This window comes from Stenella coeruleoalba, assembly GCF_951394435.1.
Source record: "Stenella coeruleoalba genome assembly, chromosome: 2".
In the NCBI taxonomy this organism is placed as follows: Eukaryota; Metazoa; Chordata; class Mammalia; order Artiodactyla; family Delphinidae; genus Stenella; species Stenella coeruleoalba.
In genome coordinates this window covers 27,394,033-27,508,010 of record NC_137147.1, presented here as the reverse complement: position 1 = coordinate 27,508,010, position 113,978 = coordinate 27,394,033, and the positions used below count along the sequence as shown (strand labels likewise).

Here is a 113,978-nt window from a genome sequence, read left to right as displayed (position 1 = left end):
AACAGAATAATTCTACAAGGGATATAGTAAAGGATGATTCCAAGTGGAAGGAGGAAGTGGCACAGAATCCAAGGAAAGAGAAGATGTAAAGAAGGAAAGCATGGCCAGCTGTAGTCAAAGCTACCGACATGTCACATAAAATGGAAGGCTAATTTTCTTGTCTCTGTCACAGTAGGGTTCACAGTGCGGTTCCAGATCCAGAGTCAGGAACAAGAAGAAACCTGTGAACACAGATTTCCACTTACAGTAAATGCAACTTCTAGAGCCGGCCAACAACAGGACAGATTCCATTGCTGAGCGATGCACTCTCTGAAGTGCTCAGAGAGAGGCTGGATGGGCGTTTAGAAAGGATTTCTACACGGGAGGAAGACCTCTAAGGAGCCTCTCAGTATATGAAAGGCCCAGGGTTTTCCTAAGATTTCATTACCTCTCTTTGCCCAAGGCCTCCTCTCCACTCTTGGCCTTGGGCTCCTCATCTCAGACATTGAGAGTTGACCTTTGGGAAGGCAGAGTGGCTCTGCCTCCTGAACCCCCAGGGACCCCACTGCTGTGGTCCAGGAGTCCTTCAGCCACTGAGAGTTCCCTTGAGCCATGAGCTAGCTTCGGGTCAGTGGTCAGACAACAGCAGGTTTCACCAAAGTCAGTGCAGAGAACTGAGTAATCCTGGGGGACCGGAGGAAGTAGGCTGAACTGCCCGAGAGATGCTATGAGAGGACCAGTGCTGCCTTTGTGTCTCTGACGCACACTCATCCAACACCCCCCAGAGGTAAGATATGCGAGGGAGAGGATGCAAGATGAAGTTCATGGTAAACGCGTGGAGGGTTCCTGAGGGAGGAAGGAGAGGAGGAGATGAAACACAAATGTATCTGCACATCTCCTGAGGGGCAAAAGGGAGATGGGGACCCATCATGTGAGTGAGTTCAAGAAGAATTGAATGCAGATTTCTTAATAGGGGCTTCGTTTATTTGATGCCCTGTCTTTGTGACCCACCAGGAATGGCCACCATGGTGTAGAAATAAAAACCAGCATCTAGAAGTTGGAAGAGCCTTATTTTCAAGGACTTGGAAAGCTGTGTGGAGCTTCTGCATGGCCCCGGTCGCCTATGGTCATGACTGTAGCTGCTGGCATTGCTCCAGCATGAACTCTGATTCCATTGTGAAGGGGAAGGGCTCCTTCTTAACAGCCCCTAGAGTGGATCTGACAAGCTGTGGTGCTGCCTGTTCACCAAAACAGACACTTACAATTCATTCGTCCAGAAAATATTTGTGGGGCATCTTGTACGTGCCAGGCCCCCTCATAGAGCCCGCAGTCTGTTCATTTTGAGGTACAAGGAGAACTGCCCCAAAGTGCCAAGGAAGCAGGATGGTTTTAACGTTTTTTCCAGAAGACAGGGAAAGGGCTAGATGGCTTGAGGCGGTCCCATCCAGCGCTAGGAGTCATGACCTCTTAAGTTCACCCCACAAAACCTGCCCGTGGACTTTTGCACTGGTTCCATACTGGCTGAGGAAGGCTGGGCTAGATCCGTAGGATCCCCAAGCAGAAAGGCTTCCCCATTTCCAGACGCTGGAAAGAGAGCCAGGCCAGGGAAAACCAGAGAGAGAGAGAGAGAGAGAGAGGACCTGTGGGGGTGGGGGAGGGGAGGAGGGTGGCACACCACGTGCCAAGCGCTCCAGACTGGGTGGGAAACGCAGGGTACAGGGACAGGGAAGCAGGGAGGGGCCGTCCAGGAAGGAGCAGGGCTGTGAGCTCAGTGTTAGGCAGGAGACAGGTCTGGCTCCCAGCGTACCTGCGCTAATGAGCTAGAAGCAGGCGGAAATGGCCCAGCATGTGAAGGCCAGCAAAGGGAAGGGCCTCCCCATGCCAGCTGGACAGGAGAGGACCAAACGGGTGGGAACAGGGTCCATCCCCTCTCCACACCCTGAATTCTCAAGCTGGAGGCTGGAACTTCCAAGAGAGGGGACTTGGGAGGTAAGGGCAGATCGGCTAAGGCTGAAATGAGACCTCCTAGGGGAAAGGGGATTAGAAAGATGCCAAGCGTCGGTGGCATAGGGGGAGAGAGAGCCAAGGGGCTGCTGAGGCACCCTGCCAACGCTGGGGAGGGAAAAGGCCCCAGGGCAGTCGTCAGCTGTAGCCAAAAAGAGGCAAATCTGACGGTTGACTGACTTAATAAGGGCAGGCAGGATGGATGAGTCCTCCCAGCCCTGCCGGGGCGGCAGAAATGGCCACAAGCATTCACAGACTGTAAACACCAAGAGGGACGGGCCTTGTCTGGGTCTGCAGGGACCTGGCGAGGCTGAGCAGGGAGGGGCAGGACCAAGACAGAGGCCTGAGCCTGGCATTCTCTGCAGTGGACCGTCCCGAGGCCCTGGACGAAGGGTCGCTTTGGGAGCCCCAAGGCCAGCTCAGAAAGCCCCACCAGAGTCAGGGTCTGGACACAGCCCCAGACACAGTCACTCCTGCAGGGGCCCAGGATCTGGGGACTCGGTGCTGGCGTGTCTGTTTGGATCCTGGGCATGGCACTAGAAGTGGGGGTGGGGGGAGCCCACTTTGGCCTCCAGCACCAGGGTGGGACCAGGGCAGCTGGACACATATTTATGGAGCACCCACATTAACCTTTCCCGTGCAGGGTCCTAGGACCCCCTCCCAATGGTGTCTACAGGGACCCTCACCCCTACTCCATCGCTGGCGTGGAAAATTTCTACCAGAGGCAGAAGCCTGTGTGTCCAGCCTGACTTTCTGTGTGCTCCTCGTTCAGCACTGGCTGCCCGTTAGAACCGAGGCTGTGACAAGTCACCTCCTGTCTCTAGTTTATCCACCTGCAACATGAGCAGACTGAGTCTGCTCTATACAACATGATTTTCATTGCTTACAGCCTTTTGCTCAGCTGCGGTTGCCGTGGGTACAGCCCAAGTCAAAGGTGGATCCAGCAGACAGGGGTATCATCCTCCAGCCTGTGACTAAGGAGAGCTTTGGCATTTCATCTGCCCAGCATTCCTCCTCTCTCTTATTCTGCTATCAACATTCCTTTTCATTTAAATGGTAACTGTGCTTCCATTTTCTAGATCATTCTGATGGGGCAGCCAATTACAATACCTGCCAGGGGGCACATGACCCAAACTGGCCAATCAGATTTTCTCTCATGATTTGACCCAGAGACACACGGTTTATAATTGGAATACCCAATGGCAGCTCCCAAAACAGACATACTCCAAGGAGTTTCTGGGCCTGAAAACCCCGTCCCTGCCTAGATTCCTGGACCTTCTTGATGCTTATCTGTTCAGTTCTTAGATCTATTCTGTTTGCTCCTAAAATCCTTCTGGTAACCCCATTCTTCTTTTTCTTTTTAATGTACAAATTAGAGTGCTTTTTGTTGCTTGCAAGCGAAGAATCCTAATTTATACACAAACCAAGAGAGAAGCCGCGTGGCTGAGATGGTGGGCCCCTCCTCTCTACCGTCCTCCCTCCTTTGTGGTCCCAGGGCCATTAGCTCAGCTCTCCAACAACATTCCACTCATGTAGGAGACATGGTGGGGTGGAGTCTGTTTGCTCAACAAGACTACCATCAACAACTAAGCACATTTGTATCCTGGATACAAATGGTTGAGGGGTCTTGCACACCGTAGGTGCTCATTTGCACCGAATCAAGATCTTACCGCTTGAAGCAGGTAACTCCAGTGGGGGCAAAACTTAACATGATACTTGTGGAGGGCAGATATAAGCAGTTACTGGAGAAGGCAGTTCCCACTGCCTGCAAGTGATGAGTGCCAGCGAGAAGTGGTCAGGACCCATTTCAGGGTGTTTGGGGGAAGGCTCACTCTGTCCCCCAAATATCTCTTCCACCTCTTCATGAATACCTCTCATTCCTGAAACAAGAGACAAAGGCACTCAGCGAACACTTACACACAGGGCTGGAAATCCATCTTCTCTTAGAAGAGCAAGACAAAGTTTTCATTCACTCTGAAGTGTAATGATGGGTGTGGACCATTTCCTGAGAGCAGACCTGGATAGGAGAAAATGGTTGGGGGCATCAGGTTTTTCAGGGCGTGGAAAGTGAAAACGGGTCTGCAGGTGGGTTGAGAGGAAGGGGAGGGGCTAGAAAAGCAGGGAGGTACAAGAATATGGGCTACACATCAGCTTTGACTGCAAGTTCTAGAAGCCGACTCTAGTAAACTTAACTGGGGAAAACGAATTTATTGGAAAGATACAGGGTCCTGAAGGAGGTGAACAACAGCCAGGCCTGGGAAGCCAGAGACCAGGGCAGCTATGGGAGCCCGTGTGGCAGGAACCCATGGGCTGGAGGGCTTTGGATGATTCTAAGCCAACTGCCTTCTGTAATCAGTAGCGACTCCATCCCAGATTCAAATTCCCTAGGAGAGAGTTTGATGGACGTACCTGGGGTCCTGTGCCCACCCTTTGGGGTGGATGGGTGGGAGGGTCCTCATGGCTGACAGCCCCACCAGGAATGCCCGGAATTGGCAAGGCAGAGTTCCCCAAAGGAATGTTGAGTTTCCGTTATCTAAGGAAGGAGAAGGAGTGCTGGGCATATGCACGCAACAGATGTTCACTACACACGGCATGTCTATTTACAGAGGAGGGAGATGAAAGGGGTGGGTATAGGAAATTGCAGGACACTCCAGAATCTGCCATGGGAACCAAGGCTCTTGCTCCAGCCCTAGATTCCATCTTCCTCTCTCCCTATAAAAGCAAGCTCAGAGAAAGAATGCTGTTTTTCTGTTCTTCAGAGCTCGGCAGAATTGTCTACTTAGCTTCCAGTCACGCTAGGCTCCTGCTAGAATAATTACCACCCACCTGTTCTCCATGCAAGAATTCACAGCCAGTGGACACACATCTGGCTTGCAAAAGACATGCTTGGAAGTCTCCCCAGCTGCTTGGAACAGGCTGGGGACAGCATGGGGTCAGCCACTGATTCAAAGGCAAGCAAACAGCTGGCCTGAGAGCTGTGGTCACTGTGGCCTGAGGGGCTGCCCACCCCTCCCCCACAAGGCAGCTTGATGCATATGGGACAGGTGTGCCCTGGGACTCAATCCTGGGTCCTGCGCATGGCTGTCCTCCCCACCCCAACCTGCTTCTCCAGTGTTGGCGCGGGGAGAGGCTCTTGCCCTGCCTTTCTTGGGATTCCTTTATTTTTCTTTCTGTTACAGTCCACATCACTCCCTTCTGGGCACCCTGGAAGTTAAGAAAAGGCCAGATAAGGTTTTAATGGGGGGGGGACCCATTAAATATTTTGGTGGTGAAAGTCACTGCATCCAAGTTTTCAAAATGTAAATGCAAAACTGGACAAGGCTAAGGAGACTGTAGGTCAGTGCTTCCCAAACTTTTTCAAAGATTGCAAGAACATTTGTGCAGTATTTCAGCATTCAACAAATATTTACTGAGTGGCTACTGTGTACCAGGCGCTGCGCTAGGGGGCACAGCAGCAGCAGCACAGACCTGATTCCTGGCCTCGTGAGTTTACAGTCTGGTGGGAGAGGCAGACGTTGAACAAATAATTGTAACTCAATAATGAGCTACAATTGGAGTAGAGCTATGAAAAAGATGTATGCAGCTAGGGGGCCTAACATAGCCTTGAGAGACGTTGGGGAAGGCATCCCCAAAGAAGTGACTTTTGAGTTGAGATCTGAAGGGTGCATAGGAAATAAGCAAAGAGGTAGAGGAAAGGTGGTCCAGACAAGACATATTACAAGAGAAATTCCAGAGGCAAGAAAGCCCTTGTATTGGAGGAAACTGCAGATGGCTGTGGTGAAGCCAGGCAGGCAGGGTAGCTCGGATGAAGACAGAGGGATGCAGGGACCGGACCACAGGGCCTCATGGGCCGGCTCAAGGATGAAAATGAAACTGGGGAGCTGCTCTGGCTGAAAAGGGGCCCAGCCCTGCCTCCTCACCCCGCAACACACACTCATGCCCTTGACTTGTGGCCTCTGAGGCATCTCAGACGAACCACACAGCTTATCAGAACATGGCTTGGAAACCGCTAATCCAGCCCTACTTGCCATTTTCAGATGCTAAGAGTGAGACTTGATGGTCATCCACCCCCAGGGTCCTCTCTGTTAACTCTGGGCACCTATCCCAGCCTCCCTGGAGAGAAGACTGGCCGGGTGTGATCTAGGGACAGGCTCCAAGAACACTGCACATCTTAATGTTTCAAGAAGGAGCCTCAAGAGCCAGTCCAGCGTCTGGCATGGGGGATGGGCCCCAAGGATGGGATTTTGTCCCTTGCCTGCCCCTGGGGCTCTCAAACTATCCCCCCGTGCTGCCAGAGTCCCTGACCCCCTGGGCCCTTCCCCATCACTCAACCCGAGGCAGGGAAAGGCCGCCTGCCAGGACAGCACATCCCACTCAAGCTCCGGCCTCAACATTCCTCTCCACCCGGGGGTCAGGGTCAGATGTGGGGTATTTTCCCACGCCCTGGAGAACAGAGGCGCCTCCTGACATGTACAGCTACTGCCCCGGCCTAGAAGGGCATCTACCAGGGAAGACAGGCTGGATAGGGGAGCATTCAGCTGGCTCTTGCTGCAGAGCTGCACCAAGAGGGGTTCGGGGAGGGCTTCAGGGACGAGGGGCCTGAAAGGAAGTAGAAGTAGAAGCTGGTGATGGGAAAAGGGGCGCATGGCAGGGATCTGAGCTGAGGTGGGGATTTTCCTGCCCCAAGCCAGCCAGTTCTCATCTAATTAACCCCGGAGTCTGGCCTCTCTGGTGACCCTTGCTGGCCTCCGCAGCTCCTGGGGCAGAAGCCAAAGGCGGCCGCCAGTCTGGAGACGGCAGCTGGACCAAGAGCCCCCCCAGCAGGACCAGGCAGCACAGGCACGGCCGAGCCCTCTGCAGCCCTGCAAGGGCCCAAAGCCCAAGCAAGTCAGGCCTGTGAGAAGGCTGCGTAGATGGAGGAGGAGGCAGAGGCAGTCACACCCAGGCCAGACAAGGAGGCGCCGTAGGGCAAGAAGTCCCTTGGGGCCTGAAGGCTGTTACATCAGCCAAGGCTGGCCTGAGGCAGAGCTGTGCCACATCAGCCTCCTTCCTTCCCACTTTTCCTTCCTGCTCTGTGAGCAGCGGGCACCTGCCATCCTCCTCCAGAGGAAGGCAGGTACAGGGGAGCGAGGGTACAGGGGTCAGAGGCCTGACCGCAAGCCCTAGCTGCTCCCCGCTTTAGCTGTGTGCTCTTCAGTGAAGATCACAACTTACTTCTCTGAGACTCCACTTCCTCTTCTGTAAAAATGGGATGAATACTTCTACACTATGACATGCTAATGGGACATCCAAGAGGTGGTGTCCAGTAGGCAGAGTTTAAAATAATAATAATAATAATAATAATAATAATAATAATAAGACCTACCGCGTAGAACCATAGAAAGGATTGAATGATGAAACGAAAGAACGGTCTTAGTTAGCTATCATTTAGTTAACCATGGTTTTTTTTTTTTTTTTTTTTTTTTGCGGTACGCGGGCCTCTCACTGTTGTGGCCTCTCCCGTTGCGGAGCACAGGCTCCGGACGCGCAGGCTCAGCGGCCATGGCTCACGGGCCCAGCCGCTCCACGGCATGTGGAATCCTCCTGGACCAGGGCACGAACCCGTGTCCCCTGCATCGGCAGGCAGACTCTCAACCACTGCGCCACCAGGGAAGCCCCAGCCATGGTTTTAAACCCCATTTCCAAGCTAGAGGCTGGGCTGGAGGGTGGGTGGTGAGGGCCTGAGGTTAGGGAAAGTTATTCTGTTTTAAAAAGAAAACAGAAAGAGGGAAGTCAGACCTCACGACACACCTCAGCCAAGAGCCCAGGCAGACAGCGTCTCCTCTGGAGGAAGGGCTGGTGTTCTACGCTCCATTGCCCTCTGGCAGGCACTCAGCTTCTGTTTTCCTCGTTAAGTATGGCTGTAACCTGGCTCCCTTTAACACTGCTGACACAAGGTCCAGAAACAATTCAGAGTCCTCAAACAGAGAGCGTCACCTGCTTTCAACATCGTTTCCCAATTGGATCAACAAGGTGGGACTGAACTTAGGGCAGACAGCACCGACCCCTGGGAGTGGAAGCCAGGACTCAGGGACCTCGCTGTATGCCCAGCACTGCTCAGCATCACCACGCCGTAAAAGAGGAAAAGTGAATATTTTTGAGCACACTCTATTTGCCAGGCTCTAAGCACTTATGTGTATTATCTCATTTAATCCCCATAACAACCCTACGTAGTTGACATCATTATTATTCCTATTTTACAGATGGAGAAACTGAGGCACGGGGTAAGTAAGAATTTTAACCAAGGGGCTTATCAATTTTATCCAAGGGGATAAAATTTATCAATTTTAACCAAGGGGCTTATTAACCAAGGGGAGGCAAGACTACAGGTTCATATCCCCATGAGAGAAGAGAACAGAATCTGAAATGTTCCCTGCCATCCCAAGTAGCCCACTTCTTAGTTTCCCATCACCACCTGCCTCAGTTTCCACAGGTTTCCAGCTGCCACCATGGTGACCGCTCAAAGGGCAGCCCTCACGGTTCTAGGGGTAGACGTGTTCATTTTCCCAAAGGCCAGTCAAGGCATGGTCAGAATTTTTCAAAAGGAGCTTATCTAGAAAACTTAGAAGAAAACAGAACAAAGTTAAAATATAAAAAGCCAAGAATCTGGGAAGAGAGGAGTTTATAAAGCAGTTTTCATGTTCTAAGATAAGGAAAGTAAGGATAGCTTTTGGTTATGCCAAGTATCAGACACTATACTCTTGATATATGGTATTTCGTTTTATCCTCAAGGGTAACCGATGAGACAAATATTATTAACCTCATTTCACAAATAAGGAAACAGATGCTCAGAGAGGTTAAGCAACTTGTCCATGTCACACAGCTTATAAACAGTGGAGCTGGGAGCCAAACTAGCCTTTTCTTTTAACCACCTAATCGTAGAGAATGTGCATGGTAAGCACAACTCTCCCAGCAGACGGGCCTCTGTCTTCCGGGCCTCATTTAGGTCTGATGGAGGGATCTGATGAAGCTACCCAGAATCTACACTGAAGGGTTTCAGGTTGGCCCCTCTGCACCATCTGATAGATTTGCAGCTCTTCCTCAGGAAAGAATCATAACACTTTTCCTCCTGGAGAAGGATGGAAAAACTTTGGCAAATCCGTACCTTTCAGTTCTCTGTTCCAACTTATGCTGACCAAAACAACACAAAGCGGAACAAAAACAAGCCAAAACATTAAAACCTTTGTATTTGCACTTGTCCTTTATTTCAAATTACCCTCATGACACGTTATGTTTTCCACAGTATTTCACTGGTTAATCATTGGACCAATGGTTCCTGAGGTTGGGAGATAATGTGAGTGAAGCTTTATTTTTTTTAATTAATTAATTAATTTATTTATTTATGGCTGTGTTGGGTCTTTTTTGCTGCACGCAGGCTTTCTCTAGTTGCAGGAGTGGGGCTACTCTTCATTGCGGTGCGCGGGCTTCTCATTGTGGTGGCTCCTCTTGTTGCAGAGCGTGGGCTCTAGGCGTACAGGCTTCAGTAGTTGTGGTATGTGGGCTCAGTAGTTGTGGCTTGTGGGCTCTACAGCGCAGGCTCAGTAGTTGTGGTGCACGGGCTTAGCTGCGCTGTGGCATGTGGGATGTTCCTGGACCAGGGCTCGAACCCGTGTCCCCTGCATTGGCAGGTGGATTCTTAACCACTGTGCCTCCAGGGAAGTCCAGTGATTATTATTATTAAGAGAACTCTTCTTGTGATCACATCACCAAGTTACCCCTGATTTCCTTGATACAAAACAATATAAAATTAGGTACTGATTGAACAGTTGATACCAATAGCTATTAATGAGTAATATTTACTGAGCAGTTACTGCATGCCAGGTTTTAGTCTGAGTAGCTTACATACATTACCTCTTTTAATCTTCATAACAATTCGATGAGATAGGAATTGTTTTTGTTTCCCTTTTACAGATGATGAAACCAAGGCCTGGAAATACTAAGTAACAAGGTCACACAACTCCCAAATGGCAGGGCTGAGATCTGAACCCAGACAGCTCAATCCAAAACCTGCCCTAGAACGCTCTACACTCTACACCTCTGATGATGCATCTGACAATACAATTACATTACAGGGGACAGAAGGAAGATGTTGTGTGCTGGGGTAGTCAAAACAAGCTTTCTGGAGGCCGTGGGCCCTACAGGATCCTGAAGGAAGGACCAAATGGGCAAAGCAAAAGAGAGACATGTTTTAGAAAACAAACTTATGGTTACCAAAGGGGAAAGGGGTGGGGGATAAATTAGGAGTTTGGGATTAGCAGATACACACTACTACATGTAAAATAGATAAACAACAGGTCCTACTGTATAGCACAGGGAACTATATTCAATATCCTGTGATAAACTATAATAGAAAATAGTATGAAAAAGAATATATTTATATATTATATATATATATAACTGAATCACTTTGCTGTACACCAGAAACTAACACAACATTGTTAATTAACTATACTTCAATTTTAAAAAAAGAGAAAGATGTTTTAAGCTGAATGATGATCCCTGAAGTCTCATAGGACTCAAAAATGCAACCTCAGGATGTCCCCCATCCTTAGAACACGAGGGATTGCTTCCCCTCTGATGTAGTGTCATTTGGCCAACTTGGCTGTCCAAGAAAGGATTCAGAGCATGAACCAGAACTTGTGAGGTCTGCTTAGAGAGTCCAGCATCTGAATGGAGAGAAATGATGGCAACAGACCCCTTGGGAGGCCCTGGCAGAGGGTTGGCCAGAGTCAGATTGACCAACCCCTGCTCCGTCATCTCCACACTGACCACCGGTTTGCTTTGAGGAAGCTCTTTTGTTTTGCTATGACTGTGGTAGGGTTGCCCCAGCAAGTATGAATGCAGAAGGACCTGTGTGTCTGCAAGTCTGTAGGAGTTCACAGAAATTTTAGGGAGAAGCTCGAACTTCACTTAAGCTATAAAAATGATGGGGCTGGGGTGGAGTTTAATCCAATGTGTCACACAGCACTTCCTTGCCTAGGGGCTGACCAGAGGGACAGCTCCTGGGAAAGGGACGCTGGTGCTGGCTAGCAGATGAACTGGGAACGTGTGTGCAACCGCAGGCCCAGGCCCGGCTCTCATGGCGTTGACGGAATTTCTGAGTGCGTCAGTAGCTCTGCACCTGTCCCTTCTCACTTAGCTCCAGCCTGGCCTGGCCCAGAAAGGCTGCAGCCAGAGGCAGCCTGGAAAGAAGTGGCCAATACTTCTGAGAAGCAGGCTGAGGTCAGAAGGAGCGAATAGCCTGGAGGATCCTTCTCTGTGCAGGAACCCATGTGAGAAGCCTGTGGCTCTTGTCCCACGTGCCCTCCAGCCATCATCACACAGCGTACTCTCCAGCTTTCATCGTGGCCATGTGTGTGCACGTTTTGCTCTCCTATTATATACTTCAAGTCATTGTCACTCAGAGTGTGGTCCATGGAACAGCGGCAACAGCATCACCTGAGAGCTCGTTAGAAATGTAGCATCTCATCACAGACACATCGGATCAGAATCTGTTTATTAACAAGATCCCCAGGGATTTGAATGCACACTGAAGTTTGAGAAACACTGCTACGTGGAAGCAGGAGTTGTCCCCCGCACAGTTATCTTTGTACAAGTAAGCTTTTGTATCCCAGGTGCTTGGCAGTAAGTAGGTGCTTGATAAATATATGTTTTAGCTTTTTACTTTGAAACGATTTTAGACTTAGAGAAAAGTTGCAAAGATAGTACAGTGTTCACACATACCCTCACCAGCTTCCCCTAATGGTCACAGTTTATGTAGCCATAGCACAACGACCAAATTAACATGGGTAAACTAACCGAGTTATGAGACTATTAACGGAACCACAGACCCTTTTCGAATTCATCTGTTTGTCCCCTAATGTCCTTCTTCTGTTCCAGAACCCTTTGTGGCATTTAGTTGTTGAGTCTCTTCAGTCTCCTCTAATCTGTGACAGTTTTTTAGTCTGTTCTTGTTTTTCATGAAATTAACTCTTTTATTTTATTTATTTAATTAATTTATTTTTGGCTGCATTGGGTCTTCATTGCTGCACACGGGCTTTCTCTAGTTGCGGCGAGCGGGGGCCACTCTGTTGCAGTGTGCGGGCTTCTCATTGCGTTGGCTTCTCTTGTGGATCATGGGCTCTAGGCACATGGGCTTTAGTAGTTGTGGCACGTGGGCTCAGTAGTTGTGGCTTGCGGGCTCTAGAGCGCAGGCTCAGTAGTTGTGACACACAGGCTTCTCTTGTTGCGGACCATGGGTTCTAGGTGTGTGGGCTTCAGTAGTTGTGGCACACGGGCTCAGTAGCTGTGGCTTGCAGGCTCTAGAGCGCAGGCTCAGTAGTTGTGGCACATGGGCTTAGTTGCTCCGTGGTGTGTGGGATCTTCCCGGACCAGGGCTTGAACCCGTGTTCCCTGCATTGTCAGGTGGATTCTTAATCACTGTGCCACCAGGGAAGTCCCAACCTTAACTCTTCTAATGAGTGCTCCTCAGTTATTTTTTAAGTCTGTTTCTCAGCTTGAGTATATCTGATGTTTTCTTGTGATTATATTGAGGTTATTCATTTTGGGTAAGAATACCACGGAAGTGATGCTGGACCCTCCTCATCAGGACACGAGGACATGTCTATTACTGATGATGTTAAACTTGATCACTTGGTTAAGCTTGTGTCTGCCGGGTTTCTCAACTCTTTCTCTACTGTAAAAATCACTACTCTCCTTCCCTTTGTAATTAGTAAGTATCTCGGTAGGGGGAGATTTTTTGAAGCTATGCAAATATCCTGATTCTCCTCAAACATTTCCCCACTGATTTTAGCACCCATCACTGGCGAATCTTGCCTATGATTTTTACTATTGTGTTTGCCTAATGGTGATTTTGTATTTCCCTCATTACTTCTATATTTATTAATTGGAATTCTTCTATAAAGAAGAGCTGTTCCTTCTTCCTCATTTTTTTTCAATATTTTTTTTAACTTCAGTAGGGATTCATGGCTATTTATTTTATTCTATGGGTTATAATCCAGTCTTACTATTACTTTATTGTGTTGTTCAAATTGCTCCGCCCACTGGAAACTCCCACAAGTTGGTTTCTTGTCCTTCTGCCATGCCCCATCCTTTTCCAAACACTTCCTTATTTTCTAGCACCACAAGATGTTCCAGTCTCATTTGATTCAGTAAATCTTTTTGAATGACTGAATGATAGAATGAAAAAGAAGGTGCATGTATAGAAACTCAGCCCCTCTGTGATTCCCCAACTAGGAAGCTGTATCCAACTCAATTTTCAGCTGGGAGGAGGAACAGGTACTGTTCCCAAGTCCCACTGACTCACTCACTTCCACTGCCCTATGAGGGTCAAGGAAAGCTGAAGGAACTTTTAACCTGAAGAGAAAAGAAACAGTATCTGTAGAAATTATAGTCTGGGAGATTTGTCTGCCCTAAAAATCCAACTCGGGGACTTGCCACATCTACTGAGCAGATGAGGTAGTGCTTACGAACACATGTGCTGGAACCATATGCCTGGGTCTGAAGTCTAGGTCTGCCACTTGCTGCATAACTTCCCTGTGCCTCTATTTCCCCATCAGTAACATGCAGGTGATAATAACAGTACTTGTCATGGAATTGTGTAATAGCTAAATAAGTTTAAATGTTTAAACTGCTTAGAACAGTCTATGGTACACTAAACATTGAATAATCACTAGCCAGGAGTCGGGTGTTTACAGCAATTAACTCAGCCTTGTGAATTCATTCAGCAGTTATTTATTGAGCATTGTAGCATGCACTGTTGTTCTGGGTTTCCAACACTGAACAAAAGTGACAAAGTCTGTTCTTATGGAGCTTACATTCTCCTGGAATAAAAATAATCCAACACTACAAGAGACTGCAATACTTTTTTAAGACAGTAGTGAGGGGATGGGGACAATTGTGTTTCAAAACCATTCACACTTTTCTGGTGCAAGTAATTTCCCCCAAGGTATCATGGGATGGAGGTCTTAACCAATCAAAGCATTGTATTGTCTTAGCCACAGGGATTGGTTGAGGCAAGGACACACCCAGTCAGCACCAGAGAGATTTTTGCACTGGGGCTGCTAACGGTTAGAACCTGTGAGCAAAGAGCCGGCGGGCAGGGGACTTGGCCTGAGAATAAGCCACTGCCATAGGGTGGAGCCAAGAGTGGAGGGAAACCAAGTCCTGATGATGTCGAGAATGGGCTTGAAGTCTGTCCTAATCTGCACTTTTCAGGTACACAGCAAATACATTCCCTTTTTTTTTTTTTGCGGTACGTGGGCCTCTCACTGTTGTGGCCTCTCCCGTTGCGGAGCAACAGGCTCCGGACGCGCAGGCTCAGCGGCCATGGCTCACAGGCCCAGCCGCTCCGCGGCATGTGGGATCTTCCCGGACCGGGGCACGAACCCGTGTCCCCTACATCGGCAGGCGGACTCTCAACCACTGCGCCACCAGGGAAGCCCAATACATTCTCTTTTACTACTCATTCCTGAGGAAGTCCTGAGCTTACTTCAATCCCCAAGAAAGCTGATGCCTAAGCAGGAAGCTGGGCGCTGTTCTGAGCTCCTTCTCCCAATCCGAGCACTTCTTCATCTCCTGCCTTGTCCCCAAGTGTAAACCACCACCCCCTACCCCCCCCCCACACACACACACATCTCCACTCCATCCCGCTTCCCACCCCTGGCCCACCCACCCCTGCTTCCTCCCCAGGAAAGCCCTGCCCCAGGACAGTAATCAGCCTCCCCTCCCCCATCCTCCAGAGCTGGAGTCTCTCCCCACTGCTCACCTAGACCCTCCCACCCCCCAAACTCTTCTGCCCAAGCCGCTCCTTGGAGGCAAGTCTGGCTGAATTCCCAGCCTTTAGTCTTGCTTCTTGTGGCCCTGCCCCGCCTCTCCGGCAGGACTGAGGGAGCGCTGCGCAGTCCCCGATGGTCAGCGGGAGAGTGCCGCGGGCAACCGCAGGAGTCACACTGAGACTCACACCTTAGGAGGCCCCACTTCATTACCTAATCTGTCCCTGGGGTCTTCCTGTAACTCTAGGCCTGGGCAGCTTCAGGGCTGACTTGAGGATGTTGGAGCTCTCCCCCTCCATGTCCTGGTAGAAGCCATATCCTAAGGGAGATAAGGGGAACCGAAATTTCCACTTCCTTGGACAAAATTTTCATCTCCCTTCTCCAAACTCTAGAGAACTTGCTGTCTAAACTACTTCATCATCATACCTTGACTTATGACATTTCTTGTGCTGTCCTCTAACCCCTCTCCTCTTAACTTTCACTCAGTATATGATTTGCCTCTTTGACTGACTGGTGTCTTGGTCAGCTCGGGCTGCCATAACAAAATACCACGGACTGGCTGGCTCAAACGATGGAAATTGATTTCTCACAGTCTGGAGGTTGGGAAGTCCAAGATCAAAGAGCCAGCAGGTTCAGGGTCTGGTGAGAGCCCTCTTCCTGGTTTGCAGATGGCCATCTTCTTGCTGTGTCCTCACACGGCAGAGAGAGAGGGTGAGTCAGCTCTGGTCTCTTCTTCTTCTTATAAGGATACTAATTCCATCATGGGACCTCTACTTTTGTGACCTTTTCTAAACCTAACTACCTCTCAAACCGACCTCCAAGTACCATCACACTGGGCATTAGGGCTCCAACATATGAATTCTTGAGGGACACAAACATTCAAGCCACAGCAACGGGACTGTAAGCCTAGGGCAGTGCTCAGGTAACACTGAATGAAGAAATCAGTGGTTGAATATGTGAATTATTGAATGAATGGTTGACATGAGTGAGTGAATGACTAAATGAATGGACTAATGAGGAGAGGCAGTAGTAGGACTGGAGTGACATGATAGAAGGATCAAAAAGCCCTAGAGGGGGTGGGCCCAGAGAAGGGAGGAGCAGAGAAAGGAGACAGGAGAGGATAGGTAGCTACCATGGCAGAATGACATGAAGGAGACAGATGCTGGGGCTTGGGCCCGGGCTCCTTTACAGAGCCCATTTATTAGCTTTTAAAACTTTTTTTGTTTTTTTTTTTTTGTTTTTTTTGCGGTACGCGGGCCTCTCACTGTTGTGGCCTCTCCCGTTGCGGAGCACAGGCGCCGGATGCGCAGGCTCAGCGGCCATGGCTCACAGGCCCAGCCGCTCCGCGGCATGTGGGATCTTCCCGGACCGGGGCACGAACCCGTGTCCCCTGCATCGGCAGGCGGACTCTCAACCACTGTGCCACCAGGGAAGCCCTAACACTTTTTTTTTTTTTAATATAAGTGTCATTCATCAAGAACTTTGTGCATCTTGCTTTGACGTGGCCAGTCTTGATGTCTGAGGGCTCTGCTCTGGTGTATCTCTCCCCTAGATGTGGAAAGGACAGCTGGCCGTGTCACCAGCACAGCAGGTACAGCCTCTGGGGAGGGGCCTGGGAGGTCTGGTGGTCTTGGGCGCCTCCCAAAAGCCTTTCAGCGTGGACTCCAAGTCCTCTGCAGGTCAGAGCCGGGGGGCCAGTATCTCTCTCTTCCACTCCTCCAGCCTCTCCTCCCCTTCCCTGGTTCTGCACTGGCACTGCCAGAGCCTGCGGGGCCCCCTACAACTCAAGAGAGCCACAGACTTCTGCATGGATTTGCAGCTACAAATGAAAAGCCGAGGTTTGTTTTGAATGGATTGTGGCTCTGGAGAAAAAGCCTGGGGATGCAAATCCACCATGAGTGGGATGCAGATGGGAAGCAGATGTGGGGATGTGGGAAGTCCCCGCTCCATCCACTAAGGCCCACCTTGGAGAACTCACTCCTGTCCCTGCGGAAGGCTGATGGGCAAGGCTGCGCTCAGATGTGGGAGCCCCAGCTCAGGGCCCAGTTAGTCTGCTCAGCTGTTGCCCCCTACTTTCTTCTTCATTTGCATTTCTCTTTCTCTGGCAGTCCTATGCGATATGTCTATTTCCCCACCTCTCCTCTGCCCCTCTCTGCTTCTCTCTTTCTGTCTTGCAGTCTCTCTCTGTTTCTCTCACTCCATCTCTTTGTCTTCATGTCACTGCCTGTCTTACCCTGTCTCTTGTCTCAGTCTCTGACCCCATGTCTGTGCTTGGTCTCTGGATCTCACTCCCTCACTCTTCCTGGCTGCTTCCCAAGAGCAGTGCCCCTACCCTCCATGCTTGGATAAGTCTGCCAATCAGCTTGAGCCCGCAGAGTGAGGAATAGGAAGAACAGGCCAAGGGCAGACGGCAGCCCCTGTTCCATGAAGGAAAGCGATTTTAAGCCAGGGAGGCCCGGGCAGGCCGAGGCCAAGAATTTCTCACTTACCCACAGGGCTGGATATTTAGTCTGAGTTGGGGAGGGCAGGTGGCAACCAGCCTGGAGCTCCCGAGCCTGCAAGAGCAGCTCGGCTGCAGCCCCTTCCCAGCTTGAGGTTCCCTTCAGTGTAACATTTCTCTCTCCCTCCTGGCCCAGACCCTACCCACTCCAGCAGCAGGGAGAGGCAGCACAGCCGGGCACCATGGTCACTGCAAGCAGGACAGAATGGGGTATTTTATATTCCTCACTGCTCTTCCCTTTCAACCCCTGCAGGGCCTCAGACAGCCTCCAAAGGCAAATGTGCTTTTTCATTGGCTTGTGTACAGTCTAAATACTTTATCCAATTGATATGGGCTCCACCTCCAGTTGCCTTATTTTCCCTTATGAGGCTGTCCACAGCCCTCTGAGCTCTCAGGCAGGATCTTGGGACCACTTGTGGCACGTTCCAGAGACCACTAACGGTCCCACACGCTAACGTTAAACTCATGTACAGGCTGAGAATGTGACACAACTTTTTGGGGAAACTCGAGGGACACACTGAAAACCATCCCCAAATAGGCTGCTGTCGTTCCCAGGAGACTGGAATCGTTTAGAGGGCAATTTCACAAATGCTGCTGCAGATGCGAATGAGGGTGCTATCAGAATACAGCTGGGGCTCGTCAGCCTGGCACTCTCCAAGCCTGTGCTCAGGGCTGCCTTTGCCCTGAGGCATTTGCTCCAGGCCCCAGGGGCACCCTGTAGTCCCTGGCACAGGGCTGGCACCAAGGGGGCATCACCACAGTGCTGTATCATGAGACACGGTCCCCGGCTGAGCCCTTTGTTCTGGAATCCTTTATGCATTGAGCACCTATTTCGTGCCGATGCTACACTAGGCAGTGCGTAGGAGTGGTGCACAAACCAGACAGGGTGCCTTAGCTCCTGAAGGAAGCAAACGGGGTGGTAAGACCTGGGCTGGCAGCCAGGAAGGGCCTGGAGCAGGTCACAGCTGCTGTCTCTGACTTCAGTTGCTTCACCCATGAAGTGGGGGCGATAATGGGGCTGTTCTGAGGAGTCACTGAGATCAATGTATGGTAACCGGTAGTGATAACGAACCACAGGTAAGGACCAGGCAGCTAAAGTGGTTAGCAGCAGCAGACAGGGCATGGGCATAGCATATGCTGTCGGTGCTCTGCCCACGTGTCCTCAGGTCCCCGTATCACTTCAGGACCCGCCCCACCCCCATCCCCCGCTGCCAGCACCTGTCCGCAGCTGCTGGAACCTGCTTTGGCTGCCTGCATGGAGGTCAGGGAAGTGCGTGGGAAGTTGCTTCCCTCGGGCCCCAGGCAGCCCTTACCCGACAACAGCTCTGAGTGAGGGGTATAAACACCTCCACCTCCCAAGCTCCCTGCACACTGAACCACTCCCCCCCCCCCACCCCTGTGACCTCTTGCTTGACATCACATCCTCGCTTGGCCTCTCTCTCTTCTCAGTCTCCCTCCCCCACTCCTGGGAAGACTCCTAAGAATTTCACTTTCACACAAATCCTTGTTGCAGGGTCTGCTTTTGAGGGACACGATTTAAGACACAGGGAAGTGCCCAGTAAACATTAGGAGTTGTCCCCTAAGCTGTGTGACCCAGTCTTCCTGCAGAGCCACCCTCTGGCCTAGGCAGGTCCTCCCAAGTTCCTAAGGAGTCAGTCACGGTAGCCTTCTAACTCGGAGGAAATCTCTGCTCCCTGCATCTGAACATGGCAAAGGCCAGTGATGTGGGAAGCTGGCCTGTAACTCTCAGCCCTCAATTCGGGAAACTGTCTGAGCCACTGGCTTCAGGAGTGTTTGTGTCCTCCCTCCAGGGGCTGCACAGGGTGCCAAAAGATGGCATAAAATTCATATTTAATTATTGCCACCTTTCTCCGTTCCTGGGAACCCTAAATGGGTAAGCTGAAGTTGTCTTTATTGTCCCTCTGCCCACATCCCATCAGAGGAGAAATGGCAGATCTACACGCAGCACTGGCAGGGGCAGATCCAGACGCTGGTCTGGATTATTTTTCTGGACTTTGTGATGTTTGTGGTATTTACTAGCTTTTTAAAATTTTGTAACTTGTGATTCTTTTTCTTATTCTAAGTAAATATTCTCATTCATACCTAATTTTGTATTTTTTCTTAAAGCAGCCTCCCCAAATTTTATAAGCTTCAGGCAACAGAAAACCTCAATATGCTTTGACCATCTGAGGAGTGGAAGAATTTCTCACAGACTGGCTTCTGCTCCATCCATCTCAACCCTTGTTTCTCTTCTCTCGCCTGTAGACTTCTGGTGCCAGATGTGATAAGGCTCTGGCTCTGCACCTGTCACAGCATCAGGTAAGAATACCCCCAGAATGGGTGGTGGGAATATTCCAGAAAGCCATTTCTAACCAGGTTGGCTAGCAGTAAATATATTACAAGACATAAATGTATCACACATGACCCAAATGGATGTTTTCCCAAAATAACCAATGAATATATGACAGTAAACCCAACTGAATATATCGCCAACTCAAATTCCCTTAGTCACACCTCCAAATGCTACAGCCACCTCCCCTCACTGACACAAAGGGAGGCGTGACAGAGGAGAAACTGGGGTGGAGACAGTGTTCTAAACCTACTACAGTTAAAAAATCTTAACTTTAGCAAGTATTATAAAATCTATGACTTGAAAAAATACATAAACTTGGAAAGGGCTTGTGTACCTCGTTAGCTTCTCAGGACTTCTGCCTTCGGTGGCCAGACTCACTTGAGGCTCAGACACATAACATTGTAAGGTCTGTGTGTTTTATCCCCACCGTGTGTGTGTGTGTGTGTGTGTGTGTGTGTGTGTGTGTGTGTGTGTGTGTGTGTGTGTGTGTGTGTGTGTGTGTGTGTGTAGCGTGGTTCGCTGTTGTTCTGGGCTCTCTTTTCCTTTGGTGCTTTTCAACCCCAAACCCACCAGGCAAGGCTGAGGCCTGTGGTCAGGGCTCACAATGAATTTGGCCCCTGAGGTTGGACTTCATAGCAGGAGACATCAGTATTTGTAAGTCCACTTGCTCCTCTTCTTTTGCATTTTCTTGGTTTCATTTACTTTCTTAATTAAAACAAAAAATTATTTATTTATTTATTTATTTTTGGTTGTGTTGGGTCTTCGTTGCTGCGTGCGGGCTTTCTCTAGTTGCAGCGAGCAGGGGCTACTCTTCATTGCGGTGCGCGGGCTTCTCATTGCAGTGGTTTCTCTTGTTGCGGAGCACGGGCTCTAGGCACACGGGCTCAGTAGTTGTGGCTCGCGGGCTCTAGAGCGCAGGCTCAGTAGTTGTGGCGCACAGGCTTAGTTGCTCCGCGGCACGTGGGATCTTCCCGGGCTAGGGCTCGAACCTGTGTCCCCTGCATTGGCAGGCAGATTCTTAACCACTGCACCACCAGGGAAGTCCCTACCTCCTTAATTTTGAAACCAAAGTTTCTTCTGAAAAAATTCCACGCTTGTTTTTGTTGGCTAGAAGGACAAATGGATTTAGCCACCCACAGGCTAAGCCAGTAGCAGGGATGAGATCATCCCAAGGGACAGGCATGGTGCGGGCAGGAGGTTCACAAGCGCCAGAGGTCCCTGTAAGCCAGTGGAGGTAAGAAAGGCAATGCCAGCATTTGCAGCAGGTTCTGTGATTTACAAAATATTGTTCACATCTTTTATCTTATCTGAGCTTCCTACTCCCTCTGTGGGGTACACTGTGTGGGTGTTAGAATCCATCTTTTCTAGTTAAGAGAGATTGTGCAATTTATCCAAAGAGTATTCAACCAAGAAGTGGCAAGGTCAGGATTTGAACCCAGATCTTCCAACTTCAAATCCACAATAAAGCCAAAGATAGCTATGGATATCGGTTTACCATTGTTAATGACGATGATGATACATCTCTGTTTTTTCTTAAGGCTTGATATGCGTCAGGCTCTGCTAGCGCTTTCACGCATTTTCATGAATCCTCACATTCTCTGACACGAGCTAGGTTTGAAGGACGGGGACACTGGATGGAATGAGAAGGGCAGCAGTCCTCATGGAGCCACAATATAAGCAAAGGCTGGAAGGCAGGATGAGCTGGGCCTGGTCTGACCACATTCACCATGACTGCAGAACCGCTGTCCTCGGGCCCCCGGCCATCAGGTGGGCCTCCTAGGACCAGCGCACTCTTCCCTCTTGGTGGAAAGGGGCTGCAACCACATAAAGTGGAAAGTGGGCTCTGGCATAGTCCTGGCAGCAGCAGCTGGAAGAGGCCTGCAGCCTGTCACTATACAAGACAGAGGCCTGCCAGGGTGAGCTGGATGTCAGTGAGGCCAAATGATGGGCTTGGCTCCTACCCCACAGCTTTGAAGTTTAATGGGACTCCTGGTCTGCGGACCTTGGCCAGCTCCTGCACTTTAGCGCCTCTTCCACTCCCCGCTAGGGGCCAGGAGCCCAGGCAACTTCCTGAGGAACCTCCTCCAGCTGATTTCGGTCTGGAGATGGAGGGGTGCCACCTGCCCTGCAGGCGGAGGTAGAAAGCAAAGGCTCAAAGGGCAGCAGAAGGCTGAGGAGGCACAGAACAGTGGGACTGGATGGAGGAGTGCCTGCCAGACGGGCTCCCTGTGGTCCCAGAAATCAGAGCCCACACAATCTGTCTCTGGTTTGGAGGACGAACACACTCTGGATTTGACTGTCCTGCCCCCGAACTCCACTTCCTTTGACCTTGTGTGATACAAGGTGTTAGGGCCCGCTTGACACCTAGACACATCACTGGACATGTAACCTTGGCGAGCTGCTTCTCTGTGCCTCATTTTCCTCTTCTGTAAAATGGGAATAGTAATTGTCTTTACCTTGTAGACCAGTGTGAAGATGAAATGAGTTAATATAGGTGGTGCTTAGAACAGGGCAAGGCACAGTGTCAGATGCTGGCTATTGTTATTTTTATTAGTTTTTTTTTTTTTTTTGCGGTACGTGGGCCTCTCACTGTTGTGGCCTCTCCCATTGCGGAGCACAGGCTCCAGACGCGCAGGCTCAGCGGCCATGGCTCACGGGCCCAGCCGCTCCGCGGCATGTGGGATCTTCCTGGACCGGGGCACGAACCCGTGTCCCCTGCATCGGCAGGCGGACTCTCAACCACTGCGCCACCAGGGAAGCCCTGGCTATTGTTATTTTTACAAGAATTTTGAGATTACTCCCTTAGATGTCTCAGCGTTCTCTCTTGGGGTGTCCCTGTCACTTAAAATGGATTGGGATTTCAGGGCAAGTACCAGAGAAACTTAGATCCCTTCTAGTGAGACTTCTGAGGCTTCTGTGACTGACGGCTAGCACTGGCTTGTTTCTTCTCTCCTGCCGCCTCCAGTCCTAGGCTAGTTCTGCTGCTCTGGCTCACAGGCTGTCATCGCAGCTGCTCGCCAGAGAAGAGGTGTTTAATAGCTCGTTAGCACCTCCCCACCACTCGACTGCTCGTGGTGGGAACTAATCTATTGCTCCCTCTGCAGTGACCCTGAGCTGCCTTTGAAAAGCAGGCCATGTGATGCCCGGAGATTTCCCCAGCTGGTCGCAATTCCCTCCCTTGGTTGCTCCCTCTACCCCGAGAGGGAAACAACTTACTGGTAAGATTCTGGTGATATATAGGCACATTTAAAAAAAAGGTCAGACCCTTCTGCAGCACCTGAAACAGAACCTTTCTGTTTCAGAAGCTTTTCCCAGAGTTTTCCTCCTCTTCTTCCTTGTCCTACACCTGCAGACCCCTCACCCTTGCCACCCGTGGTTTGGTACAGGAATCGGGGAGAAGGAAAGGGCCCAAATCTGAAGCAGATGTTTGGGATGAGGAGTGAGGCTGGGGTGGAGACAACAGGAAGGATGTGGACCCTGCTAGAACTGCTTGTTGCCCTGACTTACTGCCAAGGCTGAGAAAAACAGCGACTGTTCCTGGTTAAATACCCAGCGTTTACTCGTGCCAGGCTTTCCTGGGCCTCAGTCCTCAGAGTCTCTGGCTCTGCTTCCGAAGTTCTCCATATCCTTGTGCCAACCACTGTCTTGGCCCCCTTTCCCCACCATGCCAAGCCCCTAAGCCCAGCCTGACCCCCAAAAGTCAGGACTGGAGTTTTGCTTTATTTTTTTAATCCTCCCATAGTTAATCCCCAATGATATTTTTGGAGCCAAAACTCAAGATATGATCTGACAAAAGAGTTTCGTGCTGCTTCCGAGTATGAGAGGCTGTCTGGAATACACAGCTTGGATGCCAAAACAATAGAACTTTCAAGGTGTAGCGGGATCTCAGTCAGAATTGTTGAAACCAGACCCTTATGGAGCAGACAGATGCATCGCTGTGGTGCCCACACCCACCTCCAGACCTCTCCAGAGCGCCACACGTGAGCCTGCCAGGATCCGACAACACGTCTGTCTACCCCTACCGGGATAGCAAATGTCAGATTATGGGAGAACACCCAAGTGTAATTCCGCTGCTCTGACTTGTTGAGGAGATGCAGCCTGGCGTGACCATGACAAGATATCAGAGAAATCACTCTGGGAAAAGAAGCCTGAAAGTTATCCTCAAGGCAATGGCCCCTCCAGCTGTGATCCAGCCCAGAAGCCAGGGGGATCACCTTTAAGATCTGCCCAAACCACAGAGGACTAAGCATCAGCTGCAGCACACTACAAAGACATGACCAAGGACTCCAATTTCCTGGGTTTGAGAAACGTCAGGGGAAACTGGAGCGAAGCTGTGTTTCCACCTATAGTGGCCACAACCAACTGCATGGCTACTCATGAAATTGATTTGCCTCTTCATGCCTCTTGGTTCCTGGGAAATAACATTGTCTTTCCTCGCCACCCCCTAGTTTTTCTGACCATAGTAGGAACCCTTTGATTGCTGTTAGTGTTGGAGATACGTCCCTCTCCCCATTCACTCAAGATTTTACTTTCATTCACTGATCTGCAGGCTACTAGCCAGTCCCCTGCTGCCGAAGTCAACACCTCAGGTCTGCTTTGTCTGGGAGAGAAGGTTAAAGGGGGAGTGGGGTCCTAAGATGACCGACTTCCCTTTCCTGGGAACGGCTCAGGCGTGATGGCACTTAGGGCACAGTTAGGGGCTTGCTCCTCGGGGTCTTGGTTTGGAATCCATCCTTGCAAGGGTTCTTGCTTCTCTGAAGATCAACAGGGAGACTAACTTCTCTCCCTTTGTATATGTGTAAGGAGCTCAACAAATTTCACTTGCAGCTGTTACTCTATCCTTTGGAATATCTCTAAATGCATAAACAGAAATGCCCCTCCCCCACCAGATTAAACAGGAATGAGAGAAACTATGGGGGTAGGTGGTGATGGCTTTGGGTGCTCAAGCCTTGGGGGAAGGAAACTCTAAGGAAAATGCATTGTTTATGTGTCTGTCTCCCCCCATGAGACTGTGAGCTGTTCAGAAGCAGGGATCACATTCTATCTTGTGTCCCCAGCTCCCTGCATAGTGCCTGATCCACAGATATTGCTGAAATGCAGAGATGCAAAGAACTAAAGGGAAAAGGGAGGCCATCAAGCCAGTGATGGAACAGAAACATCAGATTTTTTTTTTTTTGGTAGTGGGGGCAAGGGGTACACTTATAGGAAATGAAATGACAACTTGAGAGTAGGATGAGACCCAGGATTTATGAGAACTAGCACAAAATGATGACACACACATAATCTCCCTCTTACATAATAACACAACATTTTGTTTTCAACATAACATAAACACCATCAAAGGCTCTCCAGCTGGCTTGCAAATACTGATATCCCTGACTCTGCTAATGGGCAAACAGAAGACTGTCTTGGCAACTCCTTCGAGTGGGAGTTCTGCGTAGAGAGGGAACACTGTTGGCCCATCAAAAGATGGGAAGATTCAGAAAGACTCCTCCATGTGCAAATCCATAGAAACAGTGACCTCACCCTAGAGAGGCACAGGACCCCTCACCCTGCAGAAGACACTATGTTTATAGTTCCAATAGAGTCAGTCTTGTTTGAGGTGTGTGTCTCCCTTTAACTCTGGCATTCTTGAAAATGTTTACCTCCTCAGCAAGATAACCACCAGGGATTTGGCCTATGCCAAACGGTGCTGCGTTTCATGTCAGGAGAGTTTAGAGACAAAAGATTTATTTAAATGAGGCTTTTTCTGCAGACTTAGTTACCAGAGATAAACAACAGGGTATTGGGTAGCATGTCGGACCTCATTCTAGTATTTCATTTGCTTGCAACCTATGGATTTTCCACCAAAGTTGGGATATTAAAATTTCAGGATATTCTTCCTCAGTTATATCCTCAACGGTGTCTTGTACACTTTATGCAGGATTCATTTAAACTTGGAAGTCACTTCACTCAAGTCATTAGCTGGTTTTCTTTGGAACTTTCTACACAAAAAAATTTTAGAGCTACTGCCAATAGCTCTATCTCTTAGAAGCTCTCTATGCTGAATCAATAGGGCCCTCTCCTCGTAAGTCCCAAAGCCTCAAATGACTGACAGGTAAACAAAGGTAAAGTATTCATCCGTCACACAGTGTCACCAAGTGAATGTGAGACAGGGTCAGTGAACACAGGTGGCCCAGTGCCTGGGTTGTTTCTTAGTCTAAGCTAACCTGCTAGAGACAAACCAGCAATGTGGAAAGAGTTTGGGCTTTGACATAAAACAGACCCATGTTCAAATAATGCTCTGCCACTTACTAGCTAAGGAACCATGGCAGCTACTTATCCTTTCTGAGTCTCAACTGTGTCGTGTAGAATGGAGAAAACAAGACTTACCTTGCAGGGTCATTGTCAACATGAGACAATATATATTAAAGCTCCTAGCATAAGGGAAGAGCTCAAAAATCGGTAGCTATTATTATGATTCAGTAATCAGGTGAGTTAAGGCAAGTCAAGGGTATTAGGTTGCCTACCACATGACATGGCTTGAGATGCAGTCCCTTCAAATCCTTCCTCTGGCCTTTGGAGGGTCACATGAAGAAGAGAGAGGTGGTCTCTTCTGACCTGGGCTCTTCTTCACAGGTGTTTGGACTAGGTGTCCTGAATACCCATTCTCTCTGGCCTGCCTGGACATGGCAAGGTGGAGCCAGAGCCCCACCGCATACCAGTCATCCACTCTAGCATCCTCTACTGCTCCCAGACCCATACAGTCTCCTGCTGTGGAAGTTACCAGGGCCCTAAGCCATAATCAATATGGTGTCACACATATTATATACAGGAAAACTTTTCCAAGGGCTCCAAGTTATTAGTCAATTTTCTTTAGTTAACAACATCATTTTGCAGGTCAGAAAACTAATACTAAAAGATTGTCTTGCCCAAGGTTGAACCGTGGGAGTTAAAAATAAAATATGAAAGTTCAAGCTCATCAATTCATGGCTCTCTACCCTTTGAGGGTTCCATTCTGCACACTGGATGCAAAAGCATTCAGGGGCATCTTCTTTTAGAAAAGGCCAAATGACAGGAGATGACCGTCCCGCAGGGGAGGCTGGAGGCCCAGGGCCTCTGGAGTCAGAAACACAGGATACAGGTAGGTTCCTGTCATCAGGAGGAGCCACCTGGTCTAGGACACAATGAAGTTTGTAAAAGAAATTTATATCCTCACCTAGCTCGACTGACTTCTTCCTAGAGTCACCCCTAAGAGATGAAGTCCTAAGACCTTGCTCACTCGGAAAGTTGCCTGGTTGGCCGGCCAAGCATGGTTTAAGGCATTCATGGCCATCAAAGACTACAAAGGCCCTGCTGGCCTGCTAACTGGGGACTGCAAGGAAGTAGCAACCATATCCACAGGCTTCATCCTGGATAAATTATCCATCACCTCCCTGAAGGAAGACTACAAGGGGAGTCTCTTACTGTTCTTACAAGGTGACTAGATGCTCTGGTTCTGTGCTAGTGTGTTTGATCCCTGCCCCTAGACGTATCAACATTATTTCCACCTTGTGTTTAAGAAGCTGTGGCTGCTGGCTGGTATTAACAAGCCAGGACCTTACTGACAACCTGGACAACTTTGCTAAAGCCACCTCTGATGCCATATCAAAAGAACTATAGCGGGCTTCCCTGGCAGCGCAGTGGTTGAGAGTCCGCCTGCCAATGCAGGGGACACGGGTTCGTGCCTCAGTCCGGGAAGTTCCCACATGCCGCGGAGCGGTTGGGCCCGTGAGCCATGGCCGCTGAGCCTGCGCGTCCAGAGCCTGTGCTCCGCAACGGGAGAGGCCACAACAGTGAGAGGCCCACGTACTGAAAAAAAAAAAAGAACTATAGCTAACACTCCTCTAACTTCTCGAAGGAGACTGTGTCCTCTACATCTCCTCACCAGGAATTCACTGAGCATCTTGTAGAGACCACACCTGAGTTCACCAGAGCGAACCAGGTCCCTGCTGTGGCTACCACAAAGTATTCATATACAAGCAACGTTAAAGTGAACTCATCTGGTAAGGAAGGTATCTGTAGCCAGGCAAATCCCAACTAGCAGCACCCCTCTATCACATACAGACCAAGATCATCACCACAGCCTCTGCAGATTTCTAAATCCCCTCCCTTTGTACTCCAAGCAAAAGCCTAAGCTCTCCAAGAACTTTGGGATGGCTTTCTGTTAGAAGGTGCACAGATTCAGTACTCTGAATCAGAAATACTAGCCCATCCCACAATTTGGGGGACAATTTAGTACCAAGTCATTTTCTTTTTTTTTTTTTTTCCAAGTCATTTTCAATACTACTACACTCAAGAACCTGCTGCTGACCACCAAAGAGACTCATGATCACATTAGATCAATCCATAAAACCTCTTCAGGGTATAAAAGCAAAGGAGTATCCAATTTAGGATATCTGGGGAAAAACCTCTGCAGAGAGACTTGGTGGTCTTTGAATATGATTCCTCAGATTCAGCATCAGGAACGGGAACTAGATTCTCACGGGGCAACGATGGTTTCAGAAGACTTTTAAAACTAATTGTGAGGTATAGGAATTACTATGGAGAAATTGACTTTGGTTAGCATCTTATCAAGAGATCACATGGGGGGACTTCCCTGGTGGTGCAGTGGATAAGAATCCGCCTGCCAATGCAGGTGACACGGGTTTGAGCCCTGGTCCGGGAAGATCCCACATGCCGCAGAGCAACTAAGCCCGTGTGCCACAACTACTGAGCCTGCATACCACAACTACTGAAGCCCACACACCTAGAGCCTGTGCTCCACAACAAGAGAAGCCACTGCAATGAGAAGCCCGCACACTGCAACAGTAGCCCCTGCTCACTGCAACTAGAGAAAACCTGTGCACAGCAACGAAGACCCAACACGGCCATAAATAAATAAATAAATAAATAAAAGATCACATGGGCTCTTTTTTCCCCCTCCCCACTGTGATTTTTTAGGGCAGGCTGTTTGAACAGGGAACTGGTAAAACAATTATTCTAAAAGTCAGGAAAAGTTACCTCTAGAAGGGTGGGAGGAGACTTGCTCTGCAGTGCTGTAATGTTTTCTTTCTTTCCTGGATAGTGGTTACATGTGCTCTTCCCTTATAATTATTTGTTAAAATGTACATGCTTGTATGCCTTTTTTTTTTAATACGTTCATCTCAAAATAAAAAAGAATTATTCATTTTTAAAAGAAAGAATAACAGGATACCTGGAGCTGGTCTATTATGCTTGAGGGCCTAAGCGAAGCCAAAGCAGAGGTAAGGAGCCCGCTGGTCAAGCCACCTGCTGGAGAACCTCTACTGTGTCCTAAGAGAAGTGTAGCTGGGCAGAGGTCTCAGAGCTTGAGCTGCAGTGGCTGGAAGGTAACAGTGCATGAGAAGCTGAAGGCAGTATTTTACTGTGTTAACTTAAGAACAATTCTACCAGCCTCTTGAGTCTTATGAATAACTGCATGATGGGATGAAATCACTCAGTGACAAATGTTCATAGTGACCCGTTCAAAGCCACAAGAGCAGCATGTGTAAATGATGTAGGACCGTTAAATAACCTGTAAGTGTAAAGTTGGAGGGATAGAATTTTGTTTTGTGTGTTTAAGACATCTCACACCATTCAAGGGGGCTTGATGAGGTGGGAGTACCTTGAATGCACTCTAAAGCAGTAATTTTCAAGTTAAGATTCCAATCCACTGGGTCTGGGAGGTGGGGGTGGGGAGAAAAAATAATCTGTATTTTAAAAACTATTACAGAGAAATTCCCTGACGGTCCAGTGGTTAAGACTCGGCGCTTTCACTGCCAGGCCAGGGTTCAATCCCTGCTCAGGGAACTAAGATCCCGCAAGGCATACACCATGGCCAAACAAAACAAACAAAAACAAAAAATGACAAAAACAAAACAAAAAGAAAAACAATTATAAAGGGGATTTTGTTTTGATTTTCCAGAATGGGAACCAATGCACAAAGACACCATGATTACTTCCCCAAGAAAGTCAGGGTCCCTAACACTTTTCCTACAAGGCTCAAATCAGAGGTCTGATCTTGTCTTTCTGCCAAGCTTATCTGTGGTTAGAAAAGAATTGGTCCCGCCTGCCACCCAAAAACTTTTGAGGAACAGGGTTTTTGTTTGCCATATGCAAACTTTTGTGGGAGGGTCAAGGGCACATTGAGAAATACATGTGTGATTATATGCAAATAAGAAGGCCATCCCCAAAGTGTTATTCCCTCTGGATGGCAAGTAACTTTTTTTCTTGTACTATTTTTTAATTTCCAAATTTTCTACACTCAGTTTCTTATGTTTAAAACAACAACTAATTAATGTTTAAAAGACTGATGAGAACAGACATCCTCTACTTTTGCCAAACTGGTTTCTCCTTCTGGAGCTGAGCACAAGCACTTGCGTGTCCCAGCCACTGGCTCTCTGTGCAAGCAGGCACTGTGGCCCTGCCTGGCACCATGGACAGCAATCAGGGAAGGGTGAAAGGGCAAGAAAGTCTGGGCCAGGCCAGGGCTCCGGGAGTACATTCAACCCCAAGCTGACTGCTACTGAGGCATTACTGGGGAAATGCAAAAACATTTCTAAATTTTTATGTTCCTTCCCCACCTCCAATTTAAGTCCTGAATCATCACGTAAAGCAGTCACTTGCTCCTTAGTCCTTTTAAACATTCATTTATTTACTGTACAAAATATTTACACTATTGCTGCAACTGTCTGGCCCTTTTGTCTGGCCTGACAAATTTGCAGCAGCAGGGCTTGGTTTCTGCTGAAGTTCTAGAAACATGCCGACATCTTCCTTGGTGTTCACTTGGTGCCTGGTCTCCTTTGAAGAGACTAAAGGCCAGGAGGTTAGCTGGCTCCCCAAGCATCTGGGTCACAAGGGCATAAATAAAACAAGCTGGCCAAAATAAGAAACGTGAATAGAAAACTGCTCAAGAAGTAACAGACACTCTTCCTTCTCTCCGACATGGTGTACCTCTCTCCACACTGGCTAGTTCCAAAGCAGGATTAGAAAAAAAGGTCAAAGGAAAGGCCTAACGAGCAAAGATACTTTTGAATAGTTAGGAGAGAGAGGGTAAACGGGAAGAACAGAAAACCACAACAGTACCAAAGGGTTTTGTTAAACAAAGACCTTGGGGCTAAGGACCACTGCAGGATGCAGCTGGGCTGCAATGGTACCCAGGATGCTCTGAAAAGTGCTATGACTAGAGCTTAAAAGGACAGATCTAACCAAGAAAATCAACTTGAGCTCCAGCATGAGTCTCTGGAGAGGAGAATGCAGAATCCAGAAGAGAAACAACAGCCAAAGACAGCAGAGCCAACCCACGTGCCCCCCAGCTGGAAACCCTCTCCGGGCCCGAGGGGCAGCATCAGGTTTCCCGGGGGATGATGAAACTTGCCTGTACATATCCCATAGGAAAACACCGGGGCAGGCAGCAGCACCTTGTCCTGGTCCCTGAGGACAGCAGTGACCGTGTGGCATGGAGGACCCTGGGGTACAGAGGCCCTGATGCTTGATCCTAGACCCCAAGGATGAGTGAGGTCAGCACCCATGCCAAGAAGGACAAATGACAACTGCGAAGGAGTGAGGTCAGGCAGGAATTGTAGCAGCTCAGGAAGGCTTGTTCCTCGTGATCTCTGGGAACAGGAGGGCTCAGGCGTGCTTCCAGGAGGCCAAGGCATTGCTGCAAGTCCCGCCTCATCTCTGGACTCTTTGTACTTGCTGGTTTTGGCAATAAAGATGGCTTGTAAATATTTTCAGAGTCGAACGCCCCATTGGGAATGGTAGCTTGCAGCAAAGCCTTCTTAGAAACAGAAATTTGGGAATTCAATGAGATTTTGAGTCTTGAAAACGTCTTCATTCAAATCGTAATGAAAAAGGTGGTTGTCATCTTCCAAGAAACAGCTGCAGGTTCTCTTCCATCATCACACAACAGTGAACCTAATTTATCTTCCTCCCTCTTTAGCTGCCCTTGTTGGTAACTGATGGAGTGACAGGAAGTAACTGGGACAGCTAGGTGTTTACTTATCATCTGATGTATCTCCTCTATGTGTGTTCCCTGTGTCCTGACCCTAAGGACCTTTGAGGAGCAATTAAATTACTGATTCCTTTTCCCTTGCCTTAGTGCTGCCAGGGAACACCAAGCAAAGAGAGAACCAGGGATCGGTGGCATGCTATCATACTGTCCCAATCTCTTGCTGCAAAAGTTTCTTCAATAGAAATCTAAAGAACCCCCAGCTCTTAGCAGACCGCATGAGCTGGAGGTGAGTGGCCGAGCCCAGCCACACCTCAGTGTAAAGAACAAACTCAGGGACAAGCATCAGTAGTCTTCAAGCCAGCCACGTGCCTAGACATGCCCCATAACCCTAAAGGAGAATCACATTCAGCACTGGAGGCAACAGCCCAGCTATCTTTCACATTCTTAGGTCTGTCTATCTCACATGCTTATACTCAAGAAAAAGCTTATTAGGGAGTTCTTCTTTGTGGATTAATGATCATTTCCAGAAACGCTTGCAAGGAAAGCTCCTTTTCCAGTTCTGACACCACAGAAAAGATCCTTTTGTGCTATCAGTCACCATGAGAGGTAGTCCAGTGCCACTCCGGCTACTGAGAGCTTTCTAAGAACCAAGTGCAAGCATAGCAGCATGGCCCTCCTCGCGTGACTGAGTGAGTTGCTCAGATTATGTACCTGCCAAAGTGGCTTGCGGGGGGGATGGGAAAGGAGGGGCGAGGGAAGGACAAGGCTTGCAGGTGACTGAATACTCCAGACACGGAGAGCACGCAGCAGCTTCTGGCTGATGGTTTTGTGTACGTTAGGGTCAGTGGTTGTGTCTGTTACGTGCACCCGGATGCTCCAGAAAGCACGGGAGCCAAATGGATGGCAAGAGAGTGGTCAGAGCATGCCGAAGCCCTCGCAGCCCTCACTGATGGCCAGCTGCAGCATCCTGTGCACCTCTTCATATGAGTCATACGTAGGGAGGCACAGCTGGTTGAAACTGGAAGGCCAAGGGGAGAGAAGTGATTAACTCACACCACCAGAAACACTGGCAAGGGCTGGAAAGATAATCCCCCGTGACAGCACGCACCAGGCAGTCAGATACCCACCACGTGTGTGCAGTTGGTAGCGTGCTATGGGTCGGAGTGGCAATAATCTGGAATGAGGGACAGAGGGCGGCAAAGCCTCCAGGTGGTAGCTGGGACGAGCCTGTTGTGAACTGAAGCAGCCGAGCCAACTCCTCCTGCGTCAAACTGGAAACCACGGTCCAAAACCACCTCATGACCTGGCAGGGAGAGCACAGGGCTGGGGTCACACCTATGTGCAGCTTAGGATTTGACCCCTGGGGAAGGAACAGGATATCCTGAAGTGGGGGTGGGCCCCAGTTACTGCATGCAGGTAGGAACGGCTAGAGTCGACAACCTCTTTAAAAGGAATTGATATTGTTACACGGTCAGGAGGGTAGTCGCTGATTACTTGGTTCTATTTCTCTGCCTTTCCAACGTACTGCCTCTGTGGCAGTAGCGTGACAGCCCTTAGGGACCAGGGTTCCCGTCTGCCTGGATGACCACCTGCCTTTCCCACATATATCACTTTCCCACATATATCCCAGTTGATATGTCTGCTTCTCCGACTACTTGACTTTTTCCTTCTGAAACTATTTCCTTACAAGACAGCACAAATTCGACTAAAAGAAATTTGGCCCACTTACCTTTTCTCTGAAATGCCATGAGCCACCAACGACCACCGCATGGGCTTTGAAGTCGGACACACTGATGTCCCCAGTCCCACACATCAGCAGCTGCAGAATAGTCAGGTGTTACGAGGATAGTCAGAGGGGCAAAGTCCCACCATAAGGTCAAAGTATGTTAACATGCAAAATGTGGAATACGGAAAACACCAAGAAAGAGACATAAGGTGAGGTCAGAATGCCAGAATGCTTCAGGAAAATCCATTATAATAGGCCAATGGTTCCTAACCAGTGTGGTAAAAATCACACAGCTTAAAAAAAAAAAAAAAAAAGATAGATAGACAGATGCCTATGGCCTTACCCCAGACCTACTGAATCAGAATCTCTAGGGACAGGTTACAAGCTTGTGTATTTTGAAAAAGTTTCCCAAGGGCTTCTGATGCGCACCCCTAATTAAGAACTGCTGCTATATATTATTTTGAATTGAAACAGAGGACAGAAAGGGAACCAAGTATTTACTGACTGTCCACTCTGCATGTGGCCTGGGAATACCAGGGGAAAAAGCAGGCCCTTCCCCTTTCATGAAGAACCCCAGCCGCATTTATGAATTTGTTAGATGGCCTTTCCTTTTTCCCAGGATCCATCCTTCTTTTCTGGATTGAACTTCTACTACCGTCCCTTCAGCCCTGCCTCTACTTGGTCAGATAAATGAAAAAGAATGCCAAAAAATGAGAACATTAATGACATCAGAACCCTAAACATCTTGTTGATGTTCTAATTTGGTTCAAGATCCAGCAAGTTACTTAGCAGACTCTAAGTATTCATCCAATAGCTATAAAGAATGAAACAACCTAATCAAAGAAAAGAAAAGCCCAAATTAAGCCTGAGAAGCTTGGCTCCTTCAAAAAGAACTTGCTAAGCTAATGAGTAACTAAGAGCAGGATGGGCAACAACCGTTAAGAGACTGTGTCCTCCCTCCTATGCACTTTATGAATTGTTACAAACGCTTTGCTTCAGGATAAAACAAATTACACCAGAAGCTGTTCCTCAGCCCAGAAAATGACAGCAAGAGGTGACAGGTCTGTCAGAAACTTCAGGCTGAGAGATGGAGAGTTCATTATTCAGATTTCATATCTAAAGGTATAAAACATGTTGAAAATTGCATGAGACTTTGATTCTTGTTTCGAAGCCAATTCAATTAATAAGGATAAAAACTGTGCAAGACTACTTGAAACTACTTTTTGTTTCCCCATTTTTAAAGAAGAACTTCTTCCCTACAGGAAATAGTTTACAGAAACATGCCCCTCATAAAGGCTACGGGAAGTTAAAGCTAAAGCTATTAACCTGCATTGTGTGTATCATCTGTGAGCAGCAGGTAAGAGCAAACTGGTTTTATTTTTTGTCTATACCTGAAGTTCATGGAACTTCAATTTTGCTAATTATAGCAAGGTATTTACCATCTTATAGCCACATTTTGGGTGTTACAGGATCTAAAATAAGAATATATTAACTATATAGTGTTGTAACACAAAGCTGTGAAATGCATCACATCTTTTGGTTTGTTTCCTTCACTAGAATGTAGCTCTATGAGGACAGGGACTTGGTCTTATTCATTCCTAGCTCCCCAGTTCTTCAAAAGCACATGGCATACAGAAGACATTCAATAAACAGTCTGAACAAATAAATTCTATTATTCCCTTAAATCAACTTTAAAGGTCACAGAATTTACAAAGACTGTATAGGATACCAACATTCTTTACTACTTGACCATTATCAATAATATTTGATGAATAAATATTAACTATTACTATTCATAATTAGTAATTTGCTGATTCCTAATTTTCACATTCAAATTTTTTTAAAGCTGGAGAAAGGGTCCATGCATGGAAGAGTGACAAAAGTAAAACCAACACTTAAAGGGCTTTCCTACTGCATCTCATAACAGAAGGTGCAGTAATCCAGTTCCTGTGGGCATAATAAAAAGCAAGCCAAGAATAGGGGGTGTCAATTGTAAGCACTTACCTCAAGCTCATTCTCATCAAAAATAGCCAAAAGGTTCTCAGGGACCAACTCATTCAGGCCTGAAACAAAGTAGCCAAGTTAAAGCCATATCCACACCATGGATACAAGTATTTTCACCTCAAAGCCAAGAGTAGACAGGATCCCACCTTTTAGGAAATGTTCCACTTCCTCTTTCACTTGACTGGCCAGCCGATACTGGGCCAGCAAATTTAAATAGAAGATTTTATTCGCGTTGGTGACTGGGGTTTGAGCTCCACCTGTCATAAGTTCTATGACCTGAAAGAAGAGGCAAAAGACAGGGAGAGGATGTAGATTGGAGTTTATAAGATGACATCTGCCCAGTATGTCCCACAAACACAGCATTATTGAACTCCACCATGGTCACAAGTTCCTACTGTGCGTTCAGGTTTTCAACACACTTGGTTTTATTTAGTTACTAAGCTTAAGGTTTCCTACCGCTATTGCTATATATTCTCCTCGCTACTGTTTCTGAAGTGGGTCTCTCAGTAAGTCTCCTCTGACCTGGTCAAACAGTGGTGATGCAACAGGAAGATATTATGGTTCCTTGTTAGCAACATTTTAACATTTCTATGATCCAAAATTGAACCATTACTGACCTCTTCTCTTAACCCCCTGAGCCAATTGAGAATAAATAAAACTATGTAAGTAGTGAAGAAGTCTTCTCAGGTCTCAAAAATTCTAAGATGGGCATAGATGTTCCCTACATTCTTCTACTTCCAACGTGAGTCAATGGAAAAAGCCATGGCTTGATACTTGGAGACTAACTTGCTACAGGATTTCAGTCACTTAGATATTTGGGCTCCCGATTTTTCTATCTGCAAAGAAAAAGCTGAACTGCATGATTCTCAAATAGAATTGGCACACTCCTTCCAATAAATAACTCCTAAGGGAGCTTTGAGGAAGCCCTGAAGCACAGTTTAATGCCACAACCCCAGAAAAACCTGTGTACAATGACCATGGTTGTCTTCATAGGTGAGCAGTAAAGGCCTCCATTTAGTTACAAGATCAGATTTTAAGGTCCTGACGACAGCACGGTAGGGACGGAACTTTGCTCCAGAGCAAGGATTCTCAATGGAGCTAAACGTGTAAGACTTTTTTTCTGTTACTGTGCACAATTCTGGATATTTTTATTTTATGTGTGTAAGCATTTCTAACTAGTAGCCTAAGTAGTAAATTACTAAGATTTAGTATTCATATTAAATCCATTTAAAATCAGTACTCCCCTAGGCCTGTGGACCCTAATTCAGTACTCCAATGACTCTAGACATCTTGCAGTGCTGGGTCAGGAAGACAGGCTCCGCCCACGCACGTGCAAAGGCCATCAGCTGGGATCCCCACAGTGCTCCCAAAGGTATCTGATTATCAGTTCAGTGCTACCAGTGATCACAAATTTTCAGTCATCGCTATTTTGCTTTCAATTATTTATAACTGCAACTTTAGCTTCATCGTTACCATTTGATATTATTTAACCCCAGGATGTAAACAAAACCACACTTGCATCACAAATACCTTCGGCCATTAATTTTCTAGTAAAAAGTTTAAAAATATATACGCACAGTGTTAAAATAGGAGTCATCTAAAAAAAAAAAAAAAAAAAGGAGTCATCTACCTCCCTGCCCCTAATGTTAAGAAAGACACTGTCATCCCTTCCAAAGCTGCTTGTGCAGTGACACTTCACTATCACTTAGTTCTTTCTCTACTGGAAAGTAGGAATGGGTGGGATGGATGGGTATACGTGCCTTTGGCTCCACTTAAATAGGCCAAGACCATACAGTGTGGGATGCAGTGCCCCAAAGCTATGCTCTCCAATATGGTTGTCACTAGTCACATGTGGTTATTTAGAAATTCAGTTATTTGGTCATACCAGCCACATTCTGGGTGCTCAAAAGCACAAACAGAGAACTTCCATCATTGCAGAAAGTTATACTAGAGAGCCCTGCTCTACAGAAGGGTGGGAAATGGGACCCACAGGCTTCCGTTCTCTCTCACCTTATCCAATTGACCTGATTTGTTATATTTCTCTTCTGCAAAGACCAGCTCCATCTCACTCATGTCATTGTTGAGGATGAAACAAACTTTAGATTTGTAGAATTCTGGGTCATCTGTTTCAAAGTACTGAGGAGACAGAAAGACACAGAACAGAACATGACTACTCTTACCCAGAAACGAAATTTGTAACTGCCTGGAACCACTTACCCATTCAAACTTAAGAATAATAAGCTGAGGGTGGAGAGATTCCAGAGTTAATGGCCAGGGGCCTTAGTAGAAAATGCACACCTAAGAGTTACCTTGTAATGCATACGCAGTCCTATGATTTGGGCCAAGAAAGAACGGGTGAAGCGAGCTCGGACCAACTGCTTGTAGGCTCCTCCTAGAGAGGACTCATAGAGACACTTGCCCACCAGGCGCCCTGCAAACTCATACATCTTTAGGCGCAGATGAGCGGGGCGATTAGGGTTGGGATGCACCTGTCAAAGAGAAAGATTAAAAGGCCCTGGGCCACTTTTCTTCAAGCCTAGTTCTGTGAAGATCCTCCCTCCCCAACTCTATCCCAAGGGAGCAAAAATTTCAGTGTTAAGATCAAAGAGCCCATCCAAATGGCATTAGTTGTTTGGTAGCCACCACTGAGTAATTCAAAGTGATTGGATGGGGCTTCCCTGGTGGCACAGTGGTTGGGAATCCGCCTGCCAATGCAGGGGACATGGGTTCGAGCCCTAGTCTGGGAAGATCCCACATGCCGCGGAGCACCTGAGCCCGTGCGTCACAACTACTGAGTCTGCACTCTAGAGCCTGCGAGCCACAACTACTGAGCATGTGTGCCACAACTACTGAAGCCCGCATGCCTAGAGCCCATGCTCCACAACAAGAGAAGCCACTGCAATGAGAAGCTTGCGCACTGCAACAAAGAGTAGCCCCCACTCACCGCAACTAGAGAAAGCCCACGCGCAGCAACGAAGACCCAGCACAGCCAAAAATAAATAAATAAATAAATTTATTTTTTTCAAAAAAAAGTGATTGGAGGATAAAGGGCGAAGATAGACTTATGTTAAATTGAAGAATCTTATATTTATTTCATGGTCCCTGGCTGCAAACGGAAGTTAATCACTGGATGATATAATGCCTTTTCCCTAAACCAGAAATTCTTTCAGCCAAAGTCTACTTCTCTACTCCACCTAGTCAAAGATCTCGTACAGGGGCTTCCCTGGTGGCACAGTGGTTAAGAATCCACCTGCCAATGCAGGAGACATGGCTCAAGACCTGGTCCAGGAAGATCCCACATGCCGTGAAGCAACTAAGCCCATGCCCCACAATGACTGTAGAGCCTGTGAGCCACAACTACTGAAGCCCACACTCCTAGAGCCCGTGCTCCGCAACAAGAGAAGCCACCGCAATGAGAAGCCCGTGCACCGCAACGAAGAGTAGCCCCCGCTCTCCACAACTACAGAAAAGCCCGTGCACAGCAACGAAGACCCAACACAGCCAAAAATAAATAAATAAATAAATTTAAAAAAAAGAGAGAGATCTTATACAGAGTTCAGTTGCTTCAGGTATGTTTTTTTATTTTTATTTTTTTTTGTGGTACGCGGGCCTCTCACTGCTGTGGCCTCTCCCGTTGTGGAGCACAGGCTCCGGACGCGCAGGCTCAGCGGCCATGGCTCACAGGCCCAGCCACTCCACGGCATGTGGGATCTTCCCAGACCAGGGCATGAACCCGTGTCCCCTGCATCAGCAGGCGGACTCTCAACCACTGCGCCACCAGGGAAGCCCTCAGGTATGTTTTGAGAAAAGTGGCTTAATTATTAAAACACTAAGGAGTAGAATAGCCACTGTATTATAATGCTTTTAAGTTATATATTCATCTGTCTGCATTTTCTCTTATTTTTCAGATGAAATAATGAAGGCAAAGAGGAGGGAGGCAATCTGATTAGTTCAAACTCTTATTAGTCTCTTCATTATAACACAATCCACATTTTCCTCCCACCCACGCGGAAGTCACAGACTCACTAATGCCTGGTTGGTGTCACTGAATCGGGTGAAGAGCTGATTGGTGGTGTCAAATAGTGCTTTGCAGATTAGCTCAAACCATTCCCGGCGAGGCCCTCCCCAGTCCAGAGCTGAAAGTATAATAAAAATAAAAAGTGACTCTGGCCTACCACCTCTTATCACTTTTGTTCATTTAATCATCATTTTATACTCTCCGATCCTTACTTCCTGCATTCCACCACCCTGGTGTCCCCCATTCCATCCCACCTCAGCTATGGACTTTTATTGAAATCCCCTCTTTCTGTAGGATTAAAGGTATTCTGATCACTAAGCTAATGCCTCCTAGTGTGGGGATACAGATCAGAGAGCCTAGGAAACTGACATTTCTCTACAAAGGTTACTTTACCCTTCTGCTTCAAACTCTCCCTCCAAGTCCCTGTATGTATGTGCTTTACAAGGTCTACCACGCTATTAGCCATTAAACGCCACCCTTTTTGTCTTGACTCATGACTTCTTTTTCCCAGGGAAAAAGAAGCTGGGGCAGGGGTGGCGAGTATGTGTAGGGGGGTTGTTTTTGTTTTTGTGGATGCGGGGTAAGGAGACAAGGAGGAGTGGGAAGGAGAGTTAAAAAAGATGAATATGAAATTTCAAAACTGACCTTCTTCGTCCTGAAAAACCACTTCAAAGTTCTTGCTCCAATCTGAGATGGAGAAATTCCGAGTGGCTTTCAGAGACTGAAAAGCAGTGAAAGAAAAAGAAAGGAAACTGTCAGAACACTGGCCAGTCTCTCTTGGGTGTTAAAGACAAAAACACAAGAACATTGCCATTGTCCATGTAATAACCACAAGTACCTGGAGGCAATATATTACTCATAAATAAGCTTTAATACTACCATCTTATATTTATTTTTTTATTTTTTATTTTTTATTTTTTGCAGTACGTGGGTCTCTCACAGTTGTGGCCTCTCCCGTTGCGGAGCACAGGCTCCGGATGCGCAGGCTCAGCGGCCATGGCTCACAGGCCCAGCCGCTCCGCGGCATGTGGGATCTTCCCGGACTGGGGCACAAACCCATGTCCCCTGCATCGGCAGGCAGACTCTTGACCACTGCGCCACCAGGGAAGCCCACCATCTTATATTTAAAATGTAAATATCTCCAGAAGAAATCTAAAATTAAAAAAAAATCTAATTCATATTTATACCATTGCCTTACTGGAAAGTTGAAACTTCTTTTTTTTAATAATCCTCATTTTATTAATGAGAAAACTCTTAAATAAAGAAGTAACAATGGCTCAGATCAGTAAGCTGTCAGCAAGAGAACCAAGGAGTCTTGGTTTTCAGTAAAGTACAGTCTATCCACTAGACATTTTTAGCCACAAGGCTAGGTTCAGAACAGGAAGCCATGCCACAAGGAGAATGTGGCTGAGAAAAGGGGTTTCCAGCAGCACCTACCAGAGCTAAATATCACAAACACTTTCTGGACAGGGACCAAGGCCTTCTCATTCTCAAGGAACGTAAGAACTATGCCAGTGTCTATGTAGTGGAGTCAGACACACATCAGGCGTTCCTTTTCCATCAGGCCAGAGTGACAACAAAAATTTTCCTTTTAATCCCACAAGAGCTCTTCTATTCCTGGGATTCAATAACAGGAACTTTCTTCTATAACAACAACTTAACACCTGCCCTTAATGCTTTTAAGTTAAATAGTCATCTGTCTGCATCTTTTCTTATTTACAGATGACATAATGAAGGCAAAGAGGAGGGAAGCAATCTGATTAGTTCAGCCTAGTAAGAGTTCCATGAAATTGTTCAGGAGCTAGTTCAGTCTGATCTTAAAGCCAAAGTGTCAACTAGTCTCTCCTTTCGATAACATACCTCCAACAAATCTGCCCCAAATGCAGTACAATCAAATGCATAGAACACCATCTTTAATACGTTTAAAGGAGACAGAGATGTGGGTTTCATAAAAAAGATAACCTGCAGAATATAACCAAATATCACAGAGGTTTCTAGTTGGAAACTTTTGACAGGGATGAAACTTTACGCACCGATTCCAACAAGGCATGTCTGCTGACCTTCAGGGTGACTTTGGAATGTGGTCTTTTCATGTGTACCTGCCGAAGCTCTCTCTGGAAAAAGTTCACCTTGTCCTGAAAGGTCTCAGAGCCTCCTAAGGAGCAGCAAGATCCATCATGATTAAGCCTCATTATAAGACACCTGTGCAGGCACCCAGATATCTGGGGTCAATGCCTACCCCAGCAGAATCCCTGTCCAAACTCACCTAGGTTTTTATGGAGTGAGCGGATGAACGTGGCCGCTAGGATGTTCCTCTCCTTACAGCTGAGCTCCACAGGAGGCTGAATGCCGTCATCCACCACCAGTGTGAGCAGCTTATGGACAGGGTCAGGGCCAAGGTACGAAAACTAACAAAAGGAAAACAAAGAAAAGAAAAGGAGTTAATCTATAAAGCCCTCACATCCAGCAAAAAACCTTCACATCCCTGCCCTTCTGACCAACCAACAGAAACAAGTTAAGCCTGTTTTCCCCAAGTAAGTACCTACCAGGAGTACATCTCCTTGTTTTTCACCTCAGGGCTCTATGATTCAGATTTTATTTTAAATTACTCGAGTCACAGAGACCACCTTTAGTAAGGATCACAGGCAACACTACAGACTTTCCAACATAAAATATAAGAAGGGTAAAAGCAGGAAGGATATGTGAAACAGCAAATGAGCACCTGAATAGGTTGGGCAAACTGGCTGGAGGAAAATGATTTGCCTTTAGATTCCAAAAGCTCAGAAGAGTTTAAAACAAAAAAACCCCACTTTTTAAATTTTTAAAAAAATTTTTTTAATAGATGAGACTACTGGTGCTAAAAGAGCTACCTCTGGCACGCTGGGAAGCCAAACTCAGGTCAGAGTTACCAGCACCCTTTCCATTAACTTAGTCTTAGGGACAAAAAGATAACTGTTGAAGTATTCTGACTTGCTACCAATTGCTGTTTCTGTAGGCACGTGTCCTCCTAGAACTACATCCTTCATGAGGAGGTAACAACTCTTTCTTTATCTGGCAATAAATCCTGTGTGCACAATGAGAACTTCCAGAAACCACAAAAGTCCTTCAAGGAAAAAAGAAAAGGCTGAGACGTTGGAGGCTGAAGCCTGCTCTACATGAACCGGATGTAAGGTTCGACTTACTTTTGTTCCTGGGCACACTCGGAAGGTATAAAGGCGCCAGGGAATGATTTTCAGGTAGAACTCCTTCACTGAGAATTGCTGGAGGACCAACATATAGAAAATGAAGTGAATGATAAATAAAGAGGTTCTATTCGAGTATAGTAATTCAAATATCAGCCCCCATCTACATTTCTCATGATAACCCTTTTCCTCTCTGAACAAAGAAGATAATTTAGGACTGAAATCAAATAGAAAACATCAACTCTATCTTAAAACGAGCAAATTTAAAGTATTACGCTCACCATGCAATTTCACACAGATATTTCATAATCTTAATACTCAAGTCTTACTACCATTTCCAAATATCTGATATCAGGTTTTCACTTTATAAGTAGATAACACTTCACCTAGAAACAATCAAAATCTCCTTCTGCTTAGCCAGATGCTGCTCAGAGAGACTTCTTCCAAGTCAGTGGACAGGGAACACCAGTGGCCCACGCCCACTGCTTTATCTCTATTTGAATGGCACCAAGGATTTGCTGGGGAAGAGGGGGTTGGGGATGGGAGGAGTCTCATACAAAAAAGTTCATAAAAATCCTTTATGTCAGAATAAAAAGAGGTCTGTTGCCATTTACAATAAAAGAAAAGACAATGCAATAACTTTTTAATCTAAAAAAAACCCCTGGGCTTCCCTGGTGGCGCAGTGGTTGAGAGTCCGCCTGCCGATGCAGGCGACACGGGTTCGTGCCCCGGTCCGGGAGGATCCCACATGCTGCGGAGTGGCTGGGCCTGTGAGCCATGGCCGCTGGGCCTGCGCGTCCGGAGCCTGTGCTCCGCAGCGGGAGAGGCCACAACAGTGAGAGGCCCGCGTACCGGAAAAAATAAATAAATAAGTAAATAAAAATAAAAATAAAAAAAACCCTGTGGGGCTTCCCTGGTGGGGCAGTGGTTAACAATCTCCCTGCCAACGCAGGGGACGCGGGTTCAAGCCCTGGTCCGGGAAGATCCCACATGCTGCGGAGCAACTAAGCCCGCGTGCCACACTACTGAAGCCTGTACGCCTAGAGCCTGTGCTCCACAACAAAGAGAGTAGCCCCCGCTCGCCACAACTAGAGAAAGCCCCTGTGCGGCAACGAAGACCCAAAACAGCCAAAAATAAATAAATAAAATAAATATTGAAAAATAAATAAATAAATAAAAATTTTAAAACCCTGTTATCTGAACATGTAGTAGGTCAGACTTTTTTCTTGATTTTTAAAGAACTCTTCATTAAAGAAAATTTCAAACACATACTAAAGAAGAGAAAACAGTACAATGAAGTCATCCCCAGCTTCAACAATTATCAGGTCACAGCCAATCTTGTTTTATCTCTACCTGACCATTTCCCTCTTTGCCATTCCCCCAGGCCAAATTAAGGCTAGATTTTTAAATGATGAATAGTGCATAGCAAAGTGTTCTAAAGTAGAACAGAATTAGAACTCAGGTTTGGTTATGCAATTAAAGGAATGTAATGGGATGTTTCAAGAGTCTCATTTTTCTGAGGTCTGTATGAATAAGCAAAATACAAACACTAAAAAAGAAAACCCCTAAGACAAAGCGCCTCTTAGCTCAGGGGCCTTGGGAAGTTCACCTCCTTGTCTCTGCCAAAATTTCTCTATTCCAATCCTGTACATGGATCATGACATCTGTTGTGGTTTCACAAATCACTGAATGAAAGATCAAATTATTCTGAAATAGTACAAGGGTCCAACAGTAATTTTTACACTAGTGAGAAACTGTTAATGGTTAAAAGTAGCTTTCTTTAAAACTCTGAGAGCCATGCCTTGAAAAGTCTTCCCAGAAGCAATCAAACAGCAGAAAGTTACAGGTGCTCTAAAGTCCCAAGGCACAGACTCTCTAGACAGAGATGTAAGCCAGCCAAACCAGACATGGGCAACAGAAGAGGAGGCACGGCCTTCTGCTCAACTTGAAGCAGCCTCCTCAGTTATCCCTGAACCCCAACACGGCAATGACCTCGCTCTGATTCTCAGACTGTTGCTTTGTGGATTTTGTAACCAAATACCAATTACAAGCAGGCTTGGTGGGGGGGAGGGGGGCGGCAAGAATGAGAGTTCCAACCTTTGGTGACACGTAGCAGTACACCTTCTTAGGTTTCTTCACCTTCTCAGGGGTGTGACACTCAGAGGGTGAGTCTTCATCTTCCTCCTCCAGAGCCGTGGAGGGCCGGCGCTGGGCAGAGCTTGTGTGCATGGGCGGGAGGTGCCACGGCGTGCTGGTGCAGTTGGCAGCATTATACAGATAAGCTTCAAAGTAAATGCTCACTCCTGAGGTGGACACATTGCGTTCGACAATATTCCTCTCATTCTCTGAAGTATAACAAGGAATAAGGTTTAAAGTGCAAGACAGGGGAGAAAGTTACCTATCACTAGACCTTTAGTCCACAGAGCTCTAAACCAAGTTTGGCTCAAATATCTAATATTTGTGGGGTTGGTCAGAAGAATGCAGACGTGCAAAGAACAAGTGGCCTGAGAAGAGGACTAAATCACAGCTCTTCTCTCAACTCACCACTTAGGACAATAATGTCAAATTCGCCATTATTGATTGGCTGGTTTTGGTATGAAATGCAGGCATGGAAGCAGCCTCGAGAATGCAGGGTGAGCCGCAAGAACACCTGGCAGGTCTGCCGGTTGGATGTCACTGACTTCTCAAATGAGACACCAGTGCTCTCTTCTTCCGGAGGACCGAGCTACAGGAGGAAAACAAAGCAACATGAACCATACATAATTTTCCCTGTTTCACAGTAATTTACTCCTACAAAGAATTTTCCTATCTACGAGCTAATCGAAGTCTCACAGTTACTAATGAGCTAGGTATTGTCAGATGAAGGAAGGCAGGCACAACAGTCAGGGAGAAGGAGATGGATGGAAGTGAACTAGAGAGAGTGAGAGTGACAGGTGGGAGCACGCAGGGCAAGATGGGAGCCTCTTACCTCATGAATGGACAGACTGTAATTGTGCTCATCTCTCAAGGACGTGGAATTGTTGGTAGGGTTGTCATACTCATCTCGGGGCACTATTTGAAGAGTGTGTGGCTGCCCACAGGTCAACACGAGAGTAGAAAAATGGCACACAATTTTGGTCTTGGAAGGAACCACCATTCCTGGAACAAAGACAGTGGAACATAACGTCAGAGAGGTGATTTTTAAGGCACAAAGATCTACTCAGTCAGTGAGTCCTGGAAAGCTGGGTGCCAGCCCAGTTCCTAGGGATAAACAATACCATTATGAGGCAGAGAAAGAGAAAGAAAACAAAGAGATTAATTCAAATGAACTTCTGGGAACTCATTTTTACAAATTCCTAACCACTGCAAGCACTAAACAAAATGACAGAAAAACTTGGAGAAAACAGAACTGAGAGTTATAGATATAGTACCAAGAACCCCCCTGGGAACCTACAAGTGAAGCAGGCCTTAAAAATAAGTGAATAATTGCAAAATAAACAAACAAACTCAAAATATTGAGGTGCAAATCTAGCAAAACACGTATAAGATTTGTATGTTGAAAACTACAAAACGCTGATTAAAGAAATAAATTCAGGACATCCCCGGTGGCGCAGTGGTTAAGAACTTGCCTGCCAATGCAGGGAATATGGGTTCAAGCCCTGGTCCGGGAAGATTCCACATGCTGTGGAGCAACTAAGTCTGTTCGCCACAACTACTAAGCCCACGTGCCACAACTACTGAAGCTCGCATGCCTAGAGCCCGTGCTCCGCAACAAGAGAAGCCACCTCACTGAGAAGCCCACGCACTGCAATGAAGAGTAGCCCTCGCTCGCCACAGCTTGAGAAAGCCCACGTGCGGCAACAAAACCCTATGCAGCCAAAAATAAATAAATAAAATTAATTAATTAAAAAAAAAAAGAAATTCAGAGGCATACCATGTTTATGAATTCGAAGACTCAACATAGCAAAGATGTCAATTCTTCCCTAATGATATATAATTTTAACACAATTCTTAGCAAAATCTCAGCAAGATTTTTTGGTAGATTTAGACAGTATTATTCTAAAATTTATATGGAAAGGCAAAGGATCTAGAATAGCTAAAACAATTATAAAAAAGAAGAGTAAAGTGGAAAGAGTCAGTTTATTCAATTTCAAGACTTACTGCATAGTTGTGTAATTAAGATTCCGGTATTGGTGGAGGGACAGACACACAGATCAATGGTATAGAACAAAGAACCCACAAATAGATCCCCACAAATATGCCCAACTGATCCCTGACAAAGGTGCAGAAGCAACGTAATAGGGGAAAGCTAGCCTTTTCAACAAAAGATGCTGGAGCAACTGGACATCTATAAGAAAAAAAAAATCTTGGCCTAATATACAAAAGTTAACTAAAAATGGATCATGACCTTAAATATTAAATGTAAAACTAGGAAACTTTTAGGAAAAAAAACATAGGAGAATATCCTTGGAATCTAGGACTAGTCAAAGAGTTCTCAGATACCAAAAGCATGATCCATAAAAGGAAAACAATAAATTGACTTCAGCAAAATTAAAAAGTCTTGCTCTGTGAAAGACCCTGTTAAGGGGATGAAAAGGAAAGCTAAAGCTTGAGAGAAAATATTTGCAAACCACATTTCTAACAAAGGACTTACAGAACTCTCAAAACTCAATAGTAAAAAACAAAAAATACATTTAGAAAATGGATGAAATACATGAAAAGACATTTCATCAAAAAACGGCACACAGAAGGCAAATAAGCATATAAAAAGATGTTCAACATTGTTAACCACTAGGGATATGCAAATTAAAACCACCATTTATAATGGCCCCAAACTGAAAACAACCCAGATGTTCTTCAACTGGTGAATGGTTAAACAAAGTATGGTATATTCACACCAAGCAATACTACCCAGCTATAAAAAGGAACCAACTACTGATATACTCAACCTGGATGAATCTCCAGAGAAATATGCTGAGTGCAAAAAAGGTACATTAACCAAAAGGTTACATACTGTTATGATCCCATTTATATAATATTCTTGAAATGGCAAAATTACAGAAGTGGAGAACAGATTAGTGGGCTGCCAGGAGTTAAAAAACAGGTGGGTGAGGGAGGGAAAATGGGTGTGGCTGTCAAAAGGCAACATGAAGGATCTCTGTGGTGATGGAAATGTTCTGTGTCTTGACTGTATCCATGTCAATAACCTGGCTGTGATACTGTACTTTAGTTCTGTAAGATGTCACCACTGGGAAAAGTGGGTCAAGGTACACAGCATCTCTCTGTATTATCTCTTACAACTGTAGGAAAATCTAAAATCATGTCAAAATAAATAGTTCAGTTTTAGTTTAAAAAGAAAAGGGCTGGTACACATTATAAGGATATGAACTGTTCTCCACTGGCGGCAAGGTGAGGCAACTCCTTTTCGTGTGGAAAGGAGTCTGTGAGTGAGTCACTGAAGCAAAGGAGGAAATACCTGGAGAGGGAGAAGGCTTGGGAGCCACCTTGTCCAGAGGCTTCCTCTGTTATAAGAGAAAGAAAACTGAGGACCTTTCATGCAAACATATGCAAATCTTCTCAAGACCCCTCTTGTTATGGTTTGACTCCCAAAGTGGACACCAACCTGGCTAGTATCTAATGACACCGTCAAAAGGAAGCCAAGGCAGGGCAAACAGGGCAGCCAGGGTCTCAGCACACTAAACGGTATGTTGCAGAGCCAGGAGTTAGAGATTATACTTTTAGGCTTTAAAGCACATGAACATCTATTATCTGGCACAAAGGACACAAGGGGGTAAAAAAAGTTGAGATAGAGGCCTCAATTCTTAAGATGCTAGAAGCTTGGGCGGACACTCTTCAGTAAGAAGTAAAACACATACTGGCAGCAAGGGCAGGATTAGGGTGATTTTACTTGAAAAGGTTTCAAAAATCAGAAGACTTTACCTTTGGTCTATTCTGGCACCCTCACCCCTTAAGAACCTACCCGGCTGATGACACAGCAATTCCACTCCTAGAGAAATGAAAAGATATGTGCACACAAAAACTGTACACAAATGTTCACATCAGCATTATTCATGGTAGTCAAAAGTGAAAACGACCCAAATGTCCATCAACTGATGAATGGATAAATAAAATGTGGTATATCCATATAATGTAATATTATTTAGCAATAAAAGAAATGAGGTACTGATTCATGCTATAGCATGGACAAACCTCAAAAGCATTATGCTAAGTGCAACAAGCCAGTCACAAACGGCCACATATGTTATGATCACGCTTTTATGCAACGCAAATGGCAGAGTAGTACCCAGAGTATGCAAATCCACAGAGGCAGATCAGCGGTTACCTAGGGCTAAGGGATTTGGGGAAAATATGGAGTGACCTGGGTACAGGGTGATGGGGTGATGAAAATGCTCCAAAATTGACTGTGGTGATGGTTATACAAGTCTACAAAGTTTTAAAACCACTAAATTGTGTATTTTAAATGTATGAATTATATAGCATGTGAATTAAATCTCAACAAAGGCACTGTTTAAGAAAAGAAGAAGGAGAAAGGAAAAGAAAAAGGAAGGAAGGAAGGAATGGAGGGAGAGAAAGAAAGAAAAAACAACCTACCAGGCTGAAAAATCTTGTAGTAGGGACTATAGGCCACGTTTAATCCACCAAGCTTCACTGAGATTTCGTACCGCCCAGCCCTACGCACAGTGAAGGCCACCTTGACCACGTTGGAACTGGGCTCCTGGAGGACTTCCTGGGTCACTGGAATTTCCACTGCTAGCTCAACATGAGAGATGTGAACTCTTAGTCCTACAGGCCGATGTGCAGGAAAGGGCTGCCCGTTCTTATAGAATAACTGCAGTGGGGAGAAGAGGGACACCCATTATTGAGCAGGGGGAGAAAATCATTTCCTGTGTTACTTGAGAGAGTGTGAGGAGGGAGGAGGTGACTGGTAAATCTCTGTATCCATCCACTCCTACAGTCCTGCTCACACATGAGGGAACAAATTCTCTCAATGCTTCAAAGAAAACCATTAAGTCACGAACAAATTCTTAATGTATTCTGAGGAGAGGGGAAAATACACCATTGAGTCCATTTCAACTCGACACTTCTGAACTACAGATGCTGCCTACCCTGTCTTACTTGTCCTTTTTTCTTATATTATCACTGCTAACCCAAACGTAAAGGTAAGTCAGTGGGTACCACTGGCACTGAGTGAACAAAAGCACTAGGCAGGGCTAGTGGGGTTCAGACTATGGAGCTAAGCACAAGGCTTCAGTGGAGAAGTCATTGCAGGGGGCAGCAAACTTTCTGCAGAGGGCCAGAGAGTAATGCTGTTGGTTTGCGGGTCATACACAGTTAGTTACTCGACTGTGGTGAACTCCTCAAACGTGAAAGCATACATAGGCAGTACAGGAAGATGAATGGGTGTGGCTGTGTTCCAGTAAGTCTGTATTTATAGAAGCAGGAAGTGGGTCTGATTTGGCCCTTGGGCCATGGTTTGCCAACCCCTAATCTGTAGCACCTACTCTTTTCAGTAATATTTTTCTCACTTTGAAAATGTAACATTAAGCTTTATACTTCTTCCAAGCTAAGCACCTATTAAACCAAAATGATAGAGAAATGTATGACTCTTCAGATGTCAACAATTCCCAAGTTCCTGGGGGGTGGGGGTGGGGAGGTGTTGGAGAACATGAACGTTTCAGGCCAGCACCACCAACAGACTGAACTGGATTCTGGAAGGCAACTGACTCAGAAACCCCAGTGGGTACGGAGACAGAAACATTCCCTTACATGCACTCGGAAGGCCATGCTGTGGCCCACCTCATAGGGGTCCTTCCAATCCCAGGAGACTTTGCATGACCGGGGATCCAGGTAATTTCCCCGCACGTAGTCATATATAGTCCGGTCCCCTCGGCGTTCTCGGTCCTCATTCTGGAGGAAGCTGACTACACGTGCGGCAAGCTCGAAGAGGAACTTAATTGTGAAGAAGAATGCAACCACAGACACTGTGATGCCACCTATGTAAAAGAGAGAACACACACACCACCCGCCAGTTACACATTACAGCTTCTCACTGTGGAGCAAGCAAGAATTCCAAAGACACCCTCCACTGGGTCACTACCTCTGTGGGTGAAGAGAGGAACTTCCATACCAGGGTCCTCGCACCAAATCCCACCCATTGCCTGTTTTTGTAAATAAAATTCTACTGAAACACACCCCCACCCACTTATTTACTGTTGTCTAGGGCTGCCTTTGCCCTAAAGCCGCAGAGTTCAGTAGTTGTGACAGAGACTGTATGGCCTGGGAAGCTGAAAATATTTACTCTTTGGCCCTTTACAGAAAAAGATTACCAATTCTTGTTCTACACCATGGTCCACATACGATGCCTACCCCCAACCTCCCGTCATGTACTGGGTCCTAACATAGTAAAAAGAATGTGCACTCTACTCTCTCCATTTGGAAGCCTTCCCCTTCCTTGGTCACTTGGCAAAAGCCCTCCCCAATCCCTGCCACAGTTAGGGGTTCCTTCTTCTGGGCTCCCTCAAACTCCCGTACATGCATTCATCTATTATAACTTTTCTCCCCCTTCATGTTATGAACTCCATGGAGGCAGATTTTTGCCTTATTCGACTTTGACTCAACAGGAAACAGCATCTGGCACTGGCCATAATTACTCAATAAATATTTCCCAAATGAATGAATAACACTGCCAACTCTGTGAAGGTACATTCTGGCATGCCTGGAAATATTTCTAAGTCTATTTTCAAGGAGAAAGGGGGAGGTAAGGAGGCAAAAAATGATATAAGCAACCCTAACAAAGAAATAATAGAGAGCTCTTTCTATAACGTACCAATGACGTAAAACATCAGGTCCCTTCAATGCCAACAGAGAGCCGAGGATCACAGCTGCAGCTGCAGAAGAAAACTTGTTTAGTTTTTCCTCTAACTCTTCCTTACAGCTGTCTCAGAGAGAGACAAAGCAGAGCATGTGGCTTGAGCCTACCATCTCCAGCCTTACTATCCCTGCTCTCTCTCTAGCTTGACAGGTGCCCTACAACATTTCAGAGAAAGAGAGACCATCATTCCCCCTCCTAAAGACTTCCAATCTACCGACCACCCTAGGAATACCACAAACAGCCACTTCTAGTTACAAAATGTAATAGCATGGCTTTCATCTTCTTGGATCCAGGGCCCCAAGACAGTTTACCTCCCCCATGCAAAGTGGTACTAATTAACACAGGCAAGGAAGATAATGGAGTCACTTTCCCCTTATGTTTGCCTTCTGGAAGTAATTTATCTAAGTAGAAATAGTTATATAAAATGTTTAAAAGGATTATTATCATCATGTTGGCATTATGTAATTAAAATGAACTCTGGGTCATCCCAATAATAAGCAATGGGCATGTAAGAGAAACCATTTTCTTTTGCTGTTACCAATCAGACAAACTAACAGGCCCTGTGGAAGATGAGCTCAGCAGAGAGGCCAAGGAGAGGAAGGAAGCAAAGGAGGAGACTGTACTTCTCAACCTAAGTGATGCCTGCCAAAGTCAGAACAATTCAAATAGGGGCCAGAGTCTGAGGGGAAACTTACACTGTTTTTAGACTTATCTCCAGAATAAGACTTCAATCTTATTACTCATTTGAACCACCCACGGTACTGCCAAGGAAAAATGCAATGCCCACTGACATTCCTATCTTATCACTGAGTTTTGACCTTAGCATAGACTGTACATGCTCTCCAATCCACAATGCACTAAATTCATTCTTTCTTTTCAAGTCAATATATATTAAGGTTATCAATGTTATCTCAACCCAGCACCTTTTATCAGCACTAATATATAACTTAGAGACAAGACAGCTGAAAATTTCTATGCTCAGATTTGGGAGGGACCAAAACAACTTTTTTTTTTCCCCAACCAAGTGTGCTTTTATGTCTGATTATGCTGGGAAAATTTAAGAGAAAGAGTGACCAAAAATGGCCATTAGATCCTTTGATAACAATATATCCAATGGAATCCATAGGGAGTAGGTAATTTGAGGAATGACCATGTCAAGTTTCATAGAAATCCCTATTTAGACTGGTGTCCAAAGTCCTACCGGAAAAGAAAGCCACACAGGGAACATTAGCACTGTCAATACACATGAATTAAGTTGCTCTCCAGAGGACAATATACTAACTCAATATTTGAGATCACAACTAGTGAGCCTCCTTCCCAAACAAGAATCTCATCTCCTGGGACCTTATGCTGAAAAGCTGCTATCATCTCTCAAAAAGCAACTCTCTGCGCCTTATAGGATATACTAGGTGACTTGGTGGAACCGAAACCAGCAGTTAATAATTGTCTTAAATACTCCCTCAGTTGGACGTCATTCAATCTGATCCTGGCCATGAACATTTAGCCCTCAGTAAAGTTACAGCACTCAGTAGAAAATGAAGTATATGTAGGTGATGTTACAGACTTGTGGTCTTAAGTCTCTTACTCCTTAGAGGAATAGAGCAATGCTAAATTTATGGCACACATCATGAGGGCTGGGAAAATTCCGATGTACTGTCTCTGACAACCACAACAACCTTTTCTGTGAGAGGCAGCTGACAAGCAGTAAGTCAGAGCCTGGAGACCAGTTCCAGGGCTGCAACTGTGTGATCTGTCTAAGCTTCAGAATTCTCATTGCCGTAAAAAGAGATGAAGTTTAATAATTTCTATGACACCATCTCCTTTAGTGTGATAGGACTTCAATATAACTCTCCACAGCCATCAAGACTCTCAAATCAAACAGTAGAGCAAAGAGAATAATATAGAGGATGAGGGCATGACTAGACTAGAGCTAGACTACCTGGGTTCAAATCCGTTCTCTGCCACTCACAGGGTAACCACGGACAACTTATTTAATCTCCCTATAATCTGCCAGTTTCCCTATCCATCAAATGGGGCTAATATCTGTGTGTACCTCACTGGGGTGTTGCGAGGATGAAAAGAGTTAACACATGTAAACAGCCTAGAATGGTGCCTGGCACACAGTGAGTTCTCAGTTTTAATTATTATTATAATTATTATCAATAGTAGTAGCAGCATCACTACTCCTTTGTTTCAGAGCCAGTAAGAAACTGAGGGAACCTCTCTATTGGTCCACACTTCATTCAATGAGAAATGCATCAGAACTACAAAAGGCAAGGCTTCTCTTACCATACTTAAAATCTCTGCCTATGTGGGAGTTGTTTAAACTTTTCTAATTTTATGTCTGAAAATTTTTATAATGAAGATTTTAAAAATTAATACTAAAATAACTCATCCAACAAATACTGAGTACCTACTTAATACGCCAGATACTGGGGGAACGGTGTGGAACAGCCATAGTCTTTCTTGGTCCTCGTGGCTGATAATAATGAACTTGACCTTGTTAAGTCCTTGTCCATTTTTTCCCCATTCACTTGTCACTCCACCAAATCATCACCACTGATCTAGATCACCTAGACCTTTTCCAAAAGGTCAATTCTACATTTCTACTCCAATTCCCTTTATTATTTAAAACTCAGCATACCAATTATTACTTTTTTCCAAACTCTCCTCTCTTCTCTGTGAAGCCTCCTTGTGATCAGGGAGTTAGCTCTGTCAATTCATCACTCATTGATGTGATCTTTATAAACTGTCCCCCTTCTCTACAATACCTCTCAAAAAACCTCCCCAACAATACTTACCCATCTCTCAATTTTACCCATGGTCACATTCTAAACTTGCCTTCCTTCTGCATTTTCCTCCTTTCTGGATGCTATCACAAAGCTTCCATGCCTTTGTCTTTGAGTACAGGGTTTCCTTTTACGGTGATCCCTCAAATCACTTTTATTCCAGATTCACCTCTTCTGTAGGCATTTTCTGTCCTCTTACTGTACCTGTCGTGCCCTCTCTGCCCTGTCTCTGCTCCCACCCCACCATAACTTACAACCCCCTTATTGAGCCACCTACCACAGGCCAAACAATGTACTAGGTGTTTTACATGTTAGCCCAAGTAATTGTCACCAATACAACTTGGTAAATAAGCATTATTATTCTTATTTTAGAGACTTGAAAAAAAAAAACCCTAGGCTTAGAAAAGTTGACTTGCTGAACATCTTCCAGCAGGTTAAGTGACTCAAGCCTGTCTAACTCTGAAGCCCAGTGTTCTTAACCTCATATAACTGAATCATGAAAAAGAGTGGAGTCATAGGGATAGTGAAGTATTTGGGAAGAGAAAAGATTTAAGAAACTGGTAAAAGAAAGTGTGAAAAGCATTACCCAATCTTACCGAGGATAAAATTAGAAAGACAAATGCTTACGGCCCCTTTTTAAATCTTTTGAAATAAAAATAAAACGTTACAAAGGAAAATGGAATGCAGTACCAATTATCTAATGCAAAAATATCACTTGCTTACTAAAAGATCCTGGGCAAGTTGCTCAATACTACAGAACTTTGGCTCACAATTACCTACAAAAAAGGGAAAGGGGAAATGTCTCAAGGGAATGTTAGAAAGTTGATTGATATACATATTCTAAAACTGCCTTTTTTTTTTTGGTAAAAGATTTATAATTACAATATCAAATAAATTTTAGCCCTAACATTGAAGATTGGTTGTGAAAAAGTCTATTCCCAGAAATGGAGAATTGATTTCTTCATACTCAAATTGGCTCTGCTGGGAGCAAAGTCAATTCCAACTGCAGCTGTGCACGTCAATGCTATCCCCTGCTGAGAGGGCTTAGAAACTGGTCACTGAGTCCATGTTCTACATCCCAATAATAAGTAAGTCTTAACTAGTCTGTCACCTTACCTTTAAACGAGGGCCCATGTTCTGAGAACCAAGGGGAGCACACCTATCCACCAAAGCAGGTAACTTTTGGCCACTTTCACCTTGTCTTCCAACTTCCACATGAAAGAAAACAGCTGCAAGGTCAAGAGAAAGTGTCTGTCCATCAGACCTTCAGCGAGGGTGTGTCACAGAAGCAGAGGGTCAATGTTTCTGGAATGAACTGCATGAATTCCACGGTGGAGAAATATAATCCCAAAATATAACATCCCTGGACTTCTCTCTAGTGCAGGGTGCAATTGGCTGCCAAAGGGTGCATCTGTTCTGCTGTCTCGGGATCCTACGCTACAAAGAAAAAAAGAGTCAGTGGAATAGATTTTTATCTCTCAAAGAGAACCCCCAGAAAACAACAAAGAGGAGGTATAGAATAGACAATGGAAACCCTGTGGCACTAAAAATAACCAAGGGCAGGTAATCTCTGACCAAGTTTTCCCAATTAAAAGTCCGCAAGAAAAGCCAAGTGGCGATCTCACGGGCTTAGCTGCGTCACTCCCCAGAAGAGAGCTCCAGCACTTCAGTGGATTCCAACCCTTCAGCAGATGCAGAGTAGAGCACAGATTTAGAGTGAGCCTCGTCACAACCACACACCCAGTTTCACTTTAATGGGGCTGGGAACAAGGTGAAGAGAAATGAAAGGAGAGCACAGGCAGGGCTTGGCTGCAGAGGGCCTTGTATGCCCTGATAAGGAATCAAGGTAATACTCAGCTGGAAAGAGGAAACCACCAAAGAGCTTTAAAACCCAATCAGTCAGCCTATGCAGTCTGCTCCCTTTGTACCCATGTATGCATTTCCAAGACACGGTTAAACAATACTGACTTTATCTTTAAAACAGTAAAATTTGCTACTGTGAGTAAGGGGAAAATTTTTGTGAACATTCAGGATAAAGTCACTGAGTAACAAAGTTCAGTAAAGTCAGTCTGTAACTCAAAGATATTCATGAACTAAATGTAGCAGAAAGGGGTTTCTGGCAAGAATAGCCTCCATAGAACACATGAGAAGAAACTACTGATCAGTAAATGAAAAGAGACAGTCCCTTTCCACGTGGCAGGAACTGTTCTCAGTGTTCTCATGTGTATTAACTCACAACCCTAAGACACAGATACAATTATCCCTATTCTATAGATGAGGAAACTGAGGCATTTTCTCAAGGTACTTTCTCAAGATTACACACAGTACATAGTAGAGTTGAGTCAAACCCAGACAACCTGGACTCAGACGCCATGCTTCTGATGACCACTCTACTGCTTCTCCATCATGGGAGACGAAAAAAGAAAACACAAAATGCTAACAAGACCAGAAGAACAGAATGGGTGAAAGCCACCAGATCAAACAAGTTGTCAAACTTTTATAATTAAAAATAAATATGTGTAATTATTTTAAAATATGGTGATAGACTTGCCAAGTACATCAGCCAAAACCTGGGTCAACTAGCAATTGGAACCAGTTTAAAGGAGCCACAAACAAGAGAAGAACTGCATAAACTATAAGAGATCCATTAGAATGCTATATAAGCATTAAAAAAAATACACTTTAAAGAAATATCACAGTGAATCACTCACAAATAAAATGTTAAATGAAAAAGCAAGCACAAACTTATTTACATATCATGAGCCCAATTTTTAAAATATTATATTACATACAGAAGACTGGAAGGAGCAACATAAAAATGTGGTCATCTCTAAGTGTTTTGAATTATAGACGTTTTTATTTTCTACCTGTACCTTTTAGTATTTTCCAAATTCTTTTTTCTGGCTGTGCCACACGGCATACAGGATGGATCAAACCTGTGCCCCCTGCAGTGGAAGCACAGAGTCTTTTTTTTTTTAATTAATCAATTTATTTATTTATTTTTGGCTGTGTTGGGTCTTTGTTGCTGTTCACATGGGCTTTCTCTAGTTGCAGAGAGCGGGGGCTACTCTTCGTTGCGGTGCACAGGCTTCTCATTGCGGTGGCTTCGCGGAGCACAAGCTCTAGGCGCGCAGGCTCAGTAGCTGTGGCGGATGGGCTTAGTTGCTCCACAGCACGTGGGATCTTCCTGGACCAGGGCTCGAACCTGTGTCTCCTGCATTGGCAGGCAGATTCTTAACCACTGTGCCACCAGGGAAGCCCGAAGCACAGAGTCTTAACCACTGGACGGCCAGGGAAGTCCCCCAAATTCTTAATGATGCGGGAACACATAAAAAGTTTCTAAATACTCTTTTTTTCTCCCTAAAAAGGCAAGTTACCCTTTTTTTCAAATAAGGAAACAATATTTTTGTTTGTTTGTTTATTTATTTACTTAGGCTGCGCTGGGTCTTCGTTGCTGCGCGCGGGCTTTCTCTAGTTGAGGCGAGCGGGGGCTACTCTTCGTTGCGGTGCGCAGGCTTCTCATTGCGGTGGCTTCTCTTGCTGCGGAGCACAGGCCCAGGCGCGAGGGCTTCAGTAGTTGTGTCACATGGGCCCAGTAGTTGTGGCTCTCGGCTCTAGAGTGCGGGCTCAGTAGTTGTGGCTCTCGGCTCTAGAGTGCAGGCTCAGTAGTTGTGGCGCACGGGCTTAGTTGCTGTGGCATGTGGGATCTTCCAGACCAGGGATTGAACCCGTGTCCCTGCATTGGCAGGCAGATTCTTAACCACTGCGCCACCAGGGAAGTCCTCAGAGTCCATACTTTTACAAGCTCACCAGGTGATTCCTATGCATGTTAAAGTTCAGGAAACATGGTCTAGACTCTAGAGCAGTCAGCTGAGAAGGGACCCAATATTCTGCATCTCTAACAGGTTCATAGGTAATGTTGATGCTGCTGGTCTGCAGACCATGCTTTCAGGAGCAAGGGTCTATTGCAGGAGGAGCTGGCAAACTACAGCCTGCAGGCCAAATCCAGACAGCTACTGGTTTTTGTTTAAAAAAAAAAAAAGTTTTGTAAAAGAAGAATAAACACAGCCAAGTTTATTCGTTTACATTTTGCCTTTGACTGCCTTTGAACTACAACACAGAGTTGAGTAGTTGCAGCAGAGATGTATGGCCTACAAAGCTTTCCTATCTGACCGTCTACAAAAAAACGTTTACCAATCTCTGGTATAGATGACTTAGTCTTAAAAGTACATAAATGTGTTGTATAAATGAACTCATTTTTATATATCAAAAAAGCATAAAAATCACTTTCTTCCAGTTCTACTACCCCTTCTTAGGAAAAGGGCTATAAAACTGGCAACATTATGCAAATGTTTCTCCTGGCTAATTTCAACTGTTATTTAAAAGTTTTATGCCTTCCATACTCGAAATAGGAATTTCATACAATCATTTCCCAAGTACGTGTTTCATATAATCATGCTTGGATTTCATCAAGGCTATAATTTCCTGAAACCAACCAGTACCTCAGGGACCAAATACTGTATCTGGGTTTCTAAAATTACTACAATACATACTGAGTTTCTACTTTTACAGTGCTATTCTAAAAAACTGCGACCTACTGTATAGCACAGGGAACTCTACTCAGTACTCTGTAATGACCTCTATGGGAAAAGAATCTAAAAAAGAGTGGATATATGTATAACTGATTCACTTTGCTGTACAGTAGAAACTAACAACATTGTAAATCAACTATACTCCAATAAAAAATTAATTAAAAAAAGAAAACTATGTGAAAGTCCACTTCAGAATTCTGGTGCATAAAGAGATAGTGGCAGCACATAGGAGTTCCAAATATCAACCACTGAGTCCCACAAAACAAGACAGGACAAAAGAAAGACGTTCGCTTTGTTAAGATGTAGTCTCCAGCGTTCTCTACACAGAGAAGCACCAGCCGCAAGTCCACGGAAGTCAAACTAAAAAAAACAAATCATTCAATCAAAAAAAGGCCCACAAGTTAGAGTGGTCCAACTAAGGAGGTTCCAAGAAACAAAGTGTACCAACAGACACTTTAGATTATTAGTTTATATTTTCCTTTGCTTAATTTCACCCTTGGTTTATTCTCCCCACCCCAAAATCCCACCATAAAAGATTGCCTTCCCCCATCAAGTTTATACTCTTGAGATATTTATACAGTTGTGTATTCCTGCTACCTTGGTTCAGCCAAGTTATGCAATTTTCATTTCTATCCGTTCCTCATCCGTCAGCCCCTCCAGTCTCTTAATCATTCCTGTGGGTCTTCTGTGAACTCTCTCCAGCTGGTCCCCAGCGATCTGGTAATGAGGTGCCTCCAACTGACTGCAGCCTTCCAGGAACAGCCTCGTTAGTCAGAACAAGATGAGCTCACCCTCCTCGGTTCCGTGACATAATACTCCTGACTAGACTATCCCCCAAAACAGAAAGCTAGAATGCTGCTGTATTAGACTATAACCCCATTCCATGCTCCCCAGATGTGGGCATTGGGGCATGCCAGAATGTGTTAGAAGACAGAGGATAAATGGACACATTCCCACTGCGTCTAGTTATTAGAGGATGAGGTAGTGGGGAGAAAAAATATTCTCATGTTAAAACAAACTCATAGATAATAAAATAGAATGCAAAATATGCAAGAATTCCTAAAGATAAAACAGGGGTAGGTTCAAAACGTTCATATATATTTTGTAGTTGAGGCAGAAAGGCTCCTTGGGGCTCTGTTCCCAGCCCCCAAAGGGTTACATGCCCGCTATCCTCTACCATTAGAGGTACCTGAGCCGAAAATTTGGAAAAGCACTGCAACTCCCCCTCAATTGTTGATATACTACCCCGTTACCACCCATTTCATATACTCACATTTTATTTTTTCTGCTATGTTCCTCTATCCCTAGATATCTATATTTTCTCTTAGCTTAAAATTATTTGCTGGGCTTCCCTGGTGGCGCAGTGGTTGAGAGTCCGCCTGCCGGTGCAGGGGGCACGGGTTTGAGGCCTGGTCTGGGAAGATCCCACATGCCGCGGAGCAACCGGGCCCGTGAGCCACAACTACTGAGCCTGCGCGTCTGGAGCCTGTGCTCTGCAACAAGAGAGGCCGCGATAGTGAAAGGCCCGCGCACCGCGATGAAGAGTGGCCCCCGCTCGCTGCAACTGGAGAAAGCCCTCGCACAGAAACGAAGACCCAACACAGCCAATCAATCAGTCAATAGAAATGCTGTAGAATTATTAAAAAAAAAAAAAACCCCTCAGGGGTTAGTTCTGTGAAACACTGCATACAATTATAAAAAAAAATTATTTGCTAAAACTTCGTGTTTTAGCAAATTCACTATAATTCACCACCAACATCTTTAGGTTCTTCTGTATCATTCATTCTTCATTCATTTCATACTTGTTGAGCATCTGTGGCATGCCAGACTGTGTGCTAAAAGCTAAGGTCACAAGAATAAATAAGACGGGGTCTTTTCTTAACCTCCACGAACCCTGTCCAATGTGGGAGCTGGACAATACAACGTAGCAAGTACCACAAAAGAGGAAAAAACAATATGTGGAGGGCAAAGGAAGGAGAGAAGTAACTTTGCCTGAATGGGGAAGTGTTCACATGAGTGGCAAAGGGGCTATTACTTAAGAATGAGTAAGCATGTGCCAGGCAGAAAGAAAAAAAAAGTACCACTACCCTAGGTAGAAGCAGCAGCATAAGTAAAAGTACTGAGTCAAGAGAGAGTGATAAAAAGTTAAGCATTACAAAAGCAAAGTGTTTAGAAAACCACCTGGGCCATACAGGGTGACTGATTCTAAGTACAGTACAGTGCAGTGGTCAAGAGCATGAATCTCACAACGAAGCAATCCTGGACAAGCTACTTAGCTTATCTTCAGTTGCCTCAGATATAAAATGGAGATGCACTGAGAAAAGAAAGGAATTCAGCTGCGCTTGGGAAGCAAGACTTGGAATATAAGGGAAGGGAGGACCAGCTGAGACTGGCAACTAGACCCAGGTGACTTGGGACCACACGAGAGCCCTGGGGGATACGGCTTTATGTGCAAACCAAGCTGTGGGGTTGCCAGGTTATGATGGTGATTTATGCCCAAGCAGCCCAACCCAAATAAATGAGGAAGATGGCACAGAGTGTACCTGAGGGAACTTGGTTCAGCCAAGTTATACAGTTTTCATTTATATTCATTCCTCATCAGGAAAGATGAGAGATCCAGAGAAATCTCATTTGGAAACAACCAAACAACAATCCAAAATAATAAGCTTTCTGCATTTCTTTTTCAAGTATAATGATAAAAAGAAGAATCCACCTGCACTGAGAACTTACTATATGCCAGCACTGTTTGAAGTGTTTCATATATTATCTCATTTAACTCTCACAGCAACCATATAAGGTAACCATATTATTATGCATATTTTAGAGATTAGGAAACAGAGGTACAGAGAGCTCAAATAACTTGTCTGTAGTCACTAAGCTGACAACTGAAGGAACCAGGCAGTGTGATTCCAGAGCCTACCCTCTTACCCAGGAATACTGATGCATCAAGAAGAACCTCCAAAAAGGGGCTGGAGGGAAAGACATTCTTGGGATAGGAAGAATGAGAGCTCAGAAATATTTAATTTGTAATTTTAAAGGAATATGACTTCATTTTATTAGACTCTAAGCAACAATGACAACAAAACCACAAGAGATGTTTTTTTTGTTTTTTTTTTTTTTTGCGGTACGCGGGCTTCTCACTGTTGTGGCCTCTCCCCTTGCGGGACACAGGCTCCGGACGCACAGGCTCAGCAGCCATGGCTCACGGGCCCAGCCTCTCCGCGGCATGTGGGATCTTCCCGGACCGGGGCACGAACCCGTGTCCCCTGCATCGGCAGGCAGACTCTCAACCACTGCGGCACCAGGGAAGCCCCAAGAGATGTTTTTTAACTAAGGGAGTAAGAGGATCACACATTTAAAAAGAAGTAACTCTGGGGGCAATGTGAAAGAGACTCTGAAGAGAAAGACAGATCAATGGCTGAGAGACAAGAGGATACTGGTCCAAGGGAGCTACTAGGCACTGGCTGTGATGTAGAGAGGGAAGACTAGCATATGCTTTATTTCTGTTAGAAGCAACAGATTGGTGATCTGCAAAGCTGAAAAGATCAGGGAGAGCAAGAAGCCAAGGACAAATCAGGATTTTCTATGCCTGGGAGCCTGGATGAATAATGGTAGAGAATTAAGGAGGCAGAGATGTAAGGAAAGTAATGAGTGCAGAACTGAACATGTTAAGTTTAAAGTGTCTATAGGATATCTAGTTGAGTATATCCACAAGATGAGTGGAAATCAGCATCTGAAGCTATAGATACCAGGATCCTGAGGGCAGTTAAAAGACATGGAGAATGGGAAAAGACTGCCAGAGAAAGGAGGCAGACCAAGAAAAAGACTAATCATAGAAGCCTGAGGGGATCAACGTTAAATATACCCTGCCCTTGCCCCCCAAAAAGAGCTAGCAAATCAAAATGAGAAGAAACTCAGAGGAGAAAAATTGTATTGGGTTGTCCAAAAGGTTCATTTGTTTTTTCCCGTAAGATGGCTCTAGTAGCACTTAGCTGTCTTTAACTTCATTTGAAACAATTTTGTTAGATTGTATGTCACAGCTGTAATATCAGTGTGCATTTAAAAAAAGACTTATCAAAATTGGTGATTTTTTGTGTAGCCATTTTAACATTGAAGACAGAAGAAAAAAAGCAACATTTTCGGCATATTACGCTTTATCATTTCAAGAAAGATAAAAATGCAACTGAAATGCACAAAAAGATTTGTGCAGTGTATGGAGAAGGTGCTGTGACTAATCAAATGTGTCAAAAGTAGTTTGCAAAGTTTCGTGCTGGAGATTTATTGCTGGACAATGCTCCACTGTTGGGTAGACCAATTTAAGTTGATAGCAATCAAATTGAAACAATAATTGAGAACAATCAATGTTATATCACGCGGGAGATAACCGACATACTCAAAATATCCAAATCAAGAATTGAAAATCATTTGCACCAGTTTGGTTATGTGAATCACTTTGATGTTTGGGTTCCACGTAAGTTAAGAGAAAAAACGCTTCTTGATCATATTTCTGCATGCAATTCTCTACTGAAACGTAATGAAAACGTTCCGTTTTTAAAACGAATTGTGATAGGCGATGAAAAGTGGATACTGTACAACAAAGTGGAATGGAAGAGATGGTGGGGCAAGCGAAATGAACCACCACCAACCATACGAAAGGCCAGTTCATCCAAAGAAAGTGACATTGTGTACATGGTGGGACTAGAAGGGAGTCCTCTATTATAAGCTCCTTCCGGAAAACCAAATGATTAATTCCAACAAGTACTGCTCACAACTAGACCAACTGAAAGTAGCACTCGACAAAAAGCATACAGAATTAGTGAACAGAAAATGCATAATCTTCCATCAGGATAACGCAAGACCGCATGTCTCTTTGATGACCAGGCAAAAACTGTTAGAGCTTGGCTGGGAAGTTCTGATTCATCCGCTGTATTCACCAGACATTGCACCTTCCGATTTCCATTTATTTCGGTCTTTACAAAATTCTCTTAATGGAAAAAATTTCAATTCCCTGAAAGACTGTAAAAGGCACCTGCAACAGTTCTTTGCTCAAAAAAGATAAAAAGTTTTGGGAAGATGGAATTATGAAATGGCCTGAAAAATGGCAGAAGGTAGTGGCACAAAAGGGTGAAAATGTTGTTCAATAAAGTTCGTGGTGAAAATGAAAACTGTGTCTTTTATTTCTACTTAAAAAACTGAAGGTACTTTTTGGTCCACCCAATAAAAGTAATTTATTGGAGGCAAAAGGAAGTGACTATTTCTAGAAATTGATGGTCAACTGTATTAGACCGAGTAAAGATTTAGGCCAGAGGGGGAATTCAAAATCAGCCCTCAAGTTTTTTTTCCTTAGTTATTTAGAACTCTCATTCTCTGATCTAGCAACTTCTTCAAATAAAATTTGTATTTTATTTCCATCTGTTTTCATTAATAATATTAACCTCAACTTGACCCAACACTGATAACTAGTAAGCTCTTTGCAACTCAGTTCAGTGATATTATTATTTCAAAATTATTTTAATGCCTATAACAAATTCAGATCCAAACTAATTTAAATCCATTCTCTAATCCTATATAAATGACTGGTTAAAAAAAATCTCTTGTCAAATCTCTTGTCAAAATCAGTTTCACTGAAGTATAATTTATATCTAGTAAGTCACCAATTTAGAGCATACAATTAAGAGTTTTGACAACTGTATAAGGTTATGATATAAAATACAATCATGATACAGAACACTTCATCATCCCCAAAAGTTCCCTCATGATCCTTTGCAGTCAGCCCCCTCCTCCACCCTCCTGCACAACCACTGATGTACTTTCTTTTGCTATAATTTTGCCTTTTACAGAATGCCACAGAAATGACATCACATAGAAAATGTAGTCTTTTGTGTGTGACAACACTTTTGAGCTCCATACATGCCATTACTTGTATCAGTTGTACATTCCCCTTTACTGCTGGTAGTAGTCGTCCATTATGTGGACGTACAACAATTTGTTTATCCATTCACCAGTACAGGACATTCTATCCAGGCTGGGGCTATTATGGGTATACATTCAAGTACAAGTGTAATGTGGACACACGTTTTCATTTCTCTTGGGTAAACAGCTAAGAGTGGGATTGCCAGGTCGTGTGGTTAGTATATATTTAATCTACAAGAAACCGCCAAACTGTTTTCCAAAGCGGCTGTACCACCTTGCACTTCCACCAGCAATGTATGGGAGGTCCCGTTACTATACCCACTTATGCTTGGTATTATCAATCTTTTAAATTTTACCCATTCTAATAGGTGTGAAGTGGTATCTCACTGTGGTTTTAATTTCCCTAAGGACGAACAATATTGAATATCTTTTCATGGGCCTGTTGGCTATTTATAAAGCTTCTCTGGTATCCAAATCTTCTGCCATTTTAAAAAACTGAGCTGTCTTCTTACTACTGAGTTGTAAGAGTTCTTTATAAATTCTGAATACAAGTCCTTTATTAGATATACATTCGGCAAATATTTTCTGTGGCTTGCCTTTTCATTTTCTTAAGTGTTGTTCAAAGAGTAACAGTTTCTAATTTTCCTACCTTGATGAAATCCAACTTATTAATCTTTTTCTTCCTTTTATAGTTTGTGCTTTTTCATGTCTTATTTCTTTAAAAAAATCTTTGCCTAACTCAACGTCACGAAGATTTTCTTCTATAAGTTTTACCTAAAAGTTTTGCATAAGAAAATCTCTTGTCAAAGTTTTCTTTAAATTTTTATTTATTTATTTGTTTGTTTGTTTATTTATGGCTGCATTGGGTCTTTGTTGCTGCATGCAGGTTTTCTCTAGCTGGGGCAAGCGGGGGCTACTCTTTGTTGCGGAGCACAGGCTCTAGGTGCGCGGGCTTCAGTAGTTGCGGCACGCGGGCTCTAGAGCGCAGGCTCAGTGGTTGTGGCACACGGGCTTAGGTGCTCCGCGACATGTGGGATCTTCCCAGACCAGGGCTCGAGCCCGTGTCCCCTGGATTGGCAGGCGGATTCTTAACCACTGTGCCACCAGGGAAATCCACTGTCAAAGTTTTTAGCAAGATTTTTTAAGAAACACCTGCATTCCATTTATCTCATCATTAGTCACACAGTTTTATTATCCCTTTGTTTCTTTCAAAATCAACTTCCCACATTAAGAACCACTATTTAAGTTATAGTCTATTTCAGAATTGGAAAGATTTTTATCTTTTAACAGATGTTCCACTTCTTCAATCTAATAAACGGCATTTCTAAATGTAGGCAAGATCTTAGTCCCTCAGTTCTCCTCAAATGACATAAAATTTCTGGACCCCTGATGCTTGTTTTTAAAAGTAATTCTACATTTCTTAATTCAATGTGGATTCCATTACATCAGTCTCTTTCAAATAATCCAGAGTTCTTCAGACTCAAAATTAAATGAATAGTATATATAAAACTATTCTATGCCCCCTGGAATAGAGAATAGTTCAAAGAAAGTAGGAGAAAGGTATATAAAGCTAATGTTAGTAAAACAGGGAGAAATGAAACAAGAAATTATCATTGCTCATTTTGTAACTTCATGGAATGTCTGGAGAAAAACAAAGTAGAAGACTGGCTCATCTCTGTCCCTATCACAGTCTTTACTCTAAATCAAGAAAATAGCAGCATTATTTACAACTCCCTCCTACCCTGATGTTTTTTCTGTTTACCAAGCTGACTCTACTGTGCCCAATCCACAGATTTAGAACAGGCCCCTGTGTTCCCACACCATGGCAGCTTTTATGCTTAGGTGACCCTGGGCCACCGAATCTTGGCTGTAACAGGAAAAATTTTAAACTAATTCTCTGAATCTGACAAGCCGTCTCCCTCAATAAGTCTAGGAAGTTTTTATTTCATTAACTGTGCATGAAGTGGCAGGCAAACAGCCAGATCTACAGCCCAGTGGGGTGAAACTGGAATTGTCACACATATACTCAAAAGCTAACGCAATTTCTAACTATACTACCATCTATTACTTTCAGTTCTACTCTTATTTTTTAAGGAAAATAAATTATTTATATAATCAGAAGAAAGAGGAACCTTAAATGAATACTTTATAGTTCCTTGTTTAAGATTCTGGGAAGAAAAACTCAACTAGCCACAGAAATGATAACTTAAGATGGCTCAAACTGAAGGAGAAACTCAACACTTAATGGTATTCAAAACAAAATTTCTGTTGACCTAATAATCAATGTTACCAAACAAGGGTTTATTAATTTCTTCAAATGTGTATTAAGAACCTATTACATGGGGCCTCCCTGGTGGCACAGTGGTTAAGAATCCCCCTGCCAATGCAGGGGATACGGGTTCGAGCCCTGGTGCGGGAAGATCCCACATGCCACGGAGCAACTAAGCCCGTGCGCTACAACTACTGACTGAGCCTGCAATCTAGAGCCCGTGAGCCACAACCACTGAAGCCCATGCGCCTAGAGCCCATGCTCTGCAACAAGAGAAACCACAGCAATGAGAAGCCCATGCACCGCAACGAAGAGTAGTCCCTGCTCACCACGACTAGAGAAAGCCCGCACACAGCAACGAAGACCCAACACAGCCAAAAATAAATAAATTTTTAAAAAAAGAACCTATTACATGCCAAGCAATATGTTGGATGCTTAGGATTCCAAAATAAGATAGTCCCTGACCCCTTAGAAACAAACTAGTAAAGAAGACAGACAAGTAAATAATTGGTGATAGTTCCATATAGTAAAATCTATGAGGTGGGGCTTCCCTGGTGGCGCAGTGGTTGACAGTCTGCCTGACAATGCAAGGGACACGGGTTCGAGCCCTGGTCTGGGAGGATCCCACATGCCGCGGAGCAACTGGGCCCGTGAGCCACAACTACTGAGCCTGTGCGTCTGGAGCCTGTGCTCCGCAACAAGAGAGGCCGCGATAGTGAGAGGCCCGTGCACCGCGATGAAGAGTGGCCCCCTCTTGCCACAACTAGAGAAAGCCCTCGCACAGAAATGAAGACCCAACACAGCCATAAATAAATAAATAAAGCAAACTGTCAACAAGTAAAAATAAATAAACACTATTAAAAAAGAATCTATGAGGTGAACACGCAGTGTTAGTGGAGGCTGGGAAGGGACCCTCAATCAGGATCAGCTCTTAAGCTTCTCAGGAAACTTCACACCACTCTCCTGGGAGCAAAGCCAACTCTCCCACTGAATTAACAGTGCTCTGGGAATCAAAGGCTACAAAACACTACCTATGTGGTATTGTTTATTCTCATGGTCAATGACTTTCTCTCCTCAGCACTGGTCAGAGGGGATTATTGGACCACATACATGGCACAGAAAAAGCTCACTGGAAACCCTAATTTATCAAAATTACACATGATCTAAATGCAGTGTGGTATCCTGGAACAGAAAAAGGGTATTAGTGGAAAATTTTATGAATCTAAATAAAGTCTGTAGTCCAATGTTAATTTCTTAGATGTGACAAAATGTACCGCGATTATGCAAGACGTTAACATCAGGGAGAGATCTGAGTGAAAGGTATACAGGAACTTGCTGTACTATTTTGCATCTTTTCTATGAACTTAGAATTTTTCCAATGTAAAATCTGGTTTTAAAAAAAGTACATATGGTTCCACACTTTACATTCTCACTCCCCCTTAGGATTCTGATCATGCCTCCCTAGTCACTGCCCCAGTTTAGGTAATGCTTGGTTAAAACGTTGTTTCAAAACATTTTCGATCCTTTTCTATGGATATAAACCATTTATGCAGCCCAGTTGGGTTTCCTTCTTCACCAAGATATGAAAAACTAGATCACACTTGGGAGGTTTTAACTGTTTTCCTAACAGTTTCACCACATACACCAAGGGGTATCCTTGGAGTTAAACTTCTCTAAGTGGACAAGACAGGAGTTTAAAATAACCTGGGCTGGATCTGTGGATAAAAACAAAGGGACACAACAGAAATGTATTTTGTATATTCTTAGAATATCTTTACCTGATCTCTGATCAAAAGGAATAATGAATAGAAAATACAATGAAAGCATAGGAAGGACTTTTCCAGAAGCCTACAGCAAACTTAATCTCTCACGTCATTGACCAAGATTGAATTACATTTTCTTTCCTAAATTAGAGACTGGTAAAGACAGATGGAATTATTCTTAGCCAACCAGCCCCATCCTTTGGCGTGAAGAGGTGGTTGGCTTTCCCTGAAGCACGTGGCTGCAAGGGAGGAAAGAGAATACATGGAAAAAAGTCTGTTAGGAGGAAGGAGGAAATGGATGCTAGGGGTAGGGAGGTGTGGAGATCAACCAAAAGAATCCTCTGCACTTTTATATCCACAGTATGCCAGCATTTAAGGAACTTTAAAATGTAAAAGCAACTTTTACTATGTAATTACTTTTACTAGCACTTGTGTTTTCTCTTGCTTTTTCAAAGTTCTTGGGGTGGACATGGGAGCTTATACAAGTGCCAAAAAAAGACAGAGAATTAAGTATGGCTAGTAGGTTTCTATGAGTAGTGGGCTTAGTGTCTGTTGGGTGGGTTATGTGGGGTACCAAATTCATGTTCCTTGTATGGTTCTAGTGGAATCAGATGGCCTTGCAGACATACAGAAGCATAAAGACAGGTCATCTACTTAAGCCAATCCCAATTTTTCAAAACAGAAATGTATTTTAAATGCTTTTTAAAGTGTTTTATTTCACTTTGTCTTTAAGGCTAGTCCAAAAGGAACTAGCATTTGTTAAAGGATAAAAATAGATTGATATGGGCTTCCCTGGTGGTGCAGTGGTTGAGAGTCTGCCTGCCAATGCAGGGGACACGGGTTCGTGCCCCGGTCCGGGAAGATCCCACATGCCGTGGAGCAGCTGGGCCCGTGAGCCATGGCCGCTGAGCCTGCACTCCGCAACGGGAGAGGCCACAACAGTGGGAGGCCCGCGTACCGCAAAAAAAAAAAAAAAAAAAAAAAAAAGAGGGATATGCCTTGGGAAGAGAAAGTAGAAACTACACAGGGATATTGTATAAGATCTTAGAGTACCTAAGCAGGAAGGGATCTCAAAATCATTACTAAACCATTCAATCTTTTAATAAAATTTATTGTGGGACTTCCCTGGTGGTCCAGTGGCTAAGACTCCATGCTCCCAATGTGGGGACCCGGGTTAGATCCCTGGTCAGGGAACTAGCTCCCACATGCCGCAACTGAGTTCGCATGCCACAATCAAAAGATCCTGCGTGCCACAACTAAAGACCCAGCACAGCCAAATAAATAAATAAATAAACAAACAAATAATTTTAAAAAAATTATTGTGTTAGTATTTTTAAAATACAATGAACAGGACTTCCCTGGGGCACAGTGGTTAAGAATTCGCCTGCCAATGCAGAGGACACAGGTTCAAGCCCTGGTGCAGGAAGATCCCACATGCCGCGGAGCAACTAAGCCCATGTGCCACAACTACTGAGCCTGTGCTTTACAGCCTGTGAGCCACAACTACTGAGTCCACGTGCCACAACTACTGAAGCCCGCGTGCCTACAGCCCGTGCTCCGCAACAAGAGAAGCCACCGCAATGAGAAGCCCACGCACCGCAATGAAGAGCAGCCCCCACTCGCGGCAACTAGAGAAAGTCCACGTGCAGCAACGAAGACCCAACGCAGCCAAAAATAAATTAATTAATTTTTAAAAATACAATGAACAGATGTTAATAATTAGCATCTCAACACCAACAGGCAAACTGCACTGAAATGAATGCTTCAGGTAAAAGCTCTGAGAAACATGATAACCAATTCCTCAACTATTCAAAGTAACAAAAATTCATATTAAAATCATATGGTGCTGTTTCCAATTCAGGCTAAATGAAAAGACATATAGCTACCATAACTGTTTGGTTTCTAATATCTGAACGATATCACCTCTTTCTATTAAACCATAATTTGTAGTACAGACTTCAAGAGTCCCTTCAGGAAAATGTCATGGTGACATAACACCATATCAAGTCTCAGGCATGCTCACACATACCCACACACTGCAATAAGGTTAAACAACCTCAAAACTTTGGAAACTGCTATACAAAAGAATATTAGTGAAGGCTAAGCATTCATAAACCCTTCAAAAGGCAAAGAAACCAAAGAAAGATAACTAAAATCTACACTTAAGCTATTTAATGACTAAAGTCATTTAAAAGGTAAACTGATCCATTAAGGTCATAAAATTTGATCTGTTATATGGTATGTTACAGTGTTAAATAAATATTACACAACACTACTCTGACCTGAACCACTACCAGAAAGATGAAAAAGTAGAATAATTCCTCTAAAATATTTCAATTTGCGTATCTGTTCAACCACCTACCATAATTTATCTGTACACAAGTCTTTCTCCAATACAGGCCTGAACTTTTTAAGAGTAACCAGCACATTGCCTGGAGCAGAATGGGCCCCCAATAAATGCCTTCTGAATGAATGAACATGCAGCGGTAATGTACTTCTGAGGTATCCTTACGAACCAATTCAATATCGATACCTTAGGAGTAGGGAATGCTATACACATATGCTACCATATTTAGAGGCAGTCAAGCTAACTGAAAAATAACTAACAGCAACTAACGTTTGTTGGGAGAAAAACTCGTATCACATGAGACATAAAAATAAGTGTAAAAACTGTAACTTGAAAAGGAAGAAAATATCTGTGAATTTTTTTTTCTCTTAATGGCCACAAAAGTGAATCTACCTCTAACTTTCTAACATTGAAATACAAGATGTTGGAATCTTTCATCATCCAAAATTTTATATAGAAATTTGTTAACAACTTAACATTAGTAAGTTAGACCAATTAGTGAATGGAATGAAGTCCAAGCCCAATTATGTGTTCAAACTGTGGGTCGACCGCCTTGAACAATTCTTTCTCTTCAAGACTGCAGAAAAGTACAAAACAACCTCTTGACTGCTGAGAAGGACTAAAATTATTTCTTTTTCTCACAAGTATGTAATCAAAAGCAATTACTTTCTGCTCCCGCCCAACACAAAACATCATCTCCCCCTCCCATCACCATCAAAATATGCTATAGAATATCCGACTACTTTAATCTTAGACCATAAGAATCTCAGATTGCAACAAGATTACAATGCAACAAAACATATTTTTCTAAGTATGGTCTCATCCCCCATGGTGTTCCTACATTAATTTAGCTCCCTATCAAGTTTTAACAATCAAGGAAATCAGAAAAGTCTCAGAATAGATATTACAAACTGCTTTTTTTTTTAATGTATTATTGTTCGTGGATTCCAAAATTCAGGGTACACATTACCAAGGGAGTGTTTTTCTGTCAATGCCTGAATTTAAATGCAAATGACTATTTAATTATATGCAATTTTCCCTCTGAACCTATATATAACACTAATCAGTCTCCAAATGTTTAAAACAAACACACCAATCATGTTTACTTAAGAAGCTAATTGCCTAATCACCAAGAGGTTCTAATGCATCGAAAAAGTGGTGGCTATCATATCACCATGACAGCTTGGCAGAAAGGCTGTTCCCGAAAGATTAGGAACTTCTAGTAACCACAAATGGGGTAAAGCAAGAGGCACATACAGTATCTGTAGATGCTCCCATAATAAAATAATTTCCGCATCAAAAATTCAGAGCCTACAAAGTCAGATATGTGCCGTACAAAGCTATCTAAATGCACGCGTGCCTAAAAGGGGAAGCAGAAGTAGGAAGAAAACTGTCTACTCAAATCAACACAAGAAACCACCCTGCAATTGAGCTTTTCAAGAACTGAAAACGTAATAAAGTTTTTGAGGTTATCAACACATTCAAGTTCCAAATTGAGCAACTATATTAAAATACACAATTGGCATACTCTGACAGAAGACACACAACAATAACAGAAAACACTTTAATAGGGTTTAGTCGTGCTAGGAACTTCATACTTCAACTAATTTAGTCTTGTTTACATCCCTGTAAGACAGATACTATTCATTTTACAGGTAAAGAATCTGAAGCACAGATAAAATCACCCAATTACAAACAACTAGTAAGAGGCAGAACAGGGATTTTTAGTTCCACCAGTTAGGCTCAAAATTTCATGTTAATATACTATATTTCATAGTAAGGCTTATGCTGCAATGGTCAGCTTTTTTTTTTTTTTTTTAACCTCATAACCTTTTTGGATTTCAAACACTAGGACAGCTTTGTGCAGTAAGTTAAGTACAGACTTTGGAATCAAACAGACCCAAACAAACCCCTGAACAAAGTCTGAGCCTCAGCTTCCCCATATGTAAAAAGAGGGTACTGAAGTTATTGTGAAGGTCAAAGAAGGTAATATAATTAAAGTGCCAAATACAGTATGTAAGATCGGGGTTCTTAACTTAAAGCGCAGACACCTAGAGGGTTCACGGATGGGCTTCAGAGTCCAAGAGTCTCATAATTGTATGGCAAATGTTGTATGTGTACCCATTTGTTAAAGAATAGTCCGTGGATCTCCGAAAGGTTAAGAACCACCAGAGTACCTAGGAGGTACTCAAAAAATGGAAGCTATCTTTCCCTTTTTGTTCTCAAAAACTCTACCTTTTCCATTAGAGATGACAGACCAAGCCTTCACAATACATGTTAATTATTTCCCAACATTTTCCTGGCTTGGTAACTAGTAACATATGCAAGCTTATGCCTCAATTTTCTAGAGTTAAAAGAGACAATCTAAAGAAGGCCCTCAAACGCTGCTCCATCCCTCGCTTCACCGAGATGAATACACGGTAATCACTCGGGGGAGAATCATGAGGATCGTCCGCCTGGCTACACCAGGCACAATGCCGGCTGGGAGAACCAAGTAGGAACCAGAGCCTCCGAGTAGCACGATAAAGACCTGATGCCCCAGCGCTGAAGGATGAGGAGAATGTGTTTCCCCAAGCTACTGGGCAACCCAGAATTTCGTCCCCCCTACCCTTGCGCTACCTCTCTCTGGAACTCTAGTGCAGTCAGGTCTTCTGGGCTCTGCCCCGTGCTGGAGAGATGCAATAGAGAAACATTACCCGAGCAGGGGATGCAGCACGGCGAAGTCCCAGCTCTGCTACCCTGGGAGGCGGCTGCAGCACCAGCAGAAAACCGTCCCTCGACCCTCCCCAAGAAAACCCAGCACAGAACACTGCCAGGGTCGGGAACCGGCTTGGGCTTTTCCGTTGCCCAAAACGGCTTCCGCTTCCGGGCTAGCCTTTGCCGGAAGCGCTATACGGCTGACGCAAAAGTGTCGTGCTGCTGGTAATTCCGGAAGAAACAACAGTGCGGTGTGAACATGGTGAGAGACGAGGGTTCGAGAAGGGGCATTGTCAGACCACGTTTGGGACAGAGATTGAGGGAGTAGCCATTGGCCAAATTTCCACAATATTCCCCTTGCTTATTTTCATTCTGATCTTAGCTTTTAAGCTGCTTGGAGTGGTGCCTGTTATGCTCTAGCGAGTGGGGAGAGCGCTGGGTTGAGGCAGCTAGAATAAGAAGAGTTGGGTATTTGAGGGAAGAGAGGTGTGGACAAAAGAAAAGGAACTCAAGAAGATGCAACGTACTTTCAACTCTTTTAACTCTAAAATTTTTGTTTTAAGGGGAAACAAAAGAAAACACGGAAGTATGCGACCATGAAGCGAATGCTTAGTCTCAGAGATCAGAGGCTGTGAGTGTCTGGAATCAACTGGGTTCATAGACTGCCCGGAGATATAGAAGTCACGAGGGGATAAGTAGTAAAAGTTTTTGTTGTTGTTTTGTGTTTAGTTTTGATATTATTGTGTCTTGGATTTATATAGCATAGGGTAATAAAGTATAACAGTCACTTAGCTGATGAGCAAGTACACTGGTGAATGGGATGGGAATTCATCATCGCTTAAGTGTTCAATTTGTACCACCGTTTTTATATACTGTATCTGCCATATCACATTTAAGCCTCCTAACAGTTCTGTGAGGTAGGTAGGATTATCTCTATGTTCTTGCCATTACACTGCACATTCCCCGGGAAAAGAAAGGTTTGTTATAATTTTTGAAAGGCAGTGAGGTCAGAGACCATGGCTGTACCAGCACCTGACAACTCAAATATTTTTGAAAGAAAAAATGGGAAAATACATAGATGTCTCCACTTTATAAATCTTATAAGAAGATTTATGACTGTGGAAGAAGAGAGTAGAATGATATTCCCTATTATAAGGAGGAACTAAACAGCTTGCCTGCTTCAGTGAACAATGGACTGAGTTATTAAACAAGGACTAGACTTCACTGTTTCTGAGCCTTAGAACAAAGGAGTGAGTGGTTGTTAGAGCCTTCATTTGTTATTAAATTGTATTCTTGGCCTTTAGTATGTATTTATTATGTAATTTTAAGGAAATTTGCCCCACTAATAATATTCTGTTTCTAGTTAAAGTTAAATTTTGTATATATATTGTCACATTTTAGCGCTTTTTAAGAGACATGTAGGGGAACCCTTTTCCTCCTGCTGTTGAAGCATCTCAGTCTTTAGAAGATAAATGTCAGCCTGTTTACCCACTGCTTGGAAGTGGATTTTAATCCTTGATATGAGAGCTTCTGACTAAGAACGAAATAATAATCTAACCAACATTTATTTATCCATTAACAATTTTTATGGATTATTAGCTAATGGTTTTAAAATTTAATTATGTTTTACTGATTAATTCCAGGCTATTTCCCACATAGTTATTCGTGCTCAAAAAGTGTATGCTGATATTAATATAATGAAGTCACAAAGTAGAATTTCCTTTCTAGACAAAAAAAAAAGAAACTTTTAATTTTCACGAGGTTATAACTGCTATGGTTTTTTCTTCTCCCCTACATTGAATTTACTTGTTTTTTTTCCTAGTAAAGAAAAGGATAGATTAAAACCGAAAAAGAAAGAAAAGAAAGATCCCAGTGCACTCAAGGAAAGAGAAGTGTGAGTAATCAAAAATTTCAAGTTTTCCTTTAAAACTAGAAGAAAGATTCTAAAACTGTAGACCTCATAGAAATTCAGGCTTTCCCTGAACTGATTTGCTCAGTCATTTGTCTGTCTGACACAACTATACAAATGAAGCTATGCAAATGAAAGTGTTATTGATGAGTATATACCAATTCTAATGGTTTGAAGGTTTTTGGACTTCATAGAGCAGTAAAATTTTCCCTAAAATCCTGGGAATTAAATCTAGGATCATTTGTTTTTCTTTGCCAAGAATCTTTCTAAAGAAATAATTGCCATTGTTTTAACATACCAGCATTTCATAAAAGAGAGAATGTGTCACCAAAAAGTAGTAAGGGCATATTTTCAGGATAAAGGTCATTCCTTTTAAATAAATACACTTAACTTTATGAAACCTCATCACATTTTTCTTATTTTTCTTATTTGCTCTAGATTGGTGATGGATATATCATCAGAGGATTTATTAGGATTTATGTCCAAAGAAAGGAAAAAGGAACAAACTGTTCCAAGCAGAGACTTCTTTTTTTTGTTTTTACCAAATATCAGTGTAGACATTACTTTGTGTTTTGTTTCTTTTTCCTTCAGCCCCCAACACCCTTCCTGCTTATTCTTCCAATATAACACACAGCTGGGCCCACCTTACCACATCCTGGTCGATACCAACTTTATCAACTTTTCCATTAAAGCCAAACTGGACTTAGTGCAGTCAATGATGGACTGTCTGTATGCCAAGTGTGAGTATCAGACCTTTCCATTTCTGTGACATTTGTACAGAATAATCATACTTACCAAATACATGAAAAGAGGGGAATGGGGTTCTAGTTTAACTGAATTGCTGGCTATTTAATTTGCTCACCATAGCAATGACCATTTTCAGTGAACTGAAATATAATGCTGGGACTTCCCTGGTGGTCCAGTGGTTAAGACTCTGCGCCCTCCCAATGCAGGGGGCCTAGGTTCGATCCCTGGTCAGGAAACTAGTTCTCGCATGCTGCAACTAAGAGCCTGTGTGCCGCAACTAAAGAGTCCACATGCCGCATCTAAAAGATACCACATGCCTCAACTAAAGATCCCACAGGCCACAACGAAGACCCCACGTGCTGTAACTAAGACCCAACGCAGCCAAATAAATAAATAAATTTTAAGAAAAAAAGGACTGAAAAGAAATATGCCAAAAAATGTTCAAAAAAAAAAAAAGACATTTATGAAAAAACAAATATACGGGCTTCCCTAGTGGTGCAGTGGTTGAGCGTCTACCTGCCGATGCAGGGGACATGGGTTCGTGCCCCAGTCTGGGAAGATCCCATGTGCCGCGGAGCGGCTGGGCCCATGAGCCATGGCCGCTGAGCCTGCACGGCCACAGCAGTGAGAGGCCTGCATACCGCAAAAACAAACAAAAAAACCCACAGAAATATGATGCAAACTTGACTGGGAATAATTAAACTTTCACAATTCATAAAACACTTAGCATGCTTTGATCATCATTATAGACATCAATTTAGAAAAAAAATAGGTGGGGAATTTTCTGTTTTAGGATTTTAAAACAGATTTTAAAATTCTGGATAAATGAAAATTTATTTCACTTCTCACTATTTATTTATTTATTTATTTACATTAAGTAGGAAACATCCTCCATTCCACTCCAATGTGGAAAAGCTAAATAAGACATTTTGCCGTTTACAATCAGAGAACCAGAAATGATGATGGTCAACTATTCTTAAGTTTATTCAGTGTGATGTTTATTTGTACCACAAAGGATCTAAGGTAGTTTATTTACACGTAGGTATGCAATTTACCATTAATAGATTTCCCTTGTGTGTTTGGGTATCTCTTCCTTCAAATGATCTTCTCTTCCTACCATGAGAAGGAAAAAAAAATTTAGGCCAAGGACAAGGGAATAACTTCCTAATAGATGTGTTGCGTATTGTGGTGGCTTTATATTCATATATTTTCCAGTCATCTAGTTGAAGGTACAAATGAAAATTAGACTTTAACTTGGCTGTAAAGAATAAATTATTGGAGTCAAAGGAAAAAATGCGCACCTCCATCTTTAATATTTAAAAGATACTATATAATGAACATTTACAGAATGAAAGTAATGTGAATGTTGTTTATTGATTTATTAAAATTAGCAAGATCGGGGGGCCTTCCTTGGTGGTGCAGTGGCTGAGAATCCGCCTGCCAATGCAGGGGACATGGGTTTGAGCCCTGGTCCGGAAGGATCCCACATGCCGCAGAGCAACTAAGCCCATGTGCCACAACTACTGAGCCTGCACTCTAGAGCCTGCGAGCCACAACTACTGAGCCTGAGTGCCACAGATACTGAAGCCTATGCGCCTAGAGCCAGCGCTCCACAGCAAGAGAAGCCACCACAATGAGAAACCTGCGCACTGCAACGGAGAGTAGCCCCCGCTCGCCACAACTAGAGAAAGCCCGGGTGCAGCAACAAAGACCCAATGCAGCCATAAATAAATAAATATTTAAATATTTAAAAAATTGAAAGAAATAAAATTGGGAAGATGGGATAAGGCATGTGTGATGAGTAAGAGAGGTAAATAATTTAAATGCCTAAAATTAATAAATGTAAAAAGTAACTGCACACTATAAAACTCTTAAAGGAAAACATAGGCAGAACACACTACGACATAAATCACAGCAAGATCCTTTTTGACCCACCTCCTAGAGAAATGGAAATAAAAATAAACAAATGGGACCTAATGAAACTTAAAAGCTTTTGCACAGCAAAGGAAAACATAAGATGAAAAGACAGCCCTCAGAATGGGAGAAAATATTTGCAAATGAAGCAACTGACAAAGGATTAATCTCCAAAATATACAAGCAGCTCATGCAGCTCAATATCAAAAAAACAAACTACCCAGTCCAAAAATGGGCAGTAGACCTAAATAGACATTTCTCCAAAGAAGATATACAGATTGCCAACAAACACATGAAAGGATGCTCAACATCACTAATCACTAGAGAAACGCAAATCAAAACTACAATGAGGTATCACCTCACACCAGTCAGAATGGCCATCATCAAAAAATCTAGAAACAATAAACGCTGGAGAGGGTGTGGAGAAAAGGGAACCCTCTTGCACTGTTGGTGGGAATGTAAATTGATACAGCCACTATGGAGAACAGTATGGAGGTTCCTCATAAAACTAAAAATAGAACTACCATATGACCCAGCAATCCCACTACTGGGCATATACCCTGAGAAAACCATAATTCAAAAAGAGTCATGTACCACAGTGTTCATTGCAGCACTATTTACAATAGCCAGGACATGGAAGCAACCTAAGTGTCCATCAACAGATGAATGGATAAAGAAGATGTGGCACATATATACAATGGAATATTACTCAGCCATAAAAAGAAATGAAATTGAGTTATTTGTAGTGAGGTGGATGGACCTAGAGTCTGTCATACAGAGTGAAGTAAGTCAGAAAGAGAAAAACAAATACAATATGCTAACACATATATATGGAATCTAAAAAAAATTAAATGGTTCTGAAGAACCTAGGGGCAGGACAGGAATAAAGACGCAGATGTAGAGAATGGACTTGAGGACACAGGGAGGGGGAAGGGTAAACTGGGATTAAGTGAGAGAGTTGCTTGGACATATGTACACTGCCAAATGTAAAATAGATAGCTAGTGGGAAGCAGCCACATAGCACAGGGAGATCAGCTCGGTGCTCTGTGTCCACCTAGAGGGGTGGGATAGGGAGGGTGGGAGGGAGATGCAAGAGGGAGGAGATATGGGGATATGTGTATATGTATAGCTGATTCACTTTGTTATAAAGCAGAAACTAGCACACCATTGTAGAGCAATTATACTCCAATAAAGATGTTAAAAAAAAAAAGATGCTAGTTACACGTATAAGTTTTAAGGTTTTTTTTAGAATTTTTGTTGGGGTGTGGTTGGTTTATAGTGTTGTGTTGGTTTCAGGTGTACAGCAGAGTGAATCAGTTATACATGTACATATATCCACTCCTATTTAGATTCTTTTCCCATATAGGCCATTATGGAGTATTGAGTTCCCTGTGCTACACGGTAGGTCCTTATTATCTATTTTATATACAGTAGACTGTATATGTCAATCCCAATCTCCCAATTTATCCCTCCCCCCCCCCAAGTTTTAAGTTTAAATAAAATATTTAAGGGACTTCCCTGGTGACGCAGTGGTTAAGAATCTGCCTGCCAATGCAGGGACACAGGTTCAAGCCCTGGTCTGGGAAGATCTCACATGCCGCGGAGCAGCTAAGCCCATGCGCCACAACTACTGAGCCTGCGCTCTAGAGCCCGCGAGCTACAACTACTGAAGCCTGCGCTCCTAGAGCCCATGCTCCACAGCAAGAGAAGCCGTAATAAGAGAAGCCACTGCACTGAGAAGCCCGTGCACCAAAATGAATAGTAGCCCCCGCTCACCGCAACTAGAGAAAGTCCATGCACAGCAACGAAGACCCAACGCAGCCAAAAATAAATAAATAAGTAAATAATGCTAAAACAAAACAAAAAAAATAAGGCATCTATGTATCTTATTTAAATGATTCACACTTTGACTTCTTGAAATACTGGACACAGAGTTACACACTGATGAGGGACAAAGTTGGTTTAACTGTAAAGTACTGAGCAGACACACAAACCAAATGAGAAGCCATGCTCAGAAAAATAATTTTTAGGCCTCCAAAGATAAAATAACAATCTGACTTTATTGTTCTAGGGTAATGTACTGTATCAGGGACTCCAGTTGTTTCAGTGGCACTGTGCCATGCCACCCAGATCATATCTGTCAGGTGGGATTAAGTGGGAACAGAAACTGATCCAATCAAGCTGCCAGTAAATTGACTGAAATTTGAAGGCTGTAATGTAGCAGTGATTTTGGACAGGAACAATGTGAGGAACTAAACATAACAAGACTTGGTCACTCCTGCTATGTCTTTGCAGTAGAGCATTCTATTTTTATGACAGTATGTAAAATCCTATTACATCAAAATTCTGGAACACATGGAACTTCTATAGAAGCATGATGTGTTATCTGCCAACAAGATATTAAACCAAATTCGTCTGGTGTTTTCCATAAATAATTCCCTACTATTGTCTGGCATCTAGTAAGTATTGACTACGTTTGTGAAAATAGAATTCTAGGAATGACATATCCTATTTTCTGTGATTTCACTGAAGAAAGAACATATTGTTTTATTTGTATATTTCATCTCAGTAATGTTTTACTATTATAATTCCATGTTAATATGTTATTCTTGGTACCATGAAGTCATAGTATTTTCCAAACTAAGTGATTTGTTATTTCTTTGAAAGTTAGTGGTATATTTCTTTCATAATCTTCATTGTCACCATTAACAATAAATATGAAGTGGCTCTACTACACAGAGTTTAAAGAAGGGTGCTAGAATATATGGTGTGCTGTTCCTGTCATCCAGGATTTGACTATCTAGATGGAGAGAGGAGATGTCAATAGATGAAAAAAAGATAATCATAATGCCAGCTGTTTGGAACTATGAATTACTATGTTCTGGTGTTGTGTTCAGTGCTTTTCATAATTGTCATAATCCTCACAATAACCTAATATGATGAGTAGTATGTCCCCATTTTACAAATGAGAAAACTAAACAGAAACTTGAAGATTCATTTCTTCATTCGATAATGATCACTCTTGAGTATCAGATATTATATAATATAGGAATTCAAGAGAGGGTGAGTGCTACTTGATCTGAGCTTCATAGCTTGGTTGGATTTTAGTGAAGAGAGAGAGAGAGAGAGAGAGAGAGAGAGAGCATTCCAGGCAAAGGAAAGGACACTCCCAAAGGTTGAAAACATGAGAGCAAATTTGGTGAGAATAGTTGGGCTCAAGTGAGTATAAGTGGGAGAGTGAAGGTGAAACTCAATTCTATCCACAAACATTTCTTAAAGATTGGCAGAAGTGGTTTGGAGACAAATTGTTGAGTGCTTTAAGTAAAAAGCTAAGGAGTTTAGACTTTGTTTTACAGGAAGTGGTGAGTCAAAAATCATTTAACTTGTGTTTAAATTATGTAAATTATAATAGTAACATGTACATTAAAACTAAACAATACAGGGACTTCCTTGGTGGCACAGTGGTTAAGACCCCATGTTCACAATGCAGGGGGCCTGGGTTTGATCCCTGGTCAGGGAACTAGATCCAACATGCATGACACAACTAAGAGTTTGCATGCTCAACTAAGGATCCCATGTGCCGCAACTAAGGAGCCTGCCTGCAGCAACTAAGAAGCCCACGTGACACAATTAAGGAGCCAGTGAGCTGCAACTAAGGAGCCCGCCTGTTGCAACTAAGACAGTGCAACTAGATAAATAAATAAATACATATTTAAAAAACAAAAAAACGAAAAACTAAGCAATACAAAACATAAAAAGAATAGGCAAAAGTTCTCCCCCGCATCAGGCCGTGATTTTACTTCCCAGAAATAATCACTGTTAATAGTTTGGGTATTACCTTCCAACCTTTTACAATTAATAAAAATATAGATGTAAACATAATTGGAATTATACTATGCATGCTTTTTGGCCACCTGTTTTTTTTTCACTGAGTAATGTATCATGAACACCTTTCCATGTTAATACATGCTACGAAGACCTTTGTACAGCTTCAAGCATTTCAAAACTTGGATGCACTAAGATGAAAAAAATCTAGAAAATATACATTAACATAACCAATGTTGCAATAAATATCTTTGATTATCTTCCTAAAAAAAAGTAACTGCATAAGTTTATTATTAACCAAGTTATAAAGGTAACCACCAAGTGAGAAAAACAACCAATGAATTAAAATAGTCATCTCTATGGATCAGAATTGGTGGGGTGGGAAAAGATCAGGGGATGGTTACTTTTTCATATAGTCCTTTTCGTATTTTTTTTTAAGCTATGTACATCTAATACTTTATTTTATTTTATTTTATTTATTTTTTTAACCGTACGCGGGCCTCTCACTGTTGTGGCCTCTCCCGTTGCAGAGCACAGGCTCCGGACGCACGGGCTCAGCGGCCATGGCTCACGGGCCCAGCCGCTCCGCGGCATGTGGGATCTTCCCGGACCGGGGCATGAACCCGTGTCCCCTGCATCGGCAGGCGGACTCTCAACCACTGCGCCACCAGGGAAGCCCACATCTAATACTTTAATTTTTTAAAAAGCCTCTTAGAAATCATAAAGAGTAGTCTGAAGTTGACGCACTACCATGCCTGTAAAAGTGTATTAGGGTGGCCTGTATGAGGGAAGACACTAATCTTGGTAGACTTCTTGTATTCCTATGGCGTTCCTGCTTCTCCAGGAATGCTGTGACCTATTTATAAATGAAATAGATGGAGGATTCGAGCATGGCCCCTTGGAGGTGAATTGCTTCCCTGACTGTATAGCTCTGCCACTATTATCTAAATGGTTATTGTTTAGGGGAATTCTCTGGCCGTCCAATGGTTAGGACTCGGCACTTTCACTCTACTGCTGAGGGCGCAGGTTCAGTCCTTGGTCAGGGAACCAAGATCCCACAAGTGCGTAGTGTGGCCAAAAAAAAGAAAAAGAAAAAAAGATGATTGTTTAGGATAGCTTTAGTCCTATAGTTAGGTTTTTCTGCAGATATGGATACCATAGAGTATAGCTATAATGCATACAGCTAAATGTTCTCATGGTGCCTTTTCCAAAAACAAGCTTATTAAGGAAAATACCACTTTCTGTGTAACATAATACCTCAAAGTAAAGTCTGAAGAAACATTCTACTACAGTACAAATTCAGTTATGTAGGAGATTCCTTAACTGTTTTAAGCTCTGCTTATTTAATTTTTCTTCACTTGCCTTTATTTATAAAAGAATGCCTTTATCTTCCTCTTGCCTTGGAGAGGCCCCTTTGACCTTTTCATAGCTCCTGGTCCCTTGCATTTGATATTCTAACAAAGGAGCATGGTTAGCTACCCATGAGCTTTCTTTTCTGCCCATGAGTCCTCTTTGTAGTGATCTTCCTGAGCCTGCTTCCCTGCTCCTGATGCAAGCCCTTGCTTCAGTGCTACATGGCTCTGAAATTGATCCTTTTAAGACATGTATTGCCCTCTGATTCCATGACTGTCTGCTCTTCCTGACTTCTTCTTTCCTCCATTTTACAACTGCTTTTTCTTCTGGGCATTGTATTTTAGTTTAAGATTTTTTAACTTTGTTTGCTTTCAAGAGTGTTAATGTATTTGTAAAAAGAAAATCTAGCATAAAGAAAATGAAAGTTCCCTATAAAGCTTTTCCTCAGAAAGGGGCAGCTTTTAAAAATTCATATACAATTTCTGTGGGGTAGAGATTACTTTTGTTTATTAATGAGAATAGATCATGCATTATTTACTTTTTTATCATATACCATATAAGTCACTCATTTAAGATATATGAGTCAGGGAATTCCCTGGTGGTCCAGTGGTTAGGGCTCTGCACTCTCACTGCCGAGGGCCCAGGTTCAATCCCTGGTAGGGGAACCAAAATCCCACAAAAAAATAAATAAATAAAATATATGATTCAGTGGCTTTTAGTGTATTCATAGTCAATTTTAGAACATTTTCATTATGTGAAAAGAAACTGAGCTCCTTAGCCATCATCCCCCAACCCTTCCTATTCCCCCCAACCCCCCGCCCCACCCTGCCACACATAGGCAACCATTAATTTGCTTTCTCTATATATAGATTTGCCTATTTTGGACATTTCGTTAAAATGGGGTCACATATTTTTGGTCCTCTTTCATTTTAGTGTAATGTTCTCAAGGGTCATTCATGTTAAAGCATATATCAGTATATCGTTTCTTTTTGCTACCAAATAATATTCCATTTTATGGCATTGTATGGATAGATCACGTCTTAGTTATCTATTTCTCCTTGCTTTTTACATTGAACAAATACATCTTGAACATTTTTCTGTGCCAATATATATAGATGGGCCTTATTCTTTTTTTCACTTATAGTATTCTTTATTTTTTTTTGTTGAAGTATAGTTGATTTACAACGTCGTGTTGATTTCTGCTGTACAGCAGAGTGACTCAGTTGTACACATATATACATTCTTTTTTATATTCTTTTCCATTATGGTTTATCCCAGGATATTGAATATAGTTCCCTGTGCTATACAGGGAAGGACCTTGTTGTTTATCCATTCTCTATGTAATAGTTTGCATCTACTAACCCCAAACTCCCAGTCCATTCCTCCCCCACCCCACTACAAGTATTCTGTTGTTTAAATATGTCATTTTTAAAGACTAGACATTTGGATTATTTCCAGTTTTTACCCTATTATAAACAAAGCTGTAGTGAATATCTTTGTGAATGTGTCTCTGTGTTAGGGTGGAATATTTCTTTTGAATACATTTTCTAGAAGCCATATTGCAATATCAAGGGAGTATATATTTTTTAATTTTAATAGGTATTGCAAAATTGCCCTCAAATAGTTATACAAATTTATACACCTACTTACAATGTGAGGATACCTATTTCTTCAAATATTGGGTGTTTTCATCTGTTTAATTTTTGCCATCCTAATAGGTAGAAAGTATAATCTTGTCTCAATGTATATCTCTTTAACTAGGAGTGAAATTGAGCATTTTTATGTTGATTGACCATTTGTATGTCTTCTGCTATGAACTGCAATGTAGCCTGGTGGTTAAGAACCCACTCTGAAGCCTGACAGTCTCAGTTCAAACCTTGGCTTCACCTTTTGCTGTCTAGTTACTTCATTGTACTTCAGGTTCCTCATCTATAAAATGGGAATAATAATAACAATGCTACCTGATAGGAATTGTTCTTAAGATTAAACGAGATAATCCTTGTGCTTAGCACAGTGTCTGGCAAATAACACATAATTCCAAGCTATTATTTTTTTAACATCTTTATTGGAATGTAATTGCTTTAAAATGTTGTGATAGTTTCTGCTGTATAACAAGGTGAATCAGCTATACATATACATACATCCCCATATCTCCTCCCTCTTACATCTACCTCCCACCTTCCTTTTTTTTTTTAACATCTTTATTGGAGTATAATTGCTTTACAATGGTGTGTTAGTTTCTGCTTTATAACAAAGTGAATCAGTTATACATATACATATGTTCCCATGTCTCTTCCCACTTGCATCTCCCTCCCTCCCACCCTCCATATCCCACCCCTCTGAAGTCAGGCAGCCTGATTCCTCCAGCTCCATTTTTCGTTCTCAAGATTGCTTTGGCTATTCGGAGTCTTTTGTGTTTCCATACAAATTGTGACATTTTTTGTTCTAGTTCTGTGAAAAATGCCAGTGGTAGTTTGATAGGGATTGCGTTGAATCTGTAGATTGCTTTGGGTAGTAGAGTCATTTTCACAATGTTGATTCTTCCAATCCAAGAACATGGTATATCTCTCCATCTATTTGTATCATCTTTAATTTCTTTCATCAGTGTCTAATAGGTTTCTGCATACAGGTCTTTTGTCTCTTAGGTTTATTCCTAGGTATTTTATTCTTTTTGCTGCAATGGTAAATGGGAGTGTTTCCTTAATTTCTCTTTCAGATTTTTCATCATTAGTGTATAGGAATGCCAGAGATTTCTGTGCGTTAATTTTGTATCCTGCTACTTCACCAAATTCATTGATTAGCTCTAGTAGTTTTCTGGTAGCATCTTTAGGATTCTCTATGTATAGTGTCATGTCATCTGCAAACAATGACAGTTTTACTTCTTCTTTTCCAATTTGGATTCCTTTTATTTCGTTTTCTTCTTTGATTGCTGTGGCTAAAACTTCCAAAACTATGTTGAATAATAGTGGTGAGAGTGGGCAACCTTGTCTTGTTCCTGATCTTAGAGGAAATGGTTTCAGTTTTTCACCATTGAGAACGATGTTGGCTGTGGGTTTGTCATAATATGGCCTTTATTATGTTGAGGAAGTTTCCCTCTATGCCTACTTTCTGGAGAGATTTTATCACAAATCGGTGTTGAATTTTGTTGAAAGCTTTTTCTGCATCTAATGAGCTTATCGTATGGTTTTTATTCTTCAATTTGTTAATATGGTGTATCGCATTGATTGATTTACATATATTGAAGAGTCCTTGCATTCCTGGGATAAACCCCACTTGATCGTAGTATATGATCCTTTTAATGTGCTGTTGGATTCTGTTTGCTAGTATCTTGTTGAGGATTTTTGCATCTATGTTCATCAGTGATACTGGCCTGTAGTTTTCTTTTTTTGTGACATCTTTGTCTGGTTTTGGTGTCAGGGTGATGGTGGCCTCGTAGAATGAGTTTGGGAGCATTCCTCCCTCTGCTATATTTTGGAAGAGTTTGAGAAGGATAAGTGTTAGCTCTTTTCTAAATGTTTGATAGAATTCGCCTGTGAAGCCATCTGGTCCTGGGCTTTTATTCGTTGGAAGATTTTTTAATCACAGCTTTAATTTCAGTGCTTCCAAGCTATTATTATAAAGCTCTTTGTATATTAAGAAAATTTACCCTTTGACAAATGTGTAAAAATGTTTTTTCCAGTTTATTTTTATTTTACTTCAGTATGACTTTTTGTTTGATAGTTGTCAAACAGAAGTTTTATATTTTTATGTGATCAAATTCATATTCTCTGGTTAATTTCACGGTTTCTTTTGGTTCACATTTAAATATTTTGATTCACATTTAAATTTTCTTCCATCTAGAATTTATTTTAATATATAAACAATGACAAGGATCCAGCTCAGTTTTTTTCCCCAGTTATGTTTATGACAGATACTTTATGGAATGTGATGTGGGGTTGGAACAGTTCCCTAGTTTCTTTATAGATAAGGATTTTATTCTTCTCTAGTTCTTATTGTTCACTGTACTGTGCTTATTTTGCTGTCATTTCAAAGATTCTTAACAGGGGAATTCCCTGGTGGTCCAATGGTTAGGACTCTGCGCTTCCACTGTTGGGGGCCTCGGTTTGATCCCTGGTCAGGGAACTAAGATCCCTCAAGCCGTGTGGCACGGCAAACAGTAAATACATATACATACATACACACATACATGCGTACATACTCTCAACCGGATATAATTCAGAGAGAGTTAAATCAGTTCCTTTACAAGTTCTGTTACTAATTTTTTTTTCCTAACAGGTATCCCTTGTATAACTGACTGCGTAATGGCTGAAATTGAGAAATTGGGGCAGAAGTATCGAGTGGCTCTAAGGTAGGAAGGACCTGGTCCAGATTTGTTCTAGCTTGGTGTAATGAAGATTGTTTTGACCCTCCTTCAACTGTTTGCTATCCGAAGATTTCTTGTCTGATTAGTTTAAATAAAAATCATACAAAATTAGTTAACTATTTATAATGAAGAAAGCAAACATTGGAAGGTTAGAGGTTTTCATGCTGAAGCTTTTTGAACTAAGTTACTTAGTCATATTGGTCTCATGGGCCTCCATTTAAGTTCCTCTAGATTTTCAATTAGAAAGTGTTTTTCTGTTAGTTTGTTATCTAGTTATCTTCTTCAGAATTTCACATGTAAAGCATTTTGAGTTTACCTAAAGAAGTTTTGAGTTTATCTGGAAAGTGCCCTTGAGTTTACAGCAGTGGTTCCCAAAGTGTGGCTCATGGAACCCTCCCCCACCCCAGGGGTCCTAGAGACCGTTGCAGGGAGTTTGCAAAACTGTTTTCATAATAATTCCAAGATGTTGCCTTTGTCACTGTGCTGACATTTGCACTGAATGCAAAAAATGCCAGTGCCTTAGTACAAATCAAGGCAGTGGGCCCAAATAATGCTAGTAGTTTGTGTATTCTTCACTACCACCCACTGGCAGTTGAAAAAAAATGCCAGTCACTTAAGAATATGCTTAACAGAGCAGTAAAATTCATTAACTTCGTTAAATCTCAACCCTGCAGTACACATCAGTATTCTGTGTGGTGAAATGTGAAGTACACATAAAGCATTTCTCCTGATGGCTGCTCAGTAACCTTTCTGTGGTAATCATTTCATGGTGTATGTAAGTTAAATCATAATGCTGTATACCTTTAAGCTTACACAGTGCTGTATGTCAATTATATCTCAATAAAACTGGAAGAAGAAGAAAAACATACCAAAGGATGAACGTTGTCTCTATGAAAAGCATTTTTGTGCTTGAGTTGTGAGCTGAACCAGCTTCTTTTTCATGAAATATCATTTTTATGTGAAGAACAACTGGCAAACACTGATTTTTCAGACTTTGGTATTTAGCAGGTATTTTCTCAAAAATCAATGCAATGAACCTGTCACTTCAAGGAAAACAACTTGCTCTGTTAGTTACCAATGATAAAAATTGAGCTTTCAAGTGAAAAACTAGAGTTTTGGAAAATCATAAGCTTATCACATTCCCAATACTAAAGACCTTTCTGTTGAGACCAGTGAAGGCATTAATGAATATGATTTTTTCCTTTTTTTTCCTTCCACATTGGTACATACAACTCTACCTCATTTTTTAAAATAGGATAGGGGTACCAAAATGTATTTAACTTTTACCTTGCTGGTGGATAATCAGATTATCTCCAATTTTCCACTCTTCTAAACTGTGTAGTAGTGACATCCTTGTGCCTATATTCTTGTACATGTGTGTAAGACAACTTTCTAAAAGTAAAATGGTTAGGTTAAAATTGATTTGGTTTTGAATCCTGGCTTTTCCCAGCTGTGTAGCTTTGAACAAATTAATCTCTCTGAATCTGCTTCTTTATCTGTAAAATGGAAATATAATAATTCAGTTTTGTGACAAGTACATGATGTAAGGCACAGCAGCTGTCAGTCAGTAATTCCCTTCTCTCTAAATTGTCTTTCAATTAGAAGATAAGCTTCAGGAGGAGAGGGGTGTCTTAAAAGCTCCAGATACATCACATTACTCTTATTTCACTGATTGAGAGTCATAAAGTTATTCAATTGCTTGAATGTTTTCATTAATCCACTTTTATAACCATATAGGATTGCCAAGGATCCAAGATTTGAACGATTACCATGCACACACAAAGGAACCTATGCAGATGACTGCTTAGTACAAAGAGTAACTCAGGTATCATCATTTTTAATATGTACTTTGTGCTATTTAAAAAAAAAAAGATAAACTTATTTCCTGAATGTTCATGTAAAGTATCTAGGAATATAAATGATAAAAAAAATTATATAGAATCCCTTCATGTGAAGTGTAGGTGTCCTCATTTACTTGAGAAAATGGATTGGAAGTGTATACTGTAACCATAATGGAAAGATCACTGGCTGAGGGAGGATTTCAAATCTTAGCACTTGCATTTATTGGGTGTGTAATTTGGAGCATTTACTGATTCTTTATTCCACAAATCTTCTCTGTGAGATGGTTTAAGTGAGTGAGTATAGACATAATAATGTATCAGATTCCACCTCCCTGTGAATCTAAAGTGAGGTTCCATTTACTCCCTGTGTAGGAATTTTGTTATGTCTAAGTCTCCCAGGATGCTGTTTCACACATACCCTAGAATAAGTAGGTTTTTGATTCTTGTGTTCTGGCTTCCTTGTCAAATACTACAAGGACTTTTGCTACTGATTGCACTTAAAGAGCCTCTCTCTGCTGAGGATAATCATCTTCATCTGGTGACCACACTGCCGTCCTTTTAGCCACTTCATCCCATGGGTGGGGGCAGCATTTCCCTTAATTTCCCACAGCATGGCTGACACCAATCTGCAACTCTTTATAAAACTCAGTGAGAGATTTGGGTAGGATGGAAGTAAAGTACAATACAAGTTAGTTCCAAACTGTAGCTAAATGTTAGTGCTTTTAGAGCTGTTTGATTCAGACTTGTCCTGGAGATCATCCTATTCTGGCTTTAGGGCCAAGGAGGCAGCCTACCCCCACTGCTAGGAGGCCTCAGAGTAAGTCAGCCCCGGATATGCCACAGACCGCAAAAGTTGTGCCCTCGGATCTAAGGCACTTACTCTACCTTTGTGTAGAGCCTCTAAGGGCGTTTTCCCAAAACCAAGGAATTGTCTGTCACAGATACGAAAATCCTCTCCACTTATAAGACAAAAACCAATTTGCAGCTTTTAAATAGTTTTTCTATCTTCTCCCTCTCAAGATTCTTAGAACTACATTCAGCCCAGGCAGCTTATAAATTTGAGCTCCTAGATCATAGTAGCTACTCAACAAATTGGTTTAGCCTTTCCTTTCCTATTTACTGTGAAAATGAATAGTTCTTCAGACTAGCCAGTGGTTGTATCCAGTATCACTGAATGAGCTCTATGTGAACACCCAATGGATCTCTTCCAGCACAAGTGTTACATTGTGGCCACAGTTGACCGGGACCTTAAACGAAGAATCCGGAAGATCCCTGGAGTTCCCATCATGTACATTTCTAACCATAGGTGAGAACTTTCTCTTAGGGAAGTGATTAAAAGTATATAATTGATATCAATTAAAAATGAGGTCAAGTTATAGAAGGATTTGAAAGAGATTGATGTATCAAATGTTTACATAGTTCTATTTGAAGAAATGAGGCAAAGTAACAAGAACAAAGGCAAAAGATAGAGCTAGGATTTAGGAATGAGGCAGACATTCACATTGTTACAGTAAGATCACTAGAAGAAATAGGGAGATGTGTGGCTTTAAATACAAAGCAGTAATTAAAATCAAGCTAACCTTTTTGGCTAGAAATATTTTTTTGAAACCTAGTGCATGTGATTAGCACCTCATCTGGGAAACTAAAAGTTTATTAAAAAAACAAAAGCTGTGGAAACCCAGTGCCAGCTGGGCCCCAAACTGTTGGCAGGTCTGTGAGTCCAGGGAGGCCAGCAACAAAACCACCTAATCAGCCCTCACAGTTGTACTAAATAATAAATAAATGACCACTATTTTAAGCCAAAACAAACAAACAAACAAAAGCTGCTTTTTATCCTTCTTGGATATTCCTATGTCAGTCCTCAGATATTATTGGCCAGCTTTTATCCTGGGACAAACACAACAGAATGGGAAGAATATGGGTGAGGACCTTGGACTTACCTGGACTCAGAGCCTGGCTCCCCAACTTAACTTTCTCACTTTGAAGAATAAAGATAATATAGTCAGCATTTTGCTGTAAATCATTCATTATGATAGGCCTTTAAAATTTAGTTCCCACTGACAAAAAGGATTCACAACAGGAGGTGAGAGTGATGTAATCAGTAAAGGATGGGTTTTTAAGGTGGGTTCTGGACCCACATTTCTTACCAGTGTTAATTTTTTGTTCTGATCAGGTACAACATTGAGCGGATGCCAGATGATTATGGAGCCCCTCGGTTCTAATTCTTAAAAGACAAATTTCCTCTGCCTTCCTTCAACCAACTTTCTCTTTTGCCAGTTCATTAAACATGCTATAGCATGAATTATTATTCCACTCACCCATTTGCTCTGTAATGAGCTCAGTATGGTTAAATACACTCACTTTTTAATATTTTTGTTGTTGTTGAGTTTTTTTTGTTCTGTTTTGTTTTGTTTTTGCGGTACGCGGGCCTCTCACTGTTGTGGCCTCTCCCGTTGCGGAGCACAGACTCCGGACGCGCAGGCTCAGTGGCCATGGCTCACGGGCCCAGTTGCTCCGCGGCATGTGGGATCTTCCCGGACTGGGGCACGAACCCGTGTCCCCTGCATCGGCAGGCGGACTCTCAACCACTGCGCCACCAGGGAAGCCCCTTTAATGTTGTTTTGAAAATTATGTTTTGTGTCATTTTAAAATTTGTTGCATCTTTTTATAAATCAGATAATTGCTCACATAATTTAATGGTCATTTTATATTGATTTACTCAACAAATATTTATTAAGGTGATACTAGGTATTTAATAAGATATGGTCTTATCCTCAAGATACTCATTTATGATGGAAAAGAGAAACATGTAGATGAATAAATACGGTAAAATAATGATGCTAAGATAAAAGTATGAGGGAGTAGACATACAGGTGGAAAGAATGATTTCTTTCTGCTTGGTTGGAATGGGGAGGGGAGAAAGACCAGAAGCAGTTATGTTTGAGTTAATCTTTAAAAAGAACTAGAAAGGGAAGGTGTCTGTACCCACATCTGAGACTCCAGAGGTAGGAGGTGGGAGGGAGGGGGCTTTATATGACATGCTAAAGGGTTTGGACTTAATCCTAAGGTCAATGGGGAGTTATTAAAACTTTAATTAGGGTGGATAACATAATCAGATTAGATGTTTTACATGATCACAACATAGCTAAGAATGGACAAATAGATCATTGAAACAGACTAGAAAGTCCATAAGTAGACCTATATATTTATGGCAATTTGGTATGTTATAAAGCTGGTATTTCAAATCTATATGAAAAGGAAATTACATTAAAAGCCAAATATTGTGGAGTCATTCCATTAGGGTTAGAATCCTGATTTCCCCAGTTGATATCTGTATGAATTGGGCAAACCACATAGCCATTTGATGCCTTCTTTGCTTCCCTTTTTAAATGTTTTGTTTAATCCTCAAAACAACCCCAATAAGATGGGGTTGAATTGAACAGTACCTGTTACAAGTAAGTGTTTTTCAATAAATGTTAGTGATTATTGTATTATAATGACAAGTTGGCTATCCATTTGAAAAAAAAATTAGATTTCTACCTCATATCCTTCACGAGAAAATGTTTCAGCTGGATCAAAGTCTAAATATTTTTTAAGCTATGAAAGTATTAGGAAAAAACAAGAAAAATGTGTATAGGCTCTGAGTAGAATTCTTAAAAGAAGATGAAGAACATAAAAGCCATAAAAGAAAAGATTGCTAAGTGTGGATACATTAAAATTAGATTTCTCTGCAAAACAGCTTCCCCCAAAATTAAGACAAATGACTGACCAGAAGATTTTCCAATATATATAACAAGGGTATGAGGAAATGGATAGTCACGTAGTGCTGACAAGAATGCAGATAAGTATAACCATTTCAGACAGCAGTTGGGCAGGATCCACTAAAATAAAAATTGCAGATATCGTGTGAGCCCAGTTCTATTTTTTGGTTATTTACAGGTATCATATAGGTGATTTCCTTTAAAATGATCAGTGCATTTGCATCACATGATCAGTGTGATGTAAATGCATGATAAATGTGTAAAAAAAATTCACACATGTTTACAAGGAAGTGTATATAGAAGGATGTTTACTGCACCACTATTTATAATAGAGAAAAATTGAAAAGAATGTAAATATCCATCAGAAAGTTTTAACTATGTTATGCCTATACTATGGAATGTCATGAGCATTTAAAAACAATGAGGTAGACTTAAAAATAGGCAAAGGACTTGAACAGACAGTTCTCTGAAGAAGACATATAGATGGCCAAAAAGCCCATGAAAAGACGTTCAACATCACTAATCATTAGGGAAATTGAATCATTGTGCAAATTGAAATCACAATGAGATACCACCTTATACCTAGTAGGATGGCTGCTGTTAAGGATAAATAAACAACAAGTGTTGATGAGGATGTGGAGAAGTTGGGACTGCTGTGTACTGCTGGTGGAAATGTAAAATGGTACAGCTGCTATGGAAAATAGTATGACGGTTCCTCAAAAATTTTTAAACAGAACTACTATATGATCCAGCAATTCCACTTCTGGGAATATATACAAAAGAATTGAAAGCAGGATCTTGAAGAGATATTTGTACACCCATGTTCATTAGCATCACTATTCACAATAGCCAAGGGGTAGGAGCAACACAAGTGTGTCCAAACAGATGAATGAATAACCAAAATGTGGTATATACATGCAGTGGAATAGTATGCGTTTATACTATTCTGACACATACTACAATATGGATGAACCTTGACGTCATTATGCTAAGTGAAATAAGCCAGTCACGAAAAGACAAATACTGTAATTCCACTTATATGAGGTACCTAGAGTCAAACTGGACCAATTAGAACCTCCTTATTCCCTTTGCCATTGTGATTATTTCAAACACGGGTGATCAGGGTCAAGCCAAATAGTCTTAATCAGAGCTCTTACTGGAGAGTTGTTCTTCTTCTGCGGGAGAACTGTTAGATAGTGTTGGCTTTGGAATTGAGTGACCAGGTGTGCCAATACATTAGAAAAGGCTACCTGGGTTTTACTTTAATTGTATAGCCAAACCTAATCCTAACTAATGTAAGATGTATGTCTCCTAAACCAACAGAAATAAAGTGGAAAAGGGAAGCTCAATTAACAAAAAAAATTAAAAATAAAAAAGCAGAATACACCACTGGAGATCCGTATACTTCACTATATGTAAATTCTAAAAGAAAAGAGGAAAAAGAAATGCAGAAGAGGGGAGGGAAGAAGAAATAATGGAAAATAGAAAACTAAGTTGGGTAGGGAGAAGTCCAAACACAGTAGTCAGGATGAATGAATGTGCCTGGGTTAAGTTCCCTTATTAAAAGACAAATGCTCAGATTGGCTATTTTTAAAATCTTGTGGCTATATGGCATTTACAAGATGTGCCTAAATCAGGATGACACAAAACTGTTGGAAATAATGGGAAAATACACTTTCCACACAACCCAGTAACTCCACTCCTAGGAAATCTAACCAAGAGAAATGAAAACATGTCTACACAGAGACTTGTACATCAATGTTCATGTTATCTTTATTCATAATAGATAGGAACTGGAAACAACCAAAGTGTCCATAAACAAGTAAATGGATAAACAAACTGTGCATTCATACAATGGAATACTGTTTGGCAATAAAAAGAATGAACTACTGGGCTTCCCTGGTGGCGCAGTGGTTGAGAGTCCACCTGCCGATGCAGGGGACGCGGGTTCGTGACCAGGCCGGGAAGATCCCACATGCCGCGGAGCGGCTGGGCCTGTGAGCCATGGCCGCTGAGCCTGCGCGTCTGGAGCCTGTTGCTCTGCAACAGGAGAGGCCACAACAGTGAGAGGCCCGCGTACGGCAAAAAAAAAAAAAAAAAAGAATGAACTACTAATGCAATAACATAGATGAATCTTAAAACTGTTAAACTGAGCAAAAGAAGCCAGACACGAAAGAATGTATACTGTATGATTCCGTACATATGAAACTCTAGGAAGCACAAACCCAATCTATAGTGATGGAAAGTAAATTGATTGCCTGATGTGGAGAGAGAAGATTGGCTCTTGTAGAGGTACAAGGGAGTTTGGGGGGATGATGGAAATTTTCTGTATTTTGATTGCTGTGATGGCTACTTGGATATATTGATTTGTCAAAAAGCATTGAAATGTGCACAAGATGGGTACATTTTATTATTTGTAAATTACACCTCAGTAAGTTAAAAGATGGGAAAAGGCATGCAGAAATAATATGCTGTCTGAATATGCAATATGGAAAATATTGAGGTTTTCTTTGTAGCCTAACATGGTCAATTTCATGAAAGTTCCATGTACACCTGAAAAGGAGGTACATTCTGTATTATCTGGTATTATCAGGATAAAAGGTTTGATATTTATGCATAAGATCTACCTGATTGTTTAGGTATTCTGTATCCTTACATTTATTTTTGACTCTTTGATCTGTCTCACACTGAGAGAAATAGAGTTTTCTAATCTTAGTATACTTTGTCTATTTCTCCTTGCATTTCTTAGAGTTTCCACTTGACGAAAGTTGCTACTGTGTTGTTTTGTGCATGGATACTCATAACTGATATTTTTTTTTGTGCACTGTAGCCTTTAGCATTATAGTGTATTCTTTTTGTCTCATTTAATGCTCTTTAGCCTGAATTCTACTTTTTCTTATATTAAGAACAGGATCTTTGCTTTCTTTTTCTTTTCTGTAATGCATTTGCCTTATCTACTTTTGCCTGTCCTTTTATTTTTAGCTTTTCTGAATTCCTTACCCCCAAAGTAAGGTGCCCTTGCACAGTTCATCTTGTAGACAGAATTGCTAGAGACTAGTCACTTCTATGTGTTTTGTTTTGTTTATTTTCTGAATAGGAGTGTTCACTGTAGTTGTCCTGTTCCTATTCCACCAATTGTATATTTGGTGTTATAAGGGCAGATAATTTGCCCTCTTGGTGCATAGGTCTCTAGATCAAAAAAAGCCACACCTCCTGATACTGATACTACTACATATACCCCTTGCTGTAGAGACAGCTGTGCTCCACCTAGATCTCTTGGACTTTGAGCATGATGTCATGATTGGACAGGACTTGGAGAATGTCTGTGTGGAGGAGGGGGGTTGTGTAGTGTATACGTGGCCTGTGGTAGAGAAAGTGAAATCAACGTTTGGTAACTAGAAGGGTAGAGTGTAGCAGTTGTTGGTGCTGTTTACCAAATATTTCTGGCTCTCTTGTTTATGGACCCAGGGTAGGATGGCTCTTTTCCACCACCTTTGAAGTGAGGTGTGGCAATGTGAGTGAAGATGACATATATCATTTCTAGGCAGAAGTTTTAAAAGTCATTATGTGATGAACTATGCTCCCTTTGGCCTGCCTTTCAAATCATGAAAACATAGAGATGGAACCTTGCTTTGCCTGGATCCCACAGAACATCCCAACACTAGGGTAAATGAAAAATAGACATTTGTTGTTTTAGCCACTGAGATTTGGGTTGGTTTTTTTGTTTGTTTGTTTGTTTTTTACAAGAGCATAACTTAGCCTATACCGACTGATAAAGCACATGTTGGAAAGTCTGGGTTAGAGCAGTTGGACAAGAAAAAGAAAAGGTATCCAAATTGGAAAAGAAGAAGTAAAAAATTATCTCTGTTCACACATGACATGATCTTACGTAGAAAATCTTAAAGAATCCATTTGTAAAATCTGTTACAACTAATTAATGATTTCAACAAAGTTTCAGGATACAAAATCAACATGGAAAAATCAGTTGCATTTCAGTACGCTAACAGTGACCAATCAAAAAAGAAACTAAGGAAACAATCCAATTTGCTATAGCATCAAAAAGAATAAAATACCTAGGAGTAAACCTAACTAAGGAGGTGAAAGACTTGTACACTAAATTACAAAATGTTGCTAAAAGTAATCAGAGAAGATACAAGAGAATGGGAAGACATTCTGTGCTCGTGGATTGGAAGACTCAATAGCAATAAAATGTCCATACTACCCAAAGTGATCTATGGATTCAATACAATCTCTTATCAAAATACCAATAACGTTTGTAGAAATGGAAAGGAAAAAAAGCCAATACTGGTATGGAATCTCAAGGGATCCCGAATAGCCAAAGCAATCTTGGAAAGGAAGAACAAAGTTGGAGGCCTCATGCTTCCTGATTTCAAAACATACTACAAAGCAGAGTAGTAATCAAGACAGTGTTGTACTGACATAAAGACAGATATATAGACCAAATGCAATGATAGAGAGCCCAGAAATAAACCCATACACATACAGCCGTTCCTTTATATTAGCAGGGGCTTGGTTCCAGGACCCTCACAGATGCCAAAATCTGTGGATGCTCAAGTCCCTTATATAAAATGGTGAAGTATTTGCGTATAACCTATGCACATCCTCCCATATACTTTAAACCATCTCTAGATTACTTATAATACCTAATGCAATGTAAATAGTTACCAGTGTACAGCAAATTCAAATTTTGCTTTTTGGAATTTTCTGGAACTTTTTCCCCCAAATATTTTCTATCCCCAGCTGCTTGAATCCACCGGTGCAATACCTTCGGATATGTTGGGCTGACCGTATTGCCAAATGATTCTCTACAAGGGTACAAGACCACACATAGGAAAAGGACAGTCTCTTCAACAAATGGTTCTCAGAAAACTGGATATCCACATGCAAAAGAATGAAGTTAGACTCTTACACCATATACAAAAGTTAACTCAAGGTGGATTAAAGACCTACACACATGACCTAAACTATAAAACTAGGAGGAAACTTTAGGACTTTGGGTTTCACAATGATTTATTGGGTGTGACACCAAAAGCATTGACAGCAAAAGCAAAACTAGACAAATGGGACTACATGAAACTTAAAACCTTTTGTGTATCAAAAGAAACAATCAAGAGAGTGGAAGGCAATCTATGGAATTGGAGAAAATATTTGGAAATCATATATCTGTTTAGGCATTAATATCCAGAATTTATAAGGAACTTCAACTCAACAAAAATGTCTGATTTTAAAAACGGGCAAAAGACTTGAACAGACAGTTCTCTGAAGAAGATATGCAAATAGCCAACAAGCACATGAAAAAGCTCGACATCACTAATATGAGAAAGGCAAATCAAAACCACAATGAGGTATTACATCTCTCCCGTTAGGGTAGCCACTATCAAAAGAACAGTAAATGAACAAGGGTTGGTGAGGATGTGACCAACATCCTATTAATTGGAACACTTGTGCACTATAGGTAGGAATGTAAAATGGTACAGCTGATATGGAAAATAGTAGTTTTTGAAGTGGTTCCTCAAAAAAATTATAGAATTACCATATGATCTGGCAATCTTACTTCTGGTTATATATACAATAGAATCCAAAGCAGAGTCTGAAAGAGATATGTGCACACCCGTGTTCATTGCAGCGTTATTCACAATAACCAAGAGGTGGAAGAAACCCAAATATCCACTTAAAAATGATAAAGATGGCAAGTGTAATGTGATGTGTGTTTTACTACAATTAAAAAAACATATTACAAGATCCAAGCGATGGCACAGTGAGAAATGAAAGTTTAATGATCAAAGGAAGTCACAGACCCATTAAGAATTGCTCCTCTGTTTGCTGTAGTCCTGTGGGACTCATGGACACAAGCCCTGTTGTGTTTTAGGGACCCATCCCTGATGTGAGAACCTTAAAAGTTGGGGCACAAGATGTGGGTCCAAACCTTTCACTCCTCAGGGAGAAGGTGGGAATTGGGGGTTCCCCGCCCAATTGTATGGCCCTGTACTGAGGGTGAGGTTCATGGTGAGAGTGTGTCTCAGCCTTTCCTACCCATTTTGAGGTGAGTATTTTCTCATCTACTCGATGTGTAGAAGTCGCTAAGCTAGTTTTTGGATTTCTCCCAGAGGAATTGCTCTGTACGTGGCTGTACATTCTGTGTGTCCATGGGAGGAAGGAAGTTCATGAGCCTTCTATGTCACCATCTTGGTCCCTCTTCATAATAAGGAAATTTTTTACTTATAGAAAAATGCAAGGAAGTGCTCAAAAATTGATGGGGACTTGCCAAAAGAAACAGGAACCAGCTTGAAAAGTCTCATGTTGGTCAAATTTGAGACAATTTAAGGATCAAAATTAGTAATGACAGTAGTGGATTATCACATGATTATTTTTAATTTTTATTGATATATATTTGATGTATAACATTGTATAAATGTAAGGTGTACAACATGTTCATTTTTAATAAAGAATCCATGTGTCCGTAAGATATTAAGAGTAAACAAAGAAAATGGGAGAGATGGGGGAGCTTTTTTGTATAGGAATATTACAACTAATAAATGTAGAAGGAAGGATAGAAATATGAAATCATTTACAATCACCATTGTAATAACTGATTTGGGCAAGAATCATCAGTGGATGTCAGAACCATTGGTAAAAAGCTGTAGGGAACAAGATACTTTCAGAACCTCAAAGTATTATCCCATAGATTACTATACATACCTTTATAATAGGGAAATTTGGCAAACACTGCCTTGCCCAAATGATCAAACTTGATGTCACTACTGATGGGACAAACTGACATAATGTACATCGTGGTGTGGGGTATATAAGGATACATTAATTATGTAGTATTTTTGTCCCCCCAAATTAAAAAAGAAAAACTAAATCTAATCATGAGGAAACTGAAATCCAAAGATTAGGGACATTCTGCAAAACAATCTGTTTGGAGTCTTAAAAAATGTCAGTCATGAAAGAAAAAAAAAGGCTACAGACCTGTTTTTATATTAAAGGAGACTAGGCATGAAAACTAAATGCAATGTGTGATCCTTGATTGTACCCTGAATTAAAAAAATAAGAAACTGTAGAGTTCTCAGAGCTCCTGGTATGAGCGTCTTCCCTTGGGTGGATTCTTGGCTTTTCTCCCAGCATGGCCCCCAAACACCAGTCTTCACTTGCACCCCAAGCAAAGAAACCAAAGAAACCGAGACTGACTCCTGCCTCCAGGCCAGAGGAAACGTCTGCTTCTCCAAACTTGACCAACGAAGAAAAAGAACAGCAAGAAGCAATTGAACATATTGATGAAGTACAAAATGAAACAGACAGACTTAACGAACAAGCCAGTGAGGAGATTTTGAAAGTAGAACAGAAATATAACAAACTCCGCCAACCATTTTTTCAGAAGAGGTCGGAATTGATGGCCAAAATCCCAAATTTGGGGGTAACATTTGTTAACCATCCACAAGTGTCTGCACTGCTTGGGGAGGAGGATGAAGAGGCACTGCATTATTTGACAAGAGTGAAGTGACAGAATTTGAAGATACTAACTCAGGTTACAGAATAGATTTTTATTGTGATGAAAACCCTGACTTCGAAAATAAAGTTCTCTCCAAAGAACTTCATCTGAATGAGGGTGGTGATCCATCTTCAAAGTCCACTCAAATGGAAATCCAGAAAGGATTTGATAAAACATTCAAATCAAATGCAGAATAAAGCCAGCAGGAAGAGACAGCATGAGGAACCAGAAAGCTGCTTCACCTGGTTTACTGATCCTTCTGATGCAGGTGCAGATGAGTTAGGAGAGGTCATCAAAGATGATATTTGGCCAAATCCATTACAGTACTACTTGGTTCTGGACGTGGATGATGAGGAAGGGGAAGGAGAAGAAGATGATGATGAAGAGGAGGAAGGATTGGAAGATACTGATGAAGAAGGGGATGCGGATGAAGGTGAAGAAGATGGAGATGATGCTGAGGGGGAGGGAGGAGAGAAAGATGAAGGAGAAGATGACTAATGGAACACTGATGGATTCCAACCTTCCTTTTTTAATTTTGTCCAGTCTCTGGGAGCAAGTTGCAGTCTTTTTTTTCTCCTCCTCTTGTGCTCAGTCGCCCTGTTTTTGAGGTCTCTTTTCTCCTTTATACCATGGCTCACAACTTATTTTGGGGGAAAATACCTTGAGCAGAATTCAGTGGGAAAAGAATCTCTACCCCTCTCTGTTCCAAATTCATTTTTATCCTTTCCTGTCTCAACAAAAACTTTATGGCATCAACACCACCATTCTCTGTGGGAAAAAAGAAAAACCTTCTGCTCCCTTAGCTCTGCTGGAAGCTGGAGGGTGCTAGACCCCTGTGTAGTAATACATAGAATTCTAGCTTTTTTCCTCCCTTCTCTGTATATTGGGCTCAGAGATTACACTGTGTCTCTATGTGAGTATGGACAGTTAGTGTTTACCAACATGTATCTGTCTACTTTCTCTCGTTTAAAAAAAGAAAAAAAAAACTTTAAAACCACACACAAAAAAAAAAACTTTAAAAAATGGGGTTATAGAAGGTTAGCAAAGGGTGGGGTTGAGATGTTTGGGTGGGTTAAGTGGGCATTTTGACAACATGGCTTCTCCTCTGGCATGTTTAATTGTGATGTTTAACGGACATCTTTGCAATTTAAGATGACACTTTTAAAATACAATTCTCTCCTAATGATGACCTGAGCCCTACCACTCGATGGGAGAATCTGCAGAACCTGTAGGATCTTATTTGCAATTGACATTCTCTATTGTAATTTTGTTCCTGTTTATTTTTAAATTTTTCTTTTTGTTTCACTGGAAAGGAAAGATGATGTTCAGTTTTAAACGTTAAAAGTATACAAGTTACTTTGTTACAATAAAACTAAATGTGTACACACACACCAAAAATAAGAAACTGTAAAGGATATTATTGGGACAATTGAGGAAATTTAAATAATGGGCCGATTGTAATTGTAATTGTATTTATGTTAAGTTTCCTTAGAGTGAATAGTATATAGTACTTGCATGTAAGGATAGCTTTGTTCCTAGGAAATACCTGCTGAATGTTTAGGTGTGAAGGGTCACAATAGCTTCAAGTAACTGTTTAATGGATTGGGGAAAAACAGATAGATAGATAGATAGATAGATAGAAGAGGGAGGGAGAGAGAGAATGTAGCAAAACATCAACAAATGATATGCCTAAATGAAGTGTATAGGGTGTTTATTTACTTATTTTTCTTTTGGCTGCATCCTGCAACTTGCAGTTTCCCTGACCAGGGATTGAACCCGTGCACTCTGCATTGGCAGGCGGATTCTTTTTTTTTTTTTTTTCGATATCAATGACCAAACTTTAATGAAATAATATTTACGCTTCACCAGCATTATTTCTAGATCAATTCAGTGGTGATTCAACAAAATGAACAGCTCATTTAAAAGGATGCATAGTATTACTATAGAGGAAAGAAGTACGTAATATTGAAGAACATTCATTTTTTAATCACATGAATACAAACCTTACCACGTGTGAGTTTGGTAATGTCCACTATGTCCCTACTCTCTCTGATAGAAATCTCTCAAATATAAAATGTGAAGAGTCCCTACTTCCCTGTGTCATTATAAAGACAAAATAAGATCACATCTGCAAAGCCCTTGACAAAATTGGACATGTTATGAAAACTCAATAAACGGAAACTCTTAATTATTGTAGACTCTTCTGTTTCTTCTATTGTTAGATTTTAGATTATTTCCTATTTTTTCTAGAAATAACAGTGAACTATACATCTATTTCGTGTTTGTTTATATTTTACAGTATGTTTACAGGCTCAAGTTCCTGAAGTCACAATACATATTTTTAAAACTCAGACATAGGTTAATAAGTTGCATTCTAGATAAATTTTATTAATTTATACTTTTACCACCAGGGTGTGAGAAGGCCTATCTCAATAATCCTTTACAAGTGGATTTTTCGTTTTTACATCTTTATTGGAGTAAAATTGCTTTAGAGTGGTGTGTTAGTTTCTGCTTTATAACAAAGTGAATCAGTTATACATATACATTTACGTATACATATACATATACATATACATGTTCCCATATCTCTTCCCTCTTGCGTCTCCCTCCCCCCCACCCTCCTTATCCCACCCCTCTAGGTGGTCACAAAGCACCGAGCTGATCTCTCTGTGCTATGCGGCTGCTTCCCACTAGCTATCTATTTTACATTTGGTAATGTATATATGTCCATGCCACTCTCTCGCTTTGTCACAGCTTACCCTTCCCCCTCCCCATATCCTCAAGTCCATTCTCTAGTAGGTCTGTGTCGTTATTCCTGTCTTACCCCTAGGTTCTTCATGACATTTTTTTCTTAAATTCCATATATATGTGTTAGCATACGGTATTTGTCTTTCTCTTTCTGACTTACTTCACTCTGTATGACAGACTCTGGGTCCATCCACCTCATTACAAATAGCTCAATTTTGTTTCTTTTTATGGCTGAGTAATATTCCATTGTATATATGTGCCACATCTTCTTTATCCATTCACCCGATGATGGACACTTAGGTTGTTTCCATCTCCGGTCTCTTGTAAATAGAGCTGCAATGAACATTTTGGTACATGACTCTTTTTGAATTATGGTTTTCTCAGGGTATATGCCCAGTAGTGGGATTGCTGGGTCATATGGTAGTTCTATTTTTAGTTTTTTAAGGAACCTCCATACTGTTCTCCATAGGGACTGTACCAATTCACATTCCCACCAGCAGTGCAAGAGTGTTCCCTTTTCTCCACACCCTCTCCAGCATTTATTGTTTCTAGATTTTTTGATGGTGGCCATTCTGACCAGTGTGAGATGATATCTCATTGTAGTTTTGATTTTCATTTCTCTAATGATTAATGATGTTGAGCATTCTTTCATGTGTTTGTTGGCAGTCTGTGTATCTTCTTTGGAGAAATGTCTATTTAGGTCTTCTGCCCAATTTTGGATTGGGTTGTTTGTTATTTTGTTATTGAGCTGCATGAGATGCTTATAAATTTTGGAGATTAATCCTTTGTCAGTTGCTTCATTTGCAAATATTTTCTCCCATTCTGAGGGTTGTCTTTTGGTCTTGTTTATGGTTTCCTTTGCTGTTCAAAAGCTTTGAAGTTTCATTAGGCCCCATTTGTTTATTTTTGTTTTTATTTCCATTTCTCTAGGAGGTGGGTCAAAAAGGATCCTGCTGTGATTTATGTCATAGAGTGTTCTAGCAGGCGGATTCTTAACCACTGTGCCACCAGGGAAGTCCCTCGACTACTGTTAATTGAGTCAAGGGTAGGGCATCTTACCCACAAACATCTTATCTATAGATTGGCAGGGGGTTCATGAGATGGACTGTCTTAAGGAAATCGATCCTCTCTTTGGGGAATTTAGATCTCAAGACATGAAGAGTTGAACAGCTATAGCAAGATTAGAAATCATACATACGGGCTTCCCTGGTGGCGCAGTGGTTTAGAGTCCGCCTGCCGATGCAGGGGACACGGGTTCGTGCCCCGGTCCGGGAAGATCCCACATGCCGCGGAGCGGCTGGGCCTGTGAGCCACGGCCGCTGAGCCTGCGCGTCCGGAGCCTGTGCTCCGCAACGGGAGAGGCCACAACAGTGAGAGGCCCGTGTACCGCAAAAAAAAAAAAAAAAAAGAAATCATACATAAAGAAAAGTAGGGGTGCACCTAAAACAAGAGTACCAAGATGGCAGAGTCCTGGGATAAGAACTGATCAAAAACTTACTAATGCTGAGGGAGTGACAGCCAGGTCTACACTGGGTCCTAAGGGCCACCCAGTTTCTGAGCTACGTTCCACTCTCTGTGAGACCTACATATTCAGCCCTTCTTGTAGTGACAAGTAGGGTTCCTGAACTTCCATGGGGCCCAACTGTGTGTCTGAGGTTCCTGTTTCTCTATGTATCCTTAAAATGTATCTCCAGGTTTCAGTTAGGGTGGTTCCAGTTCAAGTAGCGGGAATCCTAACTCAGTCTACCTTAAACACTAAGGAAATACATCTCAAATAACAGGAGCTTCAAAGGTAGTGAGCTCTATAAACAGCACTATCAGGGCTGAAGCTCCGTATCTCTCAGTTCTGACCTTCCCCCCCCCCCCCCAGTTGGCTGTAAACAGCAGTTGGAACAACATGTTCCTTGTTCATATACAGGTTAGGGTACGACAACGGGTTAGGATTAGGGTACGTGTTAGGGTACGGGTTAGTGTTAGTGTACGGGTTAGGATTAGGGTACGGGTTAGTGTAAGGGTTAGGGTTAGGGAACGGGAACCGTTTAGGGTACGACAACGGGTTAGGGTTAGGGTACGTGTTAGGGTACAGGTTAGTGTTAGTGTACGGGTTAGGATTAGGGTACGGGTTAGTCTAAGGGTTAGGTTTCGGGTCAGAGTTAGGGAACCGGTACGGTTTAGGGTACAGGTTAGGGTACGACAACGGGTTAGGGTTAGGTTACGTGTTAGGGTACGGGTTAGTGTTAGTGTACGGGTTAGGTTTAGGGTACGGGTTAGGGTAAGGTTTGGGGTTAGGGTTAGGGTACGGGTTAGTGTTAGTGTATGGGTTAGAAAGAAATAGGGTCTCTTCCCCAAACCATGTAATAAAAATCCTGCTCGTCAGCATAATTGTGCCAACTTTGGACAGATGCCAATCTTTGAATGGCCTAAGAAATGCCACATGCAAGGAATTCCCTGGCGGTCCAGTGGTTAGGACTCTGCACTCTCATAGCTGAGGGCCCAGGGTTCAATACCTGGTCGGGGAACTAAAATCCCACAAGCTGCGCAGCAGGGCCAAAAAACCAAGCCAAAACAAAACAAAATAAAAAAGAAATGCCACAGGCTGATTAGGTTAAGCCAGAGTCTCTGAACCAATAAAAGGCAAGGGGATGATATGGGCATGACTGACTTTAACTGCAGCGACGTGCTCTTGGAGCTGAAGATAGTCATCTTTTTCTCAGTGACATGGGATATGTAAGGGGAGATGTGGACTCCTGAACAAAACTAGGATTTTATCAAGAAGGAAGAAAGAAGGAAATGGATGTCCTGAAGGCAGACAATAGTATTCACTACACCTCATTTTCAAACAAACCTGTTGTTTGAGGTGGAACTATACAAGTTGGAACTGTTTCAGCCTAGAGAGAGTTTCTGAACATCAGTTTTTCGAAGTTTTCCTCAAGTAACCCACTTTAATGTTTCCTAATTCTCCTTTAATTTTCCCACGTAAAAATATGTAATACTTCATACATTCAAAAGCATACATTTATATTAAGTATATATGATATGTGTATTTAAATGTATACCTTTGTATGAAATACTGTATAACATATATAGATACTATAAAATATTACATACATAGAGTATATTTAAGGGATAAAGAATATTACTAAAATGAACACCCTTGTACATATAACCTAATTTAAGAAAAAGAATATTACCCATAACTTTGATACTTTCTATATAATCCTCTCTGATTACATTCCCTCCTTCTCTCACCTCCACCCCACCTCTTAGGTAACCACTCTCCTGGATTTTGTAATTGTCATCCTTTTGGTTTATTTTATAGTTTTACCCATTACTTGAATACCTTAACGATATGTTTGTAATGTGTATGCTTTTGAGTTGCCTATAAATGAAAACATGCTGTATATAGTAATTTTTGTGGTAGAATATACATAACATAAAATTCACCATGCTAACCATTTTCAAGTGTACAGTTCAGTGGCGTTAAGTACATTCACACTGTTGTGCAACCATCACCACCGTCCAACTCCAAATCTTTTTGTTTTCTAAAACTGAAACTCTGTACCCATTAAACAAAAACTTCCAATTCTTCCCTTCCCCCAACTCCTATCAATCCTGATTCTATTTTTTGTCTTCATGAATTCGACTACTCTAGTTACCTCATATAATTGGAATCATATAGTATTTGTCCTTTTGTGACTGGCTTATTTCACTTAGCATAATGTTCAAGATTCATTCATGTTGTAACATGTATCAGAATTTCCTTCCTTTTAAGGTTGAATAATATTCCATTGTATGTATAAGCCACATTTTGTTTATCCATTCATCAGTGGATGGGGCACTTGGGTTGCTTCCACCTTTTGGCCATTGTGACTAATACTGCTATGAATATGGGTGTACAAATACCTGTTCAAGTTTCTGCTTTCAATTCTTTGGAGTATATATCCAGTATATAGTTTTTTGCAACTTTCTCTTTTTTTCTGAGTTATGTTTGTGAGATTCATCCATGTTAGTTTTAGCTTTAGTTCACTCACCTTAATTGCCATATGATATTTCACTGTGTGAATATTAAACAATTTGTTTATTCATGCTCGTATAGATGATCAGTTCAGTTTTTGCAGTTTTTAATATTAGAAACAGAGCTTTATTCTTTTACATGCCTCCTTGTATATATGTAAAAAAGTATTTGTAATCCAAGATAATATACTTAGAAGTGAAATTGTGTCATAAGGCATTGTATGTCTTCAAATTATTGAAGATAATATATTCTCAAATTATTCTTTAAGTACTGTACACATTCGTACTCCCATAAACAGTGTGGGAGTTTCTGTTGCTCCACAGCCATATTAGAACTTGTCATTGTCAGTGTAACAGATAGTGCCAGTTGTCCCAGCATTCACTCTTCCCTTCTTCCTTTAATAATAGGTCTTATGAGTTTTATTTGGGTTGCCCAAGTAGAAATTTTATTTCCCAGACTTCCTTGCAGTTAGGCATGGCCTACCATTTAAGTTGTAGACAACAGGGTGTAACTGAAAATGATAAGTATCTCTTCTGGGTTATGACCTTAAAAGGCATGCTCCTTGGGACTTCCCTGGCCTTCCAGTGGTTAAGACTCCGTGCTTGCACTGCAGGGGGCCTTCGACCCCTGGACAGGGAACTAAGATCGCACATGCTGGGGGGCAACTAAGTCCGCATGCCGCAACTGCTGAGCACGCACACCACAACTACAGAGACTGTGCACCATAACGAAGATCCTGTGCATCGCAACTAAGACCTGACATGGCCAAAAATAAATTAATTAATTAAAAAAAATTTTTTTTTAAAGGTATGCTCCCCTAACCCATTCTACCTCCCTACTGACTAGATGCAGATTTGATGGCAGGAGCCAGAGCAGCCACCTTGAACCCAGAGATGGAAGCTTTAGGTTGAAGATGACGACTTTGGACTGCTTACCTCTGAATTGTTCTATGAGTGAAAATGAACTTTTGTTTTGCTTAATCCACTGTACTTCAGTGTCTCGTTGCTATAGCAGCTTGGACTACTTCCTAATTAATACATTTATTCTTTGATTTTAAAATCATTCCCAGTTTTTCCTTGCTCAGAAAGCCTCTGTTTATTCTCTTTCAAAATCTTTGTGGTGGTATTCTTTTTGCATTTGATTGATAATGCTAATCTCCTTTTTATGCCCAGGTCTTTGAATACATTTGCCTGAAAATGGAGGCCCTTCCCCCAGGGGAGTGGGTATTTGTTGCTTTTGTTTGCTCACATCCTCTCCTCCTTTCTAACCGTACCCAGACTTTTTTCTTGGCATGTTACACTCAAATTATATGCAGTTGTATTAGGATTTAGATCAGAGTGCCCAGCCTTTTCACTATAGATGTTGAAGGGGAGAACTGGAGAATCCTTCCTCTTGTTAGGGGAAACACTGACTGAAACTGCCAGCCCTGGCCAGGCAACATAGTAACCACTTGCATGAGTTATCTTAAACAGGAGGTCCTGGTAAGCAACCACCAACCGGAAGAATTCGGGAAAGGTCAAAAGGAGAGAGGAGATGCCAATCCATATGTCCTTCCAACCTCCCAGAATCCTTGCTGGAACCCATTTTGGCCTGGCACTGCGCAAGCCACCAGGAGGGAGCCTGAGTCAGAAAGATTGGCCAGAGACAACCCGAAAACTAACCCCATTCCCATAAAACCCAAGACTGCAAGCCACGTGGCAGAGAGTCCTCCCAGGTTCCCTTACCCTCCTGCTCTCCACCTGAGTGCCGCTTCCCAATAAAGTCTTGTTTTGTCAGCACGTGTGTCTCCTCAGACAATTCATTTCCGAATGTTAGACAAGAGCCCACTCTTAGCCCTGGGACAGGTTCCCCTTCCTGCAACACTCTCACCACCCCCTATATCGGAGAAGGCATTGAGTGGCTAAAGGAAAAAAAAAAAAGAGTTTAACTTTGTTTCATACAGCATCCAGAGCTTTGATAGTAGACTAGCTCCTGGATTGGCTTTTTCCTGCTCCTAGACCTAGTTATATGGCCTTCTTGTCTGTTTTGTGACTTCCATAATATCTTTCCAAATATATTTCTTTTAAAGTTTTAGCTGCTGCTATGGATAACATCCAAAGAACTGTAAGGGATCAACTACTCTCAAGTTACAGGCTCTCCTAAACTGTGCAGATCCACTGGGAATGAAGGACTGACCACATGCAATTGAGATTACTTATTAACACCTATGGAGTTTATTTTTAGGATAAAATGAAAGCGTAACTCCATGGTGATAAGAAGGGAAAGAAGTACTCACACTGCCAAGGTTATATATGACCAGGTTACCCTGAGCCTAGACACTATCCATCCCAAATCTTAAGGGGTCCAATAGCAGATAATCTGCCTCTAGATCCTGTTGTTTAGAATGGTACAAACTGCAAGAGGTAGCAGGGATTTTATTCCACAAAATAATACGCAAGCCACCAGCCAATCAGAATATGGCTTCAAACCACTAACCAATCAAATGTCACCCCCTTGTCCCCGCCCTCACCCAAGTCTCCCTAGTAACAGCAAGAATGAAACATAAGGAAAGAAGGGCAGCTAGATTTTTTTTTTTAATATTTATATATTTATTTGGCTGCACCGGGTCTTAGTTGCAGTATGCGAACCCTTTAAGTTGTGGCATGTGGAATCTAGTTCCCTGACCATGGGTCGAACCCTGGCCCCCCCTGCACTGGGAGCACAGAGTCTTATCCACTGGACCACCAGGAAAGTCCCGGGCAGCTGGATTATAAACCTAACCCAGAGAAGGCTCATGCTGAGTTGATTTTGACAGCATTGACAATTAATAGCTGACCCTCCCAGAGTTTCCCACACAAAACCTTCCGTGTGATTTAATTCATCCCTTATTTCATTTTGAATAAGAGCACTTTACGTTTTCATTGTAACTTTACTTTTTACATTCTAGATTAGTAAAATTAGTCTCTAAAAAATGGGCTTGGGGTTGATCATATAACTTGAAATTAATGTTACTAAAATGTCATGAGGAGAGTATTACACAAACAATGAGTTTTCTTTTAAATAATTTTCTGGAGATGGGTTCTGTATAACGAAGATGGCTGTGACTTTTGAAAATTAATTGTGCAGGCTACAAAATTTGAATGGCCAACTATATGTTAGTTCCTTAAGTGTAAGAATGTAGCAGATAGAGGCTTCCCTGGTGATGCAGTGGTTAAGTATCCGCCTGCCAATGCAGGGGACACAGGTTCGAGCCGGTCTGGGAAGACCCCACATACTGCGGAGCAACTAAGCCCGTGTGCCACAACTACTGAGCCTGTGCTCTAGAGCCCGCGAGCCACAGCTACTGAGCCCGCATGCCACAACTACTGAAGCCCGCGCGCCTAGAGCCGGCGCTCCACAACAAGAGAAGCCACTGCAATGAGAAGGCCCTGCTTGCCACAACTAAAGAAAGCCCGCACGGCAACAAAGACCCAACGCAGCCAAAAATAAAATAAATAAATAAATAAATTTATTAAAAAAAAAAAAGAATGTAGCAGATAGGATTTCCTATAGGATCTAGAACAATGCTGATATCTATCTTGAAACAATGAGGGGAACGTGGAAGGGCCTGTTTTAAACAGCGTTGCTGTTTCCCTATTAGGTGCCTTGCTGAGGGAGGGTTTTTGGATACAGGGCCTGGGGCCTGACAGCTAGAACCTACCATGCCAGGTAGGAAAGGAAAAGGCAAAGAGAAAGCTTCCTGCCTTCCTCAACCTAATCTCATCCTTCTTTGTCTTCCACTACCATCACTTTTCTTCTCCTTCCCACTCTTAAAAACTTTAAAAAAAATTGTGAGGTACAAAACACAAACAGGAAACCACAAAGGATAAATTTACAGCTCAGTAAGTTTTAACAAAGCAAATATTTATGTAATTACCACTTGGTTCAAGAAACAGAACACTGTTAGCACCTAAAACCCTACTTGTGACCCCTCTTGGTCACTACACTTTTCCTTCTCCCCAAAGGCAACCACTACCTTCCTTTTTTTTTTTTTTTTGGCCTCACTGTGTGGCATGTGGGATCTTAGTTCCCCAACCAGGGATTGAACCCATGCCCCCTACAATGGGAGTGCAGAGCTCTAACCACTGGACAGCCAGAGTAGTCCTTACCTTCACTTTTAACATTATGATTTAATTTTGTCTATTTTTGAACTATATGTAAAGTCAATTTTACAGTAACTATTCTTTTGAACTTCCATCTTTCACAATTTTCTTGGAGGTACATTATTATTGAATTATACAAACAGAAAAGTGCACAAATCAAAAGTGGTTCAGCTTGATGAACTTCTCATAAACTGACCATACCTATGTAACAAGCACCCAGATCGAGAAACAGCATTAGCAGCTCCCTTTCAGTCACTATCCCTCCACTGTCCTGAATTCTAACACTATATATAAATTCTGTCTATTTTTGAACTTATATATGTGAAAACATATAGTATATATTCTTTTCTGTCTAGCTTCTTTTGCTTAACATTGTGAGATTCATCTGAGTGGTTTCATGTAGTTATAGATCATTCATTCTCTTGGGTGTTTTGTATTCCATTGTACAAATATACCACAATTTGATGATCTATTCTAGTGTAGGTAGACATTTGTGTTGTTTTCCAGTTTTCAGCCATTACAAATAATGTTGCTGTGAACATTCTTGTACATGCCTTCTGGTGAACATATATATGCATTTCTGTTGGTTATATGTTTAGGAGTGGGATTCCTGGGCCATAGGCTCTGGGGCTGTTCAGCTTTAGTAGATAGTGCCAAATAGTATTTCAGAGTAGTCATCCCAATTTACACTCCCACCAGCAGCATATGAGAATTCCATTTATTCCATTCTTTGGCTTGCAGCTGCATAACTCCATTTCTGCCTTCACCATCACATGGCATTCTCTCTGTGTGCTGTCTTCAAATGGCCATCTTATAAGGAGACCACTTGGGCCCATCCTACTCCAGTATGACTTCATCTTAATTAATTACACCTGGGACAACACTATTTCCAAATAAGGTCACATTCTGAGGTGCTGGGGGTTAGTATTTAAACATCTTTTTTTGGGGGGTGTGGGGGGGACACAGTTCAACCCGTAACAGACATGATAGCAGTGGACATCTCTTCTTGATCTCAGTGGGAAAACTTTCAACTTTTCAGCATTAACTGTGATGTTTGCTGTAGTTTTCTTAGTAAATACTCTGTATAAGGTTAAGGAAGTTTCCTTTTATTTCTGGCTTGCAAATCTTTTTAAAAACCATAAATGGATATTGAAATTTATGAAATGAAAGAAAACATTCTTTTTCTGCATCTAATGAGATGATCATCTGATTTTCTCCTTGTCTGTTCTATAGTAAATTACATTTATTTTTATAATTTTCAAAGAGAATTTCAATTGAAAATATTAAAATTACAAGTGGGATTTCTGAGTTGGGTAATGTTCTGTTTCTTGATCTGTACACAAGTGTGATTGGTTTGTGAAAATTCACTAAGCTGTCCACTATGATTTCTAATTTTATGTATATACTTTATGTTTCAATAAAAGCTAAAAGAAACACAGCTAAATTCCTATTTGAGAATGAAAAGCTTTTTCTTCCAAAGGAAACTTAGCTGCCCCACTTTCCGCTCACATCCACCTCCTATGAGAGGTGAAGATCTGGGTTATTAAGATGGAAGCAAGGTCAAACCTGTAAGTGGTGCACAACTGACACATTGACACACTTAATAGTCTCAGAGTTAGGTAGGTTTTTGTTTTGTTTTGTTTTCAGAATTCAGTGTGTATCAGCTTTGTTTTTCAGTGATTCTCTCAAGCCAAAATGGGTTCATGTTTAGTATTACATGAGATTGGATTATTTTCTAAATCCAATCTGGTCCTCTCTAGACAATCTTGTTATCTGGCTTTTGCTATCTTTCCTTTGACTGATATTCTCCAACATAAAGTCTTCTGCATTGAATTATTCTAAAGAATTCCCTTTCTTCCCTTTTACAATACCTGCAGGAATTGATGTACTCTTACATTCTGTCTTCAGAATACATCTTCACAGATTTGTTCCTAATTGGACTTTCTGTTAGAATTGAATTAAGTCTATTCACTTAATTTGAGAAGAACTGACAGCTTCATAATTTTTCCTCTTTTCATTCAGAACCATGGTAAACCTCTCCATTATTTCAAGTCTAATTTTATTCCACTCGGAT

General features: G+C 42.5%; 2 protein-coding genes and 1 pseudogene across 9 annotated transcripts; 2 read left to right on the top strand and 1 right to left on the bottom strand.

Annotated features, from left to right (window-relative positions):
- Positions 1-29,280: 29,280 nt before the first annotated feature.
- On the bottom strand, positions 29,281-73,952 carry AREL1 (apoptosis resistant E3 ubiquitin protein ligase 1). Of its 7 annotated transcripts, none has more exons than XM_079906001.1 (20): positions 73,717-73,952; positions 55,330-55,650; positions 51,380-51,440; positions 50,320-50,546; positions 49,144-49,381; positions 45,521-45,690; positions 45,097-45,277; positions 44,650-44,897; positions 42,553-42,630; positions 41,637-41,778; positions 41,404-41,525; positions 40,016-40,091; positions 39,379-39,488; positions 37,662-37,841; positions 37,363-37,488; positions 35,499-35,628; positions 35,353-35,411; positions 33,352-33,441; positions 32,750-32,925; positions 29,281-32,640 (listed from the first exon to the last, which is right to left on the bottom strand). In XM_079906001.1, exons 3-20 carry the CDS (start codon positions 51,393-51,395, stop codon positions 32,538-32,540), a joined length of 2,472 nt encoding a protein of 823 aa, XP_079762127.1. In that variant the 5' UTR covers positions 51,396-51,440; positions 55,330-55,650; positions 73,717-73,952; the 3' UTR covers positions 29,281-32,537. The 7 variants fall into 7 exon arrangements, with proteins under 7 accessions (XP_079762127.1, XP_079762132.1, XP_079762128.1 ...); XM_079906006.1 differs by having other exon boundaries at positions 50,350-50,546; XM_079906002.1 differs by having other exon boundaries at positions 55,330-55,645.
- A 79-nt stretch (positions 73,953-74,031) lies between these two features.
- FCF1 (FCF1 rRNA-processing protein) lies at positions 74,032-92,338 on the top strand. Its single transcript, XM_079913421.1, has 8 exons — positions 74,032-74,056; positions 74,358-74,425; positions 75,617-75,688; positions 76,295-76,443; positions 87,818-87,890; positions 89,643-89,730; positions 90,958-91,052; positions 91,920-92,338. Exons 1-8 carry the CDS (start codon positions 74,054-74,056, stop codon positions 91,966-91,968), a joined length of 597 nt encoding a protein of 198 aa, XP_079769547.1. The 5' UTR covers positions 74,032-74,053; the 3' UTR covers positions 91,969-92,338.
- Positions 92,339-100,654: 8,316 nt separating this feature from the next.
- LOC307182089 (protein SET-like) lies at positions 100,655-101,518 on the top strand (annotated as a pseudogene). Its single transcript has one exon. The product of its transcript is annotated as a protein SET-like (transcript).
- Positions 101,519-113,978: the final 12,460 nt, after the last annotated feature.

What these genes read in the sequence shown, in the direction of transcription:
- AREL1 (XM_079906001.1), bottom strand. An exon ending in CTCACTCCATAAAAACCTAG is followed by an intron (nt 41,526 to 41,636) that starts GTGAGTTTGGAC and finishes GCTGCTCCTTAG; the next exon opens with GAGGCTCTGAGACCTTTCAG. An exon ending in GACATGCCTTGTTGGAATCG is followed by an intron (nt 40,092 to 41,403) that starts GTGCGTAAAGTT and finishes ACTGCTTTTCAG; the next exon opens with TCTCTGAAAGCCACTCGGAA.
- FCF1 (XM_079913421.1), top strand. An exon ending in AAGTATCGAGTGGCTCTAAG is followed by an intron (nt 87,891 to 89,642) that starts GTAGGAAGGACC and finishes ATAACCATATAG; the next exon opens with GATTGCCAAGGATCCAAGAT. An exon ending in TAGTACAAAGAGTAACTCAG is followed by an intron (nt 89,731 to 90,957) that starts GTATCATCATTT and finishes GATCTCTTCCAG; the next exon opens with CACAAGTGTTACATTGTGGC.